Below are 119,142 nucleotides of genomic sequence, written 5' to 3' on the forward strand. Positions count from 1 at the left end.
AATTAATATTAATTAATTAATATTAACTTCATATATTAATCGATAAAATATTGCCCCTACTTTTTTTGTTTCATTTTATATCCCCATGAAAAAAACATTGGCTTCTCAAATAAATTTGGTTTAGAACCAACCAAAAATATTTACTAATATTTACTAAAAAAATAACTACAACACATTTGAGGATTTAATCACTATCACTTCCCTTTAAAATATAAATGTTAACATGATTATTATTATTATTATTATTATTATTATTATTATTATTATTATTATTATTATTATTATTAAGAACGTGCCTGTTTTCCCGTCCCCGACGTTTCCCACGTGACTCCGTGCCGCAGAAGAAGTCACATGACCACTTCTTCTTGTTTTACTGTAGCAGAAAATATTTGATTTCCTCTGCTCTTCCTTGACTTCGCAAGACTATTATCGAGACGTTAGCGGCTAATGCAGAAACAGAAACGCCTTTCCAGCCACTAGACTTTAGTCTAAATACAAAAGATGAGCAACGAGCCACCAGTGTAGCTATCTATAAATGACCGGAAAACCCGACAGCAGCAAGCAACATCTGCCTTTTTTCTTTTCTTTTCTTTTTTTTTTTTGACAAGAAACAGAAACTAAATCCTCGATAAATCTGCTTGGCTTGCTAGCATTAGCTTAGCTTCTGTTTCCCCTAACGTTTACATCAGCTGTAGGCAGTAGCCGCGGTCATGTCGAAATATACCAGCTTCCCCGAACCGACGGAGGACCAGAACCCTTTCCAGGTGGGTGACAGGAAGCTTGTGGAGGTCCTGATGGATGACAGATCTTTCCTGCCGCTCATGTGACGTGCTGGGCCCATCTGTCCTCCGTAGTGACTTGCCTATTCGGATTGTAGCTTTTATAAACCGAAAAACCCGCCTGGAAACGTGTGAACTGATGTGGCAGAGGGAATTCAACCAGTGGTATAGATGTTATAACGTTTGTTTTTGTCTGCTAGGACCCTGCTGTGACTCAGCATAGCAGCAACAACGAGTATGCAACACTGGACCTTTACAACCCGTTTGATAAACCGGCTGGGGTGAGTGCATTACATGGATTGTGTGAAACAAATATTGCATTTTTTAGAATTTTCTCCCCCTTTTCTCATTGAAATTAAAAGTTAGCATCATTTGTCTGTTCCTCTATCCGTCTGCCACTCAATTAATCTGTCGATTATTCCTTATTTATTTAGTTTTTGATTTTCTCTGGTTCCATTTCCTTTAATCCAGAGCAGAGTAGAAATATTTTATAGTGAACTTTTATGTCTAAATGTACTTAAATGTTTATACAAAGTATGTATAGGATGCTAATCAACTTGCACAGTTCTGTACAAGAGCTGATGCTGCGAGAGTATTTGAAGTTTTACATACTATAGTTGCATGTCAATAAATTTGAATATTACTGAAAAGTTTATTTATTCAGTAACTCGTTAAGTGAAATGCATTATATATGTGTTAATTTTACAGAATGGTTATTTATTTGAGTTTAATGTGATGATTTTCAGCTTAAAGGTAATGACATTTGATTTATTAGAAGATTAGAATATTACACCAGAACAATTAAAGCCTCTTCAGACCATATTTATTGAGATATACCTGTATATTTTACATTGTAGCTTGGGATTTATAGATACAAGGTTGGTCAGTATCCATCCTTTAGACAAAAGTTCACAGATTGTAATTAAAATGTTCTTTGTAACATTTGAGCTGAGCAAGTCCGGTTTAAAACTTTTCACAGAACTCCTCTATTGATTTAAAAAAAAAAAGGTTAGACCATTTTCATCCTCTTAAAATTTAATTGTCAGGTAAACCTTACTCCTTTTAAGCACGCCATAATGAAATAAGAGCTGAGTCAGAAATTTTGCACAGAAATGTGCTTATAAATTTGATTATGTAGATCTGTAAAACTCAGACGTCTAACCATTGATTGTTTTAGTGCCAACAAGCATCAAAGTAAGATACTGTTCAAATTAAATATCTGTAACTTCCATTTAGCTGTGTTCAAAATGTCTTATTGGTTTTCGTAACATTATTGTATTCTGCTGCTATGAAGCCGTTGAAAGTGAGTAGTTTAAAGTAACTTAAATGTCTTTTTTATTGACATTTATGGATGTGTGTTACTTTTGTCTTTCTAAACAAATGCGTTGCAGCCTCCACCGCCATATGAAGCCTCGTCTCCGTCTGCACCTCCGCCTGCGCAGACGCCGCCCAGCAGAACGACACCCACTGAGCCTCGCAACTATGGCTCTTATAATGCACAGGTACTCATGTTGTGAAGTCAATACTATGTTTTTAGTTCAGTGGGAGCTAGGTGACCATATAGATGTGGTTCTTAAAAATAACAAATATGATAGAGAGGACATACTTTCAGTGACTTGCAAGAATATTTACATCCATTGAACTGTTTCAAAATATTTCATTTGAATTTTGTCTGACAGACCAACAGAGAGTAGTTATTAATTGTTACCATCCAGAAATCACTTGCTACATTCTTTTTGGTTGTGCAGGAGGCTCTACTGCTGCTTTTCAAAGATGTACGGTTATATAATTGCAATTCTGTTTGCAATAGTTGCTGGAGAAGACAAGTGTTTTGCTGTTTCCTTACCATCCAGAAATCGCTTGCTGCATTCTTGTTGGTTGTGCAGGAGGTTCTACTTTTACTTTTCGAAGATGCACTTTTGTATAATTGTGCATCTGTTTGCAGCTATTTTCACCTGTGAATGTAGATGTTGATTTGGGGGTGTGGCCAGTAGCAGATTATTTGGATTTAAAGTGACAGGAGACCCTTCTTTTGAAAAGAGCTCAAAATAGGCAAACTGAGCAGACTAAAATCTCATTATCTAAGAATGATTTTGTGCAAAAAATGTTACAGACATGTTTTGTATATCCCATAGACCTATTCTAACCTGTTCAAGGAAGCATAATAGTTCACCTTTAAACCCATGTAGCAGCATTTGGATCTGCAGTTACACATTTACATGTCCCCTCTCTTTATTTAACTAGTAAAAGCAGACTTTTAATGTGAAAGTTGACTTTCCGTTTGCCTGCTGTCTCTGTGTGTAAGCCTGCAGTGAACGCCACCACAGCGGAGCTACTGAAGAAGCAGGAGGAGCTCGAGAGGAAAGCCCAGGAGTTGGAGAGGAGGGAACGGGAGCTGCAGTCACACGGCCTCGGCCCTGGAGCCAGTAAGACGCAACCAATTTTTATGATTTTGTTTGTAAGGTGGAATGTCTCTTAATAGTGCCCTCTGAGAGATTTCTATTTGATTGGGTTTACCAGATAGATATATAAAAGGGTTTGCGCTTTCTTTGGCTTTACCTGCTTCTGTTCTCTTCTCCAGCTCGTCAGAATAATTGGCCCCCTCTGCCTTCCTTCTGTCCTGTGGGGCCCTGCTTCTACCAAGACATCAACGTGGAGATCAGCCAGCGCTTCCAGCGTACTGTCACCATCATGTACTACTTCTGGATGTGTGAGTTTATTGCTCTGAAAATACACGTCATACTCTTGAAATGTAATAAACGTTGGTTTTCTTGTGGGTTTAACTTCATGATCTGGGCCTGATAAAAAGTAAGACTCACAAGTGGAGGGAAGTTAAGAACAAACCCGTGAGAAGAAGTTCATATTGCATGCGGTTATTCGCAGATGTTTATCTAAGCTCACAATAGACAAAACTGGTTTAATGTTTATTTTCCCTAATTCTCCAATTTTCTATGATTTAACTTATAGACATAAATATATATGTACAAGTAGGGCTTAAACTGACAATTATTTTAGTAATTTATTATTTTGTCAACTATTCTGGCAATTAATCAAACAAAAGGTTGACGCATTCTGCAGATTTTTTATTTAACAATTTAAACCTTTTTTTTTAAACAACAATGTTAGAAATAAATCAAATGATGTGACTAAATAATTCAATTCATCTTCAAATAAGAAAATCAACATTTTATTCCCTGAAATGCAACAACAAAGCATTCCTTTAGTGTACGCTTGATCATTTGCATCTATATTTAATTTGATTTAATTGCGCTTTGGGGTCAGTAAGATTCTTTTGAATTTTAATTAAATTCAATCTGCAGATAAAAATATATCAATACCATCTAGTGGCAATATGTTGATTATTTTTTGGATCAATACATTAATAATTTGATAATAAAAGGTTCTTAATAGATTTTTTTCCAATGCCCAGAAATCGCATCGCTATTCAAAAACTACATTTTGAATACAAGTAAATTACACACAAAAATGCTGCTTCGACACAAATTTTGTTGAAAGGTTTAAATGTAATTTGAAAAAAAAAAAAACACTTTAGAAACATTTAAATTCACTCCAAAAATACAAAATCTGACTATAATATAAGATGCTATTTACAGACCAGGGACTCAGGAGAGTTGAAATCTAATTTGAAATAATGTCGTTTGTTTTTATTAAACCAAATCCTGACACACTGGTTTGTTTCTGTGTGGAAACGGATGGGTTTGGAGTTTTTGTTAATATTTTTTCTGTCTTTCCCAACATGCAGTCTGCGCTTTCACGCTTGCCTTCAACCTGATCTCATCCCTGGCTATGTTCTGTGCGGACACGACCAACGGTTCTGGTTTTGGCCTCTCCATTCTCTGGGCCCTCCTCTTCACGCCCTGCTCCTTCGTCTGTTGGTATCGACCCGTGTATAAAGCCTTCAGGTAATCACAGCTGTGTATCAGCTTCCATGTTCAGATTAAAATATTATTTTGACTGTTGTTAATCGCTGCGTGTTTTTATTTATTTCTTCTCTTACAGAAGTGACAGCTCCTTCAACTTCTTCATCTTTTTCTTCATCTTCTTTGCTCAAGTCTGCGTCTTTGTCATCATGACTATTGGGATCCCCGGATCAGGATTCAGGTATAAATGTATTTTTCTCCTTAATTACATTGTTACACGATGCTGCTGTTGTATTGTAGATCCCAATAATTTAATCTCTCCTCACAATAACAACATCTACTTTTCTTGTCTTGACATGATAATTGCTTAATGGGGAAAGGTCAATTTCTTAGTTTGTAAGGCAACAGTGGTTTAAAAAGTTGTATTTATTGTCTTATTTTCAGTTTAATCCTTCAATATCTTTATGTTAGGGGCTGTTTAATCCCGTTTTACCGACCTACAGAGTTAGTAAAGCAAAAATAAGAATTTAAAAAATCAACAAATCAAGCCCATGTAAATCAAGTATATAGTTATAGAGCAAAACACAAGTAAGGTCACACAAGATCAAGCATGGAAAATAAAAAAGAAACTGAATGTTCATGTGAATAAAATGCTATAAGGTTGATAGAACAGGGATGTTTTGAGTTTGCTTTTAAAGTGAAACGCTGTAGTTACTGATCAGAGGTATCCAGAGAGCAGAACCATAATGACTTAAAGAACCGAGAGCTGATCTGGAGTTGATTTTGTGTGTAACAGGACCTTTACTTGAAGACCTGAAGGGCCTGTCTGGGATACATTTAGGAAGGGGTCGGGTCATTGAAAGCTTTAAAAACGATACAAAGCTTATTAAATCTCTTCACTGTAAGCCGGTGGAAATATTTTTAGAGTGGAGTGATGTGCTCAAACTTTTAGGTTTCAGTCAGAAGCCTAGCTGCGTCTTTTTTGGGTCATTTGAAATTTATTAAATGGATGTTTTTAGTTTTCAGAAAAGAGTGCAGTACAGGAATTATAATTTACTGGAGATAAAGGTGTAAATATATACATATTTTCAATCAGGTTGTGTCAGGAAGGATGTGACTTTTCTTGTGATATTTTTCCAGATAATGAAATTTGGTCTGTGACGTTTTTGAAAATGAAGAGCATAATTCATAGTCACACCGAAGTTTTTGGGAAACTTGCAGGGTATAACCATAACCAACAGCAGATTCAACAAAAAATACTGGCACATTCTGCAGATTTTCCACTTACCATTTTAATCAATATTAGAAATACACCAAGAGAATCAAATAATTAAATAATTTTTTTGAATAACAAAATAAAACAGTCTGAAATGCAGTAACATAGCATGCTTTAGTGCACAAATGATCATTTGTAGCAAAGGATGCATCTGCAGCTAAAAAATCCTGTCTACTAATCCGTTTATATTTTTTGGATTAATGATTGGACAGCAAAATATGCTTAAATGGAAATTTCTATTTTCATAATTTGAACCAGGTGAAGCTAAAATGCCATTTTAGGAGTAGAACAGACGTATACACATTTTGTACATTTTTGGTTTAATTACCACTCTGCCTGTGTTGTTATTTCATCAAGTCTGTATACTGCAGTTAACGATTAATCAATTACTAAATTAGTTGACAATTATTTCAATAATTGATTAATTCCATGAATCGTTTCAGCCCTAGTTCAATCGTACTTTTTTGCTCATTTAACTTTAGAAAACGTCTATGGATGGACCACTCGTAAACTACGTGTTTCATGCTAAATTGGCTATAACAGATTAATCTCTTTCTTGGATTTAGTTTAATTCACTGCATTTGTGTCCTTTGAGAGACAAACACATCAAAATGTCTTAGTATCGTTGTAATTTTCTTGTTCTTATCATCACTCTTAGTTTCTCTCACTGTAACCTATTTTTCTACCCAGCGGCTGGATTGTGAGCCTGGCTCTTCTGAATAAAAGCACTGGCGCTGGTGTGCTCATGATTTTGAACGCCACCCTCTTCACTGCCCAGACCGCCATGGGGGTTTTCCTGCTAAAGAAGGTCAGCAGCTTTCTATTTGTAGGGCTAATCCAAAGTTAGAAGCACACGTTAAGGCTGCATTTTGACAGAATGCCTCTCATGTTGTGTGTGGGTTTTTCTTATAGGTCCATTAGCTCCATTTCCACAGAGTTTGGGTCTAATTTAGTGTAGTAAACTTAAACCTGGCTATATAGCAATCTTTTACTGCCGACCCACAGATAATATTTATGGCTTACTTTGAATAGGATTAAGTTGTAACTTTTTCTTTGTGTTTCTGTTCCTGAAAGGAGATGGAGTTTTGAATAAGGGGCTTTTTGATTCTATTATTAATAGTTACAGCTAATAATGAAAAGCTTTGATTGGCCATTTTTATCCCACTAAACTTAAAGTGTGAATTTTAAAGCAGATGTTTAACAGCCTTGCTCTTAAAAAAATTAAAAATTACTTACTATTCGTTTACTATTCATTGGTTTGAAGGTGTGGTGTTGCGTGCTTGTTTCAAAAAACAGTTTTGTGATTTCTAATTGGAAATAAGAAAATCCACAAATCTTGGCTAAAAAATATCTAAGTAAATTTGAGCCTTAATGTGAAATAACTCTTTGTCACTATAGATACAACTTTGACTTTACATGATCCACTTTGGGCTGAGATTCAACTTGTGCATAGAAAAATAAGAAGTACTTTAAACAAGATATTTACATGCACAATAAAATGAGAGAAACCTTTTATTCCCACTGTTTGACATTCAATCAGATCAAACTTTGCCAGTTTTGGAACAGATTAGTAAAATTACTAATGGTGTGTTCACACCAAAAGCGTTACGCACATCAAAAATGCGTCCAATGCTTCAAGTTCAACACGTGCGCACTTTGAATGTGGACGCTTGATATTTTGTTTTATACCTAGCGTTTCATGCATCAGGCACGTCTGGTTTACATTCAAAGTCTATATGGAGGCGCGTCAAGAGCGCCTTAGCTCTAGCCGTTGTTTTCCATTTCCGGCCGTCTTGTTGTATTCTCTTGATGCGTCAAACGCTCCAAACGATTCAAATCGCTCTGTGCTAGACGTGTGAAATGCGCTGCGACGGGCCCTCGACGCGCCTCCACATAGGCATTGAATGTAAACCAGACATGCCTGACGATCTAAAAGCGTTTGGTGTGAACGCACCTTGAGGGTCAAAAGATTCTAGAACAATCTTTTAAAGAATTTTTTTTAAAATTTAGACAACTTCAGAATTTTTTCTACATTCCCTTGACGTTTGGTAGTATTGCTGGTGCGCTGCATGTTTTTGATCAATGTTTTGAGTATTTTTCCACAAGTGCTGCAGTTTTGGCCGATTCCTCCAGACATAACTGCTGTAACTGAGTCAGATTGTAAGCGACCATGATGGGGCACATCATTGTTTTGTGTTCAAAGTGTGGCCCGTGGGCTCATACATCCAGCAGATAGCAAGCTGCCTCTTAGAAAAGCCTCATATCAGGTTCCGGGTGTCGTTTTCACTCTCATTGTGCCGATAATATGACAATGAATTGCTGCACATATCAGGTGTCAGTGTACTCTTCTTCTTCTCCGCCTCAGATCCACAGCATGTACAGGCAAACCGATGCCAGCTTCCAGAAGGCTCAGGCTGAGTTCGCCACTGGAGTCATGTCCAATCAGGCCGTACGCCAAGCAGCTGCCTCTGCTGCCCAGGGGACCTTCACTGCACCGCGATAGGACAACGGGATGAGGCGCCGCTTTTGGATTGGCAGAGTCGCTTCTGCGAAAGCGGGGGTCAATTGAAATACCTCCGTGAAAGTTAAAATTTGAGTAGTCGTGCATGAGTTTTCGGATTTTGTAAGTGTACAGGACGAGCTGCGCACATTGCCAAACTGACTTAACCAAAAACGCAAAGGTTGAAATTGTGTAAATTATAAAAACAATGCTGTCAAATTGTCAGAGAAGGAAGGAAACAATGCTGCTTGTGTACCCAGCTTGTTGAAATAACTACACTTATGTTGAAATGTTGCCACTTTTACCTTTATATCTTCATATCTACAACTCATCTGCTCATCCTAAAACAGTGTTTTTGTTTTGCCTAAATGTTAAATAACAAAATATTTAGTTGTTGTTACAGATATAAATACTACTTAGCTCTATTGCCAAATCTTCTCACACTGTAAAGAGGAAATGTTTTGTTTCTGCTACAATATGTGATTGTTCTGTTGAAGCCTAATGTGATTAAGATTAGAACTGTTTTGGTATTAATAAAAAAAAATATCGCCATGCTTTCACAGTCTACAGCTGCTTTCACTTCTTTAGTTGAATTGCAAAAATAATTATTTTTAAATAAAAACTGATTTGATCAGGATGGATCTTTGCCCACGGTGCCTCTGTGTCAGGGGGTGGCATGAGTTTGCCAGTATTCAGTGGTTTATTTACATCTCTTATATTTGGATTCTTAGTCATTTATAGCTTCTTCTGTAGATTTTTAAAAATTATTTCCTTTTAACTTCATGTTTCTGAGAAATTCACAGACAGCAGCCATTTCTTATGTATGTTGTAGGTCAGGCTGAGGGATTTGGGTATTTTAAGATGTGATAAAACGTCAAGCCTCATCGCTCTTCTCTGAAGCTGTGTACAAATTTTGCCTGTTTTTTTTCTTTTGGAAGTTTAGGCAATTAAAAATAAACATTTTTGTGATGACCACTGTTACATATTAGTTTTCTGTTAAGGAAGTTATTAAGTACCTATGTTGTTATGTGTCTGTTTTTGTCATCAAGAGGATGTAGTGTAGAAAACAGAATATTTAGACAATTTTAACATTCATTGAATTATTTAAATCTGATTAGTTTCTTCAGCAGTTTATATTCATGTAAACTGCTGAAACTGCTGTAAAAATAGATTCTTACTTTCAAAAAGCAAGCTTACAGGGTTTTTTTTTTGTCATTAAATGTTTCAGATCAAATTTCCATGTCTCATAGATTGTAAATGCAAAAAACAGACTATTATTTTGGCAGAATTGCATAGTGGTGGTCTGAGGATACGTTGCATCGTCTGGACAAGTTGCTGTAATTGATCAAACCATTAATCCTACTTCCTACCAGAAAAATCTGAGGGAAACGTTCAACCGTCACGTAGCAACATCAACAGCAAGTCTACGTCTGAATGGATTACAAAAATAAAACTATTTAAGAGCAGCTAAGTAAAAGTCTGAACTTAGTTGGTGTGGCGTAACATTAAAAAGGTCATTCATGCTTAAAAACCCTCAGAAAAAAATTGCATCTGAGCAAGTATTGTATGGATACTTAGTCTTGATTCTGTAAAAACACAATATTAAAATGTGTCCACTCAATGTTTGTATTTAAAATGCATTGTTGATTGTTCAATCAATAGTCGAGTTTGAAAAAAAACAAAAACAAAGTGTTCAAATAAATCATTCTGAATCATTTAAAGCCTCAAATTACAATGACATTAACACCCATGAGGGGCCCAGAGGAAGAGGCTCGCACAGGGCGGCATTCATCCAAGAAGCGCTCCTGGAAACACTGAAAAAAAACAGTGGAAAGGACCTGCAAGCCTGGTGTCACTTTTTTTTTTTTTTTTTTTTTACTTATTTCCGATTTACTTGCTCTTTTATATTTCTTTGTGGCTTTCCGAACTGTGCTGATACTTTGTGCTATTTTACTTTTTGAGTGGAGGGGCTGAGAGAGTAACGTCAAAGACAGTACCTCACTGTAAACATGGCGGAGGCTGCGGACACACCACAACACCGGTTTTACTGCCACTTCTGCAAGAAACAGACGGAGCCCCAACTGCCGGTGGGTCTTTTTATATATACATATATATAGCGTTACTATTGTCATTAATCTCTTAATTTAAGATTTACAGATTTACTGTCTGCTTCCATTTAAACAAAATGCACTTTTAATCCCTTATAATTCACCTCAGAATTATAATAAAGTGAAATCTCTTGAATAAACAGCCTTTAATAGATACTTTTAGGTAGGTCTTGTGCGCGTAGTGGCATGAAACTCTTAAATTAGATGGTGCGAGTAAAATCTGGTAATTCACTTTGCCATATTTAGAAGCGCTTCTGCTCTGTGTCCAGTTGTCTGCTGTCAGCTGCGTGTCAAACGCGAAGGGAGTGCTGTGGGCGTGCACACTGCTAGCAGCACACACACACACACACACACACACACACACACGCCCACCCCCCCCCCCCCCCCACACACACACACACACACACACACACACACACACACCACTGATAATTCATACCACACAACACCGGAACCCTGTGGTCCAATCTGATTTTTCTGAAGGTTTAGATGAAAACTGTTCCTTTGGAATTTTTCTAGGAGAAGCGAACATAGAAAAACAAAGTATGGCAAGCCGTTGTATCATGTATGTTTAACGAGCTTATGGGATTCTCCCCAAGTCTTCTCACTACAGAGGTAATACAGTAGTTTTTTTTTTAATAGCGCCTCCTGCTATTTCAGGTTACCCAGTCATTGTCTTTATTTAGTATATATATATACAGTACAGACCAAAAGTTTGGACACACTTTCTCATTGAATTCAATGATAATTCAATGAGAATTGAATTCAACGAGAAAGTGTGTCCAAACTTTTGGTCTGTATTGTATATAAAAATGGAAATTGTAGGTATTTTTAGCCTATATGTGTAGTCCAAATTTAACCTGAACAAAGATATTGAAAGTCAAGTGTATTTAGTCCATTTGACTAACTTCACCAAGCTTTCGACCACCATTAGACATCTGCACACACCTTTATTTTTCTGCCATATTTTATGTATTTCAACAGAAGGGAATGTCAGCTGTTCTGCAGATTTTCAGGCAAGTTTTTCTTAAGCGGATTTTTGTGTACTGAACATTTCCGCCATAAAATCTGTAGTCTTTTCAGAGATTAAAATCTCTGGAGAAACTGAGACAAAAGTAATTTATGCAGTAAAATCAAAGAGTTGATGCAGGATAGGGTTGGGCTATTTTATTTTTTGGCATTAATGTGCCGTTGGAAATTATTTGTAAAATAAAAAAAGAGAAAACATAAGGAATGAGAAGACTAATCAATTTCTTACATAACTTTTTTGGTCTTTCATTTGCTGTCCTAAATCATTTGGGTTGCCTTGTGTATCCAGTTCTAATATGACAAGAAAAATCAATTTCAAACACTAGAAATGATTTTAAAAAAAAGAATTTGCAGTGTAATTATATAAATCTACAAATATAAACTTTTCATATAAAAGAAAATACAATTAAAACTGATAAATGATGTAACTGAGACATGAAGCGTTGACTGTGGATTAAAACATCCAGCTGAACTTCAATTCATGTGTTTAGTCTGGCAGTTAAATGTTAAAATGTTGATTTCAATTTTTAGGGACATTTTCTGCGTTTGTTTTGCCTTTTGGTATGTTATTTTAAAATTTCTCTGCTATTACTTTAATTTATTTATATCTTAGATTGTGCTGTCACATTTGTCCAAATATTTACTGAATAAAGTTGTCTGAAGATAGTTAAAGGTCATAAAAATCCAAATTATTTGACATTTAACAGCGATTTGATTCAGTATTGTCTCAGAGCGCAACTTGTGGTAAATGAGAATAACAAGCAACTGCTTTGTTTACAACATCGCTAATAATCCGGAGCGTAAATCAGATCAAACCCCTGCAGCCAGATCCAGCATTTTTCTAGGAAGAAACAATTGCGGGAATAAACCTCAGCAGATACAGCAGATGATTAAAAACCCAGAGGCATTGAAAATGGAAATGAGATGGGGAGATTTCTGAAGATGAACTTGTCTTCCTTCAGGATTTGGTCTGCCCCACATGTGAGTCCGACTTCATCGAGGAGGTAACAGAAGACTCCAGGTAAAAACTAAATGCTCAGTATTACATTTTTCTCTCAGTTTTGACGATGTAGTTGGCAGTTTGTCTTGTGAAGCCATGCATTACTGAAGATATTTGATATTAAATCATGTGAAAACTTCTGCCTTATGGTCAGGAAAACCTCCAGTCTTCTAAGGTTCTCTGAATAGTTGAACAATGATAAACTATATCTGCATATAGTTCTAGTCAGAGGTTACATCAAGTCTTTACTTAAGTAATTTGGATATTTTATTCATACATTTAAACCAAACTTCTCCCAGGCTGAAATGTTTGTACAACAAACAGCTTCAATTTATTTCCAAAACAAGAACCTGATGCAGAAGTTTTGATTTATCCTTATTGACAGATAAAGCAAGCATTGAGCAGTTTTGCCAAAAAAAGACAAAAAAAAATCTTTGGAAGAGATTAGATGAGTTTTTCAAACATTAGAACAATGTACTAACTGTTGAGCAAAGAAGAGGCAGTATTATGATGTGGGTCTCGTTCATCTAATTCTATCTACTTGCTTGTGGAAAGTTGGACACAATGTTGTTTTCCAACAGGACAATGAACCTAAATGAAAGTTGGCTCAAAATTAATTTTCTGAAATGGCCTGCAAACTTAAAAGCTTTATAAATTCATGGAGTTTGTTTCAAAGCAGTTCATGTCAGTCAGAAATATGCTGGGAGCTTATCGGCGACTGCAAAAACTGTTACTCTTAGTGAGAGTGCTTTTGAGCCTGTATGTAAAATATTAGAGAAAATCTGCAACAAGAGCAAAGCTTCGTTCTTGTTTTTAACATGAAAGTTGATTATTGTTTGATCATTCCAGCACTCAAAAAAACATAATGCGCAGACGTAGTCTTTCTAAAGTTTCAGGTTTTATTTTGAACTTCCATCCAGTCTTGCTTTCATAAAGTGAAAGTTTTCAAATAAATTAGCAAATTAACTAAAATGTATTAAATGTAGCTCTTTCAGCAAAAAGCGAATAACAATTGAATATTGCAGGGTTCCCCAAAAATATTAATTAGAATTAATTATTTTTTGTTTCTTTTTAACAGACATTTTCATTAAAAAGACAGTCATCATACTGGATCCTATTTTGCTCATTGAGTAGCTTCATCTTTGAGCAGTTAAAGATATTCAGCACCTACTTTTGTTTCCAGATTACATATCCAAGCTTTCTCTTCCTTTATTTTAGTACATCACTCAAAAAGACATTCACATCATGCTTTTTAATGGGTAGTTTGATTTATCCTGAAACAGAGAAGGAACTTTTAAGGCTCCAACTTCTGAACTTTTAGCTCACCAGTCAGGGCACCCTGGGGCCTTTAGTAGGAGGAAAATTAGGTGCTGAATTTGGTCAGAATCTCCCAAATTCCTTCCACTGCAGAAAGTAAATCCTCCTGCAATCTTTTAAGAGAAAGATGCTCTCCTAATTTTTTTCTTTTTCTTGTTTTTTTTTTGTGAAGTTTCCTGCAGGATAGTGCGCCGTCAGTAACAAATGCAGAGTCAAACTTGCAGTTGCCAGACGTACGTGAAAGTAATTGCATCGTAACAATGACTCCTTTGTGCCTCAGCCTTTGTGTGACAATTTTCTCTGGTCTCCCTTTGCAAGATATGGCAGCTGGTGTTCATGGAGCGCTCCGCCCTGCTGTCCCACCCGCCCTCCTCCGAGTCCCGTCCAGAGGACCACCAGCAGGTATCTCCAGCGTCCCCGGTCGTTACAGAGTTGCAGGAACAGGACTTGCCTTTTAATGCTGAGCAGGACGAGTCTTCCAGGCCTGAGCAAATTCCCGCTGTACCCGGGTATGTTTGTAGACACTTCAGTGATACAAGGTATTGTGTTTGGTTTCCTGAGTCAATATTTGTCCAGGTTTTCTGAAGTTTTTTAAAGTTTTTTGGACATATTCCTATTGCTATTGGTCTAACTAAATAGACCAATAGCTATGTTAAATATTTAGGTAGTTTCTTTAGTTAAACCTCTTAACTCGTGAAAGGGTTTCTAAACCCAAAGGAGAAATCAGTGTTGCATGCATGCACAACACAAAACCTGGTAAGAAAAAAAACAACCTAAACATCATAAAGGACATATTTTTGTTCCTTGTGACCAGCATAAAAAATGTGTTCCCAATTCTCATGCCCTTCTCCAGTCCTCGAGAATCACTGTCCAGCATCATTTTCATGAATCCCTGCTTTAAATGTCTGAGGCAGCTCAGTGAAAATCTGTAATTTTTAACCTTTCATGAGAATTTCATTCTGTCTAGTGCATTTTTGCAGAAGCAAGTGGCTTCCTAAAACAACTTCTAGCTGAAAATGTAAGCTGAAGTTTTAATGTTTGTTCCCCTTTCTTAAAACATGACTTTCATGTACTATTCCTTTGGGTTTAATAGGACACATATTTGTACTGAACGTCCACAAAACAGATGATAAGATTAGGCTCTTATCTGGAGAATAATATTGTGTTGAAAAGTTTTTATTTCTTTGTGTTAAAAGCCTCATTAGAAGTTGTGGTGATGAAGATGCGAGCCAATGCACTCCACACCACAACAATACAGGAATCTGCTCACAATTCACATGTTTTCCGCTGCTGGTGGCATCTAATATGCACCAGTAAATATACCAATAAATGAGTGCTCCTTAGTTTTTGACCAGTTTTTTACTACTTGAGAAGTTGACCAGTTCTATATTGTTTCTACTTTCACAACAATGGAGAGTTGTAAGTTTTGGTTTTTGTGCCTGCAGGGGGCACTGTTTAGTTCAAACTGGATGAACATTTTCAAATGTTAAAACTTTTAATTTACCATATATATATGGGGCTTTCTTAGCGCCTCCCCACTGAGAAAGATGATTTTTATTTCTGTTTCCGCTTTTGTGATGGCCGTCTTCTGTTTTAGTCAATACTTTTGACTTTAAACATTCAACTTCTTACTGTGTGAATGACTGAAAGTAGTATGAAGAATTTTTGAAAGGAGAAAATAAGTGAAAACTAGTTTTAGAAAACCTCTAGAACTTGTAATGTTTATTGTAAAGTCACTAAAATATTACAAGAATTTCTTATATTATTTTATAATATTTATCACGTTGGTTTGAAGCAGCTTAAAATCAAGTGAAAGTTTTCTAACTCAGACGTTTTATTGCTTGGTTTTGCTCTCACTCAAAAGGCTCATGCTGCAGGTCTTGTCTGACCTGTTAGCCACCAGCGGAAACTCTTCTTCTACTCCAACCGTACTGTGAGCATGCTTTTCTTTTTCATTACTAGTTTTGATTCACATCAGTTGCTTTTGATTTCACTCTGACGTCGTGTGAAACACGTCCACTCTTTTGCTTTGCCTCTTAGATCAAGCATGATGCAGCTGTACTCAAACCCGGGAGATTATGTGTGGGGACAGGGAGGCCTCGACTCGGTCGTCACAGAGGTCAGTAACAGTAAAGTTACTGACCACTGAAGTGCCACGATATGCAAATCTAGACACACACAACTTTTATGTGAAGCACCAAAGTAGTTTAGATATTATTTATTGTATCATATGATGTACTTCCTCTCATCCAGTTATTAGAGCAGCTGGAGAGCACGGGTCCACCGCCGGCTAAAGAGGAGATGATCTCATTGCTGCCCAGAGTTTGCGTCTCTCAAGAACAGATAGGTGGGAATTTTAGCATTACATGCGGATGTACTTTTGGCCTTATGGCTTTTTAAACAAAGCTTTGTTTCATGATAGAAGTAATTTCCTTCTGTATTTCCCATTTTCAGTCATTCATCACACTTTTCTAGTCTATGTTGTCTTTCTGTAAGGTGACCTATTGCTTCCTTGAACAACAGGTTCAAGGAAGCAACAAGATGTTTGTTACATCTTTTGCACAAAATCATTCCTAGATGATGATATTTCAGTTTGTTCAGTTCTGTCTTTCTGAGCTCCTTTCAGAATGAGTTGTTTTAGGACCTCTTGTCACTTTATATTCAAATAAGCTGCTGTTGACCACGCCGCTAACTCAACATTTACACTCGCATGTGAAAATGCCTCAAGAAACAACCTTCAATAATACACCAAGTGGTTTTCTGAATGCTAATTCAACAACAAAACACTTGTCTTATCCAGTAGCTATTGTACAACACATACAGAGGTAAAACCAGCTCACCAAATGTGCTGGAGTTCCCCTGGGTTTGCTAGGTAACAGTGCAGTGTGACTCAACAATTGGGAAGTTTTTGAAATGCCTCGTTTTCCAGAAACTAAAAAACATTAACGTAGGAGTGCTGTGGTGGCGCAGAGGTTAAGCACAAACCATATATGGAGGCTTTAGTCCTGCAACGCGACTGTTGCAGGTTTGATTCCTGGCCTGGAGACCCTTGCCCCATGTCTTCCCCCTTCTCTTATTACCCACTTTTCTGCCCGTAGAGCCAATAAAACCTTTTAAAAAATAAGCATTAACTTATTGCCGCAAAATGGCTGGATGTTTTTTTGTTGTTTTTTTTACAGCAGTTTCTAAAAGCTGCTGTTTTAGAAGCAGTTGAGACTCAAATGGAAGTACAAAAACATGCAAAATTTAAATTTTGCACAGTAGGTTCCCTTTAAAGGACTTAGGGTAAAAAACATGCCTGTACTAATATTTTTCTCTTTTTTTCAGACTGTCGACTAGAATGTCCAGTTTGTAGGGAGGAGTATTCGCTTGCCGAATCTGTCAGGAAGCTTCCCTGCCTCCATTACTTCCACAGTGGCTGCATAGTACCTTGGTTGGAACTGGTAAGGATAAAAACTGGCATGCTTGCAAATTATCAACAGGATTTCTTGATGAAACACTAATCTGGATGCAGAAATTTTCCACTTGTGCCTCATCACAAATTCATGTGCAGTGATCAAAAGGTTTTCTCTCCTCTTCTAGCATGACACCTGCCCAGTGTGCCGCAAAAGTCTCGATGGCGTCGACAACAACCTCCCGCCCACGTCGCAGCCCCAAGACGAGCTCTCTGACAGGCAAGAGCAACAAGAGAGGGAGGCGATTTGAGCAACGATTCTTCGTGTTGGATCAGCCGCTTTTAAATAAAAGACATTACATGCACCACAGCTCTGACTGCAGCTTAAGCCTTCACGTCATTCACGCATCTCCGTGAAGGACCTTCATGTTTTCTACTCTAAGGAAAATGCTATTTTATGCCACAGCTCCCAAGAAGCACCCAGGAGTTTGCTTGACAACATCCTGAGCGGGTGTGCTCTTCTCACTGCGCTGCTCGCTGAGGCAGTTTTCTGAATGACTGACTTTGATGTGACGAACTAATAACCACTGCGCTGCTAGTGGCTGTCAAAATGATGGGCTCTTACAGAGTTATGGGGAAACACTTTTACAATATTGTCTTGGTAAGACAGTTTCAGGATTTTGTTGACCTTTAACCAAGTTAAAGCAGCTATTAAAGCTTAACCCTGTGACCTCTGCTCTTTGTACATACTTGTGTTTTATAATGTGATAAACACAAGCAGGTGTTCCAGTCTGTTCAGTGATCAGTGAGGATGTGCCACTGGCTGAACATATAACTGAATCCTTCTGTATTTTGGGGCTGATTTGGTACAAAAATAATTATAATAATTTCATACTGGCCAATAGAAACTGTTTAACATTTTATGGCAAATGCATGATGAATGAAAGAATATAAATAACCCTAATATAATCTTATGTAATAGTTTGCAGTATACAAAAGATAAAAAAAATCATCCAAACATAAACATATTTTTGTAATTTAATTAAATACAAGAAAGTCATATTATTATATAGATGCTTTACAAACAGAATGATGTCTTGCAAGAATTTATTTCCAGTAATAAATGCATGAAATTGTCTTTTTTTTTTGTAGTAGCGCCAGATTTGAGCTGTTGTAGGATTTCTCTTTTATCTCTGGTAAAAAAAAAACATTTATTTTGGTTCTTTACCCAGAATGCCCTGTGCTATAGTCCACTTCCTGCTTTTAGAGCAATCTCTGGCCCGCTTGCATCCACATACGCATTCAAACCGCACCAGAGTTACTTCAACCGAACTGAGACCTGGGTTCAATTAAAGCAAACTAAAAAGGGCTGTTGTAAAAACACCCTGAAATGCAAGCAATTTTCTTGTTTGTTGCCAAAAATAGCTTGACTTCACGTTAACAACAAAAATAATTAGAAAATTGGGCTGTTTTCTTGCATTCTAACACCCCATATTTTCATATTATATTCTATTAGTCCATATTTCAACTTGTGCAACCAAAGTATTTGCTTCAGCCTGCCCACATGTGGTAGGATTAACTGTGTTTGCCACCAATGCATTAAAAAATGCACCAAAACCTTTTAAAAACACTTTTACTCACTGTGATAATCTAATTTTGATTAATGTTAAAATGGAATTGTCCAATGGTGTTGGAACAAGTAGCACTTGCTACACAGTGAGTATACATTCATAATAGAATTGATTCATTAGTTATTAATTACATAGATGTATGAGAAAGTGATATTTTTTTGTTTCCCTTTGCAGTTTATACACATTATATAATATTATTGTATTATCGCAGAATTCTGTTTTCTCTGAATTCTTATTTTAATCTCAAAATATCAGAATTCAGACTTTTTTAAAAGTTAGAATTTGAATATTAAAGAGGAAATCTGAGAAGAGAATCAAAAATAGTCCGAATACGTTTTTTAGAGGCCCTTTTGCATATGTTACCACCTTTTAGTTGAGAAGTTTTGAATTCCTAATGAGGCACTATCACCGTTTATTTTTCTGAATTTGAGCTCAAAAACTCCAGCTTCTGGGGACAAATAAAATAAGCCCCATCACTTTTTATGTTAGACCAATATGTTCGTTTTTACAGTGTACAATCCGTTTATTTAAAGGCTTTTGTGCTGCGTTCACGTCCTATGTCTGTGCTGTTAATATACTGTAACGTTATGTTGACCCTCTGTGGTGGCTAACCTAGGCGGTTCCGAAAGTCTGACACTTGACTGCTGCATACCAGCGAACACACCCTGAACTAACCCACAAAACAACTCTTCACGGCTGCATAAAAACGGTACAAATATATATATTTTTTCAATGACCAAGGACCGCAGGAACCGCTCACAACAGACATTTCCACTCCTCTCCTCTCCTCCTCCCTCCCTCCCGTGTGGGACTCAGAATGCCCGTGTTGTACACACACAGTAGCGATACGGAGCTGAGCAGACATGGAGGCCCGATTAACGAGAGAGGCCCGCGCTGACACATCCAGGCCCAGCTAACGGAGAGTCGTTGTGGATCTCAGAGCACCTCTGGAGATATTACCGTCACCAGTCGCTGTAAGGGAAAACGGTTTTACCCGCTACGGAGGGAGAAATTACAGGGAGACCCATTTCGGGTTTCTGTTGATTCAACCCAGCCGCCATTTTGTTGACAGTTTTTTTTTTTAATAACCTTACACGGCTCTGCATCTGCTGGTTTTTTTCACCACTGGAATATAACCTACAATTTTTAAAATTGCTATTCGGAGTCGAAGTAATTATAAGTGCGCATTTGAAACCGAATTTGGACATTTTCCCCCCGTGGTTGTAGCTCCAGTGTAGCTACTGCAACGTTAGCCGCCGTAGCTGAGATGTAGTAACACGAGTGACTACGAGAATGTGACGGAGATGCAAGATTATGGACATCACTTATCCCCGAGTTGTGACATTTAGTTTCGGTCACCGCAAATTGTCTTAAAGCTGTAGGCGTTAGCTGCTCGTTTCTAGCCTAAATAGAGCGTAGGTTGCTGTTGTTGCTGGGTGAAATTAGCTAAAATCGCTATTAAACTGGCTTCTGATTGATAGCTAGTTAGCAACTGCCAGTGGCATTGATACATAAGGACTGTCTATTATTGGACGAGCGTTAGCTGGCAGTTTGCTCCACAATAAACGAACACATTTATTAATGTAGGAGTTACATTAATCTCAAATTGACCAATTCACCCCCGTGTGTTTTTAATGTTCTGCCAGCTATAATCGGAAGTATTTAAACACGTTTTTGAGAGGATGCTTTGCATGTTGGCACTCAAAATCCACCTTCGTAACTTTTATGTTTTGAACCGCTCTTGGCACAAAATCGCGAACTTTTGTGTATCCACGGGGATGTCTTTGTGCCTTTTTATTTTTAAAATCTTTCATAGCTGCAGGCGCTTTCCTTAGATTTGTATATGTAAGCAGCAATCTCAATTCCAGATCTGATTGTGTTTTTGGTTCCACTATTTCCAGCAGTTGGAAGCAAAATCATCATAATAATAATAATAAAATGTGGCCACCACGTTGATGCGTACATGAGGACAGGACACAGAGCCAAATGATGTGAACGCCGTTTCTGGACAATTTTTCAGAGGTGAGTGTTTTCAAAGATGCGATCAGTTGAAAATAATGCTGCCTGCCCTTGTTTTGTCTGTGTAGCAGAGGCACAGTTTGCATCATGGTAATTTCTAAGCACGATTAAATCTATTGTAAGTCATTTCTCATCTTAATTCAATCAACATCTCATTTGTCTGGACATGGATTTCCTCAGAAATATTAGCATGACTAAACGGCCAGTAGCTGCTGAAGAGCTAATTCCAGGAGGGTCTGTGTTGATTGTACAGGAAACTAAATGCAGATTATGTTATTTGCTATTTGTTTTTGTTTTTTTACATAATGTACTTAATAAATCAGAATACACATAAAATATGCCCCTCGTTTCACACAGCAAAGCATTGGTGCAGAGCATGCCTGCATGTTTCAGCTCTGACTGACACCTGTCATCTCCAATGCCTTTTATTTAAACCCTACTACAATGCAGCTTCGGGTTTAAAACATCACAGCTGCTTCTGTTCTCGTAAGGGTCACACTCAGTTCTGGTTATATAGCCTTCTCCATTGTTAGGCGATGCACAGTGAAGGTAGTACTAAAGGAATTTGGCTGGTTCCTCCCTCTGAGCGGCTCAGTCTGTGCAAATACCGATGGAGTAAAAAGCCCTGGTGGAAATGACAGGGCAGACGCCAGCCCCTCATGTGAATGATGTGGTGGAGGGTGGAGGTTGGTGAGTGGGTGGGTTGGATACTATTGCTCTGGCCACAGGGAAATCAGCAGTTATGAACAACGTGTGCAAAAGCGAGGAGAGAGTGAAAGGCGGGGAGGGTGAGAGGAAAGAAATGGGAGGGGGCGCGGGAAGTTGTTTACTACGTTCCTCCATGCTCTGTCGTTTTATTCGGTTGTTGGTCTGATATTTATTATGACTCCCCTGTTATTCAGATTGTTTGTTCTCACTTTACATACCGTTTTTTTTGCACTTTTAAGTCTTGGCTGTAAAAGAACGAAGCAAACAGTTGACAAGCTGACTGATATCCTAAAAGCAGCGGTGTTGTCGTTGCACAGATCTCTAGAGTAACCGATAATGAAATGACTGTTTTGTAGTCTTGCGCAAAAGCTAAAGTACCTTCATGCTCAACTTGAAAATGACAGACTTTAGGGGTTGGGGATTACTGATCTGAGATTAGACAAAGGATCATTCTGGTGGCATTACTAACACCAAAAGTACCAATGACTGACTTGTCTTAGCCGTTGAAAGGTGAGAGAAATGTTCTGGCTCGCTTGGATTTGGGTGCTTGATTTTTGAGTTAGGCCCTAAAGTTGCCTTTTTACATACAGTGCCCTTAAGTATTCTTACCCTATGAACTTTTCCACTTTTTTTTCCTTTTACAACCACAACTGTAGTGTACTTAATGGGATAAACTATGGTTTTTATTTATATGTTTATTTTTTAAACCAGCAAAAATCTGGAAGGTGTGGTGTTAATTTCTGTCCAGCCTGCTTTATTCTAAAGCCTCTGAGCAAATCCTGGAAAAACAAATGTTTTTAAATTGCCTTTGAAAGTTATAAAACTATCCCATTTGACCATCTCATGGATCACGCTTCTCATTCTCTGTGACAGAAACTTAGTTTTGTAAACCTACCAAGACATGGCCGTCCACCTAAACTGACATGGAGAGACGATTTATCCAGAGAAGCAGCCAAGAGGCTCATGGTGACTCTGGAGGAGCTCCACAGCTCAGGCAGTAGAGTTTGTCAACAGGAAGAAAGTTTGTCATCCAAAGTTAGAATTTAGGGAAGAGAGGCAAGAAGAAAGTAATTACTGAAGAAAGTTAATAAGGCCTAATTTATATATCCAGTCTATTGTCTTTATTGTTTAATTATGTCATTCGAAGGGTGACGGCAAACACAAAGCACATAATGAAAACAGTGTGCCAGATCACAAACAGAAAATGACAAACAGTAATGTTTGTTTTTAAGAAATACAACTAGGTCAGACCTGCTGATTTTTAAAAACATATAATTATTATTAATCTCTCAGGGATAGCAAACATACAAGAACTGTTTTGATTTCCTGGTGAAAAGTAACTTGTGCATTTAGCTCTTTTTTCCTCTTGAGTAGTTTTTGACAAACCAGCACACTATTGCCCCCTTTGAGGCTTTACTGTATACCAGTTACCTAATATTTGGACCACATTAGGATGTAGTCTTTGTAATTTTGTTGTATTTGCATCAAGGCTTGCTGTTATAAAATGACAATAAACTATTCCATTCTACTCTGTTATATTTTATTCAAGCTAGCTTAAAATAGTACAACATCCAATTCAAAAATCCATTAAGTGTGTAGCAAAAAACTAATATCGTACAAAAGTCTGAACACCTCATCTTCACCGTAAAAGTTGGTAGTGGCAGTATCTTTCTGTGGGAATTTTCTTCAGCAGCTTTAGTAAGAGTGGTCAAAGTTTGGTGGAAGATGGCTGAAGCAAAATATGGGCTGATGGACATGGGGCCACTGAATGCAAATGCACACCACACTTTTCAGATTTTTATTTGTAAAAAGAAAAAAAAAATCATATCTATTTATTATTATCAGTTCATAATTATGCATTGTGGGGGCACCAAAAAAAGTGAAAGAAGTTCAGTCAGACGTTGGATACAGGTCTCTCATCAGTGCAAATGTTTTAGTGTGCAAGAATGTAAAACGTATTTGTCTCCGTGTTTAAGGAGGTTGCAAGCAACAGCGTCAGTCGAGTGGGTGATTGGGAGGAAATGTGTTTTTGATTAACGTTTCAAAACCATGTATAGTTTGTGTGCTGTGACTAGTGTTTTCCAAGTTTGCGAAATCGCACAAAGGGGGCAGTAAAAAAGAACGCACCACAAGGGTGAACAGATTGATTGAGTGTTAAAGAAATAGGGAGGTGTGAGTTGACTGTGGTATGTGTAACTAGAGGGGGTGTGAAGTTTTGAAGCAAAAAGCTAAAATTGGAGTAAACACCAAAAAGAAAGCAGCAGAAAATCTTCAGGCTTCATAGAATCCAAAAGTTATGCTTCATTTGCTTTGTGGTTCAACTGAAAGCATATCAACTTCTGTTTTTTTGAGTCATAATCCAAAGCAAACATTGTTAAAGGCTAGACGTACGACTGATTCCTTTTTTTTTTTTTTTCTTTTCCCTCGTCTTGCCAACGTTGATGCTTAACTGATGGGTTGTCTTATTTGACTTTCCCGAGGCTCCAGTAAAGTGGCTTTTTTACTGCCCTGCTCTAATGTAGGGCGCAGGAAAACTGCTGGTACATCGATGCCTAATCGCTCGCTCTCAGTTGCGGCTGTGAGAGGAGAGAGGCTGGGAAAGGCTGCCGGATCGTCTGTCTAGTCCCAGAGGACCCAATGTGCTGAGGTCACAGTTCTGAATTGCCTCCAAATGACTTCACAAAGAGAAAGCACCTGCTTGGGGGCGAATCTGCCTAAATCACTCAGTGCCTGCAGGGAGCCGTAGACAACTTCATTGAATTGGGCTGCCCTCTGTGGAGTGCAATTAACAAGCATTCTGCTGTTTGTTGCTGGGCTAACGCAGTTCGTCAAGTATTTGAGCTTGTGATTATGCATTTTTTTGTTGTTTTTTTTGTAACGTGTGTCAAGATGTGACAGTACTGGAGACAGTTGGCTCTGGGCGTCTTGGGATTTGTATATCGCAGGTGGAAAATGGCAAAGGAGCTGTAGCCTGACGTTGGATTTCTTATGTGGAAGAGCCACTGCTGTGCAAGTGGGTCACACATTATTCTAGGCTGTGAACAGAGCACACCATAAAAAGCCACCTAGACTGAATGAGGGGCACTCTCGAAGTAAAAAGATGATTAGAAATGGTTTTCTGCATCTGTTCTACGTTACTCATAGGGTGTGTTTTGGGTGTAGATTATAACTGTTGGTGCTGTGAGAACCAAGAAATGCTGCTTTGGAAGCATTTTAAAACTAGAAGCCCCTTATAACCTTGTAATTTGTTAGATTTCATCAGCAATATTTGTTACAGCAATTCTAGAGTACATGAGTTCATAAACAGTGAAATCAGACCAGTACGGTACGACTGAAACAATTAATAGTAATGAATTGGTTATTAAAATTTAGTAGTCGATTAATCATTCACTGGAGTATACAGACTCAAGAAAAGACCATCTTCTAAAAACAACAACTTATTCAACATATGCAAACAGCCAACACTATCTACAATAACTCATTGAAAATTTTGAATTAACATGAGTTATTAATTTAATTTAATTTCCCTTTTGGATTAATAAAGGATTTTTGAATTGGAATTTTAAATTTAGATCAGTAATTAAGCAAAAACTGTACAAAAACATTTTGCATTTAAGACTAAACAGTTTTTTCAGTGAATGTGTTTTACCCAAGTAGCTTCACCTGGTTCAGTTTCACTAAAGTTTATTTTATTATTTAAAAAATTAATATAATTATTTGTTTATTTTCATCCTTTCATTTATTTTCACTATTGTATAAAAGCACTTAAATGGTTAAATAAAATTCTGTACAATGTGCCAAGTTTTGTATCCAATTAATTGTTGGAATAGTTGATAAACTAATCAATTACTAATATAACCAGTAATTGCTGCCATACAATGCATTTGGTTTTTCATAGCAGTTATTGTTTAAAAGCTAACAATAGTCAACAAAAAGTCAAAGTTTACAAAATCACTTCAAGGTGAAGCTATTCCAAACATTAAATTTATCTCAGGCAAGTACTTGTATGTAAGGGGAGAGAGATCTTACTATAATTACAACCCAGTGTTTTATATCAATTACTTTTGGTTATATCACCATGGTAACACTCTACAACAGACCTGAGGACTTTTCGTACCAGAGCTATTTGGTTCAGTTTTAGTAAATTGAAGTTTGTTCACTTCATTTTTGCCTGAAAACTCTGTTGGAGACCAAATAAGCAATCTCTGGTCCACTTGCTTATTATAGGAATACAGCCTAACTGCCAAGAAAACCAGAGAAAGGAAGTGATATCTCTTGATTTAAAAACATAAGTGTGATGTGAAATCTGTTAAAATCTTTCTCTGTAGCCGTAGTCTCTCCCTCTATGCCATATTTTTGTTGCACACCTCACCTGCTGCTCATACTGGGCAGCTTCTTGTGAGAGTGCCCCTAGCTGCATGACATTCTCAAGGTGGTTTGACCCACTTTCAAAAGTGCAGTGTTGGCATTCTCTTTCCAATCGAACTGAGAGCCGTTCACTATTCTGGTGCGAAAATACCCTTAGAATTCCTGTAAGATGAATCTTGTAAAGGGATGTAAAAGTTACAGATTGTAAATAATGAAAGCCTGTGCAGTGTGTCCCGAAGAGCAGATACACAAACCTGCTGTGAAATATTCTATCATTAGGATTTTAAATTCCTAAAAGTTTCTTTGTTTACTCTCTGCTCTTCATTTTATTCCTTTAAGTAATGTTTCCACTAAGGGTGTTTTCACACCTTATAGTCTGGTAGACTCAGTTTGATTGGGGACCAAAATTGCAACATTTGCTGCATTTTCAGCTGCTGTGATTTGTTTTAACACTTAACTGTGTCAGACAAACCAAACTCTTTGAGCAACCTGTTCACTCCCTCACTTGCACCAAGTACTACTGGAGAAAATGATACGAAAACCTCTGAAGGACCAGAGTTTATTTTTTGGTTGGTGTGCATCCGAGTTCGATTTTGCATTCACGCCTCCACGAATGAGCCAGACTGTCCAGGCAAACGAACTAGAGTTCAATTAAAGTGAACTAAACTGGGTTGGTGTGAATGCATCCTAAATTTAGATCATTTTAACAGTGTATTTGAAAGTAAGCACTATAAAACACAATATAAATGCTAACTGATCCTGTTGTAAAGCTAAAAGTGCTACACCAGTTGTATTTTCTGGGGTAGATTTCTATTATTATGTGATTGACTCAAATTTCTGCAGTCAAGGATAAAAGAATTGTCCCAAAAAATAACAGTTCATGCAGTTTGCCATTTTGCTTTAAGGCCTTCTTACAGTTTTTCTGTTGTAGTTGTGTGTTGGATTCATTTTTGACCTCTTTTTCCTATTTTACCTGTCTCTATTTATACAGTTGAAGGTCGGAGAAAGAGGGCTGGACGGCCAAGAAGGGAGAGAAGCCACTTCAAAAGAAGGAGACCTTCCCCCTCACTGTTGTCCCCATCCCCTATTCCCCTCTTCATTCCTATCCCATTCCCATCAAAGAAATCTACTTGATATACCCAACAATCATCCACACCCCCTAAAGATCTGATGGATCAGAAGGTTCAGGGGCAAACTGCAACACCACCCCCACTTCTCTCTGCTGCTGTCTCAGCGGAGCGAGAGAAGGAGGGAGGAGGTGGAAAAAAGGAAGAAGAGAATGAAAAGAAGCAAGAGAGGGAGAAAGAGGGAACTGCTGCCGGTCCTCCTGGCACAGGTGGACCAGGAGACCCCGGAGGGGACCAGTCCCTTTTCTCCATCACGGAGAGCAGCTTGTCCGAGGGAAACGTCAAGCTTAAGATTGGGCTGCAGGCAAAACGCATGAAGAAGCCCCCGAAGAGCTTGGAGAACTACGTGTGCCGACCCGCCTTCCGGGCCACCGTGAGGCACACGAGTCGTGGAGGAAGCAGCGTCCGTGGAAACCGGGCGGTGGCCGCCGGCGATGGCGCTAGTGGTCAGAACCAAAGCCCTTCAAAGAGCCAAGGGAAGGAGAGGGAAAAGAGTCCAAGTTTGAAAAAAACACCAGCTACATCATCTTCACTAGCCCCCTCTGGTAAAGCTATTACTCCGTCTTCTCCGGCTGCTCCTCCTGGTATCACAAAGACTCCATCGCCCTCCCAAGTAAATGGCGGGAGTGCACCAGCTAAAAAGGTAAGAGCAGACAAGCTTCAAACTTTGTGTTTTAAGTTCAAATACACACAGTTTGATCTAAATTGTTGTGTTTAAGTTGTATTAAAGGGAATTGCTTCAATGCTTTGTATGTGTTTGAAAACACAGTAGCTTCACAGTGTAGTAAAATAACACAATATTTAATCAATATTTACTCACCATTCATGTTCTAGACTTCAGTCTGTCTTATATTCTTGTTCAAGATAAAAGTTGTAGTCCTGCTTTATAAACTTGAACATCATAATTTTTAGTGACTAGTGTTTTAGCTGCTCTCAACTTACTAGGCACATAAGGATGCAGCAGCATCTAACGTCCTTATTTTAACATGAACCTCATTGTAAAGGTTAAATACAGTTTGATTTTTAGGAAAAATACAGATTTGCTAGATCATCAAAATAATTGACACCGCTAATAATAATTTTTCAATCTGTGCGCACTAAAATAGAATGTAATAAAAATACAAAAACATTTCTGCAGCTGCCCGCCTAACTAGAAGGTGGGCTGGAATCACAGACAGGAAACCGATACCAAGTATTGTGAGTTCATTTTAGTCAGGGAATTAGTCACGGATCATTTTAATCAGGACATTTTTACTAAATTGTGCTCAAAGTTGTGCTTATTTATCTTCCGTGAAATATTTTTTTGGAGCGGAAAGACGAAGCTGACTTAGAAATTACTGTGTTATTCCACAAACAAAGAGAGGGACTTAAATTGCTCTTTAGATTTCATTGTGTTCGCAGTTGGTCTGCCTCTATTCATCATGTCACTCCTCCAATCTTCGTCCGTCTGTTCCAACTCGTCTCTGTCCCTTCCACTGCCGCTGCTTTCCAACCCCCCAATTCCCACATGACCCCTCTCAATACCTCTCCCTTACTGTCCCCAATCTGACCTCACTCTGTAGCTCCTCCCTACTTTCATGACCAAACATGTGCAGCAGAAGTGGGTTGAAAATTTGGTCACTGAAAATAAAATTCATTTTGCCTTTTGTAGGAGGGAGATATGGCTTAAGCAATATATAAATTTCTTGTTTTACTAATTTAGACTTCCAATGTTACTCAGTTTGTTCCTCAGTTTTTTTCCTTAAAAAATTACAATTGTCTTTAAATAATGTCTTTTATTTGAATAATTCCTTCTGTGAGTTGACCTGAATTCAAAGTTGAAATGAATAGAAGCTGTAAAACACGCTTGACAAGCAAGATGGTAGTTCTTCAATGGGTTAAGATTGCTCTGGAAGCCCAAGGAGTGCGGTGGTGAAAAAATATTAAGATTTTCCAAAAATGTAATCTTTAAAAACAGAAATTTTGATTAAGATCGATTTATCACCTACATTGGACACAATGACAATGCCCAAAATACTAAAGGTGACAGAGTGTAGGAAAAGAGAGGAAATCAGAAAGAGAAGAAAGAATAAAATATTTATATTTTGCATACAGTACAGACCAAAAGTTTGGACACACTTTCTTATTGAATTCAATGAGAAGGTGTGCCCAAACTTTTGGTCTGTACTGTATATGCTGTGTTTGTTATTATTATTGCCTTTGCAAGAATGTTTAATATTTTGCAACCCTAGACTGGGACGGACATTCTCCTTCCAGCTTTGTACAATCAAAACTACAATGGAATGGCTTAGCTTGAAAAACATATATATTTCAGTGGCCCAGTCAAAGTTCAGGCCTTATTACAATTTGTAAACTGTGGTAAAACCTGGAAAGTAACATCTGAAAAAAAAGTACTTGCCATTCCATGTGACTGAGCTGGTTCTATTTTGAAAAGAACAGCTGGATAAAGATAATTACAGCATTTAGAAACTGAAAGAGCTTAAACACTCGCAGCTGTAATTCCAGTAAAATCCTCTTCCTCAACATAATGACTCAGGTTCCTAAATATAAACGCACGCCACACTTTCCAGATTTTTATTTGTAAAAACTGTCAGAAAAACATGCATCTTTTTCTTTCCAGGTTCAGCATTTACATGCTACTTTGTGTCTGTCGCCATCACTTACATGTATGTTATTTTTCATGCAGGGTCCATCAAAGGTAGACTGCAAGGCCGATTCAAAGTCGGATACAAAGTCAGTTACTACCACATCAGAAAGACCCCTCAACCTTCACCGACCGCCGCCAGACAATAAAACTCATTCCTCTGGGAAGAAAACACCGACTCCACAACCCAACTCAAGGACATCTTCACCTTCTTCGCCACCAACTGCATCAAAAGAGCCGACCTTTGAAGGCATCAAACCTCCTCATTACACTTACAGCATGGAAGGTCAGCGAGACAAGGACAAAGGTGTCCAGAGTTGTGGACCACCCACTGTCACTGAGAAATTAGCCCAGCTTATAGCAACCTGCCCACCGTCAAAGACTCCTAAGCCAACTAAACCCACAAAAACAGATCCAAATCCTCCTCTTCCAAGCTCAGGCTTCATGGCTCCGACAGCCAAGCAGCGAGACAGGGCAATGGCTAATAGGAACACATATTCAAGACTAATGCACCTTTCGCCTCCACCGCCGGTGTCCAGACCTCCTGGTCGGCCTTATGGCTCCAGGAACAGAGATGGCGTCCCAGAAAATTCACCCACCCTTATGCAGTTGAGGAAGGAGGACTCAGATGGGGCTGGGAAAGCTATTGTTACCAACATCAACAACAGTATTGCTATAGGCAACAGCAGAAGTCGCAGTAGCAGCCCTGCATTCACTCACAGCCGCCCCACAGTCTTATCTAAGGATACTAACTACGACGGCAGCAACAGCTCTAGTGGTCTATCCAAGTCACTGTCACGTGGCACTCACAGCTTGCCATCTTCTCCATCTTGCCTAGTTTCTTCATCTTCCTCCTCCATCTCAGCTGAACAGAGGACAGTGACTGCAGTAAGTCACCTGGGCTCCCCTGCTCCCTCACAAGGACACCACACTCAGGAGGCCCTGGCCCTGGCAGAGGAAAGTAGGGCAGGTGAGAGGGAGCAGGGCAGCGACAGCCCCAGAGACCTAAACAAGTGCCCTCCTACAGCAAGAATAGGAAAACCAGAGGGAAAAGATAAAGTGGGAAGTAATCAATCACTGCATGTGGAGAGGGGGAGAAGCTCCAGTCCCAAAAAACGCAGTCCTAACAGGGATAGTAGCCAACCGAGGCGAACCGCCAGTCCTCCTGAACCCAATAGACAAAGGATGCCTTCAGCATCTGAGCCAGATGACGAAGAAAGCCCACCAACGCCCCATAGAGACGATTCACCCGATTCATCCCTGGACTCGCCAGATGAGCAGGATAGTAAACCCCTAAAAAAACGCAGGGGAAGAAAACCTCGCTGGGTTATGAACAAGCCACAGACTCTTCTAGCAAGTCAGGATGGTCTCTTCAATGAGAACAAAACCAGCATGTCTTTGTCTTCAAGTTTAGAAACGCTATCTCCACCGGTAAAAAGACCAGTAGGAAGACCACCAAACCCGAATAAGGTCAAACCAAGCCTCGTGCCACACAGTTCAATGTTGCAGCTGTTTCCACCCCAACCTAAGAAAAGGGGACGGCCAAAGTTCAAAATGCCAAGACTCGATGCCCCAGCTCCTGGGAACCCCTCTTATAAGCTGGCCTCTTCCAAGGTCTTTTCATCTCTTCTGAAGTCCAAAGAAGAGCAGGACCCGCCTGTTCTTCACCCAGAGGTAGACCTAAACCCTCCCAAGCCTATACCTAGAAAACGTGGACGTCCCAAACGCCTCCCTCCGACCTTACCCCAAGAGGGTCAGCCTCCCACATTGGCTCCTGAGGCAGGAGACATGGGAGACAAGCGGTTCTGTAGCAAAGGAAACGGGCAGCTCATTATGAAAACAATTATCGGCAAAATCAATAAGATGAAAAGCGTGAAGCGGAAGCGTATTCTGAATCAAATCCTGTTGGGTCCAAGAACAGAGGAAACTCCTAAAAACAGCACTGTCGGAATGGTTAACTCTACAGAAGCTACTACCCAGTCCTTGTCCTCCCTGGCTGCTTCTTTTGGGGGAAAATTAGGACCGCAAATTAACGTTAGTAAAAAGGGAACAATATACATGGGTAAGAGAAGAGGGCGTAAACCAAAATCTGTATCCAGTCTCACTGCCTCGTCACCAGAACCCTTCCTGTCTCCGAACACCACTTCTCCTCTACATCACCACTCTCAGTCCCAGCAGCACCAACTGTCCTCTGAGGTGTTTCCCTCGCCCTCTCTGTCGCAGTCTAGTGGCGGCCACAGCCCCATCAGTGATGCCAGCTTTGTGGAACCCAGCTCGGTGCACTTTTCCCACTATTCTAGCTCCCATCATAACCACAGCTCATTTTCCTTCCCTCCCCCAATTTTTTCAGTCCCCAGTAAAGTCTTGGGCTCCACGTCGTCCACAGTAGCTTCCCAGAAAAAGTCTTCTTGCCGTGGGTACCCTCATCATCATCATTACAGGCAGCAGTTTCATTATCATAAGCTTTCTCCTCCCAGGCCGCTCCACCCAACCTCCCCTGCTCCTCTCAGCGAGCTAAAGGAAGCCACTCCTTCACCAGTCAGTGAGTCGCACAGTGAGGAGACGGTGCCCAGCGACAGCGGCATAGGAACAGACAACAACAGCACATCTGACCGAGGAGAGAAAGCCGGAGGGACAGCAGGCTTGGGCGGAATCGCTTTGCCAGCAGCAATGGGTGGTGGGTTGTTAATGCCCGGTGTAATGAGCTCAGCAATGGCCCCGGGAATGGGCCTAAACTCCAGAGGCAGGCGCCGCCACTCCGCCGTGCTCATAGAGCACCCCTCACCATCTCCTTCGCCCCATGGAACGAGGTCTTCACCTGATCCCAGGAGGCCGCATCCGGTGGCTCCCACCTCAACGTTGTTGGGACACAAGGAAAAGCACAAGCACAAGTGCAAACGCCGCAACCACGGATGCCCGGGCTATGACAAGATGAAGAGACAGAAGAGGAAACGAAAGAAGAAGTACTTGCAGCTGCGGTCCCGACGGCTTGACCCCGACTTTCTGGCCGAGTTGGACGAGATCGTCGTGATGCTGAGTGAGATACGGATATCACACCGTTCCACAGGGCACCGCCTTGGCAGTGGGATCAGCATGGTGGCAGGAACTAGTCGGATGCCAGGGCTGGGGAGTAGAGCTGCTGGCGGAATCGGGGGACCTAGCGGCCCCCCTCCTCATCATTACGTTCACAGGGACCTCCTCCCCACAATCTTCAGGGTTAACTTTGGCAGGTTTTACTCTCACCCCGCGTACTCCTGTGACCCTTTGCACTATGTCCGTAAACCAGACATGAAGAAGAAACGCGGACGGCCTCCAAAGTTAAGAGAATCCATGTCTGAGGTCCCTTTTGTCCCCGGCCTTGGATTCCCTCTCTCTAGTGGAGGTTTCTACCACCCCTCCTACGGTGTCCCCTACTCCTCAGGGCCCCTGGGGTTGGGCTATTACAGAGGCTTTCCTCCTGCAAACGCCCTATATCCTCACCCCCACCACCAGTCGCCTCACACTGCTCCTTCTCACCACTCCCACCACTCACCATCTTTTCCTCCCCCTCCACCCACATCCTACATGCACCATCACCACCCCTCGCATCTCCTCCTAAACCCCTCAAAGTTCCACAAGAAGAAGCATAAGCTGCTCAGGCAGGAGTACCTGGGCGGAGGGAGGCCCCCCGTCCTGTTCCCACCCATGTCCTCCGAGCTGTCCTTCAACTGGCATCACAAACACAAACACAGGCACAAACACAGAGAGCGGTGCTCTGAGGAAGACCGGGAGGAAGTGCTAAGGAGCGGATCCGCGAGCCGGGTCAGCGCAGGTCTTTCTGACAAAGGAGCTACTAGCAAAGGAGAGCGAGTCGGAGGTCTAGGAATGACCGAGTCGTTACAAAGATGCAGGTTTGGAAGAGATACCTCAGGCACCACTACGAGTAAACAAGCTTCTGCCAACTCCCCCTCCTCCTCCTCATCCTCATCTGCAGAAAGATATAAACGCAAGGAGAGCTCCATGTCCTGTCTAGGACCGTCTAGATTAACGCTGGACAACAGCTCAAAGGGCCATCATGGCGTTGCATCCTGGTTTCGGATGGGCAGCACGGAAGCAGACTACTCTAAGCTTTCACGGAGTCAGATGGCCGTCGGCCAGGGCTCGTTCTCAGATGGACGAGCAGGAGAGCCTGCAGGCTGCTCAGACAGCGAGGATGAAGAGCCTCTCACTCCCACAGAGGATGTAGAAGCTCATGATTCTCCTAATCTGACAAATCTGTTTGCCTCAGCTCTGACACGGACTTCGCTGAAGGGAGGAAGGAGCAGAAAGAGTGAGATAGTTACAGAAAGCTCCAGCTTTTCTCACCTGGATCGTCCAATGAGAAAGGACCGTTCAACATCGGCTGAAAGGAGAGATTTAGGTGAGTCCAGTTTTACTCTGCAAATAGATCCTTGACATGACATGTATGTTATCTTGCCAGAGGAAATTCTTTCCCTTTTAACTAGTTTAATCTGTTCATGATTATATTCTGTACAGTCTATGGTCACTTAATCTCCAAAGAATGATGACTATTAAAATTAATAATTCACTGAAGTGAATAAATGAAAAGACTTAATTCATTTTAAGCCTTTAAGGCATCTTTTTATTTTAGTTTTCTATTTTACAAAGAAACCAAACACATTCCCACAGTTTTAAAGCTGGTAATATAAAAGGAAGACCATTGCTCACCAATTTGTATGTTGGCTAATGTCCTAAATGTCAGTAATGTCGGAATTTTATTGCGAAGACTAGTAATAATAATGGTGAAAAGAATACAGTGGATTAATTCACTCTCTCTCTAAAAACCCTTATGCCTGCCTATTTTAATATACCACATATACTGCAACTCCAAAGAACTGGATTGTCCAACAGTAGTGCGTCAAGTTGCATTTCATCTAAGTGGCTGAAATGCAACTAGCTTCCTAAATTGCTTTTTAAAAAAAAATATTTTATATACAAGTTAGGTGGGGGGAGAAGGCAGAGCAACTATTAACTGCCATTATTCAGAGAGTAAAGGTAAAACTTAAAAAAATGTAAAAATATTTTTATGAAAATGCAAAAGGAGATTAAAAGTGTCAAAGGGTTGTGGGCTAAATAGCTGCTATTTAGGGAAAAAGCAATTATTTAACAAACTTTAGTTATAAGAAGTTTAAAAAAAATTAAATATGAAGCATTTTCTGTCAATTCAGAAGACAGCTTGTGTTTTTTCTGTTTTGTGGAACAGACAGTTTATAAAACCTGACTTTAAAATGTAAAATGTATAAGAAACCCCAAATTTTGTATGAACTTCAAGCTTGTTAATTTAGGCATATTTTTTGATTTTCATGCACTCCCACATGGCACAGCAAGTGGGGCCTAATTTCTTATTTGATCTCCACACATGGGTGAATGTGTGCATCATGAAACCTTTATTGTGTGTGGGAGGTTGTTCTGTGGTTGCTGCTGGAGCCCTACATGCTTCAGTTGTGGCTACAACAAAAAAACTTCTAAAATATAAGTTCTGCATGTGTAGTCCTCACAACTGTCTACCATAGAAAAATTTAAATAAGAACCAAAAGGCAGCTTAAGTTGATTAAAAAGTGTGTATATCTTCTGTAGACACTGAGCATTTGATTTGGTAACTTACAATGTGTGTTTACTTTTAAGAGCTTTGCAAAAGTCTTAATGCTTCTTGAATTGTTCACTATTTTGCCACATGACCCTCAATTTATTAAAGTATTGAATTACTGAAGTGGAAGGAAAAGGATATCTTGTTTTTAAACAGTTTTACAAAGTGCCAGGTACTTTAAGCTGCTTTAAATTTAATACCTTCGAATAAAATCCTGTGCATCCAACTGCCATGTGGAGAAAAGAATGTTAGTGCAAAAGGCTTGAGACTGTGGTAGGGCTACAATAAAAGTTTATTAATGTCTTGGGATGACCCAATCAAAAGCCAGAGCTACATTCAGTTGATAATTGACTTTAAAAAACACTATTTAAAGCAATGTTGTCCATCCAGCTTGGCTGCTGTTACATGGAGGAAAACGGCCAAACTTTGAGTGTCCAGATGTGGAAAGCTGGTCAAGACGTTACTAGACACTTTTTTTTAAAGTTTGACTCCGGAGAGCTGAATAAAAATTTACACATTACCTTTTAGATTCTTATTCCACTGGACAGTGGTGCACTGATTTGTGTTGGTTTATCACATAATTGTTGTAATGTGACAACATGTATTTGGAAGGAGATTGTTTAGTCAGCTGATGCACCATTTTTTTCAGCGATTACTAAAGTAGTTGGAAGTGTTTTGTTAACATATTTATCCCAGATGTTTCTCTCTAAAGACTGCAATCTGAGTCTGTAGATCTGCCCAGCACCTGGATTGAAGTAATGTTGCTAATGTTGCTTATAGGAGCGTAACAAGATCTTGCGATATTGAAACTTTGCAATATTTTTTGTTGAGGTGACAAAAATAAAGGCCTTTTGGCTGCATAAATCTGATCTTTTAAAATGAACCCAATATTATGTCATTACACCCAAAGTTGATTGTTCTGAATGCTTAGTTACTTTTACTCTGAATCAAGTGATGCTCTGTGTGAGCAATGGTAAAACGTGTTAATGAGCGTGGCCCTGTGTTTATATGCATGTCTGCTGAGTAAGATGGGACGTTAAAAGGTCCCTGTGGAGGCAGTTCAAAACAAGCCAAGTAATCCTGGATTAGAGCGTAGGACTTGGGGTCAACCGGCAGTCACAGACGGCATGGTGACAGCAGAGGAGTCCAAGAGTAGAGAATCTGGGGAATTGGCCAGAGCACAAGACAAGTAGGGAATGACAGAACAGATAAATACATACCGACAGGGGAGAATGAAATGGAAAAGGCTGGTGTGGACAAAATTGGCAATGCGTACTACTGCATAGCACGATAAAGCTTTATGTTTATATCAACATTGCTTTAAAAAAGCATTTCTGTGCTTAATACTGATTCCTTTGGGATCCGAGATTATTTTGGTGCAGATTAGTCCACTTACAATCTAAAATACGATTATTTTGAATATGGGCAAATATTTCTCCCAGTAACCACCATAAGGGGTTTAATTTTACTTTCAGCTCATGAAAATCTGTTCTCACTAGAACAAGTAGATTAATTTAATCTAAGATTGGTGCAATGCAGAATTGAGACACTGAGTTTCTTACAGAATCTTGTTTAACTTGGACTGGAAAAAACTAAGCTGGAAAATTCTAGAGATGAGCAAATATGGCACCAAAAAAAAGTTCTGGAAAAAATCTGAATTTTTTCTGTATGTCTTAAGATAATTGCACCAGCAGCTCCCAAACTTGTACAGAGGATCAAACTTAGAGCAAGTCCAACATTGAGCAGTTCTGAGCATTCCTCCTGGATTGTACCCAGCTGGCTGTCATAGCAACAGATATGTGCTGAACTTTCACCCCTCCACCCATACATTTTCGGGATTTAGGCAAATTCCTTTATAAACAATTTGGATTACATGTAATATTGCTTTTAACTTCAAATCTTGTTACCACTCCTGTTCATGTTTATTTAGCTGTTATTGTACTTTGCAGCAGATTATAATCTTTTTAAATAGTCTGGCTTTGGGCAGATTTCATTTATTAAATGTTGGGAGGAAAAACACAGGAAAGTAATCTTTTTCAAATGTTTTTTTTCATAAAGTAAGATGTAGCTTACTGTCAATCATCATTTTATTTAATTAAAAATAAAGAGGTAAAATTATATTCTCACTGTGTAATACCAAGTACAAACTGTGGTATTTCATGGTATTTATGTAAATATTCAAAGCACTGCTCTTATTAAAATGAGAAAAACAATTTTTCCTGTTGCTCTGTTGCACTGCTGCTCTGTTCTGCTTATATTTTCTCTATTTAGAGCAACAGAAATATAGAAAGTTATTAGCTGGTTATCCACTTGGGTATTTAATATGCCGTTTTAACAGGAGGGGCAGTTTTGGGGCGGCATCTCATCAGGGGTTGGCATGAGACCTCCCACCCCCTCGAAGCAGAAACTCTGCTTGGCCTATTTTTTTTTTTGTCACCAAAATATTTCCAGTCAGTCCAGTTTGTGTGTACACTACACTACACTACATTGCACAACAGAAAGTGGGGGAAGGGTCTGCACTTCGTTATTCAATGCTCAGAGTTTCCTTCAGGCAGTGTCTCTTGCATCTCATCAGAAGGACGTTAAAACATAAGAATGGCGTGAAGGAAAATGGATAAGTTTTTTATTAAAGTAGGTTAAAAAGTATAAAAATTAAACAGTTCTTGCCCTTTTAAAGAATTTAAAAAAGCATGACAGGTGAAGTCAAGATAGAAAAAGGAATTGTGTGAACATTAGTTTACTTTGTATTGTAAAACTTTTTTTATCATTGTATTAATAATGTGCTGTTTATTCTCATGGGATTTGGTTTTAAAAATGTGTTTTTCTTTGATATTTAGTCATGCATATCAAATAATGATTTGATTTTGGTGGGTTTCTGTGTTTGTTTTCCCAGGGGCATCAGTTCAGTCCAGAGGTGTTGCTTTGGCGACTTCCGACGGATCTGAGGGATCTCTGCACAGCCGGCAGCAGCTCCACCACCAGTCCTCTCTCTTTCACTCCCACGTCTCTCCGGGTTCTTCCTGCCTGTCTCCCTCCCAGGACTTCTGCCTGGACGCCTCCCTTTCCCACTGCTCCCATCGGGTTCAGACGTCTAAGCACAGCCTGCATCATGTCAACAAAATCCTGCGTGCCAAAAAGCTGCAGAGACAGGCTCGAACAGGTAACAACGTGGTGAAGAAGAGGGGCCCGGGCCGCCCTAGGAAATACCCGCTGCCCTCCCCTCCTCCTTCTCCGCCCCCTGAGGTGGAGTTAACTCAGACAGTGCACAGGGACGGTGGGGTGGAGCGGCTAGCCGGTCAGAGAGGATGGGAGGAGGATACTGTTACAGATGCTATTGAGTCCGTGGTCCAGGGACAGCATAGAAAAGGTCAGAAGAGGGCACATGTGGAGGCCGAGGGGGATGAAGAAGAGGAAGAGCAAGCTGAAGAAGACCCGGAGGCAGAGGAAGTCGAGGAGCAATTGCCTGACAGAGAGGAGAGCCAGACGAACCTGCCGCAAAGATCCAGAACCGGGACAGGAAGAAGCTGGCCTGCAGAGGAGGAACTTCAGTACATTCAGGGGTATGCCATGCCTTAAAGTTTCAGCTACCAGGGTTTTTAAAACAATATATTTACATTTTGTTGTTCCCTAACTTTTGGTTGTATCTGTAGTTCCACAGAAAGCAAGCCAGATGGTCAGTGCTCCACAGAACTCTCAGGCGCCGTCTCCAAGGAGCAGGCTGCACCCATCAGCAGCCAGCGAGAGAAGAAAGCGGCCCGACTTCCAAAGAAGAAGTTCCAGAAAGCAGGACTGTATTCTGATGTGTACAAGACTGAGGAGTGAGTCCCAAAGAAAACTTACTCAGTGTTTTTTTTCTTCATGATGCTGATATGGTTTTCTACACTTTAAAGGGTTGCTTTTATATTATACAATTGTTTTTTTTTTAAAGCCCTCGCAGTCAGCTTTTGCAGCTAAAAAAGGAGAAGCTGGAATACATACCTGGAGAGCATGAATATGGATTGTTTCCTGCTCCAATACATGTTGGTAAGTTAAGATAATCTGCTTTGATATTTAGGTGAAACCTTTTCTTCATGTTGATTCCATGAACATGTATTTATTGTTATAAATCTTAATAAGGAAGTCTACAATGTAGAAAATGCATTTCACAGTTTTTTTTTAATAAAACATTTTTCTTACTTGAACGGAGATAAAAGCTAGAGTGTGATATTTTTAAAAAATGTTGCTATAATTTCCCGGCTATTGTTCTTGTTTTACAGGGAAGTACCTGAGACAAAAGAGGATTGATTTCCAGTTGCCTTATGACATCTTATGGTTGTGGAAACATGATCAGGTGATAAATCTTAAGCAGGACATTTTTAAAGTTTTTTTGTTTTATATACCATTTTAACTAAAATTTCTGTGTTTTTTTGTTTATTTTTTAGCTTTACAAGAGACCCGATGTCCCTCTTTACAAAAAGATCAGATCAAGTGAGTAACTTGATCTCACTTGAGATCAAGTGAGATCAAGTTCTAATCGTATTTGTTCTAATCAAAACTTCCTAGTGCAGTCTTTGACTAGGCCACTGTTAATGTTTGTCAGTGACAAATAAGTATTTTTGTAGAAGTTGCTACAAAAATTTGGAAAAGTTTGGAAAAATGCAGAATCTAAAGTGATTTTCAGGTCTAAATACGTGTAGAAAAGACTTATTCACAGTTCTGTCTTTTTCTCTATCTCTAATTCATGCTCTCTGTCTGATGTAAATTTCTGACAAATATTTTGTTCTATATAAAAAGAAAGTGAGCAGTAAATAATCAGTGCTAGAAAACCTTTGAATTGTGGCATAAAAAATGTGTGGGTACCATTAAGACCTGTAACTACCATGTTTATGTGTCACAGATGTGTATGTAGATGTGAAGCCTCTCTATGGGTACGAAATGACTACTTGCAACTGCAGAGCTCCAGAGACGTCAACGGAAAAAGGATGCCTGGATGATTGCTTGAATAGGTACAGAAACCTAACGACAAAGGTTGTTGAGTAATAGTTGGTCTATGAACAGAATTCCAAAATAATACGCAACACGCCGCTAATAAAAATCTAATTCTGATTTTTCCAGGATGAGCTTTGCAGAGTGCTCCCCCAGTGCCTGTCCTTGCAGCGATCAGTGTGACAACCAGCACATCCAGAGACACGAGTGGGTCCAGTGTCTGGAGCGTTTCCGTGCCGAGGGAAAAGGCTGGGGAATCCGCACTAAAGAGTCTCTCCGAGCCGGTCAGTTCATCATCGAATACCTGGGGGAAGTGGTCAGTGAGCAGGAGTTCAGGTGAGACCGTCGGACCATTTTCTGTCGGCTTCTTTTAGTTTAAAGGCGAAACAAGTCCTGTGTTTGAAGCTATTCCGCTTCATGTCTGGTGTGTTTTAGGAACCGAATGATGGAGCAATACCACAACGGCCACTACTGTTTGAACCTTGACAGCGGGATGGTGATTGACAGTTTCCATATGGGCAATGAGGCACGCTTCATAAACCACAGCTGTGAACCCAACTGTGAGATGCAGAAGTGGTGGGTGTTATAATAACTTGAAGCTGGTTCTCTTGAAGCCCTTCTCTGCTATCCTGAAATAAATTTATCCAAGACTTTTCTGGATGAGCTTCTGCTGCAAGGTGTTGGGAGCTGGTTGTTCACCCAAATCTGGTTAATCCTGCTTCCAGTACTTCTGTGCATCTTAAATATTCCAATTCGGTTAAGCTGCTCTAAATGGCCAGTCGAATTAAATTACAAAGAATATTAAGCTGTGGAGATCAAGAAAGATGCATGAGAGAAGCTGGAAGTTGTTACAGCTTTACAGTACAGTATTTGGTTTTCTAAGTGCTCACATCAGTCAGTAATTAGATAGGAAATTGCCCGTTTAGCTAAAAGCTACTTTTTTTCAGGCAATTTAGGACAGATGTGCAGGTTTCTATGTTCTTTAGGAGGCAAACTGACTAAGAAGAAAATAGCAGAAATTGGTGGTATCAGATCCGTACACAAGATTTGATTTAACTATTTTTGAAGGTAACATAGATACTTGATTGTTCTATAAAATGGCGCTACGTGCCTAGAAAATACATAATACTTCCCCTTTAAGAAATCTCAAAAACAATTTCAGACAAAAAGAGCCAATAGGTGAGAGATATGGAATAATTTAGGTTTGAAGCATTAAACAACAAGATTCATACATGAAGTTCATCCATCATTTGTTATTTTGAAAAGAACAGTAGTGCTGATGTAAAGCTGCACTTTCACTCTTTTAAAGTCAGATCTGTTTTACATTTTAATGATGTCATCACTAAAATTTATGAAGAGCTCAGAGGCAGATGCATCTTTGCAGGTCTGTGGCGGAAATTTTTTGTGAAATTTGCTCTCGAGCATTTAAATGGATCAAAAGTGACTTTATGTCTGGAAAACGTCTGGATTTTGACACAGGCAGATGAACAACTTCAAGGTTTTTATTGCCCCTTCGAAGCTGCTTTTCTACAGCTTTTTCTGTCAGTGTTTGCCTATACAATTTTTCTTAAAAAAACCTAAAACATTGATAAGTTGCGAGAGTGTATACATGGAAACGTTGATCTAGTTTGGATAACTAAAAGCGCGTCTAGCAGGTGTGCCTCTTTGGAAATGAGAAGGCTCTACCTTGAAGCCGCAGGCCTGTAATTTTGTTTGCGGCGGTAATCTGATGAGGTCACCTTGCTTCTCGACACTACGCGGCCACATAAACAGTTTAAGGTCACTTTCTCCCTGTCGAAACAGTTCACCGCTCCTCCAAGAGCCTCTTCATGTTGCATGTCAGAGGCTTGTTTGGACAGCGCCCGAGTGAAACCATCTGAAACATTTGTTATCACCTTTTTTGCCCTTGGAGGATTTGGTTTTTGCCCTCAAACCACGGTGCCCTCTCACAATGTAGGACGCCGGCCTGTGTGGACGAAATGTGGAGCTGAAATAAAAATCCTCTTCAAGGTTGGAGGATGTTCAGCACAAAGCCAGACAAGTCATTCATCTTGCCACAGAAAAGAAATTGTAAGCAACCGGGCCTTAGATACAGCTTTGGTGCTTGAAGACAATGTGCTGAAGCAGCCTTTTCCGCCTGTTGAAGGAATAAATTATTAAGCGCCTGGCAAACAGAATAATGGGCTTTGTTCTTTAAGGAATAGTAAAGCTGGGACACAGCTTTCGTTTGGACAGGAGAAAAACGGGAGTGAAACTATAAAGACCCTTCAGTCCCAGTCTAGCTGTCAGTATGACATTTTTATTAAAGCTTAGACTCCTGGAATAAGGATATCTAAATTTGTTTTCCATCAATCTTTGGTAAACTTTGATGTTCATCCTTCACAGCGCAATATAACCACTAATAAAAGACTATAATAACCAGAAATTATTGCTTTAAAATGTTCATATATTGTATTTTTGCTTAGATTACCATTTTTATCAAGTAATGGCGCTGTTTTTAAAGCAGCATTCTGCATTTAACAGCAGAATTAATTACAGAAGCTTTAAATAAAAAACTTTAGTTACAGATGCTCTGATCAGGCTAGCTTTCCCGGCTGATGCCATTTCTTTCTTTTTTTCTTGGAGGTCTGATCTGTCAATTCAGATGTTGACCATATACTTTTGGTTTTTTTAGTATTAAATGGACTACATTATGCAAAAAAAAAAAAAAAAATCTTTATTTTCTTATTTTTATTAAGCTCCAAATAGATCCATCCGTGCTCAAACTGTTGTTAAAGTATATAAAAACTGAAAATGGTGGAAATTCGTAGTTTTTATATATTCGAATAATATAAAAAAAAGGAAACTTTTTCAGAGCTAGTCATATGAAAATTGGAGCATCTCTAATTTTAAAACTGAAATACAAATATACACAACCTTAACTTCCAAACCGATCGTATTTAAATTCATGCTTGTTTGATAATGCAACATCTTTCAAATACATTTTTATAATGTTTCAAAAAAGGCAAATTTACAGGTTTTTATGCATTTATGTAAGAAACCACTTTGTCTTGTTTTTCAGGTCGGTGAACGGGGTTTACAGAATCGGTCTCTTTGCTCTGAAGGACATCCACAGCGGCACTGAACTCACCTACGACTACAACTTCCATTCCTTCAACACTGAGGAACAGGTGAAACATTGGCTAACTTTTTCACCTCTTTACACACGTGTGATTCTTCTTTTTTTTTTGTCTGTAATTCTCATCTCATCCCACGAGTTTGTAAATTATTAATAGTGACAAGGGAAGCAGGTCATACAAAACAGATTCAAGTTTAAGTTTAGCTCAGAAAACTGAGATAAGCTAAGTAGTGTTTATTTATTTACATAATCTGAGATTAAACTTGGTTTACCCTTCCAATAGAAAAGCAAAAAAGAAATACATAGCAACGAGTTACTTATGTCTGGTCAGTAGGTGCATTTGCTTGTCTTCAAATTTCCTTTCTAGTTTTAAAAAGATATTTTTCTGCTCCTTCCTCCTTAGCAGAACAAACTTACCTGGACTAAATACTAATTATAATTTTCTTCCCACTTTGTTTCTCCTCTTTTCTCTGCAGCAAGTCTGCAAGTGCGGCTCGGAGAGCTGCCGGGGCATCATCGGAGGGAAGAGCCAGCGCATCAACGGCCTCCCGGGAAAAACAGGAGGCGCTAGGAGACTGGGCCGACTCAAGGAGAAGAGGAAGTCAAAACACCAACTCAAAAAGAGAGTGAGTGGTCCAAGTAATGCTTTTGTTAAAGAAAAATTCATCTAAGAATTTTTTGGATTGCTTATTTTCAGTGCTACCTGTTGACATCTTTTCATCTAAGTTAGGATTTGGGGGGAAACCGTGATCTTGAACACTTCTACATTTAGAAATGTCTTACTAGATGCAAAATTTCGTCTTCATGGCTTACAAATGATCTGTGTAGCTCACAATGTTTCTAGAAAGTATCACAGAATGCCTGAAAAGGGTTTTCTTCTTACTTAATTGGTTGTGTTTAAGATATGGTCTTAAATTAGGTTTTCTTTAACTTCAGGAGGAAGAGTCCAGTGACAGCAACAAGTTTTATCCACATCTCATGAAGCCCATGTCTAACAGAGAGAGGTAAGAGTTTCCTTAAAGTCTAGTTTCAAATTCTGTGACTACTATATGTTATATTAGTAGACTTTTGTATTCAGCTTTTATTGTAATAGAGATGTATGTCTTAATCTGCATTTTACAAATGATCTCCACTTGCATTAAAGGGGATTTTACTATGGCTAGTACTTTCTCTGTTATTACTTCCTTATTAAGCAGATCAGTTTCTAAAAAGTATCATTTGATACTTGATTAGATAAAATCATTATCAGTTACGTGTTACTGCAGCAGCAATGATGCCTGTCGTACATTAGCACCATGTAGAGCTACAATCAGTTAAAAGCTAAACTTTTATACTCACTATCTTTTTCTCTCCTGCCATGATCAGAAACTTTGTGCTGAAGCACAGCGTGTTTCTCCTGCGAAACTGGGAGAAGATGAGAGAGAAACAAGAGCTTCAGAAGAGAGAGGGAGAAAGAGAACGGGATCCCAGCAGCATCTCGATGTACGCTCGCTGGGGAGGTGTTATCCGAGACGATGGCAACATCAAGTCAGGTTAGTTAACAGGCAGAGAGTTCTGGAGTGAAACAATCCAAACAAACACTAAAGATTGGTATTGATTTTATTTTCCTGCTGCCTAACCTGAACTGTTTCTAACACGCATCTGTTCTTTTTCTAGATGTGTTCCTGACCCAGTTCTCAGCTCTGCAGACGTCGCGGTCGGTTCGGACTCGGAGACTCGCTGCCGCTGAAGAAAACACAGAAGTGACGCGCACCGCGCGTCTGGCGCACATCTTCAAAGAGATCTGTGACATGATCACCAGCTACAAAGGTCAGTGGAGGGAAACGCCATAATTTATTTTGCTTTTTCACCAACTTCACACTCATAACATACAGACCACTGGCATATTGTACCAAATTATCTACCTAATAAACACTAATTTAACTCAAATATGAGATGTTGACCTCAAACTTGAGTTTGTCATGATACAAAAGTTTGAAGCTCATTACTGACTCTGTTTTTGACATTGAGGGGAAAGTAAGACTTTGGTTTGTTTTTGTTTAATGACAAGCAGAATAACAAAATCAAAAACTAGTAGGACTATTTTTATTGTCTTAATTAAGCATTTTGGGTAGCACTTCCTGCTGGAAGTGTTCATGTTCTTGATGGAAGTATTAACCATTAATTTAGTAGAATAAATATTTGCCGGTTTCTTAACAGTGTAAACAAGAATCCAATCTATGTAAACTTTCCAGATGTGCAGCAGTCCTGTTAAACATGTGTGCTTCTATGGATTTTTGGATCATATTTTCTTTGCTGATCAGAGTCAACAGGGCAGTTTATGAAGTATAAAATGTGTGGTACATGTGATGTTCTCCTATTAGCTATGGCTATTAGCTGCAAAAGAGAGAAGTAATGGGGCAATCAGCTAGTTGGTAACAATTAACCCGGTAAAGTTAAGATATGTAGTCCTGCATGTAGATATGTAGTCCAACTATGTTGACCTTTTCTAATTCCTCATAAATAACATTGTTGATCTCTTGGACACTACTGTGAGTTTGTGGTGCCTCTAAACTTTAGAAGCACTCTGCTGTCGCACAGCTTGCATACGAGCTAATGGACTCCCTTTAGAGGGGGAAATGAGTTTGCCAGTTTGGGAAGATAAAGACAACTTGTTCTTTTATCAAATTTGTCACCTTAAATGTCTTGAATTGTTTTAGTTATGAAAAATCCACGTCAGCGTCTGCACAAATGTTGGAGAAATGTTTTCATCTTTTGTCCCGTAATGGTTCAAATTAAGCAGTTAATAAAATGATTTCCTTGTCATTTCAGACTCATCGGGACAAATCCTTGCTGCTCCGCTGGTGAACCTGCCATCCAGGAAGAGGTAAAACTCTGTTTTTCTATCAGCATTGTCACTTCTGTGTTTGTGTACAGCACCCACACAGTGTAACAGTTTTATCTTTCGCCACGCATTTGAGCCGTGAAAGCGTGTGTGTCCAGTATTGATGGCTATCAGCTGGTGTCAAAACAGAAACAGCACTTGTACTAAAGCTGCTCTAGCGGCTCAGTGAGTGCCAGCATGGATTCATACGCTTGTTTTGTTGTAATCAGAGGCAAGGACTTTTAACTGGAGACTAATGCCTTTGTGTTTGTGTGCCAACAGGAACAGCCAGTACTATGAGAAGGTGTCCGACCCTCTGGACCTGAGCACCATCGAGAAGCAAATCCTCACCGGCCATTATAAGACGGTGGAAGCGTTCGACACAGACATGCTCAAAGTGTTTCGCAACGCTGAGGTAAGCTGGTTTGCCTCCATTACCGAGTCTCGGCTTTTTCCATTTCAGTCTTAAATGCTGTTGTGGAAAAAATAATCACACTAGGCTGCACAGTTTTTATTATATGTAAAGTGTTTGTTGCATTGTTCTTGACTTAAAACCAAGTTTGTACAAATAAGTCTGTAAGGCTTAATTTAAAAAAATCTCAGGCGCCTGCGTGTGCATTTAGTCTTCATCAGGCACAGCTTATTCAATCCGATCTCGCTGGATTAGAAATCAAAATGATTGTTCAGCTCCACCCAGCCTTTTGTAATCAGCCAATAGTTTATTTTATTTCCTGCCTTTCTCATTCACACAGCACTTGAACTGGATTTTTAGTTCTTGCTTTCTGATATTCAAGCCCAATCTGCAGGCCCCTTTGATTTCCTTCTCTATAGCTGAACTGTTTAAATAAGGGCCACTTAAAAAGCTCTTGAGGTCGATTAGTCTTTGAGTCACAGGAGTTTGAACTGGGTGTATAAATTAGGATCACCTCTTCTCATCGAGGGTTTTTTTTTCTTTGTGGAGTGAATTTTCTTTACACTTTGTGCTGAGGGGAGCTTTTGGGTTTTTAGGTGAAAATTCACATAGTTTGGAATAGATTTGTCGATTCCTGTTATCTTAGTCGTGCAAATCATTCATGACGGATCTGGAAGCAAAAGAAATGAAAGCCTTTACTAAGGTCTGAATGAAAGAGGATTAGGACCAACAAAAAAAATTATTAAAATTCAGGGTTTTTTTCCTCAGAATTTAAATTCTGTGTCGAACTCAAAATCCAAATAAATAACTAAATATTCTTAAGGTGTATGTCAATTATGTTGTTAGTATATGAAAATAATCACATAACTGTTTGGTAACAGTCCTTTGATAAAGGATTTGTAAACCTGGACTTTATCCACACTGATGGAAGCCTGTCCCAAATTAATTTGGTAGATTTGAGTCTTAATACTAGATTTGCCTGATGATAAACAATTTAAACAATTCTGATTCACAGAATAAAAAGTCAGAATTCTGAGACTAACGTCTGGTGGGGGTTTTTTTCTTCCTCTGACCCCAATCCTCTTCCCTACATAGCCGTTGGAGCCAATATATTTGTGTTTTTTTGTTGTTGTTTCTTATAATTACATTTCCTTTTATTAATATGTAAAGCACCGGGCTTTTTTCTCTCTGAAGAAATATTACGGCAGGAAGTCCTCGGTGGGCCGGGATGTGTGCCGGCTGAGGAAAGCTTACTACAGCGCCCGGAACGAAGCCGCCGTCCAGATCGACGAGATCGTGGGCGAGACCGCCAGCGAGGCCGACAGCTCGGACTCGCTGGAGCGCGACCACGTTCACCATCACGGAGGGGGGTCAGGGTCGCATGACAAGGACGACGACGTCATCCGTTGCATCTGCGGGATGTACAAAGATGAAGGAGTGATGATCCAATGTGAAAAGTGCATGGTTAGTAAATGAAAAGCAGCTGGAAAAATGCTCCATTAAGAGAAAGTTGAGATGTTTTAGTCTCGATTTGTCTCTATTGTGAATAATGCTTTTTTATTTCGGAAATATAAAAATAATTCTTGGTCACACCAGAAACAAATGTGATTGTTTGAAACAGCAGCAGCTGGCTGCTAAGATGCTTCAGACTGTTTGTTTTTTTGTTTTGTTTTCTTGTAATGAAAGGTGTGGCAGCATTGTGATTGCATGCGTCTGGAGACCGAAGTGGAGCACTACCTGTGTGAGCAGTGTGACCCTCGACCTGTAGACAGAGTATGTCTCTCTCTTTTACAGATTTATTTATTTGATATCTCCTTTTTTGTGCCGGTTTTATTGCTTCCTTCTTATGCTGCATGTGTTGTTGTGACAACAGGAGGTTCCCATGATCCCCCAGCCCAGCTATGCTCAGGCTGGCTCCATCTACTACATATGTCTCCTTAGAGATGACCTGCTGTTACACCAAGGTATGGAAACAGAAGAACTAACAATCCAGAGCTCATTTTGCTTATGACTCATCTCTGTAAATCGTATGTTTAAAACATTTTACACATGTTGTATTTGAAGTTTAAACCAGGGTTAAGTTATGAAGCATTTTCCCAAGCTTTCATGAAGCAGCAAATGTAAAAATGTGGCTTTTATGAGACTTTCTTTTGACCCCAATTTAATGTTTCAAGTGCCGGTTTTATTGTGGTAGAACTCTAATAGCCAACATCACCTTGAATGCACCATTTCTCAGTGAGGCTGCAGAAGTCTTCAAACAGAGATGCACATTTACCTGTGTCCTTAATTAGGCTACATTCACACATCTTAATTACCAGTAAATGTAACAAAATCTGCTCTTTATTTCCTTTTTTTTGTGCCCTTATCTAACTTTTTCATGGTAGTCTGAATGGTCCGATTCCAATCTTTTCACCCCCAAAAAATCCAATTTGTGCCTCTTCTATGTGTGGAACTTATTCAGATACATATCCGATTATTTAAGAATAATCGGATACGTTTATTTATTTTTTTTCTAATTCTTTATTTTCGAAACATTCAAAAGCTTGATTCCACCTCAAGGTCACAGTTCCAGTCTGTGATCAATTACACAATTCTTTCTCTTTACCATTTCCATTTACAACAACAAAATATAACAAAACAAAAACAACACAGAGAGGGAACAAAGGGGTGCTATTTTGAAAAGATGTTACTTTTATTTACATAACCATAAGAAAATTATATAGCAAACAGACACTTCCTGAAAGATGAACCCTCTCTTTTTACTAATTCTTATCAATCCAATATTCCTGCATATTGTGTTTGGTTGGCGTTTGGGCCATAGGATAGTGAGTCCTTTTACATTTTGTCCGGCTTTTACGTCATTGATGTGAGACTTTGTCATAATTCTGCATCAGGAAAAGCCAGACACTGTAAATCTGGATGCAAACAATGGCTGAGATTTATAATTATGAAATTATGAAAGAAGTGAAGCTCATCACATCGCAATCCCATCACTGCTGGCTCTGACTACACATACTAGACTTACATACAGAAACTGTAGTCAATACTCCACAAAATGTCATTGCTATTTGTTGTGCTATTTTTTACTATTAGCTTCCTTCTTGTTGTTATGATCCTGTGACGACGTAAACGTCTCCATCCATTAGAGCTTCTGTAAACAATGCGCTGCTGTGTGACGTCAGCATTCTTCTGTGCATTCGGGTCGCTTTGGGGACGTAAACCGTTCACACAGAAATCTCATTGTGGTTCTGTTTACTTGGCAGTATGAATAACCACAAAAATAATTCAATTTCAGCAAAAAAAATTAACTTGAGCCTGAAAACTGACAGTGCCAGGCCTTTTGTTTGTAATGTGATGCGTTTGTTGTGAGCAGGTGACTGTGTGTACCTGATGAGAGACAGCCGGCGCAGTCCTGAAGGCCAACCCGTCCGGCAGTCTTACCGTCTTCTGTCCCACATCAACCGAGAGAAACTCGACATCTTCCGGATCGAGAAACTGTGGAAGAACGAAAAGTAAGTTCACATTCGTAATGAAGCGATGTTCTGTGAAATACATTAAACTAATTGTATTGCTCTGTTGATCCACGCAAACTCTGAAGGGGCGAGCGCTTTGCTTTTGGTCATCACTACTTCCGTCCACATGAGACGCACCATTCCCCGTCGCGGCGTTTCTATCAGAATGAATTGTTCCGCATGCCGCTGTACGAGATCATCCCCCTGGAGGCGGTGGTGGCGACATGCTGTGTCCTCGATCTTTACACCTACTGCAAAGGTAAAGGGAAAACACAAATTTAGATGACTAAACTACAAAGATAAGTGCATGTTTTTTCTATTTCTAAATGTGTCATTAGGAAGCAGGATCGAGCTGGGGTTAGACTTTCCCCTAATCATAGAAATTATACACTAACACAAAGCTCATTCCTCCCGTAGGCAGGCCAAAAGGCGTGAAGGACCAAGATGTGTACATCTGCGATTATCGCCTGGACAAATCAGCCCACCTGTTCTACAAGATCCATCGGAACCGCTACCCCGTCTGCACCAAGCCGTACGCCTTCAACCACTTCCCCAAGCGGCTCGCGCCCAAAAGAGACTTCTCGGTGAGACTCAGACGTTTGGTGCTGTTTTTTCTGGGATCTGCTTCTGTTTTAAAAACAGTGACAAAGTACTCTCATTATTTATGTGGCCTGCAGCAAACGCCTCGCTTAGTGTTTGGGCTAACCAGAAACAAATGAGGCAAACCACATTGTTTTTATTGCAACCTGAGGGGAAACCACAGTGAGATACACATTTCATTGCTGTTTGCTTGTTCAGGGAGGATGCAAAGCTAGAGGCAATTTAAATACGGTAATAAGCAGGAGCTTTCTGTTACAAAGACGGTGTAATTTGTAACGTAATTGTATGGACTTAGCGTCTTTGTCAGGAAATTTAAATTGGTCTATTAGTTACGGTTTGTACGAGTGCTTGAAGTCCTTGAAAATACTTCTGTTTGGTGTTTTCAAGCTTTGGAAAGTGCTTGTTTTTCAGGTGAAATCCTTGAAAGTGCTTCATTTTCAAACTGCACATTTTGGTAATAAAATGCAATCTAACGTTTGATGAAAAGCCTAAATTTGGAAAACTTTATTTACAGTTGAATCCAGATATTTTTATATGCACATTTTTTTCTCACTGTCTGAAGTTAAATCAAACTAAACTTCTCTTGTTTTAGGTCAGTTAGAATTGCCAAAATAATTTAGATTTGCTAAATGGGAGAAAACGTTGAGAGCATGTTTTTTCTCTTGATTTTCTTTGTGTATTGTGTTTAAGTGTCCGATTTGAGCAGGAAGGTCATTTACCTTAAATGGATTTGCTTGGATTGTTTCAATGAAAAGAATATTTATTATTCCTAATGAGTCAATGACTTATTGATCATCTCATATTTTATGCTTTAACAAAAATTATTAAAATTGGTGATTTTTTTTGTTGTTTAATTAGTATTTTGTAATCAGGACAGTGAAGTGTAAAGTATGTGTGAGAAAAAAATTAAAAACATAAAATGTTGCTATATTTTAGTTTACTTTGTCCATGCTGTAGAATGTAGAATACTATTACAAAAACATTATTAATAACAGTAATAAGGTATAATAGTGTATTAAAATGGTAATTTTTTTAGTTCATTTGTATTGTTTTTATCTCCATAGTTGGGTGCTGGAAAAATTTACTGCTTGAATTTTGCTGTGGGAAAAGTGTACGAACACTTAGTTTTTCATATCTTATCCATCTAAATCTAAAAGAGAGACTTATCTGTGTGAATATTGTTTTGATGTTTACGTGCCTCCAGCCTCATTATGTTCCTGACAACTATAAGAGGAACGGAGGCCGGTCTGCCTGGAAAAGCGAACGAACCAAAGAAGCGGCTGGCTGCGAGGACGACGGCTCCTCCTGCGACCGCGGCGACGACTTCCCCCACAGGGCCGAGGACGGACGGTCGGTAGAGGACGACATGGACATGGTGCCGGAGGAACCTGAACACATTCCAGCCAAACCAAGACAAAAGGAAAGGGCGAGACCAGGAGGTGAGGAGGAAGATGAGGAGGAGGAGGAAGGGCTGGAGGCCGGGGTGCGGAAAGAGATCGGGGAGAGTTCTGAAGACCGGATAGGGGAGATGCTCGAACTCCCTTTGTCTTCGGCCTCCTCGCCTCTCCACCACCCGGCGCTGAGCCGGAGGGAGGCTCAAAGGGAACGGCTCAACAAGATTCTACTGGACCTGCTGCACAGAGCGCCCAGCAAGAACGGTGAGGGACCGGGAGCAAAGCAGGGGGGTAGGTCAACAGATACATGGCTGCTCGCTCATGCATTCACACACACTGAGGAGAAATTACTTCTACACATACTTCTCTTAAAGTATGAAAAACGTGAAGGATTCTCCTTCAGGTTTTTCATACTTTAAGAGAATTTAACCAACATTTTCAGTTCCTATTTGTTGATAATTTATTTAATAAATACACACATGAGCTCAACAACGAATATATTTATTGTTTTTAATGTTATTGATGTTATTCAACCATTGGATTAGTGTAAAGTGCTATTATACCTATTCAGTTTTCCCAGGTGTTTCATGAACACCTGATCACTCATTTAAAGAACAAATCCTTCTATAGAAATGTGAACTGCAGATACTGACATTAGCGTTGGGGACGTCTGTGTTTGCTGCTACAGGTTTTACATTGAGATGCTATTTTAGGTTTGAGTAGCTTCAGTGATACACTTTCTCTTTCTTGCGCAACTTGCACACAGTAGTCTTTTCCAGCGTCTTATCAGATTGTTTTTTGAAGCAAAAATTAATCCCCAGCAGCTTCGTTGTTCATCGATGTTGTTTGAACCACCTTTCCCTGTGTTTCGAGCTGGAAGTCGATCAGCTTTGCACAGTCTGAAATGTTTGCACATTCTCATTTGGAAAAAAAAAAAGAAAAGCTGAAGCTCAGTGAGATTTTAGAGAGACATTAATTTTCTCCATTGCATTTTGATCTGTACGTCTCCCTAACACATAAATATGATTTGATCTTAAAGATTTCGGTGTAGCTTCGGCTGAACGTTAAGAGTTGTTGTGTTTCTGGAATGTGAACTTAAGCCAGGTTTTCTTGCCCTTTATTTTTCTCCCATTTACTGTATCCAACCTCCCATCTTCTGCTAAAAAAAACAAAAAAAAAAACAATTCCCACAGCATGATGCCTCCAGCACCATGTTTCACTGTGGATATGGTATGTTCAGAGCAGTGATGTCAGTAACGCGTTACTGACATCGGACCACTTTTTTCAGTAACGAGTAATCTAACGCGTTGCTATTTCATATCCAGTAGTCAGACTACAGTTATCAAAATCATTTTTGCGTTACTGTGCATTACTATTTTCTTTTGGGATTTAATTTTATTTCCTCTACGCGTCTTGTCGAGTGATCGCCGTTTTTATGCGACAGTATCGGCAGCGACAGAAATGTAAACAATGGAGGGAATAGGGAGATGCGCATTTTGTTGGTAGAAAAACAGAAACTACTTTGAGTTTCTGTCGCCAAGTTCGATTATTATAAGTGGCTGTGGGCTTTTTTTTTTTTTTAAAGTCGCTAGCGAATTTAATGAGTCGCGGGTTGCGCTTTTTGGGCTCGTTTTTGAACGTGAAGTTGCTCATTTGGGCTTGGAAATAAGCAGACATAAACCCCAGAATGTGTCTGACCTCCAGTTAGTTTTAGTCAGGCTCTCCCTGTCCATCATTTCCCGGATGATCCGTCCCGCTGTGTCTGTGTTAATGTCAAGTTAATATATTACCTGTGAATTACGCCGAGCTATCCAGAACATTGGAAACATCGACACTAATATGAACAGCGCAATAAACGTGAAAACAGCCACGAATGAACGAGTCCGTAAAGTTGTGCAACTAAACGCCATTATAATTATTAATGTTAAGATAAGTGTCACAAATCTGTGCAGCAGCCATCTGATTGTGGAGCCGCAGGAGGAGCGCTGTGCTCTGCGCTCTGACACCAAACGCAGGGCCGTAACCCACAACCTGGAGGCTGAGAGGGGTAGGGGGGTTAAAATCCTTCTTAGAGTTTTCCAGACAATAGTGGACCACACAAAAACATGCACAAATTACTAACGTTTTTTCTTTTGTACTGAAACCATTAAAAATTCTCCCCTTCACTTCAACCTTATAAGTGACACATTGTTGATGTTACTATTATAAAATAGCTTACAATTAAGTATTGGCAAAGATCAATGTAGTTTTCACAGCGTTGTTGTTAGCAGCTGCTGAAATTAACTAAAAAAGTTACTTTTAATGTAACTTAGTTACTTTCCAAGTCAAGTAGTCGGTAATCTAACTGAGTTACTTTTTCAAGGAGTAATCAGTAATCGATTAAAGTTACTTTTTCAAAGTAACTATGCCATCACTGGGTCAGAGTGATGTTACTTGCCAAACATGCCACTTTGGACATTGCCCATATCTTTGATTATTTGTTTATGTTTCAAAAGTTGATGTAATCTGTTGCCAGGTTGTTTTATGAAAAACTGAGCCAATTTACTGTGGTTTTTAGCTGCATTGTTGAAGTCTTATGTAAAAAGGCCTAAAGGTTAAATTATGACAATAACTAACTGTAAAATAGATTTGAACCAAGTCTGGTTAGTAAAGGAGGATGTAAATCATAGGTACGTCAATTACTTCCCCAATTACAACAGAATATGAGCACTTCTTTAATTTAAAAATTTTTTTCTAAAAACCTCCTAACTTTTCTTCTTTCTCCTCCCCTCTAGCTATTGATGTCACCTATCTCCTCGAGGAAGGAGCAGGACGGCGGTTACGGCGAAGGACGCTCGGATTTGCAGATTTTGTCGTCAGAAAGTAACAATTTTGACGTGCCTGTTAAACGCACGCCACCTTTCGCTGCTGTGAAAAGAAGCCAGGTAGCGAAGAGACGGCAAAGAAGGGAAATTGAGCATTGTTGCCTATCTTACCTTTATGGATCACAAAGCATCCAGCGGTGTTGCATCTTCAGAGTTGACCTCTTCCAAGACAGTGACCTCAGCTCTGAGACGGTGGATGAGGTGCAGAAGTTCTGACTTGAAGGAAGTTCCACCTTAAAGTGGAGAACCGGCCCGGTCTTCTTATTTAAGTATATCATGCAAAACTTTTTAGTTTATTTTATTGAACATAGGAAAAACAACCCATGCACTTAAATGCATCGAACATTAGAAATCATGGGTTGATGGATATTGCTTGCCAGCATTGGAAAACAAAACGGTTGGTACTGAACAGAGGGACAGGAAGCGTTTTTTTCATAAATTTCCTCGCGAATCCTGAATTATTGTTCTTCGTCATGAGTTCTCGCTGCAATGATGAAAATGTAAAAGATGAGAGAGAAAACTGGCTTATAGGAGAACATGTAAAGTTGAGCGGTGTGCTCTGATGCTGCGCTTTAGAAAGAGAGAACAAGGGTGGAAAACTGCACTTTTGGTACCTTGGATATTGTGAAGCCCTGTGTAATGTATCCGCCATGAAAATACACTAGCACTCTCACAGTATTGTCTGCAACCTGACAAAAGCAAGTTTAAAAACATAGATTTTTCTTTTCCTGTTTTAATTTTTTTCCTCAAAGTAGCTCATTTAGAAGCAGAAGAGACCTGTGGCGTGGCTTTAGAATTGAGTTTGCGCTTATGTCAAAGTGTCTTGTTATTATTTTTAACTCAGCCGTGAGGCAGTCAGCTTCGCCGCGTCCCCTGTTCCTTTTATTTTTTAAGAAGCAAAACGATTCACCAGCTTAAATCGGGCAGCGACGGGAGGAGGGAGGGCGCCGGCTTTAACTAACGCCTTACACAGCCGCCACCGTCTCCCACTGCCTTGTGTGCAAGAGTGTGTGTCTGCCAGATTTTGTGAAATTATACCTTTTCAAAAAGAAAACGTGAAAAAAAAAAAAATTAAGGGCTCGATGGCAATTAACAGTTTTAAGAAAACAATACTTAACATGAAATGTATCGTGATGGTCATATTTTCTTATATTCTGTGAGATGGGCGGGGCAGTGGATACTGTATATTTGGAGCAAGGAATGACTTGCAACTTTTTTTTTTTTTTGTCTTTGGACTGATTGCCATGGAGAATGTTTGTTTAAAAAAAAAAAAAAAGACGACGTATTTGATGTGATTTCCTTTTTCCCTGCAATGTCCCGGTGCGGCAAGCTGAAAGAAATGATGAGAACAGGAAGGAGGAAGAGAACAGGAAGCTGTACAGTGCCAAGTTGTGTAAATATACACTCTTTACATTAAGAAGTGTCTCCAAAAGCAATATCTTGAAAATGGATTTCGTTTATTATTGTACTGTACAGGACTCAGCCCTAAATGTATTATTATTATTGTTATTATTATATTATTATTATAATTTCTTCAGTATGTATTACTATAATGACACTTAAGCTCTGAGGAATATGTTTTTTTGTAATGTCCAGAAATTCTCACCATAACAGTCCTGATGACCTGAAATTTAAGCTGAGTTGTTTGGTTTTTTTTGCCTATAAATTAAGTCCACCTGTAAAGTGCATGAGCAAGAATGTCAGAAGGCGTAGGGATGCGACAGTGACTCTGCAACGACACCTTTCGTCACTGAATTTTGTTAATAATATAACTTTTTTAAGGAGGAATCTTCTCCTTGTTTTTTTGCTGCAAAGTGTTGAACACTAAAAAAACAAACCAACATAAAAATGTTAAGATATTTTTAAACACTGACAGGAAAACAAAAAGAAAAGCTGTCAGAAACGATATCATGCTATTATAAATATATATAAATATATATAAATATATTTTTTGTTTTTCTTTCAAATAGGAAAACGGTTCCGTTTTGTGATAGCGGTCATTGTATGATGCTTGTACTTGTATTTGTGTGTTTTGTGTGATCCGTTTAGTTATTTTTAGACAATCACAAAATAAGATGCAAGCATTGTAAATGGCAGACTGACGGACATTTTGTGATGTGTACAGTTTGTCAAAACAACAAAAAAAAAAAAGAGAAAAAACTTCTTCCACTCGTTCAAAGTTTGTAATTACGATTCTTAAGTCATGGAAAAAAAATGCTGTTGGTTTTTACTTTTTTGTTTTATATTTGTTTTTTTTTGTTTGTTTGGTTTTTTTTTTTTTAATAAAAAGCACTACATTATTGTGAATACATTTGGTGTCTGATGTTGTGGTTTTCAACCAGAAAAAGGTGAAACAAGGATGAGACTCTGCAGGCTGGAAAAACCGTCTGAATTGCTATGATGTGGGGAAAAAAGTGATCTGCGGAATATTTAAATCTCGACAACTGTAAAATATCTGCCATGAATTAAGGAGGACGTTTTGTATTTACGATTTAAAAAAGGTCGGTAAAGGACTGAGAACCTTGGATATACTTGAGTAAGGGATTGTTGCAAGATAAATGCATAGGAACCCTGGAAAGAATATATTTATTTATTGGCTCCTTGTCCTCTCTCAACATGTCCTGGTGTACAAAATGCTAGCTCAGATTAAGTGTTTAAGACCAGAAATGTCACAATTCAGTACATCAATAAGGTTTTAAATAAATATTTATTTTAAATCAACTTGAAAAAGCATGTGATAAATAAATGCATGTGATGACTATAGTGTGTAAATGAGTAATTATATTTAAAATGTTTGTAAAATAGTTCATTAAAATTGTTAAAAGCAAATTCATTTTATAAAATGCTACGTTTATTTTGTGATATACTGTAGAACAAAAAATATAAAATTAACTACTGTAACATTTCTATGTAGTTTAGTGAAATTTAAATATTATAGAGTTATTTATTACAATATTATTAAAATAACATAACCTTAAACAACATGAGGCTAATTGTCATTTCGTTAAAAATCGCAAGTAATTTAAGAGAAAAATTAACATAAAGGTAAAAATGGCAAGTTCAGCAAATGTAAGTCTCGCGATAGGACCCGAGAGCCTGGTTGCCCCGGTAACGAGGCGACTCCCAGGTTTTACTCGGTTTTTAGATAAATTTAACGGTTTTACACAGAGAGTTCGGGTCAGTTCAACAAGTCAATAATGTCCAGAAAAAAACAGCCAAAGGACAAAGTAGTCCAAGAGGTCGAGGAACCGCCGAAAGTCACAGGTTGGCCAAATAATGTCTGAGTGATTTAGTCATTACTCGACAAGCTAACATTATGCTATTAAAACTGTCTCTTAGTTTAAATAATCTGTATGCTTTGTAAGAAAATGACCTATATATCTTCATCACATGTTGCGGTAGTAATTTACAGCTCTAACTCTTTAGTCGTGTAAATATATTACATTTTTTGCAAACTGGACCAAAAATCTTTCTACTTGTTCCACAGATACAAAAAAAGAGCAGCAACCTCCTGAGCCATTACCAGCGCAGACCTTTGGTAAGCCATGACGTTATTATTTTGAAGGTTGTTCAGTCACTGACTAATAATTACCCCATCCTACAGATGATTATCACTGCACAGGAAATGTGGAGGTTGACTTCCCTATGCTTTGTTCTCTTCTAAATATGAAGGAAGTCCCACCTGTCATACGTCAACTCCCACCCGCTATTGAGTCTGAAGTCACATTTAAAGGTAAGAAAGTACTGAGCTGCTTCTGTTCTGGACAGAAAACAAAACACCAAAGTGTTATTATTAATCCTCAGACGTTTCCACATTTTGCCCGTGTGTTTTATTGGGAACTTTTATTTAAAACCATCAGTTTCCTTCCCCTTTATTATCAAGCTCTACTTGGCGTTGATCTATACCATGTAAGCCCAATAAAAACTAAATTCAAAATGTAGATATCGCTAACAACACTAATTGTGCAGAATGTGTGCGTGTGTAGTGAAATGTCATTTTTAAGCTGCTGTTTTCTGATGATCAACATAATTTCACCTACAGAAGATGAAGATTTAAAGCCGGCTGCCTTACCTTTCAGGAGTACTCCATGTTTATGCATTGAGCTGGAAAATGATGACCCCAATTGTACCAGGAAGATTAAGATTTCTGGTAAGAATTAAACATTCAAGGGACCTCAGGATCATAAACCTACTTTAAGTACTCATGCACTTACTAATTGCATGAGTTTACTTCTCTTGTTTAAGTATTCTGATTAATTATGGCGATAAAAATGCTTAAATAGACTTCTAATTTAATTTAGGTTTATGTAATTTGCTGAAGCTTTGACAATAAACCCTATTTCCATTCACTGTGGCTCTAAGTGACCAACTCTTATGGTATATAATAGACTATTTTAAACCAAGACAACTATGAGTGACCTCTCAAGGTATATATCATGTCTTACACTCATATAACCACATTATCTTGCAGTAAACTATAAGTGACATACAAATAACTTTATGCCACCAGTCCTCAATGTAATCATAAAGCATCCCTGGTGCAGAGTTCTAAGTTGTCTGCAACTCACTTATTTGTAGTATTAGCAAAAAGTATTTAAGCTAAAATGACTGGACATACTTTTATTATGTTATTGAATTAATAACGTAGTATGCAGTATTATACATTAGGCTCCTCCTAATGTATAATACTGTTAAAAGCATCACAGTAGCATAACTGAAGTGATTTCTTTTGTTTATAAAAGTAAAAAAAAACAAAGACAACAAAGCCACATATACTGAGGGCATATTTTGTAAGTAGAAAGAACCACTGGCTAAAACGAAAAGGATGAAGATGTTTTTCATACTCTTTAAGCTGTTTCACCTTTTATCAAAGTCAGTCTCAGTGTTTATTGTAGAACACTGAGATACCAACTAAAACTTGTGTGATTTTAAAAAAAAGTGGAAGATTTTTTTTTGTTACAAATAAAAAGTTTGAACCTCAGTCAATTTGTTGAAAAATCACCTTTTGTTGGAATGACTGCTGCAAGTTTTTAGAGGTGTGTCACTTGTATAGACTGTCCATTTTCCATTCGTATGTGAAGAAAACTTCTTGTTATAGGGGAAATAATCTGCCAGTAGAACTAGTACGTTTTACCAATATTCAAGAATTCTTAACTTAAAACATGCAGAGAAATTACTTTTGAGTTAGTTTTGCTTTATTTCTAGAGTAATGAGAAACTGGACGAATACTTGGTGAGATTTTGTGTTTTTGCAGTGTGGGTTCTGCAGACTGCAGTAACTATTGTCCAATTCATCCTGAATGTGCAGGATGGAAGGTGAACTATAAGATCTTCAAAGCCGTACTGAAGATGCTCCCATCCATAACCACCCTACAGTGTATTCAGTGAGTAATGAGCAGGTACAGAGGGGAGCCGAGCCCCTGCTGGCTGCTTGTTGGTTGGTAGCGTAACGTTGTCCACTGTGCTGCAGCTTCTGGCAGGCCGCTCTGTCAGATCCAATGGTAATCTCCCTCACAAACACGTCTCTGGGCTCCAACCTTAGGTGAGAGCATTCGGTGACACCGAAACTGTGCAACATTGTTTTAATTTGCAGCTCCCAGGAGACAAGTCAGAAATAGTTGTGGATTTGCAAGTGAATTTGCTCTGAAATATGCAGGATTACTGATCCATCTTGTTAACTCTGCCTTGTGGTAGAGCTGTGACACTGGAGGGTAATCCGCTTCTACAGCATAGCTTCCACCTTCTGCTCACTGAAGACAGCAAGTGAGTCACACACACAAGATCCAGCCACTAACAACCCGTGCTTTTGCATAAATACGTCCAAATTCACGTCACGTCTCTTTGGTCAAGCCTCATCCACTTGTCACTGCGGAATAATCGGATCGGAGAAGAGGGGGCTCGTCTGATAGGTTTGGCTCTCTCGACCTGTAAATCTGCTAACAAGAACCTCCTGTCACTCAACCTGGCATTCAACAATGTTGGGGATGCAGGTGCCACACATATTGCGCAGGTATAATCTAGAGCTGATCCACATTCTCTGTGGATGTTCCCATCAGAGCTGCTGATGTGTTTTCCACCTTGTTTTCCCTCCCAGGGCCTGAGGCTGAATAATACTTTAGTCATTCTATCGCTGGCTAACAATAACATCGGAGACGCAGGAGCTGCCCATCTGGCTATGGTATCTGTTTACCTTAAAGACATTAAATGCCAGATAATGCATTTAACTCGCAGTTAAGATGTTCTTAATCATATTCGGCTTACTGGATTAGATATTACACGATTTAATAACCCTCCAGCACTAAGCATTTCCATTTTTAGACACTCGGGGAGTTAACTCTACAACATGAGGAGATTGTGGAAAGAAGAAGGATGATGCTGCACAAAATACAGGTTGGAAGTTTTGACAGCTACATTAACACACATGACTACATTTTGTAAGACCTTAATCAAATCTTTTATTTCTCTGTTTATGGAAAAAATGTAGGATTTTTAAACATTTGAATTAATTATGATCAGAAGTACTGTTCAAAAAGTTGTAAACGTTTGTATTTCTAAAATATTCAGGCTTCTTACGATTAAAGTGCACACATTGTTCCGCTCTGAATAACTCAAGTTTCATCACAACTGCAAAGTTTAATTTATTTTCATTTTATGATAGAGCAACAGAAAAACATCTGAAAAGTGTGTTCTGCATTTTTAGTCACCCCCTTTACTCAGTACTTTGTTGAGCCACATTTTCTACAATTACAGCTGCAGATATTTTGAAGCTTTCACCAGTTTTGCACATCTAAAAATGAAATATTTACTCATTCCTTTTTGCCTGGCTGCACACGCAGCATCTTTAAACATCATTTTTCATGTCAGTCACAGATTTTTACTGATTTACTTTGACTGGACAGTCAGTACTATTATAAAATCATGTATTTCATTAGCTCAACTCAATAAGTGAAAAGCACTCTCTTAATTCCACAAAGAATGATGTTTTCAGTTAATTATGATTAATTTCTTTAAAATACTGCATTTAGGATTAGATTAATACATCAGACCAATTAAAAAACTGTTTAATACAGAAGTATGGCCTTTATAGGAAGTATTTATAACACCTGCTAAGATGTAGTTATTTTGAAAAAGGCACTTTTAATCTGACAAACAAGCCTCATCTGAATGCAGATTGTAGTTTTCTGAATATGACCCTTCCTTGCACTTGAAATGTAACAGCTTAACTAATATTACACCAAAGCAGTGCGTTGTGAAAGCTGCAATCAATTTATTGTATCTCAACACCTAGCCTTGCTTTAATCTTCTCCATATCTTCACCTCTGACCTTTCCGCTGGACTCCTTGGACTTACATGATGCCGTTTGCTCTCTAATGTTCTCTAACCAACCTGAGGCCTTCTGATGTGCTGATTCTCTGCTTTTTGAATTTCTTGCAGTCTTCTCTCAGGGCGGATCTGGAGCAAACAGCTGGCGGCCATCTTTCTGCCATACACAGCGCTTCAAGCAAAGGGGAGTCCAAGAGCTCAAACAAAAAAAGGGTAATATATAAATATTATAAGACTGAAAGCAAATGTTCACGTAGCCACCATAATTTAAAATCATCTAATACTTTGCCAATATATAAATCAGATTAAAGCTGCAAAAAAAGATGAAAAAACAGCCGATACCAAAGTCAAGAAGGGTAATCATCACTGATATGTTTCACCAGTTCCTCAGCTGCACTGTTTGGTTTCTCATAGCTGTCTTTTCAAATCTTCCCCAGGCTCAGATGGAAAGAGACCTCTAAGCAGAAATGTGAAATCTGGAGGCAAAGAAAAGATGTCGTCTCCTCAAGAGGTGCTTGAAACACTTCACCGCATCTAAACATATTTTGACAATTTACAAGTTATTGTTCTCCTACACCGTTGTTTCTTTTTCCTTCAGGATAAATCAAGTTGTAACCTGATTGAGGTTTGGCAGTTGCAATATCTCTGTATAGCAACACTTTAGCTAATGGACCTGAGTGGAATTTGCCGTCTTTGTCTTCAGAATCAGGGAGAAGCTCCGGAGACAGGAAACCCCCTGCTGGTGCTGTCTGTGCATCGCAGGGACGGCGTGCTCTACATGCCTGGAAACACAACGCTCACCTCGCTCAATCTAGCAGGTCAGGTACAAAAATGTTCACATCCCAACATATTTATTAATATTTACAGAGAGGGCAGTTTTACTCTGATTATCTGAATGTTTGTTAATATAGAGTTTTTAAAGCTCCTACTCTGTGTTTAATATGTATTTCATAATTCGGTATTTGCAAAATTAGATTTTTATATATAAAAAGGAAGTTTTGAGCTTCTATTTTTCTAAGGATTTGTGATGCCTTACAAATGTATATTTGTTTATGTAGGGAACAAAATTACAGAGAAGACTCTGCCTCTGTTCCTGGCATCTCTGGAAAGACAGGAGGATGTGGGAGGAAACTTGCAGCGTCTCGTTCTGCAGGTTTGTTTTACATCTATTTGAGGGGCTGACTCTGTGTTTGCCTGTGCATAAATCTCAATAGAGCAACTAAACACAGCTTAATGGGAAATTTAACATTTCTAAACATTTCTCCAAAGACTGCTACCCATCTGCAGCAGTCTTTGGAGAAGAGGCAGAACACACTCTTAAGCTGGTCAACTTGGGGACATACAACCATACACACACACACACACACTGAACCTAACATGGCTATATTTGGACTGTGGGAGGAAGCTGGAGTACCTGGAGAAACTGCTATGCACTGCGAGAACATGCACAGACACTTCTTGCTGCAAGGTAACAGTTCTGACAACTGCTACACTTTGTTTATTTTACAAAACAGTGTTAAAGAAAATAAAAACTTTCTTTAAATTGGTTATTTTCAATGTGGGTGATTGTTTCTTTCTGCCCAGTTTTTTCAGTTGTACACAAAATTAGTTTTTATTTATCTTTGCTCTTCCAGTCAATTGGAATAATATTACATAGCATACAAGTAAATCAAACCGTATTTGATTTTTTTTTTTATGATATGTGAACATTTCATCAAAGCACAATAGTTAAATAAACTTTTTCCAAAATAGTTTGCATCCTGTGGTTGTAAAATTGAGGTACAAAGTGGTGAGGAGACAAAATGACAGAGGTTCAACATTTACTCTTTATGTCCTTTTTTTGAGTGTTTCTCAGTAAAATTACTGAATAATTTTAGGACATTATTTACTAAAATATATGTTTAACTCCACCAGGTAGTATGTACTGCAAAGCCAAGCAATTTAATTAATTAATTACCTTAATATAAAATATTAAGGTAATTAATTAATTAATGTAAATGTAAATGTATTTACATTTTTTAAATGTATTAACCAGTAATGTTTTGTCACTTAACTTCTTTAATGTAATTCATATTTATGTCTAAAAGTCTTCCTGCTCTTGGTGCCACATCCACTTTAATTGCTATATATTCCTCTGAATTAATATTGCAGTGGATTGCTTTTGTTGTTTCAGATTTTTCAGCTGCAGCGTCCTACTTAATTCTGACAACTTATCTTTATTTTAGCAACCAACATTCACGACTATGTGAATGCGTATTTGTTATGATTTTGATGTCTTTCTCTCATGCACAGAGAAACCTCTTCCCTGCAGACGCTGAGTGTTACATAAAGATAAAAGAAATGAAGGCCCTGGCAGATCCTCTGGTCGAACAGATCTCTGGACCAACGGAAGAGGAGGTGAAGGAAACGTAGTGCTCAACAAATCTGATAAAGAAATAAATGTTACAGTACTACTTTTCTCCGAGTTTATTTTTACAATGCAAAAGATGAGGAAGAAAGATTAAACATTTTATTCTGGGAAAGGCCTTTGAGCAGTAACTTTGAATTATTTAGAACAATTCAAAAGCAGTAGAATAGAACATCAGTAGTAGTGTCACTTTATCATGGTCTGTAGTGAAATTTTCCTTGCAGTCAGGTGAAAAAACACAAATTCTCTGGGATAACATCAGTACAGAAATCAATTAGAAAACGATCAGACAAAAATGACAATCACACCCAATCACATTTTAAATTTATCTAAACAATAGCTTGAGTAATAGGGTTTTTCACAACTCAAATACAAGTACGAATACTGCATGAATTACATTAGAATTCTCTGATAAAAGTCTACTCATTCATTCAGACTGCTCAGTCAAAGTCCAGATCTAAATCTAACTGAGAAAATTTGCCAAAACTTGGAAGTATTTACACATTCTCTATCCAATTTGAATAACTTCATATTTGAGTAAACATTCAAGTACTATTGTAAATAAAATTTAACTGTTATTTTATAAATAGGGAAAACAATGTATTTTTCATTGTTTTTGCATGAATTGGACTTGTAACTGGAGATCTAAAGGAAAGAATAAAACAACGCAACACAAATTATTTTTCTTCTCTTAATGTTATCCTTGTTTTAATCAACAAAAAACCTGCATATCTAGATCCAACGAATGGTAAGTTTAAATAACCACTAAAAACTTATTCTGAATCGTCATTCTACTTACAAAATTTTCAGTAAACAACAATTTAACAGCTGTTAAAAGATGTTTTTGACCTTACCAATATGGCCTCCATGTCGCTACAATGTCGTCACGTCCGGGCTGTACTCGGGCGAAGCACCAATATGAACCTCTCGCTTCCGGTGATTCCTCCTTTTCGGCAGCGGCTATTTACTCGCCAACATGCCAGTGAGTATCAGGAGGCGGATGAAATCCGTCATTTATGCTTCAAATCGATTATTAGAGACATAGAACAGGGCTGAACAGTTTCAGAAGAAATTACTGCTTCGATTCGTGCCACTTTGAGTCGGTTTAATCCGGTCGAAGATGCTGGTTTTTAATCATTTTTCAAACCCATCTCGAGCGCGTTGTGAGACAAGATGGCTGCGCGCACACCGCAAACATGGAGCCAGTTTATCGGAGAAGCTGAATACAGACACCGGATGATAACTGTCGTAGTTTAACCTCGATAATAAGGTTTAGAGTTACCTAAACGCCCGTTTGTAGTTATGTAAACATTGATTTGTAATAAATACGCAGAGTGTTATCTAATGTAGGGTAGGTAGGCCAAGATGTGGGCCCGAGCGGGCCAACGCAGCGATGCTAAAGCGGAGCCAGACGTATGTCGGCCTCAATTTTGGCCAAATAATTCAGTCAATATGCACTGCGTCACTAATAACGTAAATTTTACAAAAGCTATTTTTGATTTTTGAGTCCCTGCTTTTAAGTTTTTGTCTCGTGTTATGTCGCTGATCTCGTCTATTTTATTTCCTCCTTTGTAATTTAGCTCGCAAAAGACTTGTTGCACCCATCCCCTGAGGAGGAGAAGAGGAGGCACAAGAAGAAGCGTCTCGTCCAGAGTCCCAACTCCTACTTTATGGATGTCAAATGTCCAGGTACGTGCGTCTTTGCACATCTTTTTGTAGATATAAGTAAATCAATTAAGATCAGGTTTGTAAAACTCGGGAGTTTTGTATTTTTTTTTTTCTGCAGGATGCTACAAGATCACGACGGTGTTCAGCCATGCTCAGACAGTTGTGCTGTGTGTGGGCTGTTCAACAGTCCTGTGTCAGCCAACTGGAGGCAAAGCACGTCTCACAGAGGGTCAGTATCTGCACACAAACACCAATTAAAAATGCGATATGCAAATTTCAAACTACTTCTTGTTTTTATGTTAATTAAAAGGGGCAGGATTTGAGCTGGCATTGAAATATTTATGTTGCAGTTGAGTTCTTAAACTAGATACCACCAAACAAAGCTTTGAAGCTGCTGGGGTTTTTTAAGATTTAGAAACGATGCCAAAGATCACAGGCTGTGCTTTAAAGAACCCACATTTAGTAAAGTTTTGAAACTCTTTAGTGGTTTAGATTCTGAAGCAGCTGATTTAAGTACCTAGAGGTCCATAAGTTAGAAACGGTGCCAGTCCTGTGTAAATACTCAGTAAATAACTGTTCAGTGCATTAAAAGGGCATAAAGTAGCATTCATATAGGGTGTTTATTTGTAAACTTAAATCTTTTCTGCACATTTTGGTGAAGCTTGGACTTTGATTAAAACATTTCTCAGATGTTTAAGCTTGGGAAATCATGACCATATATACATATTTTTCCATATTTGACACCCTTCACCATAGCTTAAAAATCTCATGTAGTCCTCTGGTTTTCCATCTGTTTGCAAAGGCCGCATATTTTAAAATAACAAAGACTGAGTTCTCAGGAACATTGTCTGTTATAGTAAATTATTTTTACATTTTTGTGGAAATTTCAATTACTATGAAGAGTTTGCCAAGGATTATTTGTCACAGTTTTTCCGCACTGCTAAGTGACTGGACTTCCTCCTTCGTGGTTTTCCAATCTCATTCCAGTGCCAGATTAACCTCAGTTTGCAGAAGGGTTGAGCTCCAACCATGGCTTCCCCCTTTCGAAGGCTGAGGACAAACCAAATGTACCTTTGTAGACTTAAAAATATTCCAGTAAAACCAGGACAGATCCTGTTCAGCAGCTCTACGCCACACAATAGCCATGCCCAGTCGGCAGTATTTCTGCTCGGTGAGGCTCCTCTTTTGTCAGCGATGGGCTAACGTGTCGTTTCCTCCGGCAGGGTGCTCATTCAGGAGGAAGCAGCACTAACTGTTCTCCCTGAAGCTGGAGGGGAGAGGATGGGATGGACCGGTTGATATTAGCGTCTCCTGCCTCCGGGACGATTGCGACGGCGGAACCTGTGGTCCCGACTTGAAACAAGAGGAAGAAGAAGAAGACAGGGGACGCGTTTCCACTGCTCATGTTGACCAATTGGTTGTTGCTGTAACTCCACCCTCCAACCCCGTCTCTCTTAATAAAATGTTGTTTTGGCTAAATCAAGGAATCCCTGTGTGGTTCTTACTGCATTTCTACTTAGTTTATTGATTCACATCCTGTAAAATAAAGCTCTGTATTTGGTAAAGTTAATTTCTGTAACACTTGGAGGGATGTACATAAGGCTGACATGATGCTGTAATGAACATGAATGTTTGACAATTACTGTCATTTGGTAATTAATGACACTTTTAACATAAAGTTGCCTTAAAAGTGTTGACCTACTGAATGACAATAAGCATAAACATTCATAAAAACTTCATGGTTATGATTCTGTCATGTCAGTCTTATGAACACACCTTGAAATAAAGTGTTATTTTCTAAACTGGGTCTAAGTTAGCATCACTACTAACTCCATAACGTGACACTAGTATTGACTACACAGTGTCATGAGTTCAGCTTTACTGAAAATTTGACATTAGAAATTATTTAAATGCAGAAATTTAGGCTGAATGGTAAAATTTCCACATACAACATACAGCTCTAAAAAAAATTAGACCACTGCAGTGAACCACACTGAAAACTTTCTGGTTATTCCACCAAATATTAAATCCTGAACTCTTCTTTAGTTAAAACATTAGTATTGTTTCTAAATGAACATGAACTTGTTTTCTTTGTATTATTTGAGGTCTGAAAGAACTGCATCTTTTTTGATCATTTCTCAGTTTCTGCAAATAAATACTGAATATTTGCTTGGAATTTCGGAGACATGTCAGTAGTTTCTACAATAAAATAACAATGTTCATTTTACTCAAACATATACCTATAAAAAGTAAAATCTGAGAAGATAAATCTCATCAGTAGAAGGAATTCATGAAGCGCTGATTTTATTATAAATTAGTGGGTCAACATCAGCAGATGATGTGACTTCATAATTAAATCCTGATCCAAAACTTCACACTGAACCTTAAACAAGATTAATATTGTGCCTTTCCAGGGTAAGGGACCTTGCTTTACAAATTAAGTGCGAAATATACTTTAATTCTTTACATTTCTAGTTCAAAAGTGGATTATTAAAGTTAAAGCAACAGTTGCAGCCTGTACATACCTGTAGTGGCTCTTTAATTACCAGCTCCAGCCTCAGTCTGCACTATGAATCTTCCTCAAAATTCTTGAATGTTTGGCTTCACTATCCTGTCAATGTTGTGGTTATACCAGATTTTTCCTTCCACTAAACATTCTATTAATAAGCTGGTTTACATGACTTTGAATAGTATTTTTTTTTAGCAATTATCTTCCAAATTGTGGAGGGTGTCAAGACAGCAGTTTCACCAAATATTTATTTATCTATATTTTGTTCTGTTGTGATATCTTTTCATTTTCCAAAGGTCTAAATTTTGGGTTTTCATTAGTTTGAATGAAGCCATCTTTTTGAAGTTGTGCAACAAATTAACTGCTAGATGATTTTCAAATTTATTCCAGCAAAGCTGCTCTGAAAACTGAAAAATGTCTTTAATAAATGATCAGAATCTTTTTGGAAACATTCACAAAAGTGTTGCTTTATAATTTTAGAAACATAACCCAAAAAGGTGAATCTATTCTACTGAAATTTAAAGAATGTTACTTAAATAGACATAAAAACATATAAATTTGTGTTTGGCATAGTATGTTGCATGCTTTTAACACAATACCAAGCTGTTAAAATGTACGAAGTGTTTATTTCACGGTCAGAAAATACAGTTTTTATAGATGAGGAATAACAGTTTCTTAAAAGAAAAAACAAAACAGATGCTTAAAAACAATTAAATAACCTGAAGAAAATAATCCACAGGGCGTCAATTACGTCATATCAGGTCAACAGTAAAATTTTACTTGATTAGGATCAACTTTAAATCCGTAATGCTGCGTTCAAACCAAACGCGTTTTGAGCGCCAGGCGCATCTGGTTTACATTCAACTTTGGCTGCGTTCACACTGCAGCCTGAAGTGACCCAATTCCAATTCTTTTGACGTAATGCGACCTGTATCTGGTCTTTTCATGACAGTCTGAACAACACAGGTCGGATTCATTTCGAATGCGAACAAGTCCACTTGGATGTCCGATACTTATCCGATTCAAATGCGTCGCATTCATCCGACTTGAATGTCAATGATACTCAACAAACGCCACTATTCTGCATCCTATTTCGCAGAAAGAATAACAACCATGATGGACTGTAATGAGGATTAAGTTGGTAATATGCTGCTCCGGTCGGACAACAACAAATGTGTAAGCTATGCTCCATCGTTAGCATCCATGTTTACTTCCGCAAACCCTGGGCACTTCTTCTTTTTATGGCGGTTGGCAGAACTCTGAGAATGCTGACCTCATTGCGCCCTCTACTGCTCATGTGGGACACTTTCAGGCCGTTTGCTCGTTCACTGGAGAACACATACAGGTCGCATATATTTGGAAATGTGAATGGCCGCGGCAAAAAATCAGAATTGGGTCACTTTATGCCGCAGTGTGAACGCAGCCTATGTCGAGGCGCGTCGAGGGCCGTTTGGCGTGTTTCGAGCGTCTAGCGTGGCGCAATTTGAACCGTTTGGAGCATACGAGGCGTCTAGAGCGTCCAATGCGTCCCATGCGCCGCATAGATTTTGAATGTAAACCAGACGCAGCTGATGCTCAAAACGCGTTTGGTGTGAACGCACCAAAAGTGCATACGCGTCGAACTTGAAACGTCAGAAGCGTTTGGTGTGAACACACCATTAGACTTCAATATCTTGCAAATCTAGTTTAATATCAGTGAAACGCTTTGTGTTAGTCCAGGAGAAATACCTTGAGAAGAAGTGAGCTGGGACAAATTTCTACATATGTTTGTATTTCTGCTACATATAATGTTTTATATATATATATATTGTACATCAGTACAAACCTGTCCAACACCTGAGTCAGGAAATCTGCCCCAGCATGGCCGCCATAGTGCGATTTTCAATAGAAACCTCCTGAAACCGGGTTCTTCTCCTCCCCACTGTGCCTTTCTACCCCTCTGCTCCGCTCACACACTCGCTCTTCTCCTCCCTCTCTCTCAGCAGGTGGCGGATGGAGGAGTTCTGTGTGGACAGCGTGCTGGACAGCAGCGGCATCAGGCACCGGAAGCCCTCCCTCAGCTCCTCCACGTTCTTCACCAGGCTGCTGATGTGCGAGTTCAGCTCCCCCCTGCAGCCCTGCACCTCCGCCAGCACGTCGTACATCAGGCTCTGCATCTGCGCGCCAGTTTGGTGGAGGAATTACACCAACGCTCGATCGAGGATTTGTTTTCAGGGAGTTACAGTTGCAGCTAAAGCAATTCAATCTTCAATTTAGAAAAATTTGGTTTATTGGCAAAATTCGCAATTGTTCAGGTGTTTGCTGTGAACAAATTCAAACAGTCATGTTCCATGAATTAGAGGACCTGTCCTGATGAGACTCGTTTGTCAGATTAAAATACTATACTAATACGAAACAGGTAATCTGTGAAAACTCCTCTGAAGAAATCCACCACTCCCAGCCAAAAACAACCAATTAGAGCCAGGAGGAGGGTCTTAGTGCTGCCAATCAACCTCATACACTCCCTGCTAAACATGCTAAAGGCAGAGAAACAACTTACTTCTACAGGAAAACCTGTGGCCATCCTAACTACACCAAGCATTCATGACACGTTTGGTTGATGAAAAGAAGCTGCAGCAAGGGAGAAAGTGTGAGCAGCGCATACATGGACAGGATTGAGATCGCTAAGACCCTCCTCTTGACTCTTATTGGTTGTTTCTGAAAAATTTAGCGGAGAAGCTTGATGTTTTTAACATATTATTTGTCTCATACCATACTGTTACGACATAGTGACAGTTTTAGCAGTTATGTAAAAAATAATAATAAAAGTTACATACTGCAGCTTTAATGTTAATGCAATATTTGGCCAATATGGACAGAACGACTTTGTTCACTTCCTCTGGTATCATTCTTAAAACCACAAGCAGACTACAAATTTAAAACAGAGCAGAAAATCAACGTCATCGTTCACAAATTCTCCTTCTGTTCGCTGATTGGCCCAGTAGAAATACAACCAAAGAAATCCAATACAATGGGAGAAATCTCAGATAAAGTAGTGAAGGTAGATTAGAATCAAACAGAATTGCGTACGAGGGCAAATTGCCAGATTAGCAAGATTTGTGAACGGTAGTAGTCAAAAATCCTCCCTGGACCGCAAAGGTCCAGCACCAGCAAAAGCCATGGCTTTTGGACCAATTTTGCTTGGTCCAAAAGCACTTGCAAATTCACACGACTCAAAACCAGAACCTTTCGTCATTTGTCAGCATATCTGGACATGAAAAATGAAACATACATTAAGGTACTTCCTGTTGAGAGAGAAGCAGGGCGGTGGCTCAGTGATGCTGTGGATCAGCAACCTTTGCAACCCAGAGAACCTTTTCTTCCTTTGGTCTGTTTATAGTTACAAAAACTATGTGAAACAAATTAGCTTATTTAGCTTAGCCCATTAAAATAATTGATTTTAAAATCAAAGAGTATTTTTTTATTTTTGGTTCCAGGTTATAAAATAAGGTTATCAAGCTTTTACACGATTTTGGAATTTGTAAATAAGATTCTTCAGGAATGCTGAACAAAGCTGACGACTTGGTCAAAAGAGCAAAAACAAACTCGTAAGAAGTAAAGAGGCTGAATAATTCTGAGACTGCATTTGAGGCACTTTGGGTTGAGTTTAGAGAACCAACTAAATTTAGTTTGGTTTGTTTATGGCAAACACCTTGAATGCTTCTATATTTTGCTCATAAACCTAAATTTTTGGGGGTGTTGAATAATTTTAGGTGCAACTGCACATGATGCCTTCACTTGCCTCTCTCACCTTGCAGAGGTCAACGAGCGTGTTCCCCTGATCTGCAAGAATCCTCTTCTCCATCTTCACTCTCCGCAACCTGAAGGTGGAGAGACAGTCAGCTGTAAGTCTGTAGGAATCACTTGAAAAATTATTCAAAATGTCTGGATACTTTTAAGTTTTGTCGCTCTGTCCCCAGCAAGCTTCAATGGATTTTATTTTCATGATTGGATGATTGTAAGGTGGGAAAAAGATGAATAATTTAATTTTTTTAATAATTAAAAGTCTGAAAAGTGTGCATGCATTTCTGTTCAGTCCCCTTTACTTTGTCACCCCTAAATAAGAGAAACCAACTGCCTTCAGAGGCCACCTAATTTGTAAATAGAGTTCACATTAGTTGGATTTTCCATTTGTGAAGGCGTCAGAGGTTTGTTGGAGAACATTAGTGAATAATCAGTGTCATGAAGGGAAAACATGAGAAAAAAATGATTGTTAGAAGTAAAATAATCTGGCAGTAGAGCTAGAACTTCTTTTTAAAAAATCAACATTAAGGAGTTATTAACATAAAAAAGCTGCTATTTATTGCTGAAAAGTTACTTGTAAGTTAGTTTTATCTTGTACTAAGATATTTGCACTACAAACTAGTGATACTGTGTAACTTTAGGTTAAGCATGTTCTCTTTTAAAGTAGAATCATTGAAATATCAATCACTGATTGGCACATAAATTACATCAAAATTAAATATTTCCTTCCTAAGAGTTTAACTGTAGAGTTGTATCTTCTGTGCCAAGCCTACCAGCCAACACTGGGCAAATAAAGATGTTTAGATGAATAAAACTTAATTTACTTTAAAATAAATACCTCCAAAATGTAGCAGGTAAAACAGCAAACACAGATGCAATCTATGATGCGGAAATGCACTGTAGAGTAACACAAAAATGTATTTGAATTCCAAATTAAATCAGAATTTCGTGCTTTACAATTTACTGACACCAACTTTATAGAGATGACACAGAAAAGGAGAAACCTGCAAAAAAAAAAATCAAAAACTACTGGATCATACTGGAAAATACTGGAAATTATATTCCATAAACTACTGATTCTGCTCTGTGGGATCGGATGATAGATGGAAACCAAATTCAAAAGGCGGCAGGTTCCTGTGGTCTTACTGGTGGATGGCCAGCAGCAGCTTCCTCTGGTGCATGCGGACTCTGGTGTGGTCTCTTTCTCTTGACAGCTTAGTGTGCTTGTAGATGAGCCAAGTCTCTCTCAGCACATTTGCTGCTGCAATTTTTATCTGGTGAAAGGGCGCAGAAAATCACGAGGAGTTATTGCGTGTTTATGCACCTAACCTCTAAGTGCTGTTTTTACGGGATGTGCTGACTAACACCAACAAGCCGCATATATTATTGAGAGCCCCATAAGTCGTTTAGACTCATTATTGACTTTCATATTGAAAATAGATTGTAAATAAATCCTCCAGGTTAGCATCTTCGTCTTTCTGAATCCCTTTCTGTTGGATTCTTACTAACCCACACAAACTTTTTACCCCGGTTGCATATTTTTCACAATTTCATATTGAAAATAGATTGTAAATAAATCCTCCAGGTTAGCATCTTCGTCTTTCTGAATCCCTTTCTGTTGGATTCTTACTAACCCACACAAACTTTTTACCCCGGTTGCATATTTTTCACAATTTTTCATGTCAATCTTTATTAAAGATGTCAAAAAAGATAAAACATGTGTGTTTATAATTGGGCTGAAACAATTAATTGGAATAGTCTTGATGAATCGATTATTGAAATAATCAGCAACTAATATAATAGTTGACAAAAGCCAACTAACTGGAATATACAGACTCAAAATATGCTAAAAAATCCCAACATATCCAGAGCAGTAATTAAGCCAAAACTTTAATTTTGCACTTATTATAAAGACACCTTTGTTTGTAAATATGTTTTACCCAAAAAGCCTCAAGTGGCAGTTTTATCTTCAGCTGGTTCAAATTCACATTTTATTGTCTTTTAGGCAATAAAATGTTTATTTTCTAGTTTTTTTTTTAAAGGAATTGGATTGTTTATTTTAATATATAGATGGGATTTTTATGTAAAGAGTAAACAAATATTTTATCCAACAAAATAAAAATGTAATAAAATAAATTATTATTTAATTTAATATTTTCGCCCTAATATACATAGCAAACAAATGTTTTATCCAACAAAATTTTCAGCATTGCAATAAAGGGAAAAATAATTTTCTTTACTAGCAGTTCAACACAGTCAGAGTTTACACTGATAAAAAAAACCCCCAGCATAAAAATTAAATAAAATAAATTATTATTTAATTTAATATTTTCGCCCTAATATACATAGCAAACAAATGTTTTATCCAACTAATTTTTACGCCCTTTCAGCATTTCACTAGAGGAAAAAACATATATTTTTTACAATTAGTTCAAGAAAGTCAGAGTTTATATTCATAAAAAACATCAGCAATACAAATACAATAAATTAATTGTGAAATCACAAATACGCTATAAAATCCTTTCGAATACTTTTTTCTTTGCACAGTAACAATAATTGTTATCCCAACTCCTGGTGTCCATTGAGTTGGACGTTCAGCTTTCAGAAGATCATACGGTTTAATGATAGAAAATATTTTCAAAATAATTTCACACACTATCACTGGAAATACTTGAAATTATACTCAGAGCAATTTCAGTAGGCTACCATGAACTTAAATAGACATTTTTGATGGAAAATAAACAATTACTCCTCTTCTTCCCTGCAGAGAAATGTTTGTCTTGTCTGATGCCTGAAGCTCATATCAAGTTAAAATTTAAAATCTTCAATGTTCCAAATCTTCAGCAACAAGAATCATTCAAATTTAACGGCTTAAACCCAGAAATACACCACACCCATTCCAGAGGATGTGGGATCGAATGTTATGTATGTAAAAGGTTCAAGTGGTTAAATGAGAAATGTGTAGAATGTGCCAATTTTGACAACTAAAACAATAGTTTTGTTGCAGCTGTAGTTGTCAGTATTCACCCTCTTGGAGATGTGAGAGTCCATCATGAAGTTGTGGACGTGCTTCTCAGCTCGGGTCAACTCCAGCTTCCTGGCCACCACCGCCACCACCAGGACCGTGCATCCCGCCCCCTGGCGAGAAACCAGTATTTAGGGTTTGATGGGATTGAACTTCACGTGGATCAAACTCCCCGCCTCTGTCTCACCATGATCCCAGTGAGGAGGCAGATGCTGCGGCCACAGTAAGTGTGAGGGACCACGTCTCCGTAACCGATGGACAGGAAGGTGACGGAGACCATCCACAGGGCTTCCATGTAGTTGCTGCTAAGGTCTCTGTAATTGTGGTGCCTGGAGGGACAAACAAGACAATTTTCTTCCCCTGTCAACCCAGCGATGGCATAGTTACTTTGAAAAAGTAACTTGATTACTGATTACCCCTTAAAAATGAGCAATTAGTAGTTACTTTACTGATAATTTGATTTTAAATAATCAAATAAAATAGTTTAAAAGTAACTAAGTTAACTAAGATAGATTACAAGTTACGTTTTCAGTTACTTTTAGTAGCTTTTTAGTAGCTGCCAACAACGCCCCCTGCTGCCTCAACATAAAAATGGCAATCAGGAATTAACAAAATAAATACTAATTCATGTTAGTTTATATAAGCAAAAACAAAGATAAATACAGACAGAAAATTGTTGTAAAGTTAACATTTTTCATGTATTAATGTTTGTGACATTTTATTCAAGGAAATTGTGATCCTAACATCAACAATCTGCTCGTATTCCTGACCTGGGATCGATTGGTAATGTCTCCATCCTCCACTAGGGGGGCTTTCTTTGAAATAGGCCTTCAAAAAATAACTCGTTATTTTGTCCCACCTATTTTCAAGGGTGTAACAATAGCACTTTGTCGCTAGTATGTTGATATTGTAATTTTTAGCTGACATAAACTCAAAATATTTCTTGCATTTCCGGCTAGAAAACGCGCATCTCTCTCCTCCCGCCATTGTTGACGTTTATGTCGCTGCGTGGGATAACAAATAAATAAATAAATAGTAAAACGACAAAAACGCATAGCGATTTGGATAAGTAACTTTAATCTGGTTTCTAGTTTGTAAATAGTAGCGCGTTAGGTTACTTGTTACTGAAAAAAGCCGCCGGATTAGCGAACTGCGTTACGACGTTACTGACATCACGGTGTCAAGCCTTACTACTGTTTTACTGCGTTAGGTTTGAAGTCATTTTTGATTTCTTCCAAATCACAAACGGTAATAAAAAACTTATAAATAGTGGCGCATCAATATGCACCACACCCAGGGCCGGACTTTACAAGAATCTGGCCCCTGGGCTGCTACCGGTGTTGACACCCCATTCACTGAGGACAAATTATTTCACTAATGCAAATTACAATACATTCATAAGTACTTCTATACATCAGCATGTATATGTCCTCTAGCCAGTGTTGTTCATAAAGCTGGGAAACTATCAATTTTGAAACTCCTTCAAAATGCCTGAAGGAATAAGTTCTGACTTAAAACTTTTGTAAAGATTTTGTAGTTCAGCAAACTAAAACCAGAAATTATGTGACGCTTCCACATCAAATACTCTCCACACACATACCTCTCGCACACATGTAGGCCCCACGCCGCCACAATCCACAGAGAAACACTGAAAATCATCAGGACAGTACCAGGATAGGTAGTCATCAACGTTTTTCCCACGAAGCGGGTGTTGAAGTGGATCTGGCGATAAAAAAAAATCCACTCGTTACGTCATCATTTTGACACAAGAGCACTACTTAGCCAGACTACTTAGAATAGCACCTGTCAGATAATCCTTACATAACACAGAGGAGATGAGGGATAAGAAAACTTGTTCGCAATCTGGCTCGATACATGGACAATAGGTTTGGTTTTGCAGAGGAGGGAGGGATGCAGGCGTCATTTTCATCACTTTTATATTGCAGTTATAAGGGAGGGATTAGCCAGGTGGACATGTTGAGATATGGGAATGAAAGCGGGCACATGAAGGGAGTCAGTGAGGGACATGTCTGGCATGTGAAACCAGCAGGGTTCGTGAAAGTGAAACTGTTAGTCACACCTCAAGCGTCACACTTTTACAGACCTCTCGGCCCACCTAGACACAACAAGATATAAACAGATGAGGATGAAATGTACAAAATCGAAGGGCAGCTCAAGTCATTGTCCAAAACAGACTCCAAATTTCATAAATCATATCCTAAGCAGGTTGTTCTCAACCTGTACTCTTTATAACCGTGTTTCCCAACCCTGGTCCTCAAGGCACACTGCCCCGCATGTTTTAGGTATTTCCTTGCAAGCTGATTTCAATTGATGACTGTTAATCAACAGGCGTTTGTTGAACTGCAATCAGTTGAATCAGGCACATTAAGGCAGGGAAACCTCTAAAACATGTAGGACAGTGTGCCTTGAGGACCAGGGTGGGGAAACACTGCTTTATAAAATTAAACCTGAGTCTTGAATTTGTCTTCTTGATTCATTTTACACAAGTCAGGCTTTCAAATTGGCGCGGTTCAGTCAGGCCAGATTAAAGAACGCTTGTCAAGGAGTTTCGCCCCCACCTTGTTCAGGGCTCCGATGCTTCGGGAGGCCGTGTCCGTGAAGAGGCGGCTGTGCAGCATCATGGCCCGACCCAGCAGGTACAGTCTCAGAAACATGGGCAAAGCCAGCATGATCTCCAGCTCGGTCTCAGAGAGGGTTGTGCGGACTTTGGTCTTCTGGAAGTATGCCAGTATTCCCACCGGATAAGGATGGATGGCCACTATGAAGAGCTCCAAGACGATCAGGGCGAAGCGTTCGGTGGTCATGGCTATTCTCCAGTCCTCTGCACCAATGTCATGAACGTAGAGCTGTCACAAGGAAGAGAAGAAATTATTTAGCTGAAGCAATTCTAAGGAAGGACTTCTATCCAAAGTTGGATTTAGTTTTGGTCTACACAAAATCTTTATGTCTAGTTTGTAGTGCAAATATTTTATTTCACATTAAATAAGACAAAACTAACTTACAATAAACTTTTCAGCTAGAAATATGAGCTTGTTTTAAGACAATAACTCCTCAATATTTATGAAATGATATCAGTTCACATTTTCCCCAGTGTCAGTATAACTACTACTTTTCTAAATCAGTATTAAGGAATTATTTACTTAAAACAAGTTTATATATCTTGCTGAAAAGTTGCTTGTAAGTTAGTTTTGTCTTATTTCAAATGTATTAAGATACAAGCACTAGAAACTAGACAAAAAACTTGGTAAAATTTTGTGTTTTTTCAGTGTACTAATCAAAACATTTCCCATTTAAAAGAGGAATACCACAGCATACTGTGGTATGTACTGTAATACCACAGCATACTGTGGTATGTACTGTAATACCACAGTATACACAGAATACCACATACTCCTTAGCCTACTGTTATTCTAATTAGTTGTTGAATTGATGGCAACAAAACATTCATGTAAAGGTTAGATTGGTGGTAAATAGTTTTTGTTTTATGACTTGACAGCCAACATTCTTTCTGAAATGTACTGGTCCCAGTCCAGAGAGAATATGAATCCCAACATGTATGTGTACGTGGGTCCAATATAAATGTTGCTAGTCTGGAAGGATACTAATTGGGACTTTAAATTATCTTCTAATAATGAACATTGGGCAAATGGGAATTAGAAACATCAAGCCAACATGGACAACATATCCCAGTTTTTACCCAAAGTTGTTCTAAACCAATTTCTATTATTCTACACATTAAACCTATTGTGACAATTAACATGGGACCATTATTTAACCTGTGGACGATCCATTTTTTTCCATATGGTCCCCATAAGTAAATGTATTCATTTCTTCTTCCATGTCTTTATAAGAATGTAGTTGCCAGATTTGGAAGACATCAGTTTTATCTATTTAAAAATGTTTAAAAACAAACTAGAATAATTTGAGGAGCACTTTTATGTTACTCCTTAGCTGATTTTTAAAAATATTTGCAACTCAAGACACCCCATCCTGCAACATTCACTGCAGAAACACAAAATCTAAACAATTTCTGTTTAGTTTCTTGTGCAAATATCTTAGTACTCTTAAAATAAGACAAAACTAACTTACAAGTAACTTATCAGCAAGATATAGGAGCTTGCTTTTAGTAAAAAAAAATAAAATAAATATTAACACAATATAAGCTCATTCCATTGGCAGATTTCTTTACTTATAGCAAAAGAAAACATCTTGCTTTCTATATTTTTACTTGTTTGGAGAAGGCTATTTTAATAGGTGATTTTTTACCAGATTACAAACTTCAAGGAAATGTTAATCTACCTTATTTATAATTAAACTCCAGCTTCCTGAGAAAACTAAAGATGGGAGGAAACCAATATTTAAGGATCAGTCCTAAAATATTGCCCTGCTTTCCTCCAGCACTGGGTCACGGTTCTAAACCAGGTCAGCAGTGATTGGGAAATCAAAAAGCAGGTTATATAACGCTCTCCTCTGAGGGTGAGGTGTTGAGTTTGTTCAAAAAAGTGCTATTTCAAAAATATTCCCATACACAACCCTGAAACGTTTATTTGAAACAATTTAAGAAAGAAATTTTCCAACAGATAAGAAACTTTTTAAATGTCACAGAAAAATGGTTGGACTCTTTAATTTCAGAGATGTTAAGAGACACATTGGGGATAATTTTTGGTCACGTAAGAATGAACAGTTGGGTCACCTGCACCTCACAGCAGTGGTACGCCACGATGAGGCCGAACAAGATGAGCGTAGAAAAACTGATGACTGACTTGAAACACAGCGAGTAGATGGAGCTCTGCAGGAGAAGCAGCACATGGACAATTATTCACATTCAGTCTAAGACTTATTGAAATCAATTTCGAGAAACAAAATCAGAACAATTGAATAAACGCAACTTCAAAACAATACATTTGCAAATTCTACTACCGTGCATTATTATTATTATATATATATTTTTTGCATTAATTGCAAAAACAAAATCTTGCCAAGTATTTTTGGTATAATTGCTATAGAACATTTTGAAGTAAGACAGTAACTTTTCAGCTCCATATAGGAACTTATTAGTAAAAAAAAAAAAAATCCTTATTTCACTTATCAAGACATTATTTCTTTGTTATAAATAAAATAATCTGCAAGTGGAACTAGCACTTTTTCATCAATATCAAGAAATTATTGGCCTAAAACAAACTCCTATATCTTGCTGAAAAGTTACTTGTAAGTTAGTTTTGTCTTATTTCAAGTATAATAAGTCAAACTAGTCATAGATACTTTGTAAGATTTGGTATTTTTGCAGTGTTTACTATGAATGATCTTTTATTTGTTTTCTGTACCCTAAAATTAACCCCATGAAACGTAAAGCTGAGAGTTTATTGGACATTTTTGTATATAATATATGTACATGGTGATGAATACAAATATTTCAGGGATATAAAAGTGAGGAAATGGCTTCAATCCTGTGTAAATGGATTTAAAACAGATAAAAACAGATAAAAACAGCATTTTCCTGCTGTTTCTAACATCAGGAATGATGATATATTAATATGATGATATGTTAAAGATGCAGCTATGCAGTGTGATTTGTTGCATGACTCTTTGCACTCCAGAAGCCCTCTGACCTTGCTGTAGATGCTCCAGGACATCTCCGTCTCCATCACCATCATGACTACCCCGAACAGCCCCACCGCCAGGGCGCAGTCATTCAGCCGCTGCCTCCTCAGGAACAGGGCCCTCCTGCGGACCAGCCGCCAGCCGATGTTGTGCGTCCGCGAGTACGAGTCCTTGTTGGCGTCTTCCTTGCGTTTGGGGCTGTGCTGAGGACTGGGGCTTGGGCTCCTGGTGAAGCGCTTGGCCCCTGGCAGCGGCCCCTCGGCCTCCCCCGGGTGCTGGTGATACTGCAGCGCCTTGTGTTTGTGCTGCTGCTGCTGGAGGTTGTCGTCCTTGCTGGTGATGATGATCTCTGGGAGGCTCTGGCGGTCGTGCATCTCCAGAGAAACGTTGCCTGCCTTGCGGTACCCTCGACCGTCAACATCCCTGAGATCCAGGTTGGACCTGCTGTGGCCCTTGAAGGGTGATCCTCTGGGGGACATGGGCACATCGGTGAAGGACGTAACCGTCTCCTGGAGTGTGTTTGCGCTCAGAGTTTTAGTTTTGCTCTGGTGGTTGTGCTCCTTCACACCAGGATTTTGCAGCCGTTTCTCACATTTTTTCTCTTTGCCCTTGGTTTTCTCTCTCCTCCTGTTGGATCGAGGCGTTGCAGTGACGTAGAGGTGGCCGTTGTACAAAGGCGTGGTAGCCAGGGCCTGGGTTCTGTCCAGCCATGCGGAGTGGTCGATGGGTGTCTGGACTGTGTGGTGTATCCCACATTGGGGCGAGTAGGCCTGAGGTGGGGCGACAATCCTTGGTGGCAGGAGGGGCCTGTGGTCCTCCAGCTCGTCTCCATCCACCACCGTTGAGTTCATTGACGGGGAATGCTCCATGGGGAAGAGATGCTTTTAAGGTTCAAACAGAAGACCAGTGAATGTATTAGACAAAACAAGCAAGAGGGTAAAAAGAGACTGAACAGATGGTAGCAGCAGTTAGACAGAAAATTGCAGCTGAAGCTTAGTGAGCAGAGATTTTTCTCATCTCTCATATCTCGACACCTCACATATGCTCACGTTAAAAAAATTCAGGTATGCAAAGGTTGTCACTTTGTATGGAAGAGGATTAGGACTACTGAGAAAAATAAATCTGACTTTTTCTCAAAATTCTGACTTTTAATCTCAGAAGATTAGAGTCATAATTCTGAAATTAAAGTAAATATTCTGCGAATAAAGTGGGTATTGTGAGATTAAAAGATTCTTTAATCTCACAATTCTGACTTTAATTCTGAGATTAAAGTCATAATTCTGAGAACAAAACGTGAGAATTCAGAGAAAAATGTCTAAAGTTCTGAGATTAAAGAATTCCTAAATCAGAATTATGCAGGAGAATCTCCAAATTCTGACTAATTCTGAGATTAAAATCAGCATCCTGAGAAAAAAAAACACAAGTTCTGACGAAAAGTCAGAATTCTGCGATTTAAATGGGTATTCTGAGATTAAAGACTTCTTTAATCTCAGAAACTCGTTAAAGAATTCTTTAATCTCAGAATTCTGACTTTACATCTGAGATTAAAGTCAGCATTCTGGTAAAAAAAAAAAAGTGTGAATTTTTAGAAAAAAGTCAGAATTCTGCAATTTAAGTCTGAATTCAGAGAAAAAAGTCTGATTTATTTCTTTGCAGTGGCCCTTATCCTTTTCCGTACCCCTGCATGGCTGCAGATCCAAAGGTTTTCTTCTATTGTTTTTGATCCTACCTTACTGTCCAGGCTCGGGTCTTAACACAATCCACAGCGAGGATTAAAAACGGCTTTGCTTGTTTCCCACCGAAGTATTTTAGCCCTCAGTCCTGAAGGTCACATTCGGCCGAATCGCAAAGGTCTTCAAAGTGAACTCCTTAAAAGGTCTCAACAGGATCATTTTCATTCGAGAACGTTAAAACAAAGATTCAGCACCATTCAGCTTGGTTGCATTCACAGCCTAATATTTCAGACGTCCGCTCCCTTCACGTATGAACTTTCCCTGCGGATCCCCCCAGAGCTCCTCCCATGGATTCGGCTGAAGCTCAAGAACTTTCCCTGAACACGTTGAGTTGGGCTCGTTGATATCCATCACATCTAAAGACATTCATTCAGTCGCTCTGTGATCGTCCGTGTCAGGGCTTCTTCCTTAAAGCTCGTATGGGGCTTAATGACAGCAAGGACTAAGTTGCAGATGTTGCAAAGGCAACGACTGGGTCATCTGTCAGAGGGGATTGGCAGACTTCATCCCCCCGGATGGTTTGTGTGTGCATGTGCACAAATGTGAATGTGTAAAGACAACCTGGGGCCGAAGATCAAGCTGGAAATGTTCTTAAAGTCAACGCAGAAATGGCATTTTCCTACATTTCATCTATAATCTCTTTAATTGGACTCATTATTTTTATGAGATAAGTGTGTTTTTGAAACACTTTGGGGAAAAAGAAGACGTAATCCTCAATCAGTTCAGCAGATTAGTATTGAAGATTATTCAGGTGAAATAGAGATTGTGGGGTGATGAGATTATGAAATATCAAATATGCCAGCCGATTCAAGCAATAGGGTGGAGTATTAAAGGCCAGAGTCATAACAATGACATTCAGCATCACGAATTTATCTAAATCCGTGTGACAGATGGGTGCAAAGATAATAGAGCGGCCTCTGACTGGAAAGATCCAAGAAGCAAAGGGTGGAAGGAGTGCAACTGGATAGTAGCAGGATAACAAAAAAAAACTGTATTTAATCTGTAGACACCGTCTATTTAAAGATGGATTGAGGGAGAGCAGCGGGAGAGTAACAGCAGGTATCATCCACCCTGATTTTTCTTCAGACGCTCTTCCATTTGTTTATTACAGTGTTTTGAAGTACTCACAGCTCTTTGTGTTATTTTGGGGTGATTCTATGTTAGATATCAACAGGGATATTATCTAAAATAAAAAACTTAAAAATAACTGCATCGATGTAAACGTTCAGTTTTTTTGTTAGCAGCGATGGTTATAGAGTCTTACAGCTGCTGGGAGGAATGATTTGCGATATCGCTCCTTTGTGCAGGATGCGACAAACAAGAAATTAAACATTTTAATATTCTAAACAACAGCAGGGATATTATTTCAAATAAAAAACTTAAAATAGCTGCATTGATGTAAGCGTTCAGGTTTTTTTTTTAGGAGCAGTGATGCTGCTGGGAGGAATGATTTGTGATAACGCTCCTTTGTGCACCTAGGATGCAACAAACATCTGGTGTGAATTTCAATACATTTTCTGAAAAACCATTGCAATATTTAATATATATTCTTTTCACTGTGTGGATGCCACACTTTTCATACTTCTATTTGTGAAAAACTGAATAGAGCATATATTTCTAGTTCCACACAAAAAGCAATTCAAATACTTTAACATATTTGTATGTAACGTGACAAAATGTGGGAAGGCTCAGTTTGCATAAATACTTCTGTATTTTATATTTCAATATTCTCATTCCTTATTCTCATTGCAGGCAGTTTTGTTTAATTAAATATCTCACTCAGCACAGAAAAACATCAAAAAATCTACCCCATTTAGTTTGTTTTTATAGGGAAAAAACTACTGCGTCCTCACTGTGCTCTAGTTATACACACCACAAATGTTTCTAAATTATGTTGTCCTAAATTATACACATCTGCAAGGCTTCAAATTAATTCAAGCCTCCTGCCAAAAGCTTGTAAATCCACACTGCTGTAGTTGGTAGCTGAGTGTCAATTCTTCTGGGCTTTGTGGACAGAAGCCAGCACATCTTCAGTTAGTCTCCTCTGCTGCAAATCCTCCTCTGACTGTTAAGAAAGTGAAACGAATCAGGGGATATTTTCAGCCTCCCTAATTGCTGGGGCTGGTAAGTGGCAAATCTGCTCCGTGCCCTAAATCTTCAGCGTGTGCCAGTTTATCTTCTGGTCAAGTTAATTGCTTCGGTCTGATCTGCTGGGAGGAAAAAAGATAAACAAGACTCACTTGGAGAGGTAACAAATAGGACTTAAAAGGGCAAAGGTTGTGATTAGAGTTTAAGGAAATGTCCTACATTTTTGGGTGGAATTGATTGAGAAAATATGAAGCTGCAAAGCGACAGAAGGTGACACAAGTAAAGTTGATTTAGCTCTGGCCAAAATATAGGTGAGGGTCTCCTGTAAGATCCCAAAACATCAACAGACTGATCTAATGAGTGAAGTCTGTTACCATCTAAAATGCATGAGCCAAAAACAGATCAGAACCCATCTATGAAACAACACTGAGAGCTGTTGTCTGCACACACTTCAAAGGAGACTAAAAGCAGAAAAGCAGCCACAGTTATTTTTGATCCTGCTGCCTTCTGGCAACTAATACAGAAATATCCACAGTGATACCAGCAGACTTTACATGTACTGTAGTTACATTGTTTTGCAGCTTAAATGAATTTTGAACTCCTAATATTTTATGTATGAAACCCAGAGGGCTGAGGGTGAAATATTGTTGTACAGGATCCTGTTCATTAAATTAAATATGTTGTGAAATTTTGCAGACCTCTTTGGAGGAAAATGTCATTACAGGGTATTAATCTGATGATCATGTTATGTCTTATTTTAATGTTTATGAACTATCACCAAATGAGCCAGTCTGAGCTGCACACCCAGATTACATTATGTTTTCTGCAGCCAGACTGTCTCTCCAGACCTGAATAATCTGTCCTGGGTATGAAAACAATGTGTTGAGTCTGTCTGACAGAGCTTTTTACTCTCCCGTGTTCATGAGGGTCTAATCTTGTAAGCTCTCATATCCTGTACAAGGTATTAATAAACCATGACAGTGCTTGGCTTTTTTTTTTTACTTAACACTTCAAAAAAGCCAAAGGATGCTAAGCTGATTTGTCAAGATCATCAAAGAACTATTAACTGATTGATCAGACAACCAATCAACAATTTGACCAAAAATGGGCCAACAAATGAATGATCAACAAATGAATCCCCAAATGAATGACCAACTAACCAAACCCCAAACCAATGACCAACCAACCAAACCCCAAACTATGACCAACCAACCAAACCCCAAACCAATGACCAACCAAACCCCAAACTATGACCAACCAACCAAACCCCAAACCAATGACCAACCAACCAAACCCCAAACTATGACCAACCAACCAACCAACCAACCAACCAACCAACCAACCAACCAACCAACCAACCCCCAAACAAATGAACAACCAATGGATCAACCAACCAACTACCCGGCAGTTTACCTAACCAGCAAAATACAGAAACTGAATGAAAAAGTAAGTACAACCTGGTATTTTCACACAATTTTAGACTGGAAGCAAGTGCTCCCTTTGCATTTAATTAATTGGTCAACAGTAACCTATAAAAGCAGGGATTTTGTCTGTTAGAGGTTCCAGTCTGCTGGTATGTGTTAACCACCATCACCACCATCAATGCCAAGATGGAAAGGCACGAGGAATGACTATAGTAAAGCATTTGTTTCTGCCTATTAGGGTTTTAAAAGCATTTGTATATTATTTGTTTATTTTTCTACACACATAGATAATATTTATTTGAGGAAAAACGCTCAAGATAGCTGCCGGTGTTTCCAGGTTGGGACTTCACGTCAGATTTACCTCAAACTCAGACTTTTCAATGCTCAGAGAAATACATATATAGGTGTAAAAAACAATAAGATCCAACTCAGACTCTATAGATCTCAGTCATGTTAAAGGGGATGTATGTTGCAAAATTCACATTTTCATGTTTTTGTACTTCCACTTGTAGCTCTAGTGCTTCTGGACCAGCAGCCACCAGAAAACATGAAAACTGTTTTTTTCAGAGAAAGGATAATGTGACCTGAGCTTTAGCTGGATTACAAAGTGGGCTAAAGGTACGTCATCATATCTTATTTCATCACCCGACGCTATAAACACATAAATATTACCTGAACTAAGCTCATAGACCACACAGGCACGCAGCCCAAATGGGTTTGTCTAAATCTTATCACTTGGAGTCAGTTTAACAATCTAAAAGAGGACTCTATTTGTTTAATATATGTTCTGATTTATTTTCAGCTTTAGAAGGTGGTATGCTATTTGGCACTTCTTTTATTTGAAAGTTGTAGCCAGTTTTTGACAACAAATCACTTTTCGCCAAAGAAACACTTTGCCGGGTCCACTATTCCACACATTTTATTGGATTACAGTCCACTTTGTCCTCCTCCTGGACTTGCTGCAACAGGACGTAACTGAAATCCATTGGAGCAGAACTTCATCAACTTAACTCCACTCCGGACAACAGGAAAAAAGCCACTCTGACAAAATCAGACTTCACAGGGAAGTGCTGGTTTTGTCGATAACATCCTATTAAGTGGAGGGGACATGTCAGCGTAGGAAAGGGCCTAATCCAATCAGCAGGGTAATTAAAAGCACACAGCACAGCAGGAGCAATGGCAGATGGCTGATGGCTGCATTGTCAGGTGTGGCATTCAGCATTTAGCACAGTGGAGCATTAAGTGTGCTCAACCAGAATAAAGTGAATTTAACAGCAAGTTTTAATGCAGAGGCTCACCTCGTCGTTTAAAAAGACAATTCCAAACCCTTGATCGATAAGAATACAAAAACAGATAAATTATTTTATATAAATAAAAAGAGTATTTTGGGGCCCCTGTCAGTAAAATTAACAATATTGTCGTTTTCTACTTGTTTTTGGCAGTAAAAGTTAAATGTTACCACTCCTAGACCTGTCTCTGCATTGTTGACCGCAGTACAAGGCCAAGTAAGGCGCTGCTGTAAACTAAGTAACCCTCTGCAGACTTTTAGGTCAAAATAGGTAATACAATAAATCAAGTTTATTTGCATAAACATTTCAACAACAAGGCAGTTCAGAGTGCTTTACATCATAAAAACACAAAAATACAAAGCCAGAAGACACCACACAGTCAACAATTAGGAAAATCGGTAAACATTACATGATGTCAAGTGCCGTCATTACGCCGCATTATGTAACATTAACACGTAATGTCTTTTAGGTTAATAGCATGCGTTAACATTGACAGCCCTAATATTTGAGAATGTTTTCTTTTTCGCATTTTTACTTTTAGTGCAATTGTTAAGTCTGCTTTAAACATTGCTTCAAATCGCAGACTGTTGCATGTATAGTTCACTAGCAGTCAAAGGGGCAGTATTATGTAAAATCAACTTTTTAAAGCTTTACATCACCTTTATAATGTTATTCCATCATCAAAAACAGACCTGGAGTGTTGTCTTCATTCTTTAATGCGTGTTTAGGAAAACCTTTAATCTCCATGGCAACCATTCAGCTGCGGAAAGCGCCTGACTGGACCTAGCTCTCCCTTCAAGACACAGCTCTTCCTGTAAGCTGCAGCTTCCAAGCTTCTGCGACTCCCACATTCAGCTCCTTCAGACTAGCCAGTAGCAATTAGCAAACATCTGTTGTTACTGTGCATCTGCTGAGCTACCTCTCAGTGCAATGCTGGTAAAAAAAAAAAAAAAACATTCTTAGAGAATTAATGGAGAAACAATATTGTGATGACTTCCTGAAGGCAGAGTTTCAGAAAGAGCAGGAATTTTTAAAGAGACAGAGGCCCAATTTCAAAACCTTGAACTACAAAATCAGATTTCTTTTATTTTTTTTTAAATATAGGTAGCATTTTTATAACATTGTTACTTGATTGTACTGTAAAATGTCACAATAGATACATAATAAATAAATAAATTGGATCAAAGGAAACAAGACACCTGCCAGTCTTTAAAGTTATTTATGTAAAGCCTTTGATGGATCAGATAGACGCAAATAGATCGCGACGGCAATTTTGGTTTTTGTTACAAGCCCAAAATTCCTGGCACAAAAATGCCATAAAATTATTCCACTTTTTCTAAAAAACGTGCATATGTTGGTCTATGCATTAAAGTAAGTTTTGCAAAGCACTGTTTGTGGAATTAACTCAGTTCCTTCTCTGACTTTGTTTTCCTGACATTTTTTAAAATAATTAACATCTCATTTCCGCCCTGCTCTGCTTATCCGACTCCCCTGCTTGTTAATTGAGACCGGCTCCTCGCTGCTCCCTGACAACACTCCTGCCAGTGCTGAGCTCCAGCGCAGCGTGCACTTGGAAAACAAACCACCAGATGTCACCCACGCCTCGGTGCCTCCAAGCTGTGTCTTTACGAGGCCTAATGAATTTAGTTTTGTTGGCTCTGTGTCACACTGGTTGCTCGGTGCACAACAACGTGACGTGCAGAAAATCAGCTTGGCACAAATTAACAAAAAAACAACAACAACAACAAAAAAAACCCCCAGCAACATGATGATTGGATTCTGCTTATTTCCTGCTCCAAATGTGCAGTTTATCCTGCTCTTCTTGACTCTGCCATCATTCTTTTCGCCTCAAAGGACCCACTCTCCATCCGCTGTGTGCAGCAGAGCATGAATGTGTAGCTCCGGATGTGTGACAGGCTTCCTGGGAGAGAGGGGGGTAATTCCGAAGGGCAGCAGAAGTAATAGGGTAATCTATTATACAGTCTAAGTCTTTCTTCCTCATTTTCTTGCCCCCATCCCCCCCTTTCTGTGCCTCGGTCTTTCAGCTTCTCGCTGCCTCTGCCCTTGCATCAGCATTTCACGAGGACAAATGAGAAGTAGAGTTTAACTATGCACATTCCCAGTGTCCTCCTGCAGAGCCCAGCACTTTCTCAATTAAACCGGAGTCCGTCTGCACCGCTGATTCAAAGACCTCACACACCACACCCACACACACACCCACACACACACACACACACACAAAGGGCTTTCAGCCCAGCGGTGCGTGGAAGTCACCACTGTGGAGTGTTATCACGAGTGAAGGAATCTGTCATGGAGATTTCTGAAACATGCTGTGCAGCACATGTTAACAAGAGAGAGAGAGAGAACACAAAGCAGGGTGTGTGTGAAGGATGGAGGATGAATTTATGAGGAAATGTTGGGGATTTAATCTACTGATTATAAACTAAAGGATGAGGAGAAAACTCAGCCAAATATTTATGAGATTTTTTTTTAAATCTTCTTTTTTGCGTTTATTATTTGTATTTGAATTAATAAATGTTATTCAGCTATTTTTGTAACTGTTTTTATTTTTTTTTAAAAATAATTAATTAGTCAAATTAGTTAATTCTTTTTATTTATTAAAACAGACACATATAGGGTCAAAATTGTGAAACTATTTGACATGCAGCATTTTCGTCACAAACCTCATGGCGAAAAATTAAATAAAATTAAAAAATAAAAATAGATACATAAATAGAAATGACATTTTAATGTGTTTCTTCTTATGTCTTTAAATACAATTATAACAAAATATAAATTCAGGCCAGAATGATTGAAAACCAAAACAAAATAAATTCATTAAAACAGATAAATCTAAGATATTTTTAATCTTAGATATATATTTTTAATAAAATACAAATATAAATAAAAAAATGAATCAATCATTGAAAAATGAAATAAACAAATCAAAAATAGATAAATATCTAGAACTTATATTTTAGAATTTCTATTCATTACTTTTATTTGGCGATAAAAGATAAAAATGAATAAATCAAGCGTGAATTCTTTAATATAGTTTCTATTCTCTGCACTATGTACATGAATGGTCTCATCTTCTCCTTTTCCCAACAATCTTCAACATCATCTGTTCAACCAATTAAAACCTTTCCATTCTCACCCTCCTTCTCTATCTACAACCCTTTCACTCGCATCATTGACATTTTTCTTGCTTTTCCATTTTAGACCCACCTCCCCTGAGAGGCAGACAGAGCTCTCAGCTCTCATCTCCTCCTCCCCCTCTTCCTCCATCGCCTCCTCCTCCTCTTCCTCCTCCTCCTCCAGCGAGCACATGCTCACGCTGCTCCCATCTGATGCCGACTGGATGCGGAGCTCCGCTCACATCTCCATCCTCTCTCCACCTCCTTCTCCTCTGACATCTAGAGCTTCTCCGTTTTCTTTTCCCTCCAGTTGTTCCCGACCAGGATGTGGCACTCTGTGGCTCTTCTCCTCTCTGGACTCTCCGCTTTGATCAACGGTGAGCCTGACTTCATCTCTCCTTCTCGTTCATTCAGGATTCTGGCTGCAGCAGTGGCATTTTATAGGAATACAGTAGGGAACGGGGTGCTATTTTCCTTGTTTTTTTTTTTTTTTTGCTTCATCTGATATGAATTAAAAAGGGAAACAAACATTTTAGGGAGAGAAAAGTGAGAGTATTGCTCACCTGTTTGCTTGTGTATTTACATCTAGGGGTTTCTTTTAGATTAATGTGTTCTTGTCTGGAGACATATGTTCTGCACTTGGATGGCTTTTTTTTTTTTTTTTAACCAGGCAGATTGACATCACGATGACAGACGCAGCAGGCAAAACGATCCGAGTTGTCAGAATATTTCATTACTCCAACATTTTCTTTCTGTCCAAATCTGCGCTCAGATCAAGGTAACCCCCTTGCAGAGGAAGCCCATCAGTTTAACGACACATACAGATCAGCATCTTGCATCTCGCCTCCCTGTTGCTGCAGCCGGGAAGCTGAATAGGTTTCGGGCTGACGGCAGATGACAGAGCTGAGAGGCAGATCGGGTGAACTTTCCCCACAGGCGACGAGCGAGAGCGAGATAGTCAGGCTGTAGATGAAAAACCAGAACCACATGAAAGACAGGAGGACAGGAAGGTAAAAGTTTCTGCTGCTGCAGAAAGAGAAACACTCTGAAGAATCCAGAGCTGCTGCTTCTTTCACTCTGAGGAGCTTTAAAGCAAGCTGCCTGATGTTTTTCTGACTCACATTGCCGTTCTTTCTCCTTTTTCACAGCACTATGGAGAAGTGCAATAATATTAATCATACTCTGTCTTGTTGTTATAAGGTTTTCTCCCGAGTTCAGTTGCTTTTTCTCTTCTTCTGTGCAGTCTGTGTTCGACTTTAGCAGAACTTTTTAAGTATGTGCATGGGAATTAATAAAACGTGGATGGAATAACAAATGTCACATTTTTTTTAAAAAAGCTACTTGAACACTGAGCAGTGTATGAAACTGAAATCTTAAGGGAGTAACAGAAAAAAAAAAAGTCAGCAAAAACTTGACGTCTTTTCGGTAATTATCTATTTGGTGTAGATTTTGTAGCCAATAAGACTTAAAAACAGGTTTTTCCTGTTAAACTCTGTTGTGTTGTTCACTAAAAATGACAATAAATTGTGTCAATCTGATGGGTTGCTGGCAACTTTATCTACTTTCCTCCCTGCTAAAAAAAAGCAACCCCACAGCATTATGCTTCTGCCACCTTGTTTTCCTTCATATCTATCTATCTATCTATCTATCTATCTATCTATCTATCTATCTATCTATCTATCTATCTATCTATCTATCTATCTATCTATCTATCTATCTATCTATCTATCTATCTATCTATCTATCTATCTATCTATCTATCTATCTATCTATCTATCTATCTATCTATCTATCTATCTATCTATCTATCTATCTATCTATCTATAACTTTATATTATGATAGTTTTTTCTTATATACAACAATACCTTATCCAATTGTGGAAACTTTTGTTGTTTTTACAAGTTTTTTGTTGTCAGAGATCCTTCTAGAGAGAGTTATCTACTTTGAAAAGTCCAATTATGTTTGATTCATGGCTCATTATTTCCGGATTTTAGATTTTATGGCTCTAAGAAACATTTGTCCCACTAAAACCTGAGGAGAATCTCATAAAAACTACTTGCATAATTCTACTACTGTTTCATAATATTCCATTTTTCAGAGCGTCGGTATCTCTATAACCTGGAATGAAGCATAAAACTCTATGGAGGGTTTACTAAATGTGGAAAAAGCTTACTAGAAATTATGCAAAAATAATCTTTACATATTTAATTACGCATTTCATTTGCATTCGACCTCCAAACCTTGGAAACCAACCTAATTATACACTAGTTTAAGCCACTTTTGCCCTGAAATAGTTTGTTAGCATTTTTAATTGGTTCACTGAGGATTGTCTGAGTGTCTTTTTTTAATTCTCTCTTTAATTTCCCACTGGATTATATTAATCTGTTATAATTGTTGAGTGATTTATTCTGAGTGAAGAGCAAGACCTTTACATCACGTCTCATTAGGAGACAACAAAAGTAAATACAAGTGTGGCTGTAAGTGATATAATAATGAAATAATTTTTCAATTACACAACTTGTTTCACCCCATTAACTTTTCACTTAAGTCACATTTCCCTAAAATTGATTTTATATGTAAAAATATTCATTTTCTCTTAATTAAATGTTCTTATCTGACACTGATGACTTTCGCCTGCAGGAGTTATGTAATCCCAAACCCATTTTACTGGTTAGAGATTTCCTTCAGGGCTGAATAACCTTTATGATTTTATAGGGCTTGATCACATGCGATCATTTCCCCCAGATGTAAGTCTTGTTTTGTCGTTTTATTTAGTGTCTTTGCAGGGGCCTCACCAGAGGAACCTGCTGAAAAACCTCCTGAAAGACTACAACCGGATGGAGCGGCCAGTGGGGAATGACTCCCATCCTCTGACCGTCTTCTTCACCCTCAGTTTGATACAGATCATGGACGTGGTATGTGCATACGAACCGTTATTGATTGGGTTTTCTCTATTTATGTTACTAATCTCTCTGAACTGTCAGGCCATATTAATCCAACATCATGTGCTTTTGAGCTTAATCCCTCTCTGCAGTTGAAAGCAGTCTTTTATGTCATTGGTCCATCAGTAATTCATTGTTCACTGACCTCAGGTCACGTCCAAGCACCATTAAAAATGCAATTTGCCCTTTAAAAAAAACATCTTTGGATTTGTCAAGCTCACTTTATTGAGTTGGTTCTGCTCAGAATCTCTAATTACTCGTGCAGAGGTGCTCAGATCCACGGCCATCTTACTCTGGACACTAAAATGTTGGGCTGTCATATCTGTTACAGCCATGATTTGGTTTATTAAGTATTGCTGTAGCTAAGTCAACCTTTAAATCATCTTCAGTTACCCTGTGTCTTAATCATGGAGTTCCACAGGGTTCTGTTCTCTGCCCCATTTATTTCATTTTCGCTGTTTTGCTTCCCGTTTATTTAGTGAAATCTCCAATCACCTCCTTGCAGATGTCATTCAGCTTTTTTTTTTTTTTAACGTTTAGCCCCCTTTGTATGTTGTGAAAGTTGAAGTCCTACAGAACTCCTTAAAAAACACGAAGTCCTGACTATGTGATAAATGTCTGTATTTGAACAAGGAGGAAGGTTTGGCTCGTTTTTCAGCTAGCTTGATCTCACAGATTGTTGGACTCCTGGTTACACTGAGGAATATTTGACAGTATATTATCAAAAAAACAACATTACAAATGCTTTTTTTCGTTTTCCTCAGTTAAGGAATATCAAGAACAGCACCTTGATATTTTCAGTGCTGAAACATCAATGGGTTCTTCGCACTTTTATTCCTTCTTGCACAGATAACCGCAGTTCAACTTTTACTTCCCTCTTGAATAATTCTTCCCTCATATTTTTTTCTATGACTTGATTTTCCATACACCTCTATCGCACACCATAACCGTTTAAAGAACAGAAAGTATTTATTTAAACACAATTTGTTAACTGTGCTAACATATTTTCTTAATTCTTCATGATGTGGTTACAACCATCAGATAGATAAATCATAGAAAGCCTGAAAATGAAACACAGCATTGTTAATTTTCTTTTTGTTATATTTTATATTTATCTGCCTTCAGATTAACTTCTTATTACATTTATAAAGAAACTACTTAAATATGTTTAAATGTGTTTCAGGATGAGAAGAACCAGGTGTTAACCTCCAACATGTGGCTTCAGATGGTAAGGAGGAGGTGTTTGACTTTTCTGGTGTTCTGGGTGTGTTTGTTTTATGAACCACTTTATATAATGTCTAGCACCAAATTAAGGTCACAAAACTCTCTGAAACCCAGTATTTCTAAATTTAGAGCTAGAAAAAAATGGGCCTCTCTTTAGAAATACCAGTAGGGTTAAATGATTGCTTGTCCAAAAGAAAATAAAAGGCGACACCTTAATTTAACTGAGCAAATGCGTTCATAGTAAAAAAGGTTTTACACCTTCTTTCAAAGTTTGGACAAAAAAAAAAAGAATCTGGTATTTTATGGGTTCTGAAATCATTAAAACACTCAACAGGTTTTACTAAGAAAAACTGAAAGACAAGTGAACACATACCTTCAAAAACTGTTTTTCTGTCAAGTCTCTCACATCATTGTGGAGGGATTATTATCCACCATTCTTCACACCATTGCTTCAGTTCATGTTGGTTTGCAAATACTGGTTTCTGTATATTTCTCTCAAGGATCCACTAGCTTTTTCTGGCCCATTCCAACGCCGCTGCTCTTTTCTTGTTCAGCCATTTTGTTCTAGATTTGCCAAGCTAAGCTTCAGCTGTTTGACGAATAGAATTACATTTTTACATAAAACTTTGTCCCACACAGGACTTCATAGTCAACTCAATGTACTTTTAAGTCTTCTGGCTATGAAAAAACTTTAAATCATCAACCCTCTACTATTCAGACAACTTTGGGGATTTGTTTTCAAATAAAAATACCAAGAACTATAATATTTCATAAGCTTACTGTGGCCCGAATACTTAGAAATGTAACTTTTGGGGGGTATAGTACCAACTTGACTTTGTTGTGAATTTTCTGGGAGATTTTCTCCTGGGAAGATTTGAAACTTTCTTTTTATGTTTTCACCTTGTGAGAGGTTTTTCTTGAGAAATACTTGACATTAATTGGACAGTTGATTCTCTTAGGATCATTTCAGATTCTTAAAATTCAGCATTAAATATAGTGTGAAAGTTTATTGACTCTTCAGAGCTGATGCAACAACAGACAGAGTAGAATGTGGCACAAATAAAGCTAAATGAACACCAATTCTGAGGACCAAATAGATTTGTGTACAGTGTTAATTTTTACTCTTTAAATGTTGATTTAATGCAGCAAAATTTGTTGGAAAAATGCACTGTTGATAGCAAAAAATTGCGATCATCAGAGGTGATCACACCTGCTGGTGATCAATTTATCAAGTGTATTAAATTAGAAGTTAATTTTTTTATTTTAGATCCTAATAAAGACCATATTATTTTATAATAATAATAATAACTATAATTAATTAATAGAGAGTGTACATTGTTTTTTATCATGACTGTAAGAGTCTCCTGGTGGAAATTAACATCAGCATTTAATACATTTGAACTAAAAATATGCTATTTAATCATAAGAAATGCAAAGAGATGTTTTCTATTTTTTAAGTTAGTATGTTCTGAAGAAGACTGTATGCGGCAGTCTTTGCAAATATTTGAAGCAACTCTCTGTGTTGCTATTGCATGCTGTCAACTTTTTAAAAGTGCCTGCAACACTTTCCTTCCTGGCAGGGGAGAGTACTTTGGTATTAATCTATTTCTGTTCATCTGGAACTGAAGATAAAGTGTCTTTTCCTGTAAATCTGCTGGGCCACATCATCTTATCTGTGTGTGTTGGTTTAAAGAGTTGGTACGACCACTACCTGCAGTGGAACCAGAGCGACCACCCTGGCGTGAAAAACCTACGCTTCACCACAGATCAGGTCTGGACTCCAGATATTCTGCTCTACAACAGGTAAAACACCTGAACACAGTAAACACCTCCGACACAGTGAAGCACACCAGTAGGTGGTGACACTTGTCTCCCATGTCCTCCTCCCTCAGTGCAGATGATGACTTCGACTCCACCTTTAAGACCAACATTCTTGTAAACTCCAGCGGCTTTGCAAAGTATCTCCCTCCAGGTTGGATTCTTGTTCTGCATTCATATTTCTTTTTTTTTCAAAAATTATTAATTACAAAAGGCAAAAACAAAAGCCAAACAGAAAGGTTTAGCTATGCTAAGGCCGAAATGATGTTAAAATGGAATTTATGCTAAAGCGGAAGCTATGCTACTGAATTTGAGCTAAACCGGAAGTTATACTGAAGCCGTTTTTCTAAAATATGACTTTTGCTAAAGCGGAAGTTATGCCGAAAATAAAGTTACGCTAAAACGTAATTTATGTCATAACAAGATTTATACTAAAGCCGAATTTATGCTAAAAGTGAATTTTTTGCTAAAACCGAATTTATGCTGAAACGGAAGCTATGATAAGCATGCTAGCATAACTTCCGGTTTAGTATAGCTTCTGTTGTGGCTTTTGCTGTTGTGTTGTGACTTTTGCTGTGTTGTTTTATTGCGGGTTTTGCATTTTGTTGACTCTTGTGGGCCACTGTATGTTACTATAACCATTTTTCTAAAAAAAAGCTGTATTATTTTTCCTTCTACTTCACAATTATACACTGCTTTGCGGTGGTCTGTCATAATTAAATACATTGATGTTCGTGGTAACAACGTGACAAAATGTGGAAAAGGTGAAATCCTATGAATACTTTTCCAATTTTCTGTTCTATATATAATTTAAATTGTTTAAGTCCCCTCTTTCATCATGGCTGTCTGACACCTCATTTCCCGGAGGTGCAGCAGCTCATTCTGCACTCTCTCCATGCCCTCTTGTTTATACATTTGACATGAATATTTCATTGATAGAAAAACAACATTTGTGAGTATAAACTGCCCACAGCGTTCACTTCCTTCTCCTTATTTCTAAACCTTACGACAGGCTCTCCTACACTTCTGTGAAGGTGACGACTCCCTCGGGGTTTCATGGGTCTTTGCTTTGTATTTTCTCAGGCCCTCCCAGATTAAAAGAGCCTTAGAGTGAATCCCATTGTGCAGCTGGGAGTTAGAGCTTCAATTACCCACTACAGTAAACGTCATGGACATCATTCAGCTTGTGGACCAGATTTATTGAATCATTGCTGCTGAGCCTCTATGTATGTCTCCTCTTTGCTGAGGTTTAGTTCAGATTCAGTAAAGGGGGCGTTTAAAAGGTGTGGAAAAGTAAGTGGGGAGGTTTTTGATGGCCTGACCAATGATATAAATCTACTTGGAGCTGCTACTGAGGGTCTTATTGGCAGTAAATAAAATGCTACAGGTTTGCCAAATAAATAGCTTATAAATATGGATAAAACTTATTAAAATAAATTAATCTTTTATTGCAGTAGCATTATCTCATATTACATTAGAGGGAATTTATTCAGTGGAGAAAAACAAACCATGTTGCTTTAGTGAAATCACTAGTGGAAAATTACTATCATAAGTGTTTTTTATTTAGTTTTTTAAGTTACTTTGAGTTTCTATGACTTTCTGTTTTCTTTATCCTATCCAAAAACGTGGCACAAGGTCTACTTCTTGTAGCCACTAGCTATCAGGCTGGACGAGGGCTCATATTTATCTTGCTCCCACGCGCTCTGAGCTGGATGGTAAGAGAGATAAAAAAATAATAAAAAATCTTCAAAGCTCACTATTTGAGAACTGCTTCAAAGCGTGAAGTCTGTCTTAGGTATTTTTTTTAGAAGCCTTTTTAGAAGCTATCTACATGCAGAGCTTTTCTATCCTTCCACCTTGTAAACGTGTGGAGTTTGCTGAAAAGTAGCAAGACTTTAAGTAGAAATAGTCATTCCCTATAAATTACAGATTTCCCCCCCTAATCACTAGATTTATTCATTATATTTTAAAAAATATTTTAAGGATTTTGCCACATACCAGGCTGCCAATAATGAGGTCGGTGCTTTCCTAAAACAAAATATTAGCAGATAATCAGATTTTCCCTGCATGCCAGCTTGTGACGGCTTTGCTCTGATTAATGACATTTCAGACAAAAGGTGCAGAAAGTTTCAGCTCTTATCTCCACTGTGTGGCATTTACAATGAGGCAATCTTATTTCAAGGCCATATAATGCCTCCAATGCACGTGATTTCTGCTGTATTTTAAGGGCTGCCTTTTCTCTGTGACAGTGACAAAAGAAAAACCCAGGAGCCTTGAGAAATCTTTGAGAGAGGTTGAAGAAAAAACAGAGCTGAAGGAGAAGCAGAAAACTGAAGAGATCAGTTGCTTTTTTGTCTTGTATGGGATTTTTTTTAGATTCATATGACTAATATATGATTTTGTCCAGATAAAACAAGTGTAAGATTTAATCTTTTATTGCATAAGACAGACAATTTACTGATCAGTGTAATCAGAAAATAATTACATTTGTCTAAGTGCTGGAAAGTCAGCAGAAATCTGCAGCCATAGACTTTTTCATCCTGCACTGTATTATTATTACTACTACTACTAATAATAATAATATAAAAAATAATAAAGTGGTAATAAATGAAGGAATTACTTCTTAATCAGGGACCATGGTGGGAATACAAAAATACATACCGCTACTACATCTTCTAATACTTGCAAGGAAATTGAATAGTAACAATTTCTTATCTTTTTTTCCCTTCTGGTTCCCAATAATGTGATTTACTAAAAACAATTTCACCCCCATGAAGCAAGTGCAAGAACCCATTTTTCCAGAGCAAAAAGTGCATGAAAATAATTTCATACTATAAATGAGAGATTAACCTCTACATGCTCTCAAATTAGAAGTCAGCCTGCTAACTTCTTCTGGGAACTGATTTGCATGTCGACAGGCTCACAATGAACTTCTCTGTTAGCTGCAAGGCTTCCATGACATTTTGTTTGTGTGTGTGTGTGAATGTCTTAACAGGCCTGATTAATTTTGTCTTTTAAGTACATTAAGACCTTCATTTTGCCAGAAAACCGCTGTGTGGATCATTGTGATTCCCGGGGATAACACCCTGGGAAGGGCGCCGTGCTGATGCATACGTGTGAGGACATTTATTTTGCACGATAAAAGGGGGCAATCTCATTAAGGCAGTGACTGTAATCTAATTTTTTCAGCGGTGCTGTGAATGTTTGTATTCTGTTGATGCTCAGCTAACAGCTGTGTGCCGGCAGAGCGGAGAAGAGAGAATCTGACAAGCAGAGAAAAGACACAGACATGCCTTTGATGGGAGGCAGTTTGTTATCTAGTCCGCTTTCTTTTCTTCAAGCTTCTTTCTAAGTTTCAAACTGTTAACTCTTTGCACTTCTGCTATTGGCCGGGCTGCAGAGCTCGTCTGATCCTCAAATGCGTCTTCGTCTGTCTCTGCAGGAATCTTTATGAGCACGTGCAATGTGGACGTCCGCTGGTTCCCATTCGACATCCAGAAATGCGAGTTAAAGTTTGGCTCCTGGACGTATGACGGCTGGCTGCTGGACCTCCAGATGACCGATGCTGACATCTCGGGATACATGCCCAACGGAGAGTGGGACTTAATTGGTAAGAAGGAAAAAAAAAAACATCCGAAAAAACCTTTACTCATGAATAATTGGAGTAAGTTTCTCTGATTGCATTCCTTTAGGTGTTCCTGGCACCAGAAATGAGGTTTTCTACGACTGCTGCAAGGAGCCGTACCCAGACGTGACGTTCGTGATCACGATCCGGAGGCGGACGCTCTACTACGCCCTGAACCTGCTCATCCCTTGCGTGCTGCTTTCCTCCATGACCCTGCTGATCTTCGTGCTGCCAGCCGACTCAGGAGAGAAGATTTCACTGGGTGAGTGGATCAGAGCGGGCGGACGGTGAAGCTGCTTGGTTTTACTCCAACTTCAGGAAGGTGCAAACAAAGAGGCAACACATCAAAATCAAACGCAAAGTAACAAAAAAAATGCACATTGTAGCATCACGGCTAAAATGTAGCACAATTATGTTTGTGTTCAGACATTTGATTCACTTCATGTACATGTTTTTAAATAAATTATTTAATAATAACCCATCATTCCTGAAAACTTTTCCAACTAGAGTTCATGAAATACAAACCAGGTCTTTACCCATTTGGATAAAGGGGCCTTAACATTGCAGCAATCATTTTATTTTAATTTTTCAACCATTTATCTTGACAAAGATTTAAGTGAGAGGTTCACTCATTAGGCTTTTATTAGCCAGTACCAATTACTGGTTTTCTTCTAGTTCTGGGGAAAACCCCCCCTGAAAAATCAAGAAACTCGCTTGTTTAAACTTTGTTGTAGCTCAAAAATCAAACATTTTAGTAAAAAGAACTAACCACAGACAATTTTATTTGGGAAAGATTGTAGAGTAACCTTTTCTTTTAATGAATGCCATACCAGCAGGTTTTAATTGATTAAGACATCTTTGTCATAACTATCTATGCATATCAGTGCCACGGCTAAAGTTTAGTACAATTATATATGTGTTCAGACGTTTGATTTCACTTCATGTACATGTTTTTAAATAAATTATTTAATAATAACCCATTATTTCTGAACAGCTCCACCGGGAGGAATGAAGCTGCTAAGAGAATCATTAAGAGAATTAGAAGATCGTTAGATTTCAGTAATAGCTAAATGACGGGCTAGGTTAGCTTCCCATGAAGAGAAAACCGATTATATTCCTGGAAAAATGCTGTTTTTGTTAAAGGCAGAGTTGTCTTGTAAAATGTTTGTCTATTTTGGAGTTTAAGATGTCAAGTTGATGACATGTTAGAATATTTTATGTAATTTTGGTTCACTCCTATTACGCTGTTTCTAAAGTTATCAGAAAATTAATCCAGTGAAGACTCAGAACGACCAGCAGGTGTGAAAATATGTTTTTTTTCCAGACATCTTGCTGCCATATCTGGTTAAAGACAGCTGCGTGAGTTGTTCATAATAAGCACAAGACAAGCAAAAGTTTTGATTTTGTCTGACATGCCGAGACTCGTTCTGATTAGATTGCTGCATCCTGTCAGCCTTGTCTCTTTGCTCAAGTTGATTATTGAATTAACATCTCCAAAACAAAACAGAAAACCTTGGCCACAAAAAATAAAAAATGAGTGTGATCAAAACCCATCTGTAATTAATGTGATGTGTTTGCAGCAGAATACCTGCATAATTTATTCTACAAAAGCAGCTGGATGTTTCTGTGAACAAAATCTCGAGGTCATCAAAATTATCAGCACTGCAAAAAATAAAGTGAAGAAGTTATGGTGAAACTCATTCTTCTTGTATGATTTCCACGACTCGATTCTGCAGCAGAAAAGTATCTCTAAATCTCTGACTTGAATAAAGTTTTAGTGTTTGTGAATATAACCTTTTTCCCTCTGGTCATAACGTCAAAAACATTCTGATTTACCCAACATTTATTTCATGAGTTTGTGAAGAATCCAGGTAGTTGTAAAGTTGCCAGAATAATGTTGTTTTTCCACTTGGAGCTGCTATGCTGCTGTCAAAGATGTTTATTTCAGGGAACTACTTTAGAAAATTGTTCAGTTTTCTTTTTTTTTTTTTTGCTGTTTTTATGAATCCACCATTCTATGTTGGCAAATTTGCAAGTCTAACACCGACTCCTGGCATTAGAAGCAACTGTTATGCTTATGTTTCCAAATACATTTTCTGTTTTAAGTATTTTTATTAGTTTTTTTCCCCCCTCATCTGTATTTAACAAAGCCCAATTTCTGGATAGGTTTTTATTTAGAATGAAGGGCATTTAAAACATAAAACTACATCTACTAATTTTGAAATCTGAAAAATACACTTAAGAGAGAAAGGTAGTGCTTTATTTGAATGGCTGTGCATAAGACTGACAGAATGCTACCATGAACATGATATAACAGCTGTTATTAACATGAAGGAGTTTTTATGAATGGTTATGACTGTTGTCATGAAGTGTCATTCAGTAATGTTAATGCAAAGTTGACACTTTAATGGACTTTTAATGAAAGTTTTAGTGAAACTTTGCATTAAAAGTGTCATTATTCACCAAATAATGCAAAGTTGGCCATTTTAACTGACTTTTAATGTAACTTTTAGTACAACTTTGCATTAAATGTGTCATTATTTACCAAATATCACTTCATAACAACAGTGTTATGTTTATAAAATTGTCACATCAGTCTTCTGCACACCCCTTAAATAAAATGTTACAGAGAGAAACATAAGCTTTCTGGCCACTTTATTAGGTTTGCTTTGAGTGTGCTTGGTTGAACGTCTTTTTGCACTCAGAGCTTTCTTATTTCCTCATGGCAAAGATTTATCAGTGATATTCCTCATCATGTAATTTCAGCAGATTTGTTGGCTGCACATCTGTGATGTAAGTCTGTCGTTTTTCCACTTCCTGAAATTGTTCTGCTGGATTGTTAACTGCTGCCTGTGGCGCCCATTAGACTACAGCTAATATATTGTTATGTTCAATAGTGTGAGATGATTTTAATGCTTTGATATAAACCATAATCATGTTGGAAGAGGGATAATAATTAAAAATTTTGTTTTAAAGAGAAAAGAAACATGTTATTGCCTAAAATGCATATCCTTTCAGAAAATGGCATATTTTTGAGTCTGTATACTAAAGTTAACGATTAATGAATTATTAAATTATTTGACGATTATTTCAGTAGTCGATTAATCACGATTAATCCAATAATTATTTTTTGACAATGTTAAGGCAGGCTGTGAAATTTAAACAGAGCTTGTTTATTAACTGGAGCCCAAAGTAAGCCAGGTAACTATCCTCACATCATTATATCAGCAGCAGCAGCAGCAGGTGGTATAATGTTCTCATGTTGCTTTCACCAACTTCTCATCCTACTTTCTGAATGTCTCAGCTGACATTTTTATTTTTTTGTTTATTTGGGTTCCCATTAGCCGTCGCCATGACAATGCCTGCTCTTCCTCGGGTCCACACATTTATTCATAGCATAGCATATTGACTCATAAATGTACAATGATAGCTCTTAATTAAGAAAGGCTTTTTAAAAAATCTCTGGTATTGGCTACATTTACGTTTAAGATGAAGGAAGGAGTTCCATGTTTTCATTTGTCCAGGATTCTTGGACATTGAGACTCATGAGACATAGCACCACTTTTCCAGCCCAGTGTTGGTGAAACGATGGGAACTGTAGCCTCCTTGTCTCAGCTGACAGGAGGGACACGCTGTGTTGTCCTCTACTGCTGCAGCCTGCCTGCTTCAAGGTTCGATCTGTGTCGCTTCAGCGAATCGTCTGCAACATGTCAACCTACCGAAATTCATTCTTGCTGCCATGTTGTTGACTTTTATTCGCTATTTATGGCAATAACCACCAAACAACCTATATATTTATATGTATTAACTAGTATTTCTTGTAATTCTCTAGTTTTTTTGGTGTTTGTGCGGGTTATAAATATTGACGTGTCATTCTCGAACGATTTGATTCTTTTGTCGTGAATGGTAGAATTTGAGTTTCAGTAAGCGAGAGCTGCTCTTTGTTTTTTACAACTTAGCTTCCTTATAATGTTCGGCACACACATCAAAACTATTGTTATTTTCATTTCATTTAAGATTAATACAATTGATAGAAATGGGTTGATATTTTCTATATTTAATGGCGCAGAAGAGGATTTTTGTTTCTGCTACAGCAGCTCCAGTCGAATTGTTTTCTTCCCTTATGCTTCTAAATTGGTGGTTGTATTTGAATAAATATAAATTTTACCTAATACAGATAAATTTACATTTTTGTGAATTTCAAGAACTTTATTAAAGATAAAAGGGCTTGTTCTTTGAAAATATAAATTTTCAAAAATGTGTCTTTTTAACCATCCTGAAGACCTGTTCACTGAAGTCAATTTTTTCTTTTCTTATGCTTCTAAATCACAAAAATATTAAATATTACTAATCCACACAAAACTTGTCTTAAAGAATAACATAGGTTTGACATCTATATTTTAAAATGTTGTATTTTATGAGAATACTTAGCTATTTTTTTTCTGCAAGAACATACTGTGGTATTTGTATGTAGTACAGATAATTCTACATTTTTGTGAATTTTAAAAACTGTATTGGGTATAAATTGGTTTCTTCTTTGAAAAAGTAAATGTTCAAACCACTATCTTTTTAATGACTCTTTAAAGTGAAAAGATCCTGAAGATTCAGTTCCCTTTAAAAAGTTATAAGTCCCTTAGTTAAAACTTCTACACAGTATTTTGTTGCCCCAATTGTATCTCATACTTTGATGGTTTAATCAGTGCTGGTCCAGAAATACAAAATGTCGAGCCACGACAGACAAAAGAAAAAACTGAAGCAGTGCAACTTCAGCACAATCTGTTTCATCTGAGAGGAAAGTCCTATAAACAGATCAAATCTCTGACTTCACTACCTTCAGACTGAAAATAGGCCGTCTTTTAAAGTGAAACATTGTGAAATATCGCAGAGCGAAGGCACAGGAGAGGCTCAGGAGATTATCATGAGGCACAAAGGAGGCAAACTGGGAGGGGGAGAAGATGAGAGAGTAGAGGGATTACTGGATAACTACAAACAGAGAGAGCGGCGGCTGGTGTGGGAAGAAGGCAAAAAAAAAAAGTCGAGAGAAGAATTAGAAAAAGGTGATGGAGGACAGACGAAGGAAGAAACGAAGGACTGGCGAGACTGACTGTAATAGGATGAAAAGAAAAGAAGAAGTGCTACAAAATTAAATTTTAATTTCACCATCACCCTCTTTTAGGAGCTGACAGTCATGCCGTCTGAGCATTAAAGACTCGAGACTATTATCTTGATTTTAAAGAGCAGAAATAATGACGTGTAAGAAAGCTTCAGCCTTTTAAGAAAGCACATATCAAACACTCTCAGTTCTCAGCCACTCCTTTGTGGTTCTCTCAATGCTAATTGGCTCATTTTGTGTTTCACTGAATTTACCTAAAAGCTACTTGAACTGTCAGGTCCCCTTAAAGGAAACCTCAGAAAATCTGCGAGCAGCAGCCTTATTTTCACCCGTGGCTCGCCGTCCTCTCACTCTGTAATCCAAATGGATGATAATATATTTTTAAAAATGCTGTTTGCCTCCAGTCTGAGTGGGAGGAAACTGGGAGGGAAGCCACGGCAGCTTTGTCAAAACATTTCCTCAACCTCAATACACGATGGATTATACAGCATTTCTCCAAAGGAGGGAGAAAAAAGCCTCACACATGCGGCCAATTAACCTATTGATGTAATTAAGGCTAGTGAATTGATTCTGGGGAAAGGCGCACGCACTGACTTCAAGGAAAATACAAGACTGTCACTTCCAGAGTTGAGTACATTTACGCTGTTACATTTACTTAAGTAACTTTAAAAAATATATATTCTTTTGGGAGTATTTCTACTACAGTGTAGTTTTTACTTTTACTTGAGTAATTTTATTATGAAGTATCGCTACTCTTACTTGAGTAAAATTTCTGGATTTTCTACCCATTAGTATGAAAAACAAACATGTTTTAACCAAAAATTCACCACACAGAGACACAAACCTGCAGTTTTTGTTAAAGTTTAATAAGTTAATAATTGAAAGAAACTGATTTGGAAAAAAAATATATTTTTTGATCTTATTTTGTTACTGTGTTTTTATTTATGACTTATTTTAATTTTTATCTTTAAAATGCCATTTCCACATAATGTTATATTTTGATCCATCTTATGATGTCATTTTTAAATATGAAATTATTGCTGCTTTAATGAGTTACTCAGTGCTTAATTTGAACCTTTTACCAAATACCTTTTTACTCCTACTTCATTACATTTGTTGTATTTTTTGGTAAGCAAATAAGCAATAAATCAATTAATCGCATGTTAAATTGAATCAAGCTCAATCGTTTTCATTTGCATTATTTATCATTTTTATCTTTTCTCTCTTTATTTTTAACAAAAAACTGGATGACAAAAGTTTCAGTTTGGTGCTTTTGTCTCACCAAACAAAACTTTAAGAACAATCTTGTTTACAGAGACGTCATAGTCCATTTTATTTCTTGTTTTTGCTTATTTATTGTGGATATTTGAAATATTTTCCACTTCCAGTCTTACACGTTCATTAGAATTTAAAGTTTATTGATCTTTAAAAAATGTGTTATTGCATTATTGTGTCATTAATAATGCAAGATGGTCTCTAAACAACAACATTATCGTTTATCGCAATAACTTTTGGGACAATTTATCCACCTGGAAAATTTGTAACCGTGACAGACTGAGCTCTGGTCACTGCTGATGGTGAAGCGACATCAGGACTGGGCGCTCAGGGTTAAAGGAGTCTCCTTTTAACAGGAGAAAATTAAGCATAAAGGAAGCATTTTTATTTCACCTAACAGCCTTAAAGCACTCATATTTCACCTCTAACCTCTGGGGTTTAATTGAATGCTCAGATTGGAGACAGTTATGCCAGCAAAGCACTGCTTAAATTAAATCTGGACCATAAATGATGTGGAGGTGGATAAATAAAGAGCATAAGGTGTGTTTCCCAGCAGTGTGAGATGAGTTTTTTTCTGCTGTTTTGGCTGTGGAGATGCAGAGCATCCGGGTTGGGGGTGATTCAGTGTCGGGGCTTTAGAGAGTAATTTACATAAATCGACCAGATCCCATCATGAGCCTTAACCGTTTATCAAAACACTGAACACACAGGAAAATCTAACCACAGTATCGAATGCCTAACAAAACGTAGCTAAAGCCTCGGAGACAGTCTGTGTGTGTGTGTCTGCAGGTATCACCGTTCTGCTGTCGCTCACTGTTTTCATGCTGCTGGTGGCTGAGATAATGCCCGCCACGTCGGACTCCGTCCCGCTCATAGGTACGTGGAGACCATGTTTTCTATTTTTATGTAAATTCAAATAAAATATTCATGACGTCTAGTCAAAACATTCCACTAAATCAACATTTAAAAATCCATAAATGGGAGTTGGTATCCCTTTCCAGGCTTATGTGGTTTGGCAGACTGAAAGAAAAAGACAGAAAACCTTTTTTTATACTAAAAGAGAATCTCCGTCCTCTTTCTCATCCTGTTCATCATGAGTGTTGTCTCTCTTTATGAAGCTTTTCTGTCCCACGTTTTCATCCTGTGTGTCGTTTTCATCGTTCTTATTTCATTTTGTGAAGTAATTTCATCCAATTCATCATCCTTGCCTCGTTACATCAGCCTTCTCCATCCTTCTACTTCCTCTCTGTGATGCCGTTTCATCCTAATTCATCTTTTGATTCTTCTGTACCATCCTCATCATCCATCTTTATTTAACCATTTTATCCCTCTAATTTAAAAATGTAAAAATTAAAAGAAAAGTACTAGTTCCACTGGTGAAAATGTCTTGATATAAGTGACAATAGAGCCAGTATTTAAAAATTAATATTAAGGAATTATTCACTTAAAACAACCTTCTATATCTTACTGGAAAGTTAGTTTTGTATTTTTTCAAGTGAAGATATTTGCACTAGAAACTTAGACCAAAAATATTTCAAATTTTGTGTTTTTTCAGTGTTCTTATTCACCCGTAGGTCTGGATATTTATTGTATCGTTTCTTATTTATCGTGAGAAATTTCTTATGATAACAATTTAGATTTATTATGGTCCTAAAAAATTCCAATTAATGATGTTTAAAACTGTTCGTAATGTTGGGATTGTTAGCTTTACTATTTTCTTAACTGTTTTTTTCAAACAGAGCATCAATAAATATTAATACATTTGAAAATATGATTAGTGTGATGCAAATAACACGTATTTGTGTGACTTTATGTGAAGAAGCTCATTACAAATGGGTGTTTTTCAAGAGCAGTATTTGTGTTTGTGTCATACACTTACCTAGAAAGGAAGTAATAAATAATTCTTATTAAACTTTAAGTCCACATTGCCCTGCATCCCACAATTTTCATCCCATTTATCATTCTGTCATCTCTTCTCAAGATTTTACTCATTTTTGTTTCAATATGTCCAAAACTTTTCCCATCCAAAGTTCACTGCAGCACTGTACAATCAGCTTAGAGTCACATTCAATCAGTCTAACCCTTAATTACATTCAAATTTAATTTAAATAAAGCAAATCAATTCAGTACATTATCTCTCTCCCAGTGAAATCCATTTAATCTTCTCTCTCTTCTTCCTGTTTTGCTTTATCGTAAGGTACAAATTCATGCCAAGTCGCTTTTTGGTTTAAGTCTTTTCCCCCAAAATCGCCTCTCCTTTAAACCAGTAAACTAATATTGGTGTGTTCTGGTCATTTCTAGCAAACCCATTGTCCAGTTGAGCAACACAGTCATTTGCAGCTAGTCAGGTTTACAACAGAAAGCTTATTTATCACACTTATATGCTACTGTAAGGACATTTTATGCTGCCATACCATACAGCTACCAGGAAGCAGCGCTAAGAAATATAACCTAAAAAAAAAAGCTGAATTTACACAAGCCACCTGCTCACCCTGAAATTTAAGAGGCTAAATTTATTGTGGCCACAGTGCAGAAAATTAAAGAGAGGAAAAACTTCAGCCAGAAACAGATGCAAATCTCGCCCTGAAGACACAACACCTTGTGTTTAAAAGCTACAGAAAAATCCTCAGAGTGCTGTTCTCAGCATTTTTCTTGTATAAAGACAAACTGCTCTCGTCTTAATCTGTTTGATTTTGCTGACATGAACAGAATGAGTGAGCAGGGCCGTAACGATGCCATCAAACCTCAGTTACCTTGAAAAAATGTTTTATTTTGAATTGATTCTCCTCTTGAGAATGTGAATATGTTTTAAGTATTCAATAGTTGACCTCACATTGCTTGGAGAGAAATGAACTTTACAGAAAACTGCAGTAACATGAAGGCGAATGACTGAGATGTTAACCTTGTAGATGTTTTTCCTGCTGCTCTGAATTGAAAATGAATTATTTCACTGCTTTCTCCTCCTCCTCAGGCCAGTACTTTGCCAGCATAATGATCATCGTTGGGATGTCAGTCATTGCCACGGTTGTGGTTTTACAGTATCATCACCACGATCCAAATGGAGGGCACATGCCGAAATGGGTAAGACACTTTACAACGCACAGTTCTGGAAAAAATGAAGAAACCACTGCACTGAACCCTATTGAAAACCTTCTGGTTATTCCACCAAATATTGATTTCTGAACTCTTCCTGAGTTAAAACATTAGTATTATTGTTTCTAAATGAATATGAACTTGTTTACTTTGCATTATTTGACGTCTGACAGCACTGCATCCTTTTAGTTATGTTGACCATTTCTCATTTTCTGCAAATAAGTACAAAATTTTTGCTTGAAATTTCGGCGACATGTTGTCAGTAGTTCCTAGAATAAAAGAAAAATGTTCATTTTAATCAAACATATTCAAGGTTTCCCCCAGAAAACTTGTTAAGCCCGGTTGGTGGGCGCTACGGCAGTCATTCATCCGGCAGCCTGTCGTGTTTGTGTTTGTTTTAAAAAATATTTAAAGTTGACATGAAATTTGAAAATATCACTTGATAATTACACACCCGAGCACCAACTATAAAGTCTTAAAAAATGCAAACATTTTAAAAAGACTTAGATGAATAAGCAATGCTAAGCCTGGTGGGGGCACAAATAAAGCCTGGTGGCCCTCCAGGCTTATAATACACTTGGGGAAACCCTAATATATCTATAAAAAGTAAAATCAGAGAAACTGATCATTTTCAGTTGTCTCTTAATTTTTTCCAGAGCTGTATTTTCATCATGTTGTCTCTTTTCAGCCTTGTTGTTATAGTAATCTTACTTTTGTTATTCTAGTATTCTGTCCAGCTCAGTTTCGCTTTCGCTTTATCCGTTCGTTAGCGCACCGTGTGCTGCGATGCCAGTTTCTCTTTTTATTCGCTAACTTCGTCGGCAGTGACTCATCCAGCAGTGGCAGTCTTCAGTAGCGTGTTCATCAAATGCCTCACCGCAGACTACAACAGGAGTGCTTTTCAAAGCACTCTGGATATGTGGGTGTACTCGGTTTGACTCACTCCCTACTTCTATTTTTCTTACCTTCTGCTCAATGCTGAAAAAAATAAAATGCCTTTATGAAGAAAGTTTGTTCTGACATGGATAATTTATAGTAGAAATTGAAATGTGGATGGGTAGTGTAAAATTCAGGCATATTTAAAAGCATGGATTTACTTTTTTCTGCTAAACCTGCAAAAAGAAGAACCTTCAGTTATTGATATGTGGACAAGTTTGCTGACTGCTTGTGCAAGCAGGTGCTTTATGCATTGACATATTGCAAGGACGTTCAGTTGATGAATGGCCTGTGTTGACAATGCGATGCCCAATTAGCAAACTAATTGATGAGCTTCAGATTAGGACAGTTCATAATTAGAGTGCTGCACAAAAACAACATCAGTTGACTTTCAAAGATGTTCTGCAGACACTAATTGAGCAGTCACTTGGACATTAGCTCTCATTTAGCAGCCAGACTCCCATCTGGATGCTGCTGGGTCACTCTGACCTTTCAGGAACGAAAGGCTCAGGCTTTTTTTTTTTTCTTCATAAAGGGTGGGAGAGGATGAGTGGAACCGAAGTTTTAAATCCGAACCAATTTGTGCTGTTTTTATCTAATGCTGTAGCTCACTGAAACACTGCTCTGCAAGCTCATAAGGGCAATAAAACGGTAATCACACAGTCTTCTATCTCAGTGAGTCCACAGTTTGAATGTAAGGCTACATTTGAAAGTAACTGAGGGTCTCTGTTGATAAATCTAGCAAAGGCATACAGAAAAAAAATCATTTTCTTTTTTTTTTTTTGCCTCGGGCTTTCTTACGGACCAACACTTGAAACCGAGACAAAACTGCTGTAGAATGAAACAAACCACAACGCTGGAAACAGTCGGCACCTGTTTTCAGCGTGCCGACGCTGAAGCTTTTAGAACAGCTTCATTGGAGCTCTGAGAGCATCAAGGATAAATGATTTTAGTATATTTATAATACCTTATTAATTGATATTACAGTCACTTCTTCAAAAGTACTGATTGTCTTTGAAAATGTTCACATTTTTCCTGTTAAGACTATCATGATGTGGTAGTTGTAGGTGGTGAGGATGAAGCGGCGGACCCAGATGGTTGAGTAGTGATGGATAAGCACAATAATCCAGGCATCACAGATGAGCAGTGGCAGAAGCTCTGAATCTGGTAGCAACTGGTAAATCATATGACAACTGACGGCAGACGGTAGGCAGACATGAGACGAGGATCTGACAAGTAGCAGGGAACACAGGTGGGATTAAATACACAGGGAGGCAATCAAGGGAGACAAGGGACAGGTGTAAACAATCAAGGGGTTGACAGGACAACACAGAGACTCAACAGAACACAGAAACCTAAATAAATACACAGAAAAACCCAATCCTTACAAAGACCACATTTTGCATTTCATTTGCTAGGAAAACACAAAGTAATGCAGTATGAATAAAAATCTGCCGTACATTTTTTGTTCACTCCCCTTAATTTAATTAATAGTTGAACAAATCTTAAGGTATGTTTTGACTAGAACCTCCCAAATGTTCAGTTACAATCAATAGGCGCTGTGCCGTCGCCTAGCAACCCCAGTCAAGCCCAGCCCCATTACCTAGCAACCCAAGCGGAGCTCCAGCACATTTGGTCAGCTGGTTTTATTGCTGCTTAATGGCGGCTAGAAGAGACAAGTGACTCGCTGCATTCTTGTTGTTTGTGCAGGAGGCTCATACATACATCTTTCAGTTTTTGAAAGATGTGTTTGTATAATTGTACATCTGTTTGCAGCCATTTTCCCATGCGAGTGTAAGCATTGAGCAGGGGGTGTGGCCAGCAACTCAATGTTATTTGGATTTTAAATAACAAGAAGTCTGCAGAACTAAGCAGACTGAAACCTGATTATCCAAGAATGATTTCGTGCCAAAAAATTTAATGAACATGTTTTTTATAATCCAAAGACTTATCCTAACTTGTTCAAGAAAGCATAATAGATCACGTTGATTATATTTTTTCAGGAGGATGAGTAGTTTTGGAAGGGTAGTTGTATCTCAGTGTTTCTTTTTTCTCCTGCAGGTGCGTCTCGTTTTGCTGCAGTGGGTCGCCTGGTTCCTGAGGATGAAGCGGCCAGGGGAGAACGACGATCCGGAGCGACCGCCCTGCGCCCCACACCTACGCCGCTGCTCCTCAGGATCACAGAGCGGCAGCATTCCCAACCCTCCCGACCCGACCCTCCACCCGCTGCACCCGCAGAACCTGACGCCTCTCCAGACGGGGCCGCTCCACGCGGGACACCCTCACCTGCAAACCAGCGCCAACAACAACGGGAACCTTCTCTACATGGGCTTCCCGAGCATCGAGGACTCTTCGGTTCTGTCGGAGCCCGTCCAGAGGAATAACATCTCTGTAGGACCTCCACGGGTGGCAGGAAGTCCGCCTCCTCACCTGCCGTCGCAGTTCTGCAGCTCCCCTCCGCCTCCAACTCCCAACATGGACACAGTGGGGTGTCCCAGCACTGTCTCTAGTGGCGGAGGTTTTGGAGGGGGACCAGGAGGATGCTCAACATCGGTGATGGGCGACCCGCAGCTGCAGGCCATCCTGGAGGAGGTGCGCTACATGGCAGACCGTTTCAGAGAGCAGGACGAGACCGAGAGCATGGCTGACCAGTGGAAATTTGCAGGCGCTGTGATTGATCGCCTGTGCCTGGTGGCGTTTAGCGTCTTCAACATCATCTGCACCATCTCCATCCTCATGTCGGCTCCAAACTTTGTGGAAGCTGTTTCTAAGGATTTTGTTTGAGGGGGTAGGGGTAAACAGAAAGAAAAAAAAAACACACACACATGCAAAGGAACATTTGGGAGAAAATTAAGTATGGGATGCAGAACGGAACGGGCTCTGATCCAAGGAAACACGATTTCCAGCAAACTGTATGCGCTGTGATTTGTGATTGCAAGGATCTGCGGGAATGGAAAGAAACTAATGGTTTTCTTTGCAATACATTCTGTTTTGTAACCCAAAAAGAAGAAAACAGATGATGAAGGGAATACAAGGTGAAGTTTAAATGAAATTAGAGTGCAGGGTGCTTTATCAGATTCTTGACAAGGTGAAATTGGTTTTTGAGGCCGATTTGAAAAGGACTTTTGTTTAAAATTAAAGGGAAATACGAGTCTGACAAGGACGCCAATGCAACCTGAGGTAATGACGGTCTGATGTCAGGGAAGACTGTTGGCATAAAAGAGGAAGAAGAGACAGACAGATAGGCAGCGACAGATAAAAGAGACGGATATGTGACTGTTTCATTTCCTCAGATAGGGGAAACAGCCTCTTAGTCCCACAGGTGGAGAAAATACTGCATCACTCAAAGTGATGTGAGAAGAAGAGGCTTTTACAAGGACACAAAACAAAGAGCAGACGTGAAGGACAGACACTGTCCCTCTGGGAACCTGAGACAGGCAGAGTTTTGAGAAGCTGCTTGATGCTCAGATGCACAAAAGATGACCGAAGATCAAGAGCGTCGCATCGCACAGGAACTCATCTATTATTCAATCACTTTTCGGCTAATGACAGTCAAATTGAAAGGCTTTGGATAATCCTTCAGACTAACAAGCTTCTCAAAGATGAACTCCCATCTCTGCTTGTGAGCCACTTTGAATCTCCAAGACCTTATCTCTGTGAGACGATTGCCAATCAGAACGCTCCTCAGCGGCTCTCTCTGTGTGCGGCGCTCGTCCCGACCCGGAAACTGGAATTAGCCGCTCGTTCCAGGGCAGCGGCCCGTCGCTGTGCCACTGTGGAGACCGATGAAAATTCATGCACCGGTTACCTAACTGCATCTGGCAGGTCATAACGGACCAACGAAACTCATTGGATTTCATATTAAAGGTTTAATAACTCAGGCAGGAGGTCAGGGCTCTAAAAGGACACCAGAGGCAGAAGGAAGAGGATGAGATCATTGAATGTAGAGGAGCAGGGTCCTGTTAATTTCCTCTGACTGGCTTGCTGCTTCTTGACAGTTTTAATTTCAACATATTTTCATGAAATTTAGAGAATGTAAGAGAGCAAATCAACACCACAGCCTTCATACAGGGATTTTCAACAAAATATAGCAAGTCTCTCTGCTGGCAATTTGAATAAAAACATCATTTTAGCTGGGCTTAATTCAGAAATATTAATGTGGCAACAATGTGTATTTATTAGACAATCTCATCCTAGTTTTTATTTATACTACAGTGGCTTGTAAAGGTATTCATAGATCTTGAACTTCACATTTTATCCAGTTACAACCTTAACTCAGAGGAATTTCAGTGAGACCCTAGTTTTGGATTTGTTATCAGAGCTATGTGTCAGTACTTTGTAGGACCAAAACATCTTTAATTAATCAATCAATCAAATTTTATTTGTACAGCACATTTCACCAACAAGGCAGGAAAAAATTAAAATCAACAATTGAAGCATTAGATGTTTCCAAGTGCTGTCACTACATGTCAAAATGTTGGTTAGTCTTTCATTTATTATGGTACCAAAGCAACTAAACAGACTTTAAAAAGTCTTAAATTCATGTAGCTAAAATTAAGGCTTTAAAGTGTCTTAAATTAATTAAAAATACAAGTTGACCTTACAACCTCTAATAACAATCAGCTAAAGGATATTGCAAACATTTAAGACATGTTAATCACAAGTCTTAAATTTTTATCATAAATAAATTCAAACTCATCGTCACCCAACACACGGTAGATAATAGCAACAACAGCGACAAACAGAAGATAAATTTCAAGTTTTTGTTGTGTTTAATTATAATACTATGACAGCAGATTAGGGTAATTGCAGATAGAAAAAAGGGGATAAGTAAGTTTCCACCAAAAATCTTTAATTTTTTTCAGAACTTTCTGAGGTCCAAAAGTTGAAAATTTGCTAGAAAAAACATCAGAAAATTTATTATTAATCTCAGAAATGCTCTTATATAAAACTTGGACATTTCTGACCTTGAAAAGTTGGAAATATTCTAGGAAACATTGAGAAAATTCCACGTTTTTCTAGAAAATTTACGACATTAATCTCAAAATTTCTGAGTTTTCTGGCATGAATTTACTCGTCATTTTTTTCTATCTGCCTATTGTTCTTTATCTAGTTCTAAAAACATTAAAATCTAACTTCAACAAATTCTAGGTTATTGTTTTAAAAAAATTCAAAATCACAAACAATCTATTTTCTGCTCTATTTCAGTCTCTGACATCGTAGTGGAGGAATTTTGACCCTCTCTTCACGACAAAGTTGCTTCAGTACATTAAGATTTGCAGACATTTGTTTCTCCCTCAAGGCCTCAGCGCAGCATTTCAATCAGCTCCAGGTCTGGATTTTGGCTCGTCCGTTGCAGCACCATAACTCTTTTCTTTCTCACTCATTCTGGGGAAGATTTGCTGCTGTGTTTAGGATCATTACTGCTATCCTGTTTGGTCTCATCTGTCAAAACAACCTTGTTTCTGTAGTCTTGTTCACAAAGTCATGCTACCAATGTTTTTATAGAGAAGAGGCTTTTCTCTTGGCTTATACTGTTATTATGTAATTTGCTAGCTGAGGCCTGAAGAGTTTGTGATGAAGCTTTTTGGTTTATCTCCTCCTGGGAAAATTGGCAGCTGTCCTAAATATTTCACAACGTTAATAATTTCCTTAATGCCTCTCAGGTTAATGGGCAGCAGCAATTACTCCTGGTGTTTCAGTCATGGCAACTAATCAAGTGATTTTTTTTTATTAAGAGGAATGAGTTTTTTCTTCTTGTTTTATAAGGACTATATCTTCGGGTTGATGTGTCACAAAAAACTAACTTGATTTTAATGTTAAGGATTACTGAATATCAGTTTCCAATAAGAAAAAAGAGATTCCGCTTAAAATAAAACAACAATCTCAGAAGAAGTAAACAACTGACCTGTATTTCTTTTATATTTTATTCCCAAAGTGTACCAGTCACTAAATAAACTACCTTCAAAATGCCAGCAAAGATACAAAAATCTAATTGTTACAGAAGAAGCAAACAAAGCAAAACAAGAAAAACTTTTAAAACTACAGATTGGCATTATGAGAAATATTTTTGTTACATCAACAAATCCAGTTTGATTTCATTAAATAGTGAACAGAAATGCTGCGTATTGCAGTATCAGCAAACGTCCCTCAACGTTTCAGCTGCAGATTAATTTACATCTGAAGCTCTGGAGAGTTTTTACAGCAGCTGGATGATGTATGTGGGACTGATTGGGAATAAAACAGGAGCGCCTCCATTCATCCTAATAGGAAAACATGACCAGTGCAATGTGTGGCTTATTAATGAGCTTCTAATCATGTTATGACAGGAGGAAAATAAATCTCAGCGCTTAGCCTCACGGGCTGTGTTTATTGGTGTTGGATAGATTTGCTGTTTGGGGTTTTCATTGGATCTAGCGATATATATCCACATTTATTGCCACTTTGATTTATTTAAGTAAACCATGAATATTTTTGTAGTTTTCCTGGGAACGTTTAAGCTAGAAGTTGCAGAAAAGGTTTCTCCAGACGATTGAGGAGTTGTTGAAGGAATATTCGGAGTTTCGAGTTAAATCTACATTCATTTTGTGAACCTGGAGAAAAGCTACAAGTAGTTGTGGGGCATTTATCGTACTGTTTTTTCTTTATCGTGTTAAATTTCTTATAAAAAGTTTTAGTTCTTTTTTTCACAATAAATTTCAATTAATGATGTTTCAACTCCCCCAAAGCTGTTGATATTGTGGTAATTTCTATTTTTTACCATTTTCTCCACCAATGAGATCAATAAATAAGAATACAAGTGAAAATATGAGTAAATGCAAATACTGTGTGCAGTTTAGTAATGCATATCATACTTATTTGTGACTTATGTCCTGAAGACATGTATTACAAATGGCTATGATTTTTAAGAGCGGTGTGTTTTCAGGATTTTTTTTTATTGCTTTGCCCGTCAAAAACCATAAATAAATAGTATTGTCATGTTTATCGTTATCCCAATAGTACTACCAAATATCCTGATAAAACTTTGTCCATATCACCCATCCCTGGATACAATCATGTCCCCCTGAAGCATTTTGTTGGGAGACTTTGAAAGATTATCTGGAGATTGTATTTCTAAATACGTGTTCCCAGATCAAAGCCAAGCTTGTGAGCGTGGGATCGTGTATCTTGGTGTCTTGTCCATGACAAGATACCAAGGATATAGCTGCCAAGTCTGCAGTATTATTAGTTATACTTCAATCTGTTAAAGTGAAGGAAACTCTCAATTTATCGGTCCATTCATGGTCCAAGTGTAACCTAATTTAATCCCAGATTAAAGTAGCTGAAATGAACTTCTGCACTACAAAAACACAATAATCTTACCAAGTATTTTTGGTCTAGTCCAAATATCTTTGTACACTTCAAAAAGGACACAATTAACTTACAAGCTACAAGCAACAAATATTAACTAGTTTTAAGTCAATAATTCCTTAACATTGATGAAAACGTTCTAGTGAAATAATCTGCCAGTGGAACAAAATTTTTTTCCATATTAAAAATTAAAGTGTCCTGTTACACTGCTATTTTATTTTACTTATAACCAGTGGTGGGAAGTAACGAAGTACAAGTACTTCGTTACTGTACTTAAGTACAATTTTCATGTATCTGTACTTTACTTAAGTAGATTTAATAATGGGTACTTTCTACTTTTACTCCACTACATTTTACAGTAAGTATCTGTACTTTCTACTTCACTACATTTCTACAAAAGTGTCGCGTTACTCGTTACATCCAAGTCGCACTGCTCTCTTTTTGTCCGTTAAAATATGAAGTTCAGGGACTTTAAGGTGGCGCCGTAAAATCCAAGCAATAACGTGACTTAGTGTCTGTTGTCACCCATCGCCTCCCCCTTTACTAGCACGCAGAGCTCCAGACATGCGCAGTGGTTTCCTCTGAGCGGGAGAAGATGTCTAACTAATTGATAATAGCTGCAT

General features: G+C 38.4%; 7 protein-coding genes and 1 non-coding gene across 13 annotated transcripts; 7 read left to right on the forward strand and 1 right to left on the reverse strand.

Moving 5' to 3' along the window:
* The first annotated feature begins 344 nt into the window (after positions 1 to 344).
* scamp3 (secretory carrier membrane protein 3) lies at positions 345 to 9,408 on the forward strand. The gene is made up of 9 exons (XM_032581510.1): positions 345 to 764; positions 980 to 1,060; positions 2,171 to 2,281; positions 3,085 to 3,205; positions 3,361 to 3,489; positions 4,543 to 4,702; positions 4,800 to 4,901; positions 6,627 to 6,744; positions 8,302 to 9,408. Exons 1-9 carry the CDS (start codon positions 711 to 713, stop codon positions 8,437 to 8,439), a joined length of 1,014 nt encoding a protein of 337 aa, XP_032437401.1. The 5' UTR covers positions 345 to 710; the 3' UTR covers positions 8,440 to 9,408.
* An 891-nt stretch (positions 9,409 to 10,299) lies between these two features.
* On the forward strand, positions 10,300 to 18,304 carry rnf115b (ring finger protein 115b). The gene is made up of 9 exons (XM_032581511.1): positions 10,300 to 10,523; positions 12,536 to 12,594; positions 14,063 to 14,123; positions 14,209 to 14,399; positions 15,755 to 15,823; positions 15,931 to 16,009; positions 16,144 to 16,237; positions 17,218 to 17,333; positions 17,473 to 18,304. Exons 1-9 carry the CDS (start codon positions 10,446 to 10,448, stop codon positions 17,593 to 17,595), a joined length of 870 nt encoding a protein of 289 aa, XP_032437402.1. The 5' UTR covers positions 10,300 to 10,445; the 3' UTR covers positions 17,596 to 18,304.
* Positions 18,305 to 19,730: 1,426 nt separating this feature from the next.
* On the forward strand, positions 19,731 to 57,325 carry ash1l (ash1 (absent, small, or homeotic)-like (Drosophila)). 3 transcript variants are annotated; one of them, XM_032580029.1, is made up of 27 exons: positions 19,731 to 19,889; positions 20,817 to 20,937; positions 27,002 to 27,780; positions 29,824 to 34,180; positions 38,301 to 38,967; positions 39,058 to 39,225; positions 39,336 to 39,430; positions 39,664 to 39,737; positions 39,829 to 39,874; positions 40,284 to 40,392; positions 40,502 to 40,708; positions 40,808 to 40,948; positions 43,434 to 43,542; positions 43,967 to 44,116; positions 44,427 to 44,494; positions 44,856 to 45,022; positions 45,147 to 45,299; positions 46,302 to 46,356; positions 46,636 to 46,768; positions 47,960 to 48,229; positions 48,452 to 48,538; positions 48,639 to 48,729; positions 50,139 to 50,277; positions 50,364 to 50,536; positions 50,695 to 50,861; positions 52,082 to 52,535; positions 55,046 to 57,325. In XM_032580029.1, exons 3-27 carry the CDS (start codon positions 27,181 to 27,183, stop codon positions 55,135 to 55,137), a joined length of 8,772 nt encoding a protein of 2,923 aa, XP_032435920.1. In that variant the 5' UTR covers positions 19,731 to 19,889; positions 20,817 to 20,937; positions 27,002 to 27,180; the 3' UTR covers positions 55,138 to 57,325. The 3 variants fall into 3 exon arrangements, with proteins under 3 accessions (XP_032435920.1, XP_032435918.1, XP_032435919.1); XM_032580027.1 differs by having other exon boundaries at positions 19,732 to 19,889; positions 52,082 to 52,562; XM_032580028.1 differs by lacking the exon at positions 20,817 to 20,937 and having other exon boundaries at positions 19,732 to 19,889; positions 52,082 to 52,562.
* Positions 57,326 to 58,215: 890 nt separating this feature from the next.
* Positions 58,216 to 64,915, forward strand: lrrc71 (leucine rich repeat containing 71). 2 transcript variants are annotated; one of them, XM_032580771.1, is made up of 17 exons: positions 58,216 to 58,399; positions 58,623 to 58,673; positions 58,740 to 58,868; positions 59,178 to 59,285; positions 60,443 to 60,518; positions 60,605 to 60,676; positions 60,829 to 60,897; positions 60,985 to 61,144; positions 61,229 to 61,312; positions 61,453 to 61,524; positions 62,569 to 62,670; positions 62,762 to 62,813; positions 62,895 to 62,968; positions 63,056 to 63,082; positions 63,161 to 63,275; positions 63,516 to 63,610; positions 64,750 to 64,915. In XM_032580771.1, exons 1-17 carry the CDS (start codon positions 58,333 to 58,335, stop codon positions 64,867 to 64,869), a joined length of 1,473 nt encoding a protein of 490 aa, XP_032436662.1. In that variant the 5' UTR covers positions 58,216 to 58,332; the 3' UTR covers positions 64,870 to 64,915. The 2 variants fall into 2 exon arrangements, with proteins under 2 accessions (XP_032436662.1, XP_032436664.1); XM_032580773.1 differs by lacking the exon at positions 60,605 to 60,676.
* Positions 64,916 to 65,749: 834 nt separating this feature from the next.
* rps27.1 (ribosomal protein S27, isoform 1) lies at positions 65,750 to 68,015 on the forward strand. The gene is made up of 4 exons (XM_032580774.1): positions 65,750 to 65,846; positions 66,445 to 66,553; positions 66,651 to 66,761; positions 67,756 to 68,015. The coding sequence occupies exons 1-4, from the start codon at positions 65,841 to 65,843 to the stop codon at positions 67,782 to 67,784; spliced, it is 255 nt and encodes an 84-aa protein (XP_032436665.1). The 5' UTR covers positions 65,750 to 65,840; the 3' UTR covers positions 67,785 to 68,015.
* On the forward strand, positions 67,465 to 67,594 carry LOC116731995 (small nucleolar RNA SNORA35). Its single transcript, XR_004341684.1, has one exon. It is a non-coding gene; the product is annotated as a small nucleolar RNA SNORA35 (small nucleolar RNA).
* A 1,632-nt stretch (positions 68,016 to 69,647) lies between the features above and the next one.
* LOC116731182 (small conductance calcium-activated potassium channel protein 1-like) lies at positions 69,648 to 84,429 on the reverse strand. Its single transcript, XM_032580767.1, has 10 exons — positions 83,201 to 84,429; positions 81,480 to 82,352; positions 80,564 to 80,659; positions 78,429 to 78,716; positions 77,450 to 77,571; positions 76,037 to 76,178; positions 75,852 to 75,962; positions 73,971 to 74,098; positions 72,832 to 72,901; positions 69,648 to 71,197 (listed from the first exon to the last, which is right to left on the reverse strand). The coding sequence occupies exons 2-10, from the start codon at positions 82,338 to 82,340 to the stop codon at positions 70,973 to 70,975; spliced, it is 2,043 nt and encodes a 680-aa protein (XP_032436658.1). The 5' UTR covers positions 82,341 to 82,352; positions 83,201 to 84,429; the 3' UTR covers positions 69,648 to 70,972.
* A 1,546-nt stretch (positions 84,430 to 85,975) lies between these two features.
* chrna11 (cholinergic receptor, nicotinic, alpha 11) lies at positions 85,976 to 118,110 on the forward strand. 3 transcript variants are annotated; one of them, XM_032580768.1, is made up of 12 exons: positions 85,976 to 86,017; positions 87,229 to 87,334; positions 91,228 to 91,519; positions 93,919 to 94,058; positions 95,269 to 95,313; positions 97,003 to 97,112; positions 97,202 to 97,281; positions 100,570 to 100,737; positions 100,820 to 101,014; positions 107,930 to 108,016; positions 110,112 to 110,221; positions 113,231 to 118,110. In XM_032580768.1, exons 3-12 carry the CDS (start codon positions 91,468 to 91,470, stop codon positions 113,951 to 113,953), a joined length of 1,710 nt encoding a protein of 569 aa, XP_032436659.1. In that variant the 5' UTR covers positions 85,976 to 86,017; positions 87,229 to 87,334; positions 91,228 to 91,467; the 3' UTR covers positions 113,954 to 118,110. The 3 variants fall into 3 exon arrangements, with proteins under 3 accessions (XP_032436659.1, XP_032436660.1, XP_032436661.1); XM_032580769.1 differs by having other exon boundaries at positions 91,426 to 91,519; XM_032580770.1 differs by lacking the exon at positions 91,228 to 91,519.
* The last annotated feature ends 1,032 nt before the right edge of the window (positions 118,111 to 119,142 follow it).

Source organism: Xiphophorus hellerii, chromosome 13 (genome assembly GCF_003331165.1).
Source record: "Xiphophorus hellerii strain 12219 chromosome 13, Xiphophorus_hellerii-4.1, whole genome shotgun sequence".
NCBI classification, from domain to species: domain Eukaryota; kingdom Metazoa; phylum Chordata; class Actinopteri; order Cyprinodontiformes; family Poeciliidae; genus Xiphophorus; species Xiphophorus hellerii.

Excerpts from the sequence above, each read along its gene's own strand:
- scamp3 (XM_032581510.1), top strand. The coding sequence starts at position 711 with ATGTCGAAATATACCAGCTTCCCCGAACCGACGGAGGACCAGAACCCT. Across the intron at positions 3,490-4,542 it reads CATGTACTACTTCTGGATGT|TCTGCGCTTTCACGCTTGCC; the intron begins GTGAGTTTATTG and ends CCCAACATGCAG. Across the intron at positions 6,745-8,301 it reads GGGTTTTCCTGCTAAAGAAG|ATCCACAGCATGTACAGGCA; the intron begins GTCAGCAGCTTT and ends TCTCCGCCTCAG.
- rnf115b (XM_032581511.1), top strand. The coding sequence starts at position 10,446 with ATGGCGGAGGCTGCGGACACACCACAACACCGGTTTTACTGCCACTTC. Across the intron at positions 14,400-15,754 it reads CAAATTCCCGCTGTACCCGG|GCTCATGCTGCAGGTCTTGT; the intron begins GTATGTTTGTAG and ends CTCACTCAAAAG. Across the intron at positions 17,334-17,472 it reads TAGTACCTTGGTTGGAACTG|CATGACACCTGCCCAGTGTG; the intron begins GTAAGGATAAAA and ends CTCCTCTTCTAG.
- ash1l (XM_032580027.1), top strand. The coding sequence starts at position 27,181 with ATGGATCAGAAGGTTCAGGGGCAAACTGCAACACCACCCCCACTTCTC. Across the intron at positions 38,968-39,057 it reads GAACTTCAGTACATTCAGGG|TTCCACAGAAAGCAAGCCAG; the intron begins GTATGCCATGCC and ends TTGTATCTGTAG. Across the intron at positions 50,862-52,081 it reads CGCCCAAAAGAGACTTCTCG|CCTCATTATGTTCCTGACAA; the intron begins GTGAGACTCAGA and ends ACGTGCCTCCAG.
- lrrc71 (XM_032580771.1), top strand. The coding sequence starts at position 58,333 with ATGTCCAGAAAAAAACAGCCAAAGGACAAAGTAGTCCAAGAGGTCGAG. Across the intron at positions 60,898-60,984 it reads CTGCTCACTGAAGACAGCAA|CCTCATCCACTTGTCACTGC; the intron begins GTGAGTCACACA and ends TCTTTGGTCAAG. Across the intron at positions 63,083-63,160 it reads CAAGTTGTAACCTGATTGAG|AATCAGGGAGAAGCTCCGGA; the intron begins GTTTGGCAGTTG and ends CTTTGTCTTCAG.
- rps27.1 (XM_032580774.1), top strand. Across the intron at positions 66,554-66,650 it reads TATGGATGTCAAATGTCCAG|GATGCTACAAGATCACGACG; the intron begins GTACGTGCGTCT and ends TTTTTTCTGCAG. Across the intron at positions 66,762-67,755 it reads CAAAGCACGTCTCACAGAGG|GGTGCTCATTCAGGAGGAAG; the intron begins GTCAGTATCTGC and ends TTCCTCCGGCAG.
- LOC116731182 (XM_032580767.1), bottom strand. The coding sequence starts at position 82,340 with ATGGAGCATTCCCCGTCAATGAACTCAACGGTGGTGGATGGAGACGAG. Across the intron at positions 78,717-80,563 it reads ACCACTGCTGTGAGGTGCAG|CTCTACGTTCATGACATTGG; the intron begins GTGACCCAACTG and ends TCCTTGTGACAG. Across the intron at positions 71,198-72,831 it reads CGCTCGTTGACCTCTGCAAG|ATGCAGAGCCTGATGTACGA; the intron begins GTGAGAGAGGCA and ends ACTGGCGCGCAG.
- chrna11 (XM_032580768.1), top strand. The coding sequence starts at position 91,468 with ATGTGGCACTCTGTGGCTCTTCTCCTCTCTGGACTCTCCGCTTTGATC. Across the intron at positions 97,282-100,569 it reads TGCAAAGTATCTCCCTCCAG|GAATCTTTATGAGCACGTGC; the intron begins GTTGGATTCTTG and ends CTGTCTCTGCAG. Across the intron at positions 101,015-107,929 it reads AGGAGAGAAGATTTCACTGG|GTATCACCGTTCTGCTGTCG; the intron begins GTGAGTGGATCA and ends GTGTGTCTGCAG.